We start from the raw sequence: 125040 nt of genomic DNA, 5'->3' as shown, positions 1-125040 counted from the left end.
ACCCAACCAGGGCCGGGGACAAACTGCCACCGAGGTACGTGCCCTTAGCGGGAACCGAACCCGGGTCTCTCTGGTCTGCAGGCCGACGCTCCAACCGCTGAGCCAAACTGGCCAGAGCTGTCTCCCAATTTTGGCTGCTTCCCTTTGATTGTTTCTATTTATTAGATAGAGTTGCTATGTCTCCTAGGCTTCGTAGGGTGGCCGGTTGTAGTAGGTGTCCTGTAGAATGCAGTGGCACAGTCTTCCTGATTACTCCAGCTGGGCCTTCGAGGTTCACACTTAGTGTGGACTGTACACCCTTCTGTTGTATTTGAGTCTTGATTGCTCTTGGCACATCAACAGGAGGGATTTACTCAGGCTGATCAGCTGCAAGGACTGGCTGTGCCCACTGACCACTGGCCACTGACTCCCTTGGAGGATCAGCTGTGTAGGGGCCCAACACACAGAGCAAGACTTACTTCATCAGGATTCTGGTACCTGCTGAGTCCACTCATTGAGTGTGTCACTTGTGGAGGTGGTTGGGTGGTGGTGTTTCGATGTGGTTTGAAGCTGTCCACTGGGTGTGCTGGCTCTGGGGCAAGGTCAGCCACTGCCTGTGCTCTATCCAGGGCCACCGAGCATAAGCTTTAAAGCTGCTGATGGCTGCTGCTTGTGCTGGGCTTGGAGGTGTCCAGGAAAAGCCAAGTTGTGAACCAAGGCTGGCCGCTCCTAGTGACAGACCTGGAGCCACTTAATGAGAGGTATGGGGTTCACTGAGACCAGATGCTGCTTGTTTGAGAAATTTTAGGAAACTCTCAAGCAGGATCCAAGACAGACCAATCCTATGGTAAAGCCTTTGGAAACAGCTTTGGTGGGCCTGTAAGTTGGATGGGGCAAGGCCTCAGGGAATCACCAGGGTTGGGCAAACAGTGTTAGCCAGGTTGCTGAAGTCCCAGATATGGCGGCTGTCTGCCTGCCCTGTGGAGAAAGGGCTCACCAAAGGAATAACAGCTTCCACCAGCATGTCTGTCCATGAGAAAGCTGTTCCTCCAGCCCTCATCCCAAGGCCACACAGCTCGGTTGTTTCCTGTTCTCGGTGCCCCTCAAGCTGCCTCTCCTCCAAGCTCAGAGGGAGCAGGTCAGAGTAAGTCTGTGTGTGGGGCCTTAAAGAGGAGCTGCCTGGGGCTTCTGCAGCCACAGCCTCCCTCTGTCTCAGTTCCCACTGGTTTTACAGCCAGAAGTTTTGGGGAGTATTCTTCCTGGCACTGGACCTTGAGCTGGGCACCTGGTGTGAGACAGAGACCCCCTCACACCTCAGGGAGAACCTTCCCAGCCGTGGTGTCCCTCCTGATTTTTATCCGCCCACCACACATGGGTGTGGGACCAGCCTGTCCACCAGTCTTATGTGGTGGCTTCTTTAATTTTGTAGTTGTAGGGCTTCCGTTCTGCTCGATTTCAGGTGGTTCTGAATGATGGTTGTGTTGAAGTTTCGTTGTAATTTTGATGTGGTTGTGGGAGGAGGCAATATCACCGTCATTATTTACCTACACCGTCATCTTGACCGGAAGTCCCGAGTATACATCTTAATCAGTGGCCAGTATGGTGCCATCTTCTTCACAGCCATGTGCATAACCAAGGAACAGAGCAGGATAGTGTCTCCTCTCACTCAACAACTAATAATGAAACACAAGGAAGTTTTGCTCTTCATTTGCACAATCTGGGATTATTGGATATTGGAAGTTGTAATGCCCAAGGAAACAACCCGCTCACCAGGGAAGACAACTGGGTTTTGTTTACATTTGAAGATGAGACCGCTGGCTGATTTGGACTTCTCATAATACACCTGGTAGGAAGTGGGGGTGATGGTACTCCTGGGGGTGGCTGATTCTGCTGATTAAGAAGGAAAATAGATGTGTTGCTTCACAATGGGGCAAAGAGGACTGTGCCTGAAGCCCAGGAGACTCTCTGGGTTGCCACATGCCACTCCCATGTCCATTAATATCATGGTCCACAGCCAATCACGGTGACCCAGTAAAGACAGGACCACTAAAGCCACGATGCTATAGAAATAAATTTTTCTGTCACCCCACCGTATAACAAATCCTGACCAGCTGAGGTGCTGGGAATGGATAAGAGACCATGGAAAAGGTGGTAGAAGAAGGAAGCTAGGATTGTCAACTGTGAAAGAAGTGTGAGAGGCAAAAGCATTTAGGAAGGAAAAGGTTACTTGCAGAAAAGTTGCCAGGAATCAGAGGACAGGCTTACCAAACAAAACCACAGCAAATGTTCAAAGGAAAGTGCTCCAGTGTTAACAAGTTTTTATCAGTGTTAACAAGTTTTTATCAGCCTGCTCATGATGGCAAAATAGTACTTCTCCCAAACGATTACCATGCTGACAAAATGTGATGACATATCTTTGAGCATCAGCATTGCAAAAATGAGGAATAAGTTGTGTTTCCTAGGGTGTCAGCAATTTATGGAATGTGCTCAAAGTTTAATTTACTTTGGAGATTAGATGGCAAACTATTATTTTACAAAACCCACATGTGAGTTATCAACAAATTCCTGTCGACTCTCCCCTCACAATATATCCAGAATCAGAGCACTTCTCACCACCTCCAAGCTCATACAACCATCATCTGTCACCTGGATGTTGCAATAGCTCCTTATCTGGACTCTCAGTTCTGCCCTTGACCTTTTTTATGAAGTCACATAGTTACAGTTAACATATATGTCAAGTAATTTACTCCTCTGCTCTGACCCCTCCAAAGTTTACACCCTAACTTGGAGAAAAAATCAAATCCTTAACAATAGCCTACAAGGCCATAAAGAGTTGCTGATGCAGTTTCCTCTCTGTGACTCATCTAATCTTTTCTTTAGCCCAGTTCTCTATAGAATCTCTGGCAAGGAAATGATCCTTGTAAACACCAGACATATTTTCACCCCAGGGCATTTGCACTTGCTGTGCCTTCTATCTGGAAAATTCTTCCTCCTGGAGATCCTCATGACTTGCTCCATCACCTTTTTCAGACTTTTGTTCAGTTATCCTCCTCCCATTAAAGTCTTTCTTGATACTCAATTCTTTTTTGTTTGCATGTTGGTTTATTGATTTAAGACATTTATTAATGGATGCTTGCAGTTTGTTGACTCTTCTGAAAAACTCAAGTTGTAAACTTTTATTACAAATTAAAAATGAGGTTCTTGAAAATCTCAGCTTGACCAGATATGAAACAATTCAAAAATCTTTGAAAGTGAATTGAGAAAAAGTCAGCTTGAAAAAAGCAACCACATTTGTCATTACACAAAAGACATATCTTTAGGTAAAAATAACAAAAGCCACATGCAATATAGATAAGGCAGACAGTTCTAGATAGCTGGTCAACAGGCACAAAGCAAGCACGTAAGAACTACAGTTCCAACCTTTTGTTCCTTTGGTATTGCTAGAATCTCATACTCATTTGTTCTTGTTGAATGCCTAAACTTGGTGATAGTAGAGATGGCAAGTCGGCATTTACTCAGCCCCTGGAGTAAATGCCTGCTCAGCTTCTGGAGGGGACAGATTCTCAGCTGGTGAATCTACTACTGCTTTGGTCTCTTTGCCATTTTGTGCTTTAGGGTTTTCTGGGCAATGCATCGGTCATTGAAGTTGCACTGGTAGCAGTGTTGAGGAGGCTGCTGACCTGGGGTGTCATCTCCTTGATATTCTTTATCTTCTTCATTGCCATCTTCTGTAGGCTGTCATTTGGGAGGAGGGCCCTAGAAGAATTATGGTCAATAGCTCCTGAACATGTCCTGTGTCACTAGTCTACCTTGTTCTCCTGAACCCTGGTTGTCAGGACCCTCCATTACTTCTCCCTGCAAAGGAGGGTTGGAATACTGTGGTGTCTGCCCATAGGGTTTTCACATGTAGTAAGGTGGGAGCTGTCGCTTGCGGTTGAACCTGTTCCGCGGAGCCCGGCCTTTGGGAGCACCCTCTGATCTCCCATGCTTTCCCTCACTCTCACTGTTCTGGCTATTCTGGGGGTAACTGCCTGGAGGACCCCTTAAGACCCTATTCTTGATGGCCTATTAAAAACTGACCCCATCTCTCATCACTGCTATATTTTCCTCCACAACACTTGTCACCTGTGATATTACATATTTTTTACTCATTTATTGTATCTGTCACCCACCAGAATGTAAGTTCTATGAGGGCAGGACTTCTTTTGTCTGTTCAGAGTCCTCACTGCCCTCAGTCTGCTGAACCTAGGGTGAGTGTTGGGAACAATAATCCTGTGTACCAGCTCTTTAAAAATAAGTGGCCCTGCCCAGCCGGTGTGGCTCAGTTGTTGAGCATTGACCCGTTCACCAAGAGGTCGCAGGTTCGATTCCCGGTCAGGGCACATGCCCAGGTTGTGGGCCAAATCCCCCGTGGGGGACATGCAGGAGGTGGCCAATCAATGTTGTCTCCCATTGATGTTTCTATCTCTCCCTCTCTCTTCATTCCTCTCTCTGTAAAATCAATAAAGAAAAAAAGAAAGTGTCCCTGTCTCTGGGTGTTTTAGATCTCTGGCTGCTTATAGCCCTGTAGCTGGTTGCTGCTCTGGCTGCCTGGGAAGGCATGCCCTGCCTGGTGTCTAGGCTTCTCTTCATTTCTGGGGGAGCACTCCTCACCCTTGGCCTGCTGCTCCTGGGTGCTGGGCCAGGGCTTGTTGCATTTGTACCCTTCCTACCAGTCTTGAGGAGGTTTCTGCCCTTCCTTGTTTAAAAGTATCCTCTTCACCAGGCTTCAGCTGCTATTTCAGGGTGACTATTCCGCAACCGATGTTAGTTCCAGTTAAATTCTGGGAGTATATGAGAAAAATAACCACCTACTCTACCACCATCTTTCAATTCCCTCTCCAATGGTTCTTGTGGGAACGGAATGGTTAACATGCAGCAGGTGCCTGCACAATCCTGATCACAGATGTGATGCTCAATAAAAGCTTGTTCCTGTCCCCAGCTCCTCCTGTCCCAATCTGACCAGGAACCCTAGATTCTCTTCCCTCCTTTTAGGTAAGTGAGGAGAGCTAGGCCAGAGCTGGGGGACCTTGGCAGCTGAGGCCCCAGAGGAAGTTCAGATGCCAGGGAGTCAGGTCATGATTGAGTAAGAGCAGAGAAAAAGCTCCTCTGGACCTGGGTATGCAGTGGTGGAGACACTATCACTTCTGGGAATTTCTGATGCAGTAAGTGAAAGGGGGTGTGGGGCAAAGGAGAAACAAGAGACTGCACCTGTGGAAACTTATGCGCGGCATCCCTCTACCAAATGGCAGCAATTAGAAAGTCAAGGGAGCTCAATAGAAGTTAAAAGGATCAGACACACCCTGGAGGAGGAGAGTGAAGCTGACCTCGTACATAACTTCTTCATTCATGCAATCTCTGCTTGTGTTCCGATAATTATTTGAAGCTCAAAGTTGAGGAAACAGGAGACTCCAGATCATAGACTCCTGGGCTTTCAGACACAGAGACCAACAGAACTCTAGTCACTTCTATGACTCCTCCCTCGCTCACCACTTCCTGATTCTTCAGCATTTCATTTTATCCAACTTGACTCATTGCTGCACAGCAAACCCTCCAGACTGCACAGGTAACTGGGCTGGGGATGCAGGTGAGACAAAGGGAACAGAGTGCAAGTTAGAAAAAGCAGGGAGACGTACTGTGGACCTCAAGTTGTACTGAATCATAAGAGATATAAAAAGGCAGATGAAGATTTAATGACCAAATGGAGATTTTAGACTACTCACTTAGCTGGATTCAGGTTGAAGTATGGTAGCCAAACCTCAGTCACAAACTAAGACTCACACTCAGACCCATCTGTAGCCCATTTCCAGCCCTAAACTCATCCCCGGCCTAGCTGCAGCCCCAACCTCAATACAAACACCAGCCTCAACCCAACACTCTTCAATTACCAACATCAGCACCAAGTTTAGGCTCTACTTCATCCATGGCATCAACATGACTATTGACCCCAGTCCTTGGAGGAGATGCAACCTTAATTGCAGCTCAGTGTTAGACTCATCCTAGTAATACATTCAGCTCCAACTTGACCTTCACCTTCAATCCTACAATCAACCCAAAGCCAGCCCAAAGACCAATCCTGACCCCACTTCCAACCTCTGCTACTGCTAACCCAGGCCCATTTCCATTCCTATCCATAATCCCTTGCTCATCCTCAACCTGAATTTCTTCTCTTACCTTAATTTCAGCCCTGACCTCAGTTCCAACCTAGTCTCAGCCTCCCCTGTCTCCCAGCTCCAGCTCCAGCCTGGTCACTTGCCCTGCCTCTGTTTCAGCTCTGACAGCCTCAGAGTTGGTCCAAGCATGTCAATAAAGTATGAAGCCTCCAGTCCTTGGAGAGTGAGAAGAAAACTAGGGGATTAGAAATGGTAAGAAGAAAGGAGAAAGGATATCTCCTAAAATACCTTCTTAATATTTTTTGAAGGATTTCTGCTGTCAGGGCATATCTGCACCTCTAGCATGTGCACAGCTGGGAACACCCACTCTGAGGGGGTCAAGATCCAGTCCCTAGGGGTGCCAGTATGAAGAGGATTCAAGTTTCCCAGGAAGACTGGATCAGGGCAGAGCAAAGCGGTCCTGGCTGCATATACTATGGGAAAGGGCACAAGCATTTGCACTAGGGGAATGAATAGTCATGCAAACTCTCTTGTCCTACCCTAGAATATAGGGAGCTAGGCCCACTGTGGTCCTCCATGATCCTGTTTTTCTGAGGACCCTGAATCCTCTTCATACAGGAACCACCAGGGGCTGGGGCCTGACACCCTCAGAGCGGGGAACCCCAGTAGTGCACGTGATAGAGGTGCAGATATGCCATGACAGCAGAAATTCTTCTAAACGTATTAAGAGGGTATTTTAAGGTATCCTTTCTCCTTTCTTCTTATTTCTAATACTCTGGCTTTTTTTCTCACTCTTAAAACACTGGAGGTCTTCATACTTCATTGACATGCTTGGATCAACACTGAGGTTGCCAGAGTTGAAACAGAGGCAGGGCCAGTGACCAGGCTGGGGCTGGAGTTGGGGGACAGGAGAGGCTGAGACTAGGTTGGAGCTGAGTTCAGGTCTAGAACTGATATAAGAGAAAAGGTTCAGGTTGAGAATAAGCCAGGGGTTGAGGATAAAATGGGGAATGGGCCAGGGTTGGCAGCAGGGGTGGGAAGTGGGGTCAGGATTGGTCATTGGACTGTGGTAAGGGTGAGTTGGGATTGAAGGTGAAGGTCAAGTTGGAGCTGAATGTATTACTAGGACTGGGTCTAACACTGGGTCTGCTAATGAGGTGGTATCTCCTCCTAGGACCATGTTGATGCCATGGATTGAGTGGGCCTAAGCTTGGCACTGAGGTTGAAAATAGAAGAGAGTTGAGGGTCAACTTTAGGTTGGGGCTAGTGATAAGATTCATGTTGACTCTGAGGTTGAAACTGTGGTTGGGGGTTAAAGGAAGAGCTGGTGTTTGTATTGGGATTAGGGATGTAGCTAGGCTGGGGATGAGTTTAGGGGTGTAGCTAGGCTGAAATTGGGCTAGAGATGGGGCTGAGTTTGTGACTGATGTTTGGGTGCCATACTTTAATTCAAATCTAGCAAAGTGAATAGAGTCTAAAATCTCCACTGGGTCATTAAATCTCCATATGCTTTGCTAATTTTTAAAAAATAATTTTTAATTTTTTTTATTGTTGTTGTTTACAAACACACTGGAGAATCATGCAAGAGAGAGATGAAGGGAGAGAGATAGAAACATCTATAGGCTGCCTCCTGCATGCCCTCTACTGGGGCTTGAGCCTGCAACCTGGGCACGTGCCCTGACCAGAAATTGAACCAGGACCTCAGTCCATGCTCAATTCACTGAACCTCACTGACTGGGCTCCATCTGCCTTTTTATATCTCTTCTACTCAGTCCAACTTGAGGTCCACAGTGCCTACTCCCTGCTTTCTCTAACTCCTTTCCTATCCTCTTTGTCTTATCAGCATCCCCAGCTCAGTTACCTGTGTAGTCAGAGGCTGTGATTCTTGCATTTGCTGTGCAACATTGAGTAGAGTTGGATAAAATTGAATCCTAGAGAGTGGGGTAGAGGTGAAGAAGAGAGGAATCATGTATGTGACTGGAGTCCTGCTGGTCTCTCTGTCTGAAAGCTCAGAAGTCTATGAGCTGGGGTCCTATGTTTCCTTGACTTTGAGCAGTAAACGATAATCAGAATACAGGCAGAGATTGTGTGTTTGGGGGTTAAATACCAGGGTGTGTCTCCTTCCTTTCTGCTCTTTTTAGTATTTCTGACTTCCTCATTTTTGTTATTTAGGAGATGTATCCTCTGCCCCACACTCCTTTCACTTCCTGCATCTGAATTTCCAAGAATTGTTGGTACCTCCTTCATTGCACACTCACATCTGCCCTTCTTCAGTCATGACCTGAGTTGCTGGTATCTCACCTTCCTCCGGGGTCTCAGTCACTAAGCTCCCCCAGCTCTTGCCTAGCTCTCCTCACTCCACTCAAAGGGAGTGACGAAGGTGAAGGAGAATAGGATTCCTGGCCAGATTGGGAGGGGAGGAGCTGGGGACAGTAACAAAATTTGTTGAGCATCAAAAATGTGATGGGCATTGTGCCAGACAGTTGCTGAAAATTCACTATTTAGTTCCTACCAGAATCATGGGAGGCACCTTGAATGATTAATATTATTGCAAAAGTAATTTTGACCTTGTGGACCAAGGACAAGGTCTCAGGGACCTCAAGGAGTTCATGGTCTACACTTTGAGAGCCTTTGTGTAAAATAACTAATATTTTATAATTATCTTTTGTTTAGCCATATTGACAAAATATTTTATTAGTTCTAGAAGTTGTTTTTTTTCATACCAGCTTCTTGCATTTTAAGGTGTCAATTATAGTGTCAACCATTAGAGAAAATTACAAAACACTTTATTTTATATATTCCTGCACGTATTATATTTTCTAACTTACACATATATTTTTAAGTCAGTTAAAATGCATTTAACTAATTAATGAGGGAGTCAATAGCATGGTAAAGCTGATAAAGGGGAAACTAAGATAGACAAAAATATTGATGGTAATAGAAAAAAAGATTGCTGGAATACAATTTCTAAGTTAGATGCAAAATTTACTTGCCTTACAAGGTAATAAACCTGTAATCTTTGGGTAACCTTTTCTATCAAACAGCAATAATTTTCATTGCTATTGGACAAAAATAATTTGCCTTGCTATCAGCTTTTTTATAGAGTTGTAACATATGCTAATCAATATTACATATAAGTTAAACAAAGGTATATTCCCCCTAAAGAGTTAGATAACTCTTGAGCGAGTCTCTTGGGTGATATTCTTGTATGACAGCTATAGACTTGAATTCACTGTTTTGCCTATCTCTAAGTTTTGGATAGTTTTTCTAAGAAGTCCCCCTTGTGATCATAAATAATCTCAAAACATTTTTCTTGATCACTGAAAATAGGTTGGCATTTTTCTGATTCATTTAAATAGGTGCAACATGAAGTAGCAGTGAACATAACAAGCTTCCTATAATGTGATCAGCAAATCCAGAGCCATGTGGTGTTAGACTACCAAAGTCTAGGGAAATCTTGTCTGTGGACAATTATAAAACTTAATTAAGTTGTGATACAATTGTAAATAAGGTTCAAGATGAATTACCTTTACTAAAACAATTCAACACATCCACTGGCACCTAATACTCAGATATTTACTTTCCTTTACATTTCTATCCACAAAGATAATGAGAAACTATTTGCCGTCATGTGGCAAGCATAGCAGTATACATTCACTGTCTCACTTAGGTCAAATCTTCTGCTCTCTGTCACTGTCAGCTCATTGACAGCTCTACTATTCTTTATCATATCGTCTAGAGGGCACAAGGGACTTTTATCACCTTGCTGTTGCACAAAATATCATGGCATTATATTATATTAGTAACATTTATACTAACTTGACCAGATGAGGAGTAAGGAGCAAGCACCTTTGATGTCTTAGTAAGACACATGTATGCTAGAGGAGAGGATAAATGCTGCTAACATTCCAGTGGTCTTGGGTATATCAGACTGCCCTTCAAAAGTTAGAACCAAGTTGCCACACTTACACTGCCTCTCAGAAGGAAAGAGGTAAGATGCTTTGAATGTCCTTGAGTTTCTGAGAAAAAATATATAGCACATGTGGGTTTGTTGCTCTGAACCATTAACTGAGTAACCTATAAGGCTACCCACGTTACAACAGGTCTAGAGCAAGAAAAGTCTTTGTATCAGATCCAGATTGAAAGGTAAGATTTTCCACTATTTAGGCCTTACAACTGAGCAGACCCAATAGTGTTGGAACTCTTTGTGGCAACTAAAGGTACTTTGTTGAGCCTCTGGCAAATCCCAGTGTGGGAATCACAGTGTAGAGCCCTAGGATTTAGGAATAAAATAGTACCCTCTTTTGTTTACTAGTTTTCTATTTGAAAAGCAGCTTTTGGGCTTGCTCCTAGGATCTGGTAGAGATTCAATACCAAACTACTTAACTTTAAGCAACCCCAACCTCCATCATGATTTAGGTTTTGTTTGATGATCAAAATCATAGAATTAAATGTTGCAATAAACTATAAAATAGAAAGGTTTCACACATACAAGATGAGTCCAGAGAGCACTATTACATTGGTAGGTGGCTGATATTTCCATTGCACCTATTCTTAATGTTTTGCTTCAGCTTCTTCAGTTCACCTCTAGGACCTCCTGGAGAGTTCCATATAACTAGTTAACAGAAGGGTAAAAACCACAGTCCTGATTTGAAGATGGCTTTTTTATTTATTTTTTTATTTTCACCCCAGGACATTTTCCCATTTTTTGTTCAGATAGAGTGGGAGGGGAAAGAGGGTGAGGGAGAGGGAGAGGGAGAGGGAGAAAGAAAGAAACATCCACGCGAAAGGGACACATCGAGTGGCCACCACCCATACAACCCAACCAGGGCCGGGGACAAACTTCAACCAAGGTACGTACCCTTAGCGGGAACCAAACCCGTGTCTCTCTGAACCGCAGGCCAATGCTCCAACCGCTGAGCCAAATCGGCTAGAGCTGAAGATGGCTTTTCAAGCTGTGCTGGACTAGCAACTATGCACAAATGTATGGCTGCTGCACTATTGCCTTATTTAGGGGAATTCTTCTTCATAGGCAGATCTTTGGGAAGTATATTTGGTTGTCTGTTTTAAGTGGAAGGAGATATGGCCTAAAGTATGAATCTGTACTAATTTATGGTTAGTGGTTTAATAAGTTCACTAGCTGGTCAGTGCCTTGAGAAGAACAAGATTGAAAAATTGTTGACTGTTTCGGGGCGAAGAGATATATGGCTGCAATCTCAGAATGGGCATAGAGAGTGAAGATATTTGTATTCCTTGTAAATGTCCACCAAAAGACAGCCACAGATGAAGTGGCTCTCAATAGCCAGGTGGATCACAGGAACATCCTGGAGGCTATGATGACAGGGTTTGCTGTGCAGCAATGAGTCAAGTTGGATACAATGAAAGAATGTTCCTCTGAAGAAAATAGTCATTGTTCCATTAAATTCACATCTAAGAATAACTGCTGTTCATTTTAGGCTTCTTATGCCACTGAACCAACAACAGGCAGAGAAGAGGGTTCTTATTCTGGTGGAAGAGATTAATCCCAATGACCAAGGGGAAAATGGGAGGCTGTTACATCATTGGACAAGGACTATTTCTGAAACTTAGAGGAGTTACTGGAGTGGCTTTAGTTCTTGTATGCCTGGTAATAATGGTCAGTAGCAAATAGTGGCAATTGGAGAAGATAGGAGCTCTAAGGGCTTGCGTTGTGTGAGAATGAAAGTTTGGTCAGCTCACCAAATGAAAAACAACCCTGATGAGCTGAAGTTCTAGCAGAGGCTAAAGGGATCATGGAAAAGAGAGTGAAAGAAACTATGTATATCATTTTACGTCTCATGACGAGCTACCGAAAGAGACAGTAGAACTGTATTTCATGTTAATCTCCCCCCCACCCCTGCTAACTTATATGAAATGTACTTGTCAAGGCTAACAGTCCATCTAGGTTCCAGCTCAAAGTATGACTGAATAATCATTACCACTTAATGATACACAAACCATTTGTGTTTACCCCTTGTTGTTGGGGACACAAGTTTCTTCAGCCAAGTGAAGAACTAGAATAAATGCTGAGTGGTGAAAGTAGGGGACTGTGCTGGTTATTTTTTGAGTCTCTCTCTGAAAACATTCTCCACTCTGTCCTACCCTGCCCAGGAAGCTGATCCCTATGGATGGCGTCATGACAACTCCCTTGGACACTTCCTTTTGGGGTCCTTCCAACTGAGGCAGGCACTGGTAGTTGCTCAGACGGCAGGAAAAGAGAGTCGTTGTGTATTGGTTCTCCTGCTCTCCTCTAGTGGTTATGGCTCTGGTGGAACTGGGTTCCAATGCTCCTTCCAGGGGGCCCTCTTTTATGCTCCAAAACCTCTTAGGGAGCCAATATCATGTCCCTTTCTCCTCTGCCTACCCCCTAGGTGTGGTATCAGCATTGCTGCTCCCTGTCACAGGAGGCTTCACCAACCTTCGTGTTCTCATTCCTAGTCACACTCTGTAAATGACCCTTCATTAAACTCTTTTCAGTTAAATCCTTTTGTGTTGCCGTCTGTATTTCGTTGGGACTGACAAAGCCTTTTTGAAGAAATGATCAATGTTTACCAAAGAACATGGGGAGAAAAAAAAGAATAAATCTCCATTAGGAAGTCAACAGGCTGTTCAAACTCAATATGTCCAAAACAAAGCTTATCTCCCCACCCCACCCACAGAACCAGACTCTCTTCCCCATCTCAATTAACTGGGACTCCATCCTTCTAGGTTCTCAAGCCCCAAACCTGAAATTATTCTTGACTGTCATTCTTTCAAACCCCTCATTTAACCCATTGGCAAATCCTGACAGCTCTACCTTTAAAATACATCCTGCATGTGGACACTTTTCCCCACTCCACTTTTATTACCCTGGCCAAGCCATCATGGCATCTCACCTGGAATTTTGCTGTCACCCTTGCCACCCTTCCTATGAGTCACAGCCCAGTAGGCAGAATCATCCTGTTATAATGTGAGATCACCATATGATTCCCATATCAAACTTTCCAAAGTCTTCCTGTTGGACTGAGATTAAAAGAAATTCCTTTCCAGTGGCCTTCAGTGCCCCATCTACTCCATATCCCTTGACCTTCCAAACTCATCTCTGCTCCTTTCCCTCTGCCCAGTCCACTCCAGCCGCACCAGCCTCCTTGCCATTCCCTGAACACAACAGTCATTTCCTTGCCTAAGAGAGAACAAATAAGATACTATACAGATGCCAAAATGAGTGCAATAGATCTTTGTTTCTGATATGGAGGGAAGTTTATGTTATAATGTTAATTTTAAAAAGGCAAGGTGCAGAAGATGATCCTATTTATATATAATGTATAAGCTACAATGTACTTGCTTTCCTTTTCCAGCTTTCAAGACACTCAAGTTTCCTCCTGTTGAAAAGAATGTGTAGGTGGACTCAAGGAAGCCCTCTTAGCAGGACTTACAGGGCTCACTGGTGGGAACAGAATCCCTTTTGTAAAAACAGTATGTGTGTAGAGAGCCCAGGCCAGGGTGGCGGGCAGCACTGAGCTTGAGCCCGGCTCTTTCCCTTATGAAAGTTGGAGCACATCACTCAATGAACCTTAGTACATCATTCAAAATGCCTCCCAAGATTCTTGTGGGAATTAAATGGTTAATGTATGGCAAGTGCTTGGCTCAATTCCAATTACAGATTTGATGATCAATGAAAGTTTGCTCCTATCCTCAGCTTCTCCCCTCCTGGTCCAGCCAGAAAATACTCTTCTCTGTCACCCTCTCTCCTCCTTCCCTATGGTCTCGAGTCCTTGGTTGACTTACTTCTGAGTGTAGGAGAGGCCAGACCTAGGCCACCTGATGGGTGAGCCATCGAATGAAGCTGGATCAGGGGTTCAGATTCTAGAAGCCCAGGTTTCATTGAGCAAGAGAAGAGAAATGGGTTCCTCTGGACCCGAGTCAAAAATAAATGGAGATAAACAATAATGGGGAATTCAGAGGCAGGAAGTGAAAAAGAATGTGGCAGAAGGAAACAACAGACTGTACCCTTGGGCCCTTCTGGTCCTGCTTCCCCTCCCAAATGGTAAAAATGAGGAAGTTGGGGAGCTGGAAAGAAGGGGAAAGGAGAAGAAACACACCCTGGAAGAGGGTTGGTAAGTGGGGCTCATCCTCCACTGCCACGTACATAACCCTTTTTCTGTGTTCCAACCCCATTCTAATTCACTGTCCACAGCCGGGAGCTGGGAGATCTCAGGGTATAGAATGCTGGGCCCTCCACACACAGACAGAAAGGATTCAGTCACTTGGGTGGAATCTCTGACTTTCTGGCCCTCCATTTAGAATTTCCTGACCCTGTACCTGTGCTGCACGAGGAAACCAGAAATCATGTTCTTCGATTCTTTGCAGGTAACTGGGCTGGGGAGGCAGGGAGGATATAAGGGAACAGAAGAGACTTTGTGTTTTAGGTGGAAATAAATGAGACTATAGATCACAGATTGAATTTCTAATTGGAGAAGATTGAGACTCTGTCTTTCTACTGACCTTTAGATCGTGTTCGACAGCCTGAGTGAGCACAGTGATAGCTCCAACTATTGCTTTGAACTCAGCTCCTGAACCCAACCTCCAGTTCCAATTTCAGTCCCAACTTTAGCAATAAGTTCATCAATAAATTCAAGCTCAGCTCCAAATGCAGTTCCAACCTGGCCCTGACCCCAACCTCAACCCCAAACTCAGCCCCGGACCGAACATGAGCCCTCTCAGCAATTTTTATTTATTAATTTGTTTTTGTTACAGATGTTTCTCATTTTTCCCTCATTGACACCCTCCTCCCCTCCCCCCACCCCATCCCCAGCTTTGTTGTCTATGTTCATTGGTCACGCATACATGCATGTAAGTTTTGTGGTTTACCTCTTCCCCCTAACCCACCCTCCTCTGAGGCTTGTCAGTCTATACCCCACCTTTATGTCTCTGGGTTAATTTTGTTCAGCAGTTTGTTTAGTTCATTATATTTCACAAATAAGTGAGATCATGTGATATTTGTCTTTCTCTGCTTGGCTTGTTTTGCTTAGCATATTCTCCAGGTCCTTTCATGCCATCTCAAAGGATAAGAGATCTTTCTTACAGCTGCATAGTATTCCATTGTGTACATGCATCACAACATTTTAATCCACTTATCTACTTATGGACACTTTGTTTCCAGATCTTAGCTATTGTAAATAGTGCTTCTATGAACATAGGGGTACATATATTCTATGAGGCATCACTTCACACCTGTCAGAATGGCCACCTTCAACAAATCATCAAACAAGTGTTGGCGAGGGTGTGGAGAAAAAGGGACTCTAGTACACTGCTGGTGGGAATGCAGACTGGTGCAGCCACTACAGAAAACACTATGGTGTTACCTCAAAAAGTTTTAAAAATTGAACTGCCATTTGAGCCAGTGATCCCACTTCTAGGAGTATACCCTAAGAAACCTGAAACACCAATCAAAAAGAATGTATGTACCTCTCAGCAATTTTAGCTTGAGACCTAATCTCATTTTCAGCTTCCAATACAAAACCTAATCCTATCCCATTTTAATTCTAACTTCAGCACCAATCCCATCCCAACCTTGGATCCAACTCCAATCCTGATCCCTGTTCCAACCTCAGCTGCAAACCCAGCCCCATCCCCATTTCTAGTCCCAACATCCAGGCTCAGTCTGCCCCTGACTTCATGTACTACCTTAGAATCAGTTCCAGATCCACCTCCAGGTCTCATCTCAGCCTCCTCCCAAAGGGACCTTAACACCTGCCTTGGCCAACCCCTTTCTGCCTCCGTCTCAGCTCTAACAGCCTCAGAGACCACTTTGGCCCAAGGATGTCAATGAATTATGAAAACCTGAAGTGCTCGGACAGTGAGAATAAATAGCGGTTTAGAAAAGATAAGAGTGCTTTGGCTGGGTGGCTCAGTTGGTTAAAGCATTATCCCCTACAATAAAGGGTCATGGATCTGATTCCCAGTCAGGGCACATACTAGGTTGTGGCTTGATCCCTTATCAGGGTACAACAAATTGATGTTTCTTTCTAACATTGATGTTTCTCTCCCCACTGCCTCAATAAAAATACAAAGACTAGAAGACAAGCAGAAGACCCCAGAAATAGGCCCATCCTTAAAAGTTGTGGGGGCCTCAGTTAGTTCCTCTTGAGCCCACCCCTCCTCACTTCTCTCCCCTGACTCAGTCCTGCCCCTTGAGGAGCCTGGAGGCACATGTGAGGACACCCCCCAGCACACAGTCCACACCCCATTCCCCTCACAACTGCTTCCTATAGCTGCCTTGCAGAGGGGCTCAGGGTGTGCACACCAGCAGCACAATCAGCCCAAGAAAACAGGCCCTCAAGGGGCAGAGTTTGAGGATGGTCCTGTTCTAAAACACATTGTGTCTCCCTATATGCATGAAGGGTTTATTGGTTCATGTCTCCACTGAGCTGCATCTCTGAGATCTGGTTTTGTTCCTTCCATGGCTAATGTTGATATTGAAAGTCAAACTTTTGGAATTCAAAAAATCTTTTCTCTTCTCCACAGCCTGGCTCTTGCAAATCTAGACTCACCTTGGCTTTTAGAATATTGATTCTGTTGTGAGTTTTGAAAATTCATTCAGAGATCCAGTGGAATCTTTTGTTTATGTGCATACCTGCTCCCAACACAGGGCAGAGACTGGGGAGAGCAGTCACTGCACCTGAATAGTGGGCAGGGCAGTAGTTACAGCAAGGTTCAATGCTGGGGACCTCATCTACTACAAATATTATTATTGCATGTTTTTCATGTAGCATCGTTCTGTACTCTTAGATTTTCTAACTGCATAAAGAATATTTTAAATAAAAAACAAATAAATGACATTAAAAATATCTAATTAAAAAATGTCACCAACTTGCATAAGGTCTGCAAATTTGGAATGAATGAGTCAAGTTGATGCTGTAATTGTCAATCCCCCAAAGCAAAGACGAAATTAAACAATTCTGGCCTGGTTGGGGTGTCACAGTGTCACAGGCACCACAAAGGGGAGGCTGTCCCAGCTCTGAAAAGTCAGAATGGTTGGGATGGAGTGGGTTAGATGAGGGTGTGCAATTGGTGACAGGTTCTAAATATTAAGAATATCAATAGGGAGCGCGGCTGGCAGGAAGGGATTGTGCGGTCCGCTGTCCCTGCCGCCCCGCAGGTTGGGAGGACTTTCCAGACCCAGGGTCCGGGATGGGGCAGGCCCGCTGCTACCGCCGCTGCGACTCTTCGTCCCCGCGATGCAGAGACGGGGTTTGATGGCCCGATGGTCAGCATTCTGCTGCCTGAGTACACACGGAGAGATGGCAAACTGAACTTGGCCTCGAGGCTGCCACACGACTTTGTTAGGCCAGATCTGGGTCCCGAGATGTATAATGCTTACGGTAAAGCATGCTACCTACTTTGCGGTCAAAGACGCAGCTGCTGTGCTGGAAGCCAGAGAACCAGCTCAGGCAAACCCCGAGGGTCCCGGGGACACCTTGACCCCTGCACACTGGACGTGAACACCGGCAGCTGTCCAAACCCTTCAGGCAGGTTCCTGTGGACTTTGAGATGCGTGATACCTCATCTTCTTTTGCAAACTGTACCTGATCACTGGCACCGTGTCCTGCTGGCTTGCTGGTGATTGTTTCATCAGGTCCAATTCCTCGTCTCCAGGTCCTGGAATACAATTTGAACTTGGAATTTCTTATGTTCGCAGTGTATGTCAGTTGAGAGATAAAGTTTTCTAATGTATCGGTCAAAAGGGAAGGTTTTTTTTAATGCCTGTATTAACAAGTAAAATAATGGATATTTTTGTGTGTAACAGAATTTTAATCCTTGGGGAATGGAAATGGCAGTGATTTTAATTTTATATATAGTGCTGCTTATTCAGTAGTAGTTAAAATTAAAGAAGAAGATACTCAACATCACTAAACTCCGGGGAAACACATATCAGAACCACAAAATATCACCCCTACTGTCAGAATGGCTGTTACCAACAAGACGAGAAGAAACAAGTGTTGACGAGGATGTGGAAGGAGGGAAGCCTTGTGCACTGTTGGTGGGAACGTAAATTGGTGCCGCTGCTGTGGAAAACAGTGTGGACGTTCCTCAGAAAACTGAAAGTAGAACCAGCGTACGACCCAGCAGTTTTACTTCTGGGTGTTTGAAGAAATCCAAATCACTAATTTGAAAAGATGTGTGTGTCCCTGTGTTTATTGCAGCAGTATTGACAACAGTGAAGATACGGAAGCAACCTAAGTGTCTATGGACAGACAAGTAGATAAAGAATATGCGGACATATATACTATGGAATATTATTCAGTCATAAAAAGGCATGAAACCTTGACATTTGCAACAATGCAAATGGTCTTCGAGGGCATGATGTTACGTAAAATGTCAGAGAAAGACAAATTCCTCTTGATTTTTCTTATATGTGGAATCTAAAAAACAAAACAACCTCATAGGTAGAACAGATTGGTGACTGCCAGGGGTGGGTGGTAAAAATGGGGGAAAATACAGTGTATTGCTGAGCAACACCAGAAAAGCTTATTGTTGGCTACAAACAAACACAAAAATTTTCTTTTTTAGAAAAGGAAACAGCCCGGCTGGTGTGGCTCGGTTGGTTGGGCTTTGTCCCATACACCAGGAGGTCAATGGTTCAGTTCCCAGTCAGGGCACATGTCCAGGTTGTGGGCTCAATCCCTTGTGGGGGGCGGTGTGCAGGAGGCGGCCAATCAGTGTTTCTCTGTCATCAGTGTTTCTCTCTAAAAATCAATAAAAATAAATTAAAAAAAAAAAAAAAGAGTATCAATAGCCAGAACGGAGTGCAGGGACTGGGAGGGAGCCCAACTAATCTGGCCCATCAGGAAGCCTGCACATTGAACATAAAGTGTCATTTTTACAAATTAAAACAACTATGACCACCCTGAATTTTCTTCTGTCTGGCAAGAATACATTTTATTTATTGTTATTTATTTTTTATTGTTGAAAGTGTTACGGATGTCCCCCTTTTTTCCCCATTGACGCCCTTCTTCCCACTCCCACTCCCCTCTTGCCTTCCCCAACTTAATGTCTGTATCGACTGACTGTGCATATATGCATATAAGTTCTTTGGTTTATCTCTTTCCACCCCTTCCAACTCCCATGTCTCTGAGGTCTGTTAGTCAGTTTCCTACTTCCATGATTCTGGATCTCTTTTGGTCGACAGCTTATTTTGTTCATTATGTTCCACAAATAAGTGAGATCATGTGGTACTTGTCTTTCTCTGACTAGCTTAGCATAATACTCTCCAGTTCCTTCCATTACCTCTCAGAGGGTAAGAGATCTCTCTTTCTTACAGCTGCACAGTATTCCATTGTGTAAATGTACCACAGCTTTTTTATCCACTCATCGACTGATGGGCATGTGGGCTGTTTCCAGATCTTAGCTATTGTAAATAGCATTGCTATGAATGTAGGGGTGCATATATTCTCCTTGATTGGTGTTTCAGGCTTCTTAGGATATATCGCAAGAAGTAGGATCACTGGATCAAATGGCAGTTCCATTTTTAATTTTTTGAGGAAACCATATTGTTTTCCATAGAGGCTGCACCAGTCTGCATTCCCACCAGCAGTGTACTAGAGTCCCCTTTTCTCCATATCCTTGCCAGCACTTGTTGTTTGATGACTTGTTGATGGCTGCCATTCTGGCAGATGTGAGGCGATATCTTAGAGTCATTTTAATTTTCATCTATCTGATAATTAGAGATGTTGAGCATTGCTTCATATGTCTCTTGGCCATTTGTATGTCCTGTTTGGAGAGGTGTCTATTCAGCTCCTCTGCCCTCCTTTTGTTGAGTTGTATGAGTATTCTATATGTTTTGGATATTAACCCTTTATCTGATATATCATTGGCAAATATGTTCTCCCAGAGAGTGGGTTCCCTTTTCATTTTGATGCTGGTTTCTTTTGCCGTGCAGAAGCTTTTTAGTTTGACATAGTCCTATTTATTGATTTTTCCCTTTGTTTCTCTTGTCCTATTCCTACATTTTCTTCTAGGATTTTTATGGTTTCACAGGTTACATTTAACTCTTTTATCCACTTTGAGTTTATTCTTGTGTATGACTTATGTTGGTGGTCTAGTTTAATTTTTTTTGCATGTAGCTGTCCAGTTTTCCCTGTTCCATTTATTGAAGAGACTGTCTTTTCTCCATTGTACGCTCTTGCCTCCTTTGTCAAGTATTAATTGTGCAAACTGTCTTGGGTCGATATCTGGGTTCTCTGTTCTATTCCATTGGTCTATATGTCTGTTCTTGTGCCAGTACCAGGCTGTTTTTATTACGATGGCTTTGTAGTATAACTTGATATCTGGTACTGTGGTGCCTCCCACTTTGTTCTTCTTTTCCAAGATTGCTGTGGCTATTTGGGGTCTTTTATGGTTCCATATAAACTTTTGGAGTATTTTTTCTGGATCTGTGAAATATGCTGTTGGAACTTTAATAAGGATTGCATTGAATCTGTAGATTGCTTTGGATAGTATGGACATTTTAATAATGTTGATTTTTCCAATCCATGAACGTGGTATATGTTTCTACTTTTTTATATCTTACTCTATTTCTATTTTCAATGTCCTGTAGTTTTCTGAGAACAGGTCTTTTACCTCCTTGGTTAAGATTATTCCTTGGTATCTTAATTTTTTGTTGCAATGGTAAATAGCATTGTTTTCTTTGTTTCCCTTTCTGAGTGTTCATTATTGGTGTATAAGAATGCCATTAATTTCTAGATGTTAATTTTGTATCCTGCTACTTTGCCAAATTCATTTATTAAACTTAGTAGTTTTTCGATGGAGTCTTTAGGGTTTTTTTATGTACAATATCATGTCATCTTTGAATAATGACAGTTTCACTTTCTCCTTTCTAATTTGGATCCTTTTTACTTCTTCTTCTTGTCTAATTGCTGTGGCTAAGACTTCCAGTACTATGTTAAATAAGAGTGGTGAAAGTGGGCATCCCTGTCCTGTTTCTGTTCTTAAGGAAAATGCTTTTAGATTTTACCCATTGAGTATGATGTTGGCTATAGGTTTTGCATATAAGACCTTTATTATGTTGAGATATGATCCTTCTAGTCCCACTTTGCTGAGCACTTTTTATCAGAAATGGGTGTTGGATTTTGTCAAATGTTTTTTAAGAGTCTATTGATATGAATGTATGGTTTTTATCTTTCATGTTGTTTATGTGAAGTATCATATTTATTGATCTGTGAATATTGTACCAGCCTTGCATCCCTGGGATGAATCCCACTCGGTCATGGTTAAAAAGTTTTTTAATGTATTGCTGGATCCAATTTGCTAATATTTTGTTAAGGATTTTGGCATCTAGGTTTATCAGGGATATTAGCCTATAATTTTATTTCTTTGTAGTGTCTTTATCTGGTTTTGGGATTAGGATTATGCTGGCCTCATAAAACTAGTTTGGAAATCTTCTTTCTTCCTAAATTTTTTGAAATAATTTGAGAAGAATGGGTGTTACTTCTTTGAATGTTTGGTAAAACTCCCCTGTGAAGTCGTCTGGGCTCAGGCTTTTGTTTTCTGGGAGTTTATTGATTACACCTTCAATTTCCTTAGTTGTTATTGGTCTGTTCAAGTTTTCTATCTCTTCCTGGTTCAGTTTGGGGAGAATGTGTGATTCTAGAAACTTGTCCATTTCACCTAGATTGTCCAATTTGTTTGTGTATAGTTGTTGATAGTATTTTTTAATAATCTTTTCTTTTTCTGTGGTGTCAGTTGATACTTCTCCTATTTGTTTCTGGTTTTGTTTATTTGGGTCCTCTCTCTTTGTTTCCTGGTGAGTCTGGTTAAAGGTCCATCAATCTTGTTGATCTTTTCAAAGAACCAGCCCTTTATTTCTTTGGTCTTTTGAATTTTTTTTTTTTTTTTAGTTTCTATGTAATTTATTTCTGCCCTGACATTACTATTTCTCTTCTACTTGCTCTGAGTTTTTCTTTTTGTTTACTTTCTAATTCTTTAAGTTGTAAGGTTAGATAGTCTATTAAAAATTATTCTTGTTTCTTGAGGTTTAGAACAGTAGTGCTATAAATTTCCTCTCAGGACTACTTTCGCTGCATCCCATAGATTTTGTGTTGTTGTGTGTTCATTTTCATTGATTTCCAGGAAGGTTTTTTTTTTTTTTTTGGTTGTTGAAGTTTTTTATTTCTTTCTCGATCTCCTTGGTAGCTCATTCATTGTTTAATAACATGCTATTTAGCCTCCATGTGTTTGAATATTCTTTAGTGTTTTTATTGTAATTAATTTCTAGTTTTATGCTATTGTGATCTGAGAAGATGCTTGATATAATTACAATATTCTTGAACTTATAGAGATTTAGTTTGTACCCTAGCATGTGGTCTATCTTTGAAAATGTTCCATGTGCACTTGAGAAAAATGTGAATTCTGTGGTTTTGGGGTTTAATTCTCTGTAGATATCTATTAAATCTATTTGATTTAGTGCATCATTTAGAGTCTCAGTTTCCTGGTTAATTTTTTGTCTAGAGGATCTATCCAGTGATGTCAGTGGGGTGTTGAAGTCCCCTGCTATGATTGTATTGCTTTTGCTCTCTCCTTTGAAGCTCTCCAGAAGTTGTAAAATATGTTTTGGTGTTCCTATACTGGGTGCTTATATGTTTACCAGGGTTATATCTTCCTGTTGGATAGATCCTTTCAATATTATGTAGTGGCCCTCTTTGTTTCTAGTTATGGCCTTCATTTTGAAGTCTATTTTTATCAGATATGAGTATTGCAACCCCAGCTTTTTTTCCTTTCCATTTGCTTGGAAAAATTTTTTCCATCCCTTCACTTTCAACCTGTGTGAGTCTCTTGTTGTAAGGTGGGTCTCTTGTAAACAACATATGTATGAGTCATGTTTTTTTATCCCTTCTGAAACTCCTATGATGCAGATGCTGTTACATTTCATATCTCACAGCTCTCTCAAACTGTCCTCCTGTTTTTTAATTTTTTTTTTCTTTTTGGTTCTCTGATTGGGTGATTTTTTCCTACCCTGTTTTCTAATTCATTGATCTGGTCCTCAGCTTCCTCTAATCTGCTTGTGATTCCTTCCAACGTGTTCTTTATTTTTATTTCTTTATTAATTGATTTTAGAGAGAGATGAAGGGAGAGGGAGAGAGAGACAGAGACATTGATGAGAGAGAACATCAATTGGCCACCTCCTGCATGCTCCCCACTGGGGATTTGGCCCACAACCTGGGCATGTGCCTTGACCGGGAATTGAACCAGTGACCTCTTGGTGCATGGGTTGGTGCTCAACCACTGAGCCACACTGGCCAGGCCCAATGTACTCTTTATTTTTGCTGTGTCATTCTTAATTTCTTGGTGGTTATTTTCATTTCCAATTGGTTGATTTTCATTGTTTCTATGTCTTTACTCATGCTGTTGAACTTCCTATTGATCATGACTCTGAACTCCACCTCTGATAACTTGCTTAACTGCATTTCATTTATTTCTTCTTCTGTAGCATTCTCTTGTTCTTTCATTTGGGATTTGTTTTTTGTTTTACCATTTTGGCTGTCTCAGTAGGTTTTGGAGCCTGCCACATTTTCCCTGTGATTGTCAGTATTCTGCTAATTGTGGCTCTCTCTACAGTCAGGGTTTGGATAAGTATGGAAGGGACCATGTTAAACACTATTGTCTAGTCTTACTTTCCTGGGTAGAGTCACAGGCCAAGCAAAGATTCAATTGTCCTAGAGCTTTTGCCTGCAGGCTGACTATTAGTCTCAGTTACTTAGTGAGCCTCAGATTGTAGCCCTCAGCTAAGTGAAAAATCCCTCAGGTGGACAGGAAAAGAGGATTTTCAGCACGTGGGGCAATTGCTTTCTTCTAGGTTAAAGTTGCTTTGAGAAGAAAGTTGTTTCTGCAGTGTGGATTATTGTCTCAGTGCAGGGGTCCAGGCCTCAGCCTTCACAGCTCAGTCCCCAGAGCCATGACCCCCAACACTGAGAGCCAGGTCCAAAGCTCAAACCTTTCAGAGACTCTTCTCTGCCTACTGGCTTGCTGGTAGTATTTGGCTGTTAATGAGCCTCAGGTTGCATTTCTCGGGGTTGGGTGATGTTACATTCCCGAGGGAGGAACAGTTGCTTCTCCTCCAGGCTACAGCTGCTCTGGGGAGGGGATCTTTGAGGAAAATGACTACAGTCCTGTAGAGGAGTGACTCAGCATAGGGCTCCTGATTGCCTCCTTCTCAGCTCTCTCCCCAGTGCCATTAACCCCTGACTGTCCTCACACTGTTCCAGTCCAGTCTGCCCTCCCTCTGCTGGAGCCCAAGGTGAATGGCTGTAGCGGCAATTTAGTGCACTGGCCCTTCAGGAAAGTGCTGGTGTTCCCTGCACCTCTCCATGCTGGACAAAACCTTTGCTCTGGTGATTTTTCTTAGCCAGGTGTTATGTGAGTGTCTTTCCCTGTTTCTCCACTCGGTGCTGGGGAGCTGGCCTGGGGTTTTAACTCCAAACTTCTCAGAGGGAACTGCTCACAGCTAAGACAGCCCTCAGCTGCTGCCTATGGGCACCCAGCCAGTCCTCTTGTGCCTCCACAGCTCCTACTAGTCTCAATTTGGGGTCTTCTTTACGTCCCTGGTTATAAGGGCTCTCTCCTGCTGCTCTTCAGTTGGTCTTTCCAGATGAATTGTCTTTATTTTAGTTGTAATTCCAGTTTGGTCCTGAGAGATGGTCTGTGTTCACTCTGCCACCATTGTTCTCTCCCAAGAATATATTTTAAATGAAGATTGTTCCTTAATTTTAGAAAATTTCCCATGATGGGTCTCTTATACTGGCAAACCATTTGTTATTCAAAATTATACCAGACACTCTTCTGAAAAAAAAATTGGTTCAAAGGAGATAAAACTGCTCTTGGGAGATCATGTAAAGTTTTCTAAGTTACTTCTGGAAATGAAGACTCTTAGGTAAGGAGAGGATGGGATGGAGAAAGGAATGGTGTGACACTTGTTTGTTTTCATTAGTTAGAACCTGCCCTAGAGTCCTATATTAGATAAGCTTTTTTTTATTATAAACTTCAGGAGATCTCTGAATTTAGGTAATGCAAAAAAACCCATTCCGTGTACAGGGTATCTCACACAGTCATGTACTCTAAAAAGACATGTTGAAGTTCTTACCCCCTGTACTTGTGAATGTCACCTTCTGAAAATGGGATAGTTGCAGATATAATTAGTTGAGGTCATATTAGAGTAGGGTGGGCCTTTCATCCAATATGACTAGGGTCCATATGAGAGGAGACACAGACACACAGGGGAGAAAGCCATGTGACCATGGAGACAGACTGGAGTGCTACTGCTGCAAACCAAGGAATGTCAAGGATTGCCTAACAAACACTGGAAGCTAGGGAGATGCAAGGAGGGGTTCTCCCCTACAGGTTTCAGAGGACGCATAGCCTCTTGATTCCAGACTTCTAGCTTCCATAATTCTAAGACAATACATTTCTGTTGCTTTTGTGGAATCCATTAAGGCAGCCTTGGAAAGCTAATATGTGACTCAAGGGCAGGGAAGTGGCTGAAACCCTGAGACAGACTGGAAAGGGGAGCTGAAACCCCGAGGGTCCTTTTCCTCTCTTCACCATCTGCTTTATCTTTCTTACTGTAGATCATCATTCTTTGCTCTTTGGCCAACACTCTCCTTGATCATTTCCAGTTTTTTTCTATGCAGGTCTGGGACAGCAACTCATCTAGGGTGGTCCCTTCTCCCCTTGACTACCAAAGGCTAAATTATGATTGGTTTAAACCTATTAGGGATGCCCACTCTCTTTTGTTGTATTGGTTTAGGGGAAGACATGTGACTCTTTTGGTCAATAACACTTGAGGCTCTGGAAACCTGTTGGTGCTTCTGTGAAATATTTTCTTCCCAGATGAAAGGAGAAAGATAGCTAAAGGAGGAACCCTACTTGTTGCCTTCTTGCTGCAGATGTTTCCTTGTTGAGGACATGATATTTGGAGCAGTGGAAGCTGTCTCATGTCTATGAAGGGAAGACCAAGAGTATGGAGTCTATTCAACTGCTGTGGTAGTGGGGAGTTGATGTAGTATGACCCTTTGGGGAAAGACAGAGAGCTGAGTACTTTGAGGACCCAATACTGGCTTAATGCTATGCACTGACTACGATATTCTGCACATCCTGCTTCTCATCTGAAATGAAAATATATAGAGTTACTCTACTTGTAGTTTTGGGAGAAAGGGGAAAAGAATCTGAACAGAATCTGAACAAAATGTATGAATCATTGGTTGGGAAGAAAGACAAATGCCTCTAGTCATGCCCCCAGAATCATTAGAATTTGAAATGTCAGAATGAGTCATAGCTGGTCATGTTTTACAAGTGAAAAAGCAATTCCATTGTGTATCATTATTTTAGTAGTGCATGATTACTTCATGGGAGTGGATGGAAACAGTCATTTGCCATTAAATAGAATTGTTTCAGGCCTGGCCAATGTGGCTCAGTGGTTGAGTATTGACCCAGGTCACAGGTTCAATTCCCAGCCAGGGCATACAGGAAGTGGTCAATCGATGTTCTCTCTCATTGATGTTTCTATCTCTCTCTCCCTCTTCCTTCCTCTCTCTCTAAAATCAATAAAATCAATCAATCAATCAATCAATCAATCAATAGAATGGTTTCAGAATGAGAAAATAAAGCCATTAAATAAATCAGGATAAGCATTGTACAACCCTCCTGACTCCATCAGTTATCCAGGGGCTTTTTGTACTGCCTGAGAAAAAGAGGCAAGATACTGTCCCTTCTGTACATAGGCATAGCCACTACTGCCTACAATTAGCCAGTTCAGAAAGTAACACCTAAACTCTCCAGTTTCATACCTTGACCATTGTGAACTGCAACTAGGAATGGAGTGATTCTGTTCTCGAAGATCATAAGTAACAGAATGCTTATTATAAACTAGACTGCCTTAGACATCTGTAAGAAACTGTATAGATGGCATTTGCAAAATAGACTAAAAATAATCATTCCCTTCTGTTAACAAAACTTTGTTGAGCTATGTTCTTCTGAAGTTTTCATCAGGTTCTGTTGATCCAGTAGATGGACATCAGTGAATAGGAAATACCCTAACTTGCATTACACTTCTCTGCCATCTGACCACTCATGTTAATCCTGAGACCTTTACCAGTTCACTGACCACCAATTGGAGCCAATCCTGAGATGGATGTAGGTCTACACTTTTCAAAATAAAGGACTGGGACTAACTCCCTCTTGCCTTTGCTGTTCTCATTCCACCACTGCTCTTCAGGCTTTCCCTGAAGATTCTCAGGGTATCTCCTTGCTTAAGACAAGCTCTTCATTACACTCATTAAAGTCAGAGGGGTTGGGTCACACATCCTCTGGCTCTTCCTGCCTGAGAATTACCCCATTTTCCTGCCTGGCCCTGGAATTTGGTTCTATCTACTTTGTACTGTCCATATAGTGCATTTTGTAGAATTCCAATAAAGTAGGCAATTATTCAAACTCCTGATCTTCTGTCTTGAATCTGAGGGGACTCAACCCAGCTACTTCACTCCTCTGAGTGAAAGTCACCTACCTTGGCCATCTCTACACCAAAATTACCATGTGCAGCCCCACTAGCCCCAGGACCCACCGCACAGTGGACCAGCTCAGGCGTCAGCCTCACTATTGTGTCTGAAATGGTGGTGGCAGCAGCAGGTACTCTTCACTGGAGATCTCTCTAGTGTGTGTGTTTTTTTTTTATCCTCACCCGAGGACTCTTTTCATTTTTTGTACAGATAGAGTGGGAGGGAGAGAGAAAGGAAGAGAGAGGGAGAAACATCGATGCGAAAGGGACACATCGAGTGGCTGCCACCCGCACGACCATCCAGGGCCGGGGACAAACTGCAACCAAGGTACATGCCCTTAGCGGGAACTGAACCCAGGTCTCTCTGGACCGCAGGCGGACTCTCTAACCGCTGAGCCAAACTGGCCAGGGCTTTTTTTTTTTCTTTTTAATCCTCACCCGAAGACATTTTTCCGTTTTTTGTTCAGATAGAGTAGGAGGGAGAGAGAGGAAGAGAGAGAGAAAAACATTGACATGAAAGGGACACATCAAGTGGCTGCCACCCACACAACCTAAACAGGGCTGGGGACAAACTGCAACCGAGGTACATGCCCTTAGCGGGAACTGAACCTGGGTCTCTCTGGACCTCAGGTCAATGCTCTAACCGCTGAGCCAAATTGGCCAGAGCTCTCTAGCTCTTTTGATAGTTTCTTTAGTCGTATTCATCTTCTAAAACTCTCTCCTACTCATTAGGTATACATATTTTGTATTTTCTCAGTAACTCCAACCTCCAATCTAAACACCATACGGTTCTATTCTGCTGTTTGTTATTTCTGCCAACCGATATCCCATTTTGTTCTGTGTTCTGTGGTCTTTTGTGTTTTACACTATAGGCTCTTTGTTTTTGGAACTTTGTCTTCTGAAATTCTTTCAGGTCTGGTCTGGTCTGGTATATTCCTATAGAGAATAATTGTGTTTGCTTCTGCTAGGTGCCTGACACCCTTCCAAGCTGAGATTACTTTATTTATTTATTTTTATTAATTTATTTTTGTTACAGATGTTTCTCCTTTTTTCCTCATTGACACCCTCCTCACCATTCCCCACCCCATCCCCAGCTTTGTTGTCCATGTCCATCAGTTATGTGTACATGCATATAAGTTCTGTGGTTATCTCTTCCCTCCTTCCCTCACCCCCTCTTCTAAGGGTTGTCAGTCTGTACCCTACTTCCATGTCTCTGGGTCTACCCTGTTCCTCAGATGTCATGTACATTATATTCCACAAATAAGTGAGATCATGTGATATTTGTCTTTCTCTGCTTGGCTTGTTTTGCTTATTATAACACTCTCCAGGTCCCTCCATGTCATCTCAAAGGATAAGAGATCTTTCTTTCTTACAGCTGCATAGTACTCCATTGTGTATATGTACCACTGCTTTTTTATCCATTTGTCTCCTGATGGACACTTGGGCTGTTTCCAGATCTTAGCTATTGTAAATAGTGCTGCTATGAACATGGGGGTGTGTATATTCTTTCTGATTGGTGTTTCAGGCTTCTTAGGGTATATTTCTAGAAGTGGGATCACTGGGTCAAATGGAAGTTCAATTTTTAATTTTTTGAGGTAACACCATATTTTCCATAGTGGCTGCACCAGTCTGCATTCCCAGTAGCAGTGTACTAGAGTCCCCTTTTCTCCACACCCTCGCCAACACTTGTTGTTTGATGATTTGTTGTGAGACTACTTTAAATAAATCACTCAGGTGGCCATTTCTTGGACTTCAAACTACATGTGTGTATTTGTGCCCTGATTCTGCTTGAGGGCATTCTTGTGGTTATGAATTTTTATGGGAGTCTTTTCTTCTCCTGAAGGTCAGCTTCCTTCTTGTCTTTTCTGTGGTCCCTCCTGAGGCTGCTATCATCTGATCCACACACCATGTGGGCCCATGCCAACTATTGGACTGCCCAGGGTCATTGCAATGCAATGAACTACAAGCAGGCATGGCTTGGAGTGGGGGGGAGCATTGCAAGGGAGCAAATGTTCCAGATGTCTGGATGCAGCCCAATTTATTTGCAAAGTGGTCCCTAGGTTACATGATGTTTTAGGTAATGAAGTCCTTGAGATCCAGTCTCTGATGACCTTACAGCCAAGCCCAGCATACTTCTGTCCCAGCTGTCTCTCGCTGATTTCAGCAGAGATACATAACAAACACATTCATACTTGGACAATAAGACCATTGGCACTTTCAGGGTGGTGTTTCAGCTTATCATGTATACCTTATCTATTCTCATGCATATTTTGATCATACTTTCAGAGCTGTGTTCCAGCCCTATCATGCATACTTTCATCTGTTCATATGTATACTTTGATCTTTGGCTGGCCAGGCTGCAAGAATACATACCTCAAGGATACATTTTGTTCATCCACCAAACACCCAACACTATAGGCCCAAACCTTCCTAGCTTGCCACTCACACTGGCATTCAGTTTGAAACCACAAATTACTCAGCTCTTCAGGTGGCTCTCTGCTTTAGCCCTTGCTTGTATCGTTGAATTCTTGCCTCAGCTGCAAGAATCTTACTTTTCCCCCTAACTAAATCACTAATTTAAAAGAAAATTTTCAATTTTTTATTCAGTACTTTTAAGCATTTTATAGTGGGAGTTTAGCTGCCCTATTGCTAGAAAAATAACTTAAAGCTTCTGTTTTACACTTATATATCTTTAACATAGAGCCTTATGTGTCTTCTAAGTATTTAGTCTTACAATATGTACTTTCATTTTTTTTAATCCTCACCAGAGGGCATGTTTAGTGAGAGGGAGAGGGAGAGAGAGAAGGGGAGAGAGGAAGAGAGTAAGAGAGAGGGAGAGGGAGAGAGAGAGGGGGAGGGAGAAGAAGAGGGTAAGAGACAGGGAGAGGGAGAGGGTGTGGGGGTGAGAAAGAGAGAGAAACATCAATAAGAGAAAAACGCCAATTGGTGGTCTTTTTTGTACATGCCCCAACTGGGGATCGAACCCACAACCCAGGTATGTGTCTTGACCTGGAGTCAAACTGTCAAACTTTCGGTGCATAGGATGATACTCAACCAACTAAGCCACTCTGGCCAGGCTGTTCTTTCATTGTTGTACTTGCTAGAACCTCTGGGTATTGTTGGGTAATAATGGTGGTAATGAGTACTCCTGCTTTATTTATTTATTTATTTATTCCTCACCTGAGAATAATTTTCTATTTATCTTCAGATAGAGTGGGAGGGAGAGAGAGAAATATCGATGTGAGAGGGACACATCAACTGGCTGCCTCACGCATGGCCCCAACCAGGGGTGGGGAGAAACCACAACCGAGGTACGTGCCCTTGACCAGAATCATTCCCATGATTCATTGGTCCGCAGGCTGATGCTCTAACTGCTCAGTCAAAGCAGCCAGGGCAGTACTTCTACTTTTTTTTTTTTTTATCCTCACCAGAGGACATTTTTCCATTTTTTGTTCAGATAGAGCGGGAGTGAGAGAGAGGAAGAGAGAGAGAGAGAAACATCGATGTGAAGGGACACGAGTGGCTGCCACCCGCACGACCAACCAGGGCCGGGACAAACTGCAACTGAGGTACGTGCCCTTAGCGGGAACCGAACCCGGGTCTCTCTGTACTGCAGGCCGACGCTCCAACCGCTGAGCCAAACCGGCCAGGGCAGTACTTCTACTTTTTAATGAAATCAATTTAATGATTTTCTCTTTAGGGTATTTGCCTTTTTTGAGAAACGGCCTTTATAAAATTTAAAGTTTCCTTATATTTCTGTTTAACTTAGTTTTTAAGTTAGAAAATGGCCCCTGAAGTGCTTCCAAAACCTCAGAATTTATTGGTGTGATGCTAACATCCGACTGTTAGCCATGTGGTACCTGTTCATGCCTCAGTCATTTCCCCTCTCACGGGCTAAAGCTAAGGATGGGAGAGAGAGCTCTGAAGATATGGTTTTCAGGATGGATTCAAATGATGATGAAGAGCCTTGTGTTCTTGGCTAAGAAGTTTGTCCTGAGGGCAGTGGGGACGCCTTTGTGAACAGATGGGATTTGGATATTTAAAAATATTTTTAAAGGGGGTCAATGGGGGAAAAATGTGGAACATCTGTAATACATTTTACATCCAACAATAAAAATCTGAGAGAAAAAAAAAAAATATTTTTAAAAAGTCATTTGAGAGAGAGAAAGGAAGAGAGAGGGAGGGACATTGATGTGAGAGAGAAACATTGATTGGTCACCTCCTGCACACACCCTGACCAGGGATCGAACCCACAACCTTGGTATGTGCCCTGACTGGGAATTGAACCTGCCACCCTTTAGTACATGGGACAAATCTCCAACTGACCAGGAAAGATTTGAATTTTAGGAGGAAAAAAATCACTCTGCTGCAGTAAAGAGAATGGATTGCTGGGGCCAGCAGGAGGCAGGAGACCAGTTAGGGTGTAGATATGGTCATCTAGACTGAGGGTGGAGAGAAATGCACTTGTTTATTTATTTATTTATTTATTTACTGCTGCTATATTGATGCCCATTTCATTCCAGACATTATGTCAGGTCCTTTACACAGATCGAAGGTGTTTCTTCCTCTCTTTGCATATATGTGTGTTGGAAGAGGGAGAAGTTTTTGGTAGAAATCAGTGGGAACAACTCACATTAATAGTAGTAAACAAAATGTCAATACCAGAGTCCTAGGAATGGGCCCCTCCAGAGTAATCTTTGGTTTTCCAACCTCTCCCGGTCCCTTCAGGCACCAATGGGGAGTTCATAGATGGGTTGGCCAACATTTTTGGCTTCCTAGACAACACTGATTCTTTTTTCTCCTTCCTCACTGACCCTAAATGGCGTTTAGGAATCCACCCTACTCCATACAGTCATATGCTTAAGGTGAGTCTAGCTCCAGCCCAGTTCCAGAGGTATGACCTGATGAGAGTAAGTCAATCATGGTGGTCCCATCCCCTTACCTGTGTCTGGTTTAATCATGGACATGGGATATAAATCTGGCCATGGATTATGGACTATCTGCTGGGGGTTGTAGGCAAGGATTTCCTCACTGCTAAGGGGGGCACACTGGAAGAGATACTCATTTTCTTCTGCACATTGTTATACCTGGATGCCATATCTGAAACTGCTGTAGCCATGTTGCAACTTCAATAGGAAAAACACTGAAACACTGAGGCAACAGACTGAAAACATGAAAAGAACCTGATTCCTTGATAATGTTACTGAGCCATGATTACTAGCTCCACATGAGTATTTCTCCCTCTATTTTTATTGATACATGAGCTATATACTTTGTTATTGTTCAAGCTAAGTTGGGTTGAACTCTTTTGTTACTTGCTGCCAGAAACATCATAACTAATAGACATGGTTTATTTATTTATAGCATACACTTGCTTATGCTCTCCAGAAGGCCTTGTGACTTGCAGCCAACACGATTTGCCTTTCCTTCTAGAGCTGATATTACCAGAAATTGCCATCCACTGAGCTTTCTAGGCATTGTCACTTCTCATCACCATTCTCAATACTGAGTGGCATCATGGGAAGTTGAACCCATAACTGGAGAGGTGAAAATGAGAGATCCTTAGATATTGGAGGGGTAACAGGAAGAGTCAAAGGTATAAGGTAGGGGTGGTCAGCCAAATGCTGTTGAAGGGTCCAGTAAGTCAATGCCAAAAGAGGTACTTAGATTTGGGATGAGTTAAAAAGACAGCTTCCTTACTGACACACCTCAGAGGGAAGGGGGTGGGGAGGGCAGGAAGAGATAAACCAAAGAACTTATATGCATTTATGCATAACCAACCAAATAGATAACAGTGTAGTGAAGGCAGGAGTGGGCATGGGGTACGAGGGAGGAGGGAGTCAATGGGGAAAAAAAAAAAGAGGATCATCTGTAATACTTTCAATGATAAAGAAAAATTTAAAAAAATAAAATTTGCACAAATGGAAAAAAAAAAGAAAAGACAGCTTCCTTAATAAAGCCTAACTGGAAACTCCATGGGTTAGCCAAGGTAAGAGAAACACAAAAACTGGGCAGCAACTCTCCGATCTGAGTTTTTTCTTCTCCTTGGGGCCCTTTTTGCTCTGCCTCCATCCTGAAGGGCCAACTACACATGGGTCCTCTAATAGCTGTGGCCTAAACCTGCATACAACACTCTCCTTAGGTTCACTAGTCTAGGTGAACTGGAACAGAATTTTCTTAAACTCTTTCACAAACACTCAGGGATCAAAAGCTCACAAAAACTTTAAGAAGTTGTGCTGATAGTAACACGGTGCTATCATCATCATCATCATCGTGTTTTTTTCTCATGAGTATGTGCTATTTTATCATCATCTGTTTATGAATGAGGGAACCATTGCAAAGACAGAGTAAGTAATTTCTTTTAGGCCATAAGGCTGGTAAGTAGCAAAGCCAGAATTCAAACACAGGCAGTCTGGTTCCAGGGTCAATGTTCCTACCACCATACTATATTACCTCTCAATACTGAGGGTATTAAAATACACTAACAAGGGAGGGTGAGTGTGTGAGTGAGCTAGTGTGTGAGAGAGTGTGAGTGGACGTGAAGGTGGATAACCAAACCCCAACAGTGCAGAGCCGCGGAGCAGAAAGTCCCCGTGCTGTGTAGGGGAGCAGCCGGCTACCGCAGTAAGTGGCCCTTCAGGGCGCTTTGCCCTGTGCCACGGGGAGGTCCCACTATTTTGGAAGATCCTGGGTCTTCCCTGGGAGGAGGCAGTGGGAGCGGCTAGGGCCCAGCAACCTCAGCCCACTAGCGCACCTGGCACCATCGGACCAGTGTACACTCTGTGTCAACACAGACCTGTGCACAGTAGTGGAGCTCACAAGGTGCCAGTCATGGAAGCTGCAGACAGCCTGGAACCCAGCACCATCCCCCATAGTGGCAGCACAATCAGAGTCGAGATATACCCCCAGCAACAGAGGCTGGGGAGCAGACATCCATCCCCAGGCAACAGAAGCACAGACCAGCAGTTGTGACCCATCCCCAAAAACTATAGCAAAAGCTGAGCAGGAGTTGAGCCCCACAGGGCAGCAGCACTCCCCAGCCGCCAGCAGCAGGACCTGGGGCTCCACAGAGGCCTGTTCGGTCCAGTAGCCCACAAAAGCAGTGGGAAGCCAGAGCCCAAGAGAGACTGGTGCGATCCAGCTGCCCGCCTGCTGGAACTGCAGGGTGCCGGGGCACCAGAGAGGCCAGTACAACACAGCATGGATGGTGGGGTCCAGTTACCCATGGGACCTGTGGGTTGCTTAAGCACCAGAGAGGCCTGTGCCACCTAGCAGCCCATAACATAGGCATAGAGCTGGGTCCCCAAAGGGACTGTGCGATCCAGTTACCCGTGAGACCTGCAGGGTGCGGGGGCACCACAAAGGCCTGTGCCACCCAGCTGCACACAAGATAGAGAGGATGTGAAAATGGAGGCAGAATAAATAGACGCTACACAGATGACCTCCAGGACCAAACGGGAATGACAACTAAAATAAAGACAAATTCTCAGAAAAAAAGCAACAGAAAAGCAGCAGGATAGGACCATATAACCAGGGAGAAGGGTAGGATCTGTGGAAGCATGAGATGGTGGCGGGCTGGGAGCCCATGAACAGCAGCAGTCTTAGCTGTGAGCAGTGCCCTTAAGGAATAAAGACTAAGCCCACTCCACAGTACAGAGAGCCAGGACAGAGCGCTAAAATAGTCACAGCCACTCACCTGGGGGCTAAGGCAGAGGGAGGGCAGAGTGGGCTGGAACTCTGTGGGAACACTTGGGATATAGAGGGCACTCAGAATTTTTGCAGAGTTGTGGCCACAGAGGACGGTGGCCAGTGTGCTCTTTTCCAGAGCTGTGGGGAAAAGCAGCAGCCCCACCTCTGAGATTCAGCCATTCCCAGGTGAGGCAAAGAAATGCAAATTGAGGTTCATTAACAACCAGCACCTATCCCACTCTCTGGAAATCCTCTTATGCAAACACCAGAGCTACATTCCAAGGCACTGGGTAACTGAGAATATTAGCCACAGGAAAAAGGTAGAGGATAACTGATGCTTTCCTGGGCTTGAAATCCACCCAGGAAAGTAAGACTTGACAGTGGTGTTCAACGTGGGCCCACCCAGTCTCATCCAAACACAGTAGAGGGAGCCACAAACAGCAGAACACCAACACCCACAGGGGAAATTTGGCAGGCTCCAAAACCCACTGAGATAACCAAAATGGTGAAACAAAGAAACATTCCCAAATGAAAGAACAAAAGAACTCTATCAAAGATGAGATCAATGAAATGCAGCTAAGCAAATTATCAGAGGTAGAGTTCAGAGCCATGATCTTGAGAAAGCTCAACAGCATGAGTAAGGACATCAGCACAATGAGTAAAGATATAGAAACATTGAAAACAAACCAAGTGGAAATGAAGAATGACATAGCAGAAATTAAGAACACATTGGAAAGACTAACCAGCAGAGTAGAGGAAGCTGAGGACCAGATCAGTGAATTAGAAGACAGGGTAGAAAAAAATCAACCAATCAGAAAAACAAAAGGGAAAAATAATTACAGAACAGGAAGACAGTTTAAGAGAACTATGGGACAACTGGAAACGTAATAACATTTGCATCATAGGAGTCCCCAAAAAGGAAGAAAATGGGCAAGGGTTAGAGAATATATTTGAAGAAATAGTGACAGAAAACTTTCCTAACTTGATGAAGGAAGAAGGCATTCAAGTTCAAGAAGCACAGAGAGCCCCATGTAAGAAGAACCCAAACAGGCCGACACCAAGACACATAGGAATCAAAATGCCAAAAATTAAAGACAAAGAGAATCCTAAAGGCAGCAAGAGATAAGCAACAGGTTACCTACAAAGGAACCTCCATAAGGCTCTCAGCTGACATCTCAACAGAAACACTATGGGCCAGAAGGTAGTGGCATGAAGTAATCAAGGTCATGGAAAACAAGGATCTGAATCAAAGACTACTCTATCCAGCAAGGCTATCATTCAAAATAGAAGGTCAAATAAAGAGCTTTCCAGACAAAAAAACAAACAAACAAACAAACAAAAAAAAACAAAGGGAATATTTTAACACAAAACCAGCACTGCAAGATATTCTTAAAAGACTGCTGTAATTAGTAGAAGAAATAGGAAGAAGAATAGAATCACACTAAACAAAAATGGCAATAAATAAGTACATATCAATTATCATCTTAAATGTGAATGGTTTGAATGCTCTGATAAAAAAACAAAGAGTAGCTGACTAGATAAGATAGTATGACTCACATATATGTTGTTTACAAGAGCCCCACCTCACAACAAAAGACTCACAGGTTGAAAGTGAAGGGATGGAAAAAATCTTTCAAGCAAACGGAAAGGAAAAAGAAGCAGGGGTAGCAATACTCATATCTGATAAAGTAGATTTCAAAATGAAGGCCATAACTAGAGACAAAAAAGGCCACTACATAATATTAAAAGGATCTATGCAACAGGAAGATATAACCTTGGTAAACATATATGCACACAGTATAGGAGCACCAACATATATTAAAAATATTTTGGAGGACTTCAAAGGAGAAATTAACAGCAATACAATCACAGCAGGGAAGTTCAATACCCTGCTGACATCACTGGATAGATATTCTACACAAAAAATTAACAAGGAAACACAAACTCTAAATGAAGTGCTAGATCAAATGGATTTAATAGATATCTACAGAGAATTACACCCCAAAACCACAGAATTCACATTCTTCTCAAGTGCACATGGGACATTCTGAAAGATAGACCACATGTTAGGACACAAACTAAGTCTCTACAAGTTCAAGAAGATTGAAATCACATCAAGCATGTCTCAGATCACAATGGCATGCAACTAGAAATCAACTGCAACAAGAGCATGCAAAGACATTTGAAAATATGGAGGCTAAAGAGCATGTTATTGAACAATGAATGGGTTAACATGGAGATCAAGGAAGAAATCAAAAACTTCCTGGAAACCAATGAAAATGAACACACAACAACACAAAGTCAACACAAAGTCTGTGGGATGCAGCGAAAGCAGTTCTGAGAGGGAAGTTCATAGCACTACAGGCTTACCTCAAGAAACAAGAAAACTTTCTAATAGACTATGTAACCTCACAACTTAAAGAACTAGAAAGCAAACAAAAGGAAAATCATAGAGCAAGTAGAAGGAAGGATATAGTAAAGATCAGAGCAGAAATAAATGACATGGAGACCACAAAAACAATTCAAAGGATCAATGAAACAAAGAGCTGGTTCTTTGAAAAGATAGAAAAGATTGATGAACCCTTAGCTAGACTCACCAAGAAACAAAGAATGAGAATCCAAATACACAAAATCAAAAATGAAAGAGGAGAAATAATAACTGACACCACAGAAATACAAAGGATTGTTAACTAGTATTATGAACAAAATTATATGGCAACAAATTTGACAATCTAAGCGAAATGGACAAATTTCTAGAAACACATAGTCTCCCAAAACTGGACTGGGAAGAGATAGAAAACTTGAACAGAACAATAACAACTAAGGAAATTGAAGAGGTAATTAAGACTCTCCCAGCAAACAAAAGCCCCGGCCCACACGGCTTCACAGAAGAATTTCACCAAACATTCAAAGAAGAACTAATACCCATTCTCCTTGAACTATTTCAAAAAATTCAAGAAGAAGAAAGACTTCCAAACTCGTTTTATGAGGCCAGCATAATCCTAATTCCAAAACCAGAAAAAGACGCTACAACAAAAACAAACAGAGGGACTTCTGGTCAAGATGGCGGGTAGGTAAACGCGGTATCGCGTCCTCCCACAACCACATTAAAGTTACAACTAAACTACAGAACAATCATCATTCAAAACCGCCTGAAATCAAGCTGAATGGAAGTCCTACAACTACGGAATTAAAGAAGCTGCATCGAGACTGGTAGGAGGGGCGGCAGCGCAAGAGGCGGAGGCGGTGGCAGCAGGTGCGGCACGATGGGCTGGTCCCACACCCAAGTGTGGCAGATAAAAATCAGGAGGCTCCTGTGGCTGGGAAGGTCCTTCCTGAGGACTGAGGGGGCCCTATCCCACACCAGGTGCCCCGCTCAGGGTTCCAGTGCCAGGAAGAGATGTCCCCATAACTTCTGGCTGGAAAAACCAGCGGGAACTGAGGCTCAGGGAAGCTGAAGCGGCTGGAGCCCCAGGCAGCTCCCTAAAGGGCCCGCGCACGGACTTATCGGACTCTCTCCCTCTAAGCTTGGAAGGGAGGCAGCTCGAGGGGCACCAGAGACACACAGGGAAGAACCGAGCTGTGTGGCACTGGAGCGAGGGCTGGAGAGGGGGCTTTCTCGGGGACAAACACGTGCTGTAAGAGGCCTTTGTTCCTTTGGTGAGCCCTTCCCTGGGGCAGCAGACACTAGCCATACCTGGGACTCCAGCAACCTGGCTCACACTGGTAGCCCCATCCTGCTGACTCCCTGAGGCCCCACCCCACCCAACTTTCAAGCCCACCCAAGCTGTTGCCACTTGCTTCACCATAGGATTGGCCTGTCTTGGATCCTGCTTCAGGTTTTTCCTGAATTCTTTCAAACGAGCAGCATCTGGTCTCAGCAAGCCCCATACCTCTCATTAAGTGATACACAGAAACAAACACAGGGAGGCAGCCAAAATGAGGAGACAAAGAAACAGGTCCCAAATGAAAGAACAGAACAAAACCCCAAGAAAAGAACTAAGCGAAATGGAGATAAACAACCTACCAGATGCTGAGTTCAAAATATTGCTTATAAGGATGCTCAATGAACTTAGTGAGAACCTCAGTGAACTTAGGGAGGGCCTCAAGAGCATAAAAAAGGACCAGTTAGAAATCATGGATACACAGTTAGAATTGAAGGAGGCATTAACTGAAATAAAGAATAATTTACACAGCTTCAATAATAGAGTATGTAAATCCAAGGAACAAACCATTGATTTGAAATATAAGGAAGCAAAAAATGCCCAGTCAGAACAGCAAAAAGAAAAAAGAATCCAAAAAAATGAGGATAGTGTAAGGAGCCTCTCGGACAACTTCAAGCGTGCCAACATTCGCATCTTGGGGGTGTCAGAAGGAGAAGAGCGAGAACAAGAAATCAAAAACCTGTTTGAAACAATAATGGCAGAAAACTTTCCTAACTTGATGAAGGAAACAGACATACAAGTCCAGAAAGCACAGAGAGTCCCAAACAAGATGAACCCCAAGAAGCCCACAACAAGACACATCATCATCAAAATGCAAAAGGTTCAAGACAGAGAGAATCTTAAAAGCAGCAAGAGAAAGGCAGCTAATTACCTACAAGGGAGTTCCCATAAGGCTGTCAGCTGATTTCTCAAAAGAAACTTTTCAGGCCAGAAGGGAGTGGCAAGAAATATTCAGAGTGATGAAAAGCAAGAACCTACCACCAAGATTACTCTACCCTGCAAAGCTGTCATTTAGAATCGATGGGCATATAAAAACTTTCCCAGACAAGAAAAAGTTAAAGGAGTTCATCACTACCAAACCGTTATTATATGAAATGATGAAGGGTCTTTTTGAAGAAAAAGATAAAATATATGAACAAACAAAATGGCAATGAATACGTATCTATCAACAATGGAATCTACAAACAAAATGAACAGGCAGAATAGAAACATTCTCATAGATACAGAGAATATTTTGTTGGTTGCCAGTTGGGAGGGGGGTTGGGGAATGGGTGAAAAAGGTGAAGGGATTAAGAAGCACAAATTCACTGCTAGACTGATAAACCTCAAAGGGAAAGGGGTTGGGGAAGTGGGACGAAATAAACCAAAGAACTTATATGCATAACCAATGGACACAGACAATAGTGTGGGAAAAGGTGGGAGGGGGGTGGAAGTGGGGAGGAGGGGGTCAATGGGGGAAAAATATGGAACATCTGTAATACATTTTACATCCAACAATAAAGATTAAAAAATAATAATAATAAAATAAAAATAAATTTAAAAAAAACAACAAACAAAACTACAGGCCAATATCCCTCATGAACATAGATGCCAAGATCCTGAACAAAATACTGGCAAAACATATCCAGTAATACATCAAAAAATTATTCACCATGACCAAGTGGGATTCATCCCAGGGCTGGTACAATATTTGCAAATCAATAAATTAATAAATGTGATATACCACATAAACAAAATTAAAGATAAAAATCATATGATCATACCAATAGACGGTGAAAAAGCATTCGACAAAATCCAGCACCCATTTCTGATAAAAACGCTCAGCAATGTGGGAATAGAGGGATCATGTCTCAACATAATACAGGCCATATATGAAAGACCTACAGTCAACATCATACTCAATGGGCAAAAATTAAAAGAATTTCCCTTAACAACAGGAACAAGACAAGGATGCCCACTTTTACCACTCTTATTTAATATAGTACTGCAAGTCTTAGCCACAGCAATCAAACAGGAAAAAAATTAAAAGAGATCCAAATGGGAAAGGAGTAAATGAAACTGTCATTATTCGCAGATGACATGATACTATATGTAGAAAACTCTAAAGACTCCATCAAAAATTTACTAGACTTAATAAATGAATTTGGCAAAGTAGCAGGATACAAAATTAATGTCAAGAAATCGATGGCATTCTTATACACCAATGAACTCACAGAAAGAGAAACTAAAAAAAATCTTATTTACAATCATGGCAAAAAAATTAAGATACCTAGGAATAATCTTAACCAAATAAATAAAGGACCTATTCACAGAAAACTACAGGTCATTGAAAAAAGAAAGAGAGGAAGATATAAAAAAGTGGAAGCACATACCCTGTCCATAGATTGGAAGAATTAACATCATTAAAATGTCCATACTACCCAAAGCAATTTATAGATTCAATGCAATCCCTATCAAAATACCAACGGCATACTTCACAGAACTAGAACAAATACTTCAAAAGTTCATATGAAACCAAAAAAGACCTCAAATAGCCACAGCAATCTTGAAAAAAAAAAACAAAAAAAAAAAACAAAGTTGGAGGGATCACATTACCAGATTTCAGGTTACACTACAAAGCCACTGTAATCAAAACAGCCTGATACTGGCACAAGAACAGGCATATAGACCAGTGGAACAGAACAGAGAACTCAGAAATGGACCCAAGGCAATATGCTCAATTAATATTTGACAAAGGTGGCAAGAGCATACAGTGGAGTCAAGACAGCCTCTTTAAAAATGGTTTGGGGAAAATTGGACAGCTACATGCAAAAAATAAAACAAGACCATCAACTTACACCCTACACAAGAATAAACTCAAAATGGATAAAAGACTTAAATGTGACTCATGAATCCATAAAAATCCTAGAAGAAAATGTAGGCAACAAAATTTCAGACATCACACGCAGCAGAATTTTCACTGATACATCACCTAAGGCAACAGAAACAAAGGAGAAAATGAACATATGGGACTACATGAAACTCAAAAGCTTCTGCACAGCAAAAGATACAATCATTAAAATGGGAAGACAAACCACTCTATGGAAGAACATCAATGCCAATGACATATCAGATAAGGGGTTAATTTCCAATATATGTAGAGTGTTCATACTACTCAACAAAAGGAAAACAGAGAACCCAATTAAAAAATGGGCAGAGGAACTAAATAGACACCTCTCCAAACAGGACATACAAATGGCTAAGAGACATATGAAGAAATGTTCAACATCACTAATCATCAGAGAGATGCAAATTAAAACAACAATGAGGTATCACCTCACACCTGTCAGAATGGCAGCCATCAACAAATCATCAAACAACAAGTGTTGGCGAGGGTATGGAGAAAAGGGGACTCTAGTACACTGCTGGTGGGAATGCAGACTGTTGCAGCCACTATGGAAAACAATATGGTGTTACCTCAAAAAATTAAAAATGGAACTTCCATTTGACCCAGTGATCCCACTTCTAGGAATATACCCTAAGAAGACTGAATCACCAATCAGAAAGAATATATGTACCCCCATGTGCGTAGCAGCACTATTTACAATAGCTAAGATCTGGAAGCAGCCCAAATGTCCATCTGTAGACGAATGGATAAAAAAAGCAGTGGTATATATACACAATGGAGTACTACGCAGCTGTAAGAAAGATCTCTTATCCTTTGAGACAACATGGAGGGACCTGGAAAGCAAAACAAGCCAAACAGAGAAAGACAAGTATTATATGATCTCACTTATTTGTGGAATATAATGAACATAACAGTCTGAGGAATGGAGTAGTCCCAGAGATGTGGAGGTTGGGTACAGACCCCAGAAGAGGGGGTAATGGGGGGGAGATAAACCACAGAACTTATATGCATGTATGCATGAACAATGGACATGGACAACAAAGCTGGGGACAGGGCAGGGAGGGTGGAATTAGTGGGGGGGGGGAGAAACATCTGTAACAATAAATATATTAATTAATAAAAAAGAAAAATAAAATAATAGGAAAAAATAAATAAATAAAAAGAATTTGCTCTGGCCAATTTAGCGGTTACAACTTTGGCCCATGGACCAAAGAACAATAGGGTCTATCCCCAGTCAGAGCATGTACCTCAGTTGTAGGTTCGATCCTGGTGTGGGTGGTGTGGGAGGCAACCAATTGATGTGTCTCTCTCACAGCAATGTTTTTCTCTCTCCATCTCTCTCCCTCCCTCCCATTCTATCCAGAAATCAATGGAAAAATATCCTCAAGTGAGTAGTAAAATAAAAATAATCAAGAACTATGCTTTTAACTAATTCATCATGTCCATGTTGCTTTTGTAGGATGCACACGCATTGCTATCTCAATTCAAATCCCATTCCCATCCTGAAAACATGTTTGTAGTGGACATTTTGGGCTGCCTTGTACCTAAAAGTCTTGCTTTGTTTGAGAAGTTCCTATTAGTATGGTTATATTTATTTCACTTTATTGCGTTATGATCGCATGTTCCACCTTATTATTTCAAATGGGAAGCAGAACTCATCCTATCTGTAGACACTGAAAACACCAGGTGCTCACTTTCCTGGTGTCCCTACCAGGTAGGATGAGAGCACACGACCAAAGTTTAGGTGGTCAAGAATACTGACCCTGGACTTGGATTTAGAGCTAGTGGTGAACGCAGGAGAGAGTTCTGAGCAGCCGCAGTCTCTAAGCCCTGTGACTACAGAGGGCCAGCAGCGACATCTAATGGTGACAACAGCGGCGTTGGCAACCCATTTAGCCCTGTGGCAGTCTGTGTTCCTGCCAAACCTAGTTCTATAGCCTTCTTGATAATTCTGAGGTCCTCAGTATATCCCGTAACCAATCAATTCTCTCCCTAAATAATTACTTGGAACAAGTGCCTATCACTTATGGCTAAAAACTTTGACACAAATATAGGCCAAAATTCCAGAATCAGAAAATGCCACATAAGACACATTTGGATATTTAGACACACAGACCGGGTTCAAAGACTTTAGCTGGGTGCTCTCCTACCCCCGTCCTGATCCCCTGTCCTGAAGATGGGGCTGTCTGGAGAGATTCAGGAGCCAGAGGCTCTGGATCTTCAGCACTTAAGGGGGCTAGGGAGGTGAGGGGGTGACAGAGGGAAGGGATGGGGACTAAATTGGAAGAGGCACTGTGACAGACTTGGCAGAGGGGGTAAGAGAGAAGGAATGTGGGGTAGGACTCCCATCCCATCCCAGATCTTGGCTCTAACCTAGCTCTAGCCTCAGCTGTCTCATCATGTGCCAACTTCAGTATGACTATGGCCTCTCCCAGCCCCAAACTCAGCAGACTCTAACCAGTCGCAGTTGAAACACAAGATGCAGGAGACCCAGCTCAGTTCTCCATTCATGTGTGGTCATCCAAGCAGACTTGTTCCCTGTACACAATGAGCCCCAGTGTCCTGAGTGGGCGCCTTTATCTTCTTGCTTCATTACCTGCCCTCATTTCAGAGCATCTTAACAGATATGCTCCTCCGACCCCCAAATACAAACCCTGACTTTGTGATCTCATCCCCTTCCTGGGTCAATTTTTCTTCCACTTTTCCAGACCCTGGGTCTGGGCTTTGAGGTCTATGCTAACTTTCATGGCCTGGTCTCTGGGTGAGCTGGGGAAGAAGAAGATTCTGGTGGATGAGGGGTGAAAAACAACTCTACTAGGCACTTAGAAATCCAAGATCAATCACTCTTCACTGTTTTCCAGTTGCAGATCCTTAAATCTAGAGCAGTTACTGTTCAAGGTAGGTGTCCAAGTACTGGCACGCCAAGGCTGCTAGTCTCTACTCTGCCTTCCCATGCACTGCGTGTACATATGTGTGTCTGTGGTGGGACAAGGTATGATGTGCTCCATCATGTGTTCCATCTCAACTGGAATCCTGGCTCTGCAACTTGGATAAGTCACTCTCCCTCTCTGTACTTGTGTCCTCATCTGTAAAATAAGGGCAACAATACCCACTCTGTGGGCATAGGATTGTTATGAACATTAAATAAATTATTATGCATAAAGCAAAAAAAAAAAAAAAAAAAAAGAAATCCAAGATCAGCTGGGCAAAACAAGTCTCATATTTTTGTGTACCTCAAATAGAGCCATGTTTCTTGTGGGTAATGCCACCCATCTTGCCTGTACCCTCCCCTTCCATCTGCAGAGGGAGCCCCCAGTGGGTATATCCCAGAAATGGCTGGGCTCAGTTCAGGGCTTCTCCAAGGTTGCAGATCCCTGAGGCCCCTAAAGCCTCCCACAGGGGCTCCTATGAGAAAATCCCAGAGCACTTTGAGTTCACAAACCCAGACACACACCTGATCCTGGGGTCCCCAAAGCAAATCATGTACAGATCTTGACTCTCTCTTTTGATCTCCCTAAAGACCCTACCTGGCTCAGTACCTGCTTCTGTGGCTTTCTCCATTGGGCAAGCATTAGCAGTTTGGTTCTTCAGCAACTCCTTCTTAAGATATTGCCACCTCCTTGGAGCGCCAGGCTCCAAGTCCACTCATGCAATGAGTCCCTTGTTCAATGTTTTTCTCACTCATTCATTTGTCATTCATATTTGGTATCTTAGGGTGTCAAAGCTCCAGAATCAATAATGCCAGGTTCCACCTCCAGGGCAGTGTAGGGATAAGGGGAAGAAGACAAAAATGGATGATTGTGCCGCAGGCCGAGAAATGCTCCAATGAGGGCTGATTAGAAATGGGGGAGAAGGGCATCTAATGTAGATTAGGATTCGATGTGATCAGGTGACTTCATCAGTGGAGAAGACTTGGGGAGAAAACCTTAAGTAATTTATCTAGTCACATAAAGTATCATTTTACCATGAAAAAATGCATCACAGATTATGAAGTAGAATGAAGCAGGCTGCAAAATTCCACATAAATTTTCAATGTAAAACAAGATATTTCAGAGAAATTTTCTACACATAAAAGGTCTATAACCCCAGTCCCTTCTGACCTCTCTGACTTTGATATGAGTCCTCTTTCTTCTGTGTTCAGCTTCCAATATCAGTGAATAGCAGTGAATGCTATGTCAGTGGAAATTTTTGAGAAGTATCAGTCTCTGGGAAAACATCTAAATTCCTTAGTCCAGCTTGCAAGACCTTTCATGATGGGACCCTCTGCCCCAGAAGCTTCATTCTGCATTGTCCTCCTACATTCTCTCTGTTCTCAGCACAGCAGCTATTTATAGCTCCCCAAACAATAAACAATATGCCAAGCTGGCTCATGCTTTTGTGATTTTTCCACAAGCTGCTCCCTTTGCCTAGAATGCCCCTGCCCACACGTCCATCTGGCAAACTCCTACTCATCCTTCAAGACCCAGCTCAAATGGCTCCTCTTCTGTGGTACTGCCCCAGCAAGCCCAAGCAGAATGAGTCAGTTCCTCCCATGCACCACTCTGTGATGTCTGTGTCTCTTTCCTTGTATTGAGATTTTTAAAATTTCACTTTCCGCCTCTAATTTGATTGTGAGAGCTTGGAGGAGACGGTATCATTCATATTTGTATCCCTAGTCCTAAGCATAGCATCTGGCATGGTAGGTATCTATAAATATTTTGAATGAACAAATGAACAAAACTTACTTAGACTCATTTTTTCTCTTTTAATTTTAGAGTCAAGACAGGGAGATCAGCATTTTCTTATAAACCTTGGAAAATGATAAGAAAACCACTCACCACATAGAAAAAAAAACCCACGCCCTGGCCGGTTTTGCTCAGCGGTTAGAGCGTCGGTCTGCGGTCCAGAGAGACCTGGGTTCGATTCCCGCTAAGGGCATGTACCTTGGTTGCAGTTTGTCCCTGGCCCTTGTTGGGTCATGCGGGTGGCAACCACTCGATGTGTCCCTTTCACATCGATGTTTCTTTCTCTCTCTCTCTCCCTCCCCACTCTATCTGAATAAAAAATGAAAAAATGTCCTCGGGTGAGGATAAAAAAAAGAAAAAAAAAACCCACAATTTAATTTAACCTCTTTGGGTAGCCATTCACATCTTATAACTGGTGTAGTTTTACTGAGAACTCACCAGACCAATGAGTTTCTTTGATCCTGAAACATTAAGATATAGCCAGGTGGCAAAAGCACTGCGGTGCTTGAAGGATCTAGTCAGGTTCCTCCAAGTCACAATAGCAGCAGTAGGGGCTGACACATGTCATGTTCCAGGTACCATTTTAGGTCCCTTATTAATACATGTATATACAGTGACTCACTTAATCTTCCCCAAACCCTATCATGAAGCAACTATTATTATCCCCATTTTAGAGATTAGAAAACTGAGGTATGGGGAGATTGAATAACTTGCTCACAATAATACAGCTGATAATGGGATTCAAACTAAGGCAGTCTAGCTCAGAAATCTATTCTCCCAACCCCAACACTATATTAGCTCAATGAGCAGAAGATGTATAGTGATGGTAATTTTGGCTAAGAACGTAGGGAATATGAGGGAGAAGAGGAATGTGTCCTTTCACAACCAATTACTCCAGTGTCAGGCTCTGGGATGCCCACTGGGTTCATAAGTGTCCTTTAAAGGTATGCAACATAACTTTGTAGGACTCCTAGACCCAGAGGGCCTCTTTGACTGTCTTGCATTTTTACTTCACCATGGAGAGGGGGAGATTTGTTTCAGTTGACTACATTGAGCTCGAAATAGAATCCTCACCACCCATCTCAGAAAGTGGGCTTCCTGCCCCCCAGGGTGACTGAGGGTCTGCTGGCTCCACCTCCCAGGTGCCTTTCACAACAGCAGCCCAAGCTAGGAAAACCAGTGAGACCACTTATCTAGGGTGTATTTGGCAGGACTTTAAACCTTCAAGGACTCCTGTACCCCACCCAGGACAGGCAGAGGGCATGGCATATGTAAACATTCAGGAGTGAGAAAAAGGCTTGTCCATGGAGAGGGTGAGCATGATGGTTGATGGAAGGGTGTGTGAGAAAGGAGAGGAAAAAGAATGGAAAAGTATTCTGGGTCTACTTTTGGTCATGAAAAGCCTTACATCCAAAGTAGAGAAGTTTGATTCTTTTTCTTCTATAGGCAGTGGAGAGCCATCAAAGGTCATGCTGTATTTGTTAGGTTTACAGTTTCACTACTTAAGAAGCTGGGTTTTTGTTTTTTACTTTAGTTGCAGATACTTCTCAACAATTAGGAAACACTGCCATCATGTGGCTTTTGAGTGATGCATGCTCCAAATGATAATTTGCCAAACACTCTGATACTATTTAATAATGAAACCAAAGAACACATCTCTTGATTCAAATAACTGAAGTAAAGCAATGGTGACCTTAATTCTAATGTAAAAAGGATACTTTTACTAAAAAGTTTTTGTACAGCAAAGGAAACAGACAAATGAAAAGACAATCTACTGAATGGAGAACATATCCCCAAGGATACATTTGATAAGGGGTTAATATCCAAATTTTATAAAGAACTCATACAACCCAGCACCAAGGAACCAAACAATCCAGTTTAAAAATGTGCAGAGGCCCAGACGGTGTGGCTCAGTAGTTTAGCATAGACACATAGACCAAGAAGAGGTCACTGGTTCGATTCTGGTCAGGGCATATGCCCAGGTTGTGGGCTTGATCCCCAGTAGGGGCATGCAGGAGGTATCCAATTGATCTCTCAACAATGTTTCTATCTCTCCCTCTCCCTTCTTCTCTCTCTAAAATGTCAATAAAACATATTTTATAAAATGGGCAGAGGACCTGAATAGACACTTCTCCAAAGAGGACATACGATGGCCAATAGACATATGAAAAGATGCTCAACATCAATAATCATCAAAGAGATGCAAATTAAAACCACAATGAGATATTCACCTCACATCTGTCAAAATGGCTATTATCGGTAAATCAACAAATAACATGTATTGGTGAGGATTCAGAGAAAAGAAAACCCTTGTGCACTGTTGGTGGGAATGCAGATTGGTGCAGCTACTGTGTAAAACAGTATGGAAGTACCTCAAAAAATTAAAAATGAAACTGCCTTTTGACCCATTAATCCCACTTCTGAGAATATATCCAAAGAAACCCAAAACACTAATTTGAAAGACTATATACACCCCTATGTTCATTGCAGCATTATTTACAATACCCAAGATCTGGAAACAGCCCAAGTGCCCATTAATAAATGGGTGGTTTAAAAAGCTGTGGTACATTTACACAATGGAATACTACTTAACTATAAAAAAGGAGGAACTCTTACCTTTTGTGACAGCATGGATGGACCTAAAGATTATTATGCTGAGTGAAATAAGCCAGTCAGAGAAAGACAAATACCATATTCTCTCACTTATATGTGGACTTTAACGAACAAAATAAACTGATGAACAAAATAGAAACAAAGGCATGTATACATGGAACAGACTGACAGCTGTCAGAGAGAGGGGGGTTGGGGGGCTTGACGAAAGAAGGTGAAGGGATTAAACAAAACACACATACATCACATAGACACAGACAAAAGTGTTGTGATAGCCAGAGGGAAAGGGGGATGGGGGTAAGTGGAGGTGGCAATGGGGGACAAATGGGGATGGAAAGAGACTTTGCTTTGGGCAATGGGCACACAATGTTGACTTGTATACTTGAAACTTGTATGGTTTTTGTGAACCAATGTCACCCCAATAAGTTCACTTTTTTAAAAGCTCTGGTACACACACACACACACACACACACACAATGGAATGTTACTGGTCATAAAAAAGAATGAAATATTACCATTTACGACAGCAATAGATGGATCTAGAGGGTATTATGCTAAGTGAAATAAGTTGATCAGAGAAAGACAAATACCATATAATTTCACTTATTTGTGAAATCTAAAGAACAATATAAATGAACAAACAAAATAGAAACAGACTCATAGGTACAGAGAACAGACTGATGGTTGCCGGAAGGGAGGGGAGGGTTGGGGGACTAGGTGAAAAAGGTGAAGGGATCAAGAAGTACAGATTGGTAGTTACAGAGTAGTCAATGGGGATGTAAAGTACAGCATAGGGAATATAGTCAATAATATTGTACTGGCCCTGGCCAGTTTGGCTCAACAGTTAGAGCGTCGACCCATGGACCAAAGAGTTCCAGTCAAGGGCACGTACCTTGGTTGTGGTTCGATCCCAGCTGTGGTTGGGGTTCTGTCGAAGGCAACCCATGTGTCTCTCTCACATTAATGTTTCTCTCTCCCTCCCTCCCTCCCTCCCATTCTATCTGAAAATCAATGGAAAAATATCCTCAGTGAGGATTAAATAATAATAATGATAATATTGTACTGTGCATGGTGCCAAGTGGGTATTGAAAATATCAGGGGTAACATTATGTAAAATATATAATTTTGCCCTGGCTGGGTAGCTCAGTTGGTTAGAGTGTTGTCCCAGTATGCCAAGGTTGTGGGTTTGATCCCCAGTCAGGACACATACAAGAAGCAACAAATGAATGCATAAATAAGTGGAACAACAAATCGATGTTCCTCTCTCTCTCTCTCTCTCTCTCTCCCCCTTCCTCTCTCTCTAAAATCAATGAAAGAATAAAAAGGTATGTGATTGTCTCATCACTATGCTGTACACCTAAAACTAATACAAAATAATATTGAATGTAAATAAAAAAAATGTTCCGCCATCTTTTAGCAGGATGGTTTGGGCAAATCATCTAATCTCTGGAAGCTTCGATTACTTCATCTGTAAAATGAGGATGACACGGTTTTCACACACTTTGATTAAATTAAAAAATCTATACATTGCTTAGAATTGCCAAAATTACATTAAAGGTAATCTAATTTAAAAATAAAACATTTAAAAAGGATACTTTTCATAAAGTTTTTCAAGAAATCAATACCTGAGCCCTGGCCAGGTAGCTCAGTTAGTTAGAGCATTGTCCCCATATGCCAAGGTTTCAGGTTTAATCCTGGTCAGGGCACATATAAGAATCAACCAATGAATGCATAAATAAGTGGAAAAACAAATCCCTCTCGTCTCTCTCTCTCTCCCTCCCTCCCTCTCTAAACTCAATAAATAAATTTTAAAAATTGTAATTAAAAAAAGAAATCAATACCTGGGTTTAATTCTTGGATTTCTTACTTTGTTTTAAAAATTCTAATCTCTAAATCTTTAGTGATTCTGATTGCAAAGATCCTTTCTATTCTTTCAATGCCCTCTATCTTAGAATCATAAATTCTCTGGCCTTAAAAAGGCTCTGCATTTCCAGGCCAGTTTGGCACCAAAGTGTCTCCAGGCTGGTTCCCTCCACTATGGCAGATTCTATTTCAGTCTTAGGTCTATTCTCCTTGTGTGGTCCCACAGTTAGACAGACCCAACATTCAAATACATACTTCCACCATCTTTTAGCAGGATGGTTTGGGCAAATCACCTAATCTCTGGAAGCTTCAATTACTTCATCTGTAAAATGAGGATGACACGGTTTTCACAGGGTTATTGTGAGAATGAAAGATGATGTGTGATGAGTGCCTGGCACATCCCAGCTCCTCAGAATAGGGGAGACCCTCTTCCTTCCCCTAAGTCCTTGAGGGCGTATTATTGCTGAGCACACAACAAGCACTCAGTGCAGGTCTGTGATTTGATATCCAAGATTTACCTGGTCTTCCAGCAACGTTTTCTGAAAACAAAACTACTCATCCCTCAGGCCTTGGAGGAACCACCCCTGTTTCAGTGCATTGCTACCGACCTTGGGCTTGCTGGGGATTGCAGTCCTCCTTTCGCTTCCGTGAGCAGCAGGCAGCAGGCAGCAGGCAGCAGGCAGCAGGTGCGTGGCTGTGGGCGGGCATCTGTGGCATTCATTCCTGGCTGCTCCCTTTTCGGGGGCATGGGCTGTGTGTGTGCATGTATATAACTTAATCCCTGTGGGACTCCTTGTCTGGCCTCACCCTCGGCTTGGCTGATTGGCTGTCTCAGCTGGCCCCCGCCCTTCCCACCACAGCATCCCAGGTGGCTCAGCTTCCCTCCCCTTCTCCGTGATCTGTGTTTACCAAGAGAGCCTGTTCAGGTGGGGCGCCATCTCTGCACTGGCTCCCCTCGGCACCCCACCCCCGCCGCCTAGAAAGCGGGGGAAAAACCAGGCCGAGCCATTCCAGACCCTTTTCCCCACAATCCGGAGAGGTCGGGTAAGGGTGAGGGGTGGGGGTGGGGAGAGGTTCCAGGTCAGGGGTATCCCCTGTGACCCAGTCCTCAGTATCTCGCCGGTAACTCACTCCAACCCAGGAGTTCCATCCCTAGGACCAACCCCCGTTCCCTCTGCCCCCACTCTGTCGGTTCAGGGTGACATGCCCTCCCTGGGAAAGCAGCCAGAAGCTGGATCTTAGGTTCCTAGAGGGGGCACAGCCATGGAGACTTCATTCACAGGTGTTCCTTTCTCCTCCAGACGGTGATGACCTCCAAGCCTGCTGGAACCCCGGATGGGGGCTGGGGCTGGGTGGTGGCAGCCTCAGCCTTCGTGGTGAATGGACTCTCTTACGGGCTGTTACGTTCCCTGGGCCTTGCCCTGTCTGATATCTCCGAGCACTTTGACCGAACCTCTCAGGACACAGCGTGGGTCAGCGCGTTGGCCCTAGCGGTGCAGCAGGCAGCCAGTGAGAGGGACACCGAGGTGGGGGGCAGGAACCAGGGTGAAGGGGTCGTGAGTGTAGTGATGGGGGACCCACCTGATTACCAGATAGTCCGAGAGAGGAGGACGGGTGGCGCCAAGTTCTAGAAAGAAAGATCTCTTACCCTTTGAGGTGACCAGGAGGGACCTGGAGGGCGTTATGCTAACCGAAATAAGCCAGAGAAAGACAAGTATCACATGATCTCGCTTATTTATGGAATATAATGAACAAAATAAGCTGATGAACAAAATTGATCCAGAGACAAGGAAGCAGGGAACAGATTGACAAACCTCAGAGGGAAGGGGGTGGGGGTGGGGCGGGAAAAGATAAACCAAAGAACTTACATGCATAACCAATGGACACAGACAACAGTGCATGAAGGGGGGCGGGGCACAGGGGACGGGATGGGGAGGAGGGTGTCAATGGGGGGCGGGGGAAGGAGGGACATTTGTAATAGAAAATAAATTTTTAAAAATTAATAAATGAAAGAGTGGGTTGAGGTTAAGAGGAGGCGCTATTAGGCTGGAGGAAGAGTTTTAGGCCAGGCGAACAGCCAATAAGAAGTGTTGGAGTGAATTGGTGGGGAGCAGAGCGTGTCTTCTGTTGACTCCTCTGCCTTCTAGGCCCAGTGGGCAGTGCCCTGAGCACCCGCTGGGGGGCGCGCCCTGTGGTGATGATTGGGGGCATCCTCACCTCACTTGGTTTCGTCTTCTCGGCTTTCGCCGGCAGTCTGCTGCACCTCTACCTTTGCCTGGGCGTCCTTGCTGGTGAGGAGAGAAAATACTTCGAGGGTGCATAAGGGGTGATGGTGTAGATAGGAGCTTGTTGGGGGCTGGAGGCGGACTGTCCGGAGACGTCGCCCTTCGAAGAGCATGGCTGGCATTGCTGGGCCAGGCATTCCAGGTTCCCGTATTCACCCAGTCTTATCTATTCGCAGGCTCCGGCTGGGCCCTGGTGTTCGCCCCTGCCCTCGGAACCCTCTCTCGTTACTTCTCCCGCCGTCGAGTCTTGGCGGTGGGGCTGGCACTCACGGGCAACGGAGCCTCCTCGCTGCTCCTGGCGCCTGCCTTGCAGCTTCTCCTGAATACTTTTGGCTGGCGGGGGGCCCTGCTCCTCCTTGGCGCCATTACCCTCCACCTCACCCCCTGTGGTGCCCTGCTGCGACCCCTGGAGCTCCCTGGTGACCCACTGGCCCCACCCCGGGGACCCCTAGCTGCCTTTGGCCTGGGTCTTTTCACACGCCGGGCCTTCTTAGTCTTTGCTCTAGGAACTGCCCTGGTGGGGGGCGGGTACTTCGTCCCCTACGTGCACTTGGCCCCTCACGCTTTAGACCGGGGCCTGGGAGGGTATAGGGCTGCACTGGTAGTGGCGGTGGCTGCGGTGGCGGATGCGGGAGCTCGGCTGGTCTGTGGATGGTTGGCTGACCAGGGCTGGGTGCCCCTCCCGCGGCTGCTGGCAGTGTTTGGGGCTCTGACAGGGCTGGGGCTGCTAGCCGTGGGGCTTGTGCCGGTGGTAGGAAACGAGGAGGGCTGGGGGGTCTCCCTGTTAGCCACGGCTGGGGTCTATGGGCTGGGCGCCGGTAGTTACGCCCCGCTTGTTTTTGGAGTGCTCCCTGGTCTAGTGGGCATCGGAGGTGTTGTGCAGGCCACGGGTCTGGTGATGATGCTGATGAGTCTCGGTGGGCTTCTGGGCCCTCCCCTGTCAGGTAAGGGCCTGAGCCAGTAGGCCTGGTGGCCACCATCCTTTGTCCCTGGGGTCCAAGGCCTCTAAATTCCTTTCTCTTTCCTTTCAGGCTTCCTAAGGGATGAGACAGGAGACTTCACCGCCTCCTTCCTCGTGTGTGGCACTTTGGTCCTCTCAGGAAGCTTCATCTACATGGGGCTGCCGGGGGCCCTGCCCTCCTGCAGTCCAGCTGCAGGTCCAGCCACCCCTCCCCCTGAGAGGGGGGAGTTGCTCCCGGTTCCTCAGGCTGCCCTGCTGTCCCCAGGGGGCCCTCACTCCACTTTGGACACCACTTGTTGACCATTTTATTTTGGTTTGAGCCCTTCCTTCAATAAAAAAAATTTCCAGTTTTCCTGCAAGCTCCATTTGTTAGCCAATCTAGGACACTGAAAACTATCTACTTAAGATATTCAAAAGGCTGCTTGGAAGGAACAGGATCCCACTAAACCCTGGCGAGGGGAAGGATATCTGTCTGTCCAGCCAGTTCATTTCTCTTTGCCCAAGTTGTTGCCTTTATAACAGGGAATCTTTGAGAAGTGTCTGCCTATCAGCTTCAATTTGTTTAGGGTTGAGCGAGGCTCATGGGTGCGATCTACCCCATCCTCATTTCCTTTACTCAAAACTTGTCCCTGTATCTCAGTCTCCTACTAGTCTGGGGGTAAATACAAGAATCCCAGACCCAGACTTAGGCTCTCTCATCTTTAGCTCTCCCTACCAAACTACATCACCACACCGTGTCCCCCATTCTCTTAATTTCTTTTCTAAGTCACAGGGGATAGTGGGAAAGAAGGAAGTCAGTGGGCAAGTGGGAGGAACTGTAGTTCATAGAGGCAGAGTCCAGGGTTAAAATGCTGAGTCACCAGGGCTCCTGGACACCTCTCCTCCACCCCCCAGCATTGACCCCGTTCAACCAACCCAAGCATATGGAATCCAGTTCTTTCTGAGATTCTGATTATTATCCAGTTTCCTTATTCAGAAGGGGCATCCCTCTTTCCTAAACATCTGTCTTCAGAGAAGAAACTTAGTAGGCAACACTAGAGATCACTTGTAAAACATAATAAGTCGCTTGGCCTTTGATTTTCACAGTTGATTCACAGCTCAGCACAGCAGGCTGAACTCTTGGATCCTGCAGAAAAGGTTGTAGAAGCAAAGAAGAGATAGGAGTCCTCAACAAAATACAAAGGGTTGGCACACACATCACAGGAGCCCTGGGCCTGCTGTGGTGGAAAATAGATCAAGATGCTTAAGGCACTGTGGTTCTGTGGGCACCAACATGGGGCAGGAGGAAAAGACCTGGAGCTGCCAAACTGACTTTCATAGTCTGTCAGCCAGCTCCCTTCTGGAGTTCAGTCCTACCCCAGCCCTTCCTTGGGCACAGGGACTTTGGTATCCAGTGCCTCTGTGACAAGGTCCTGTGGCTTGGAGGTAGGAGCTGAGAAACAGAAGAAGTGGGGTAGAGTGATGAGAACTCCACTTCCCGCCAGAAGGAAGGTCCCAGCCACCACAAAAGAAGCTGTGTAGTTGCCTGTCACATCCCGGAGGTAGCCTACATCCAAGAGAGAATAAGAATACACGTGGGTGATCTGTTTCCTGGGACTGATGGCTCAGACATATTTCTGGGTGGAGGGAAAAAAACAGTCCTTAACCCACCATCTTGGAAGAGTTAGAATTCCCATTGTAGGACTGGATGAGTTTGAGAACTCTGGTTTCCCAAGGGGCTTCAAATGGTCATTTCAATCACCTTCCTGCCTTTAGAAAGGACCTCCAAATCAGCCAGTGGAAATTTGGGGATCCAAACCAAGTCAGGCACATCTGTGCCTTTCTTTCTGGCAAATGTGGCCCTCCCATCCATGCCTTCAGTTAATAGTTAAAAGGAAAACATTAAGGGTCTGAACCTTCTGGCATCTGGAAGCTGGAGAACTTTGACCACATGGCTCAGACATCTGAACCGGGGCCAAATGGGCCAAGGGAAAGGGCATATAGTGACAGTCTGGCAAGGCCCAGCCAAATCTGAAAACCCAAGCTACAGGTATCCTACCAAGGGTTCCACATAGCTCGTTTTAGTTTTGCCACAGCCCCAATTTCTTTGTCCCATGATCCCACTTCAGGACTGCTATGATTAGTAATACAGGCTGTGTAGTATACCATATCATGCAGTATACCATATCAGAAGGCAATATTTACACTCACTATAACAGGAATAATCCCCTCCCTGAATAATATGACATGGCATCTCTGGCCCACCTGGAAACCCCGTTCCTCTTACCTGACAGAGGAGACCCCAGAAGTCCCCCGATGCTTTCTACCATCTGCACCAGTCCCAAGCCACAGTATATCCTTCCAGTCCCCACCAGTTCAGGCAGCATGGAGAAGGCCAATGGGGTCAGGGCCCCTGATGTAAAGCCATAGGCCACGGCCAGAGCCACCAGGGCTGCGGGAGCCTGAGCCACGGGGAACAGGGCCAATGACACCCCAGTCAGGGTGGTCCAGAGCACCAGGAGTCGTGCCATAGGCCCTGGGACTGCATCCCCTAGCCACCCAGAAGCCACACGCCCCACAAGGTCAGAAATAGCAATCACCGAGAGTAGGAAGGCAGCAGGTAGTGGATCCCAATTAAGGTCCTGGAGATGGGCCACCAGGTGCACATAGGGAATGAAGTAGCCAGTGTTGATCAGGGTGAGGGCAACAGTGTAACGGAGGAAGGGGCCATGATGGAGGAGGGAGGCAAGTTGGGCCCCAGGACCACCCATGGCAGGGTCCTCAGTCAGGGAGAGTGGGCGGAGGAGAGCACCACAGGCCACCAGGTGGAGGGAGAGGGCAGACACCAGCAGTAGGGTGCCCCGCCAGGCATAGTGGCTGAGCAGCCATTGGAAGAGTGGGGCAAAGGCAAAGGAGGAGAGGCCCACGCCAGTCAGTGCCAGTCCCATGGCCAGGGATCGCAGGCGGGAGAAATAACGAGACAGACAGGCCAGTGTTGGAGTGAAGGTCAAGGCCCACCCAGAGCCTGTCAAAAAAAAAAAAAAAAAAAAGAAATGGTGGTTGGGGGCTCTTAGGGAGCTCAGGGCACCCAGTTATCCCAATACTGCCCAGTAGCAGAATGTAGCACAGGTCTGGTTACAATCCTAGCTTTGATACTTTCTAGCTATATGACTTAATCTCCCAGCTTCTATCTCCTCTTCAGAAAAAGGGTGGTGATATACTTTATGGGACTGTAGAGGCTTAGAGATAATGTTTTTAAAGTAACTAGCACAGCCTGGCCACTGTGGTTCAGTGGTTGAGTGTCAACCAAGCAGTCACCCGTCTGATTCCCGGTTAGGGCACATGCCCAAATTGTGGGCCAAATCCCCAGTGGGGGGCATGCAGGAGACAGCCAATCCATGTTTCTATCTCCCTCTCCCTTCCTCTCTCTCTAAACTCAATGAAGAAAAAATAAATAAAATTAAAAAGATTTTAAAAAATTAAGTAACTAGCACAGATTTTGGAGTTGCACCTGGGCTCTACCAATTCCGGCAGTGTGATCTGTATTTGCCAAGTTCCATAAACGTCTCAAGCCTTGCTTCATCTGTAAATAGGATAGATATCTATTTCACAGTCACAGTACCTGACATAACTTCATAGGATGTAACTCTTTCTTTTACACAACAGTCCCACTAGCCCCCGGCTCCCATATTCTGGACTCATTATCTCTGAATGTTCTAATTACCCCACCAAATTTATTAATTTAGTCATCCCTCTTAATTCCCCTTGGGGCACAGGTGCTACTCAAAACTTTCTCTCAGCTTCTCTCGAAGTCTTTCGGAAGGATCAGGAGGAAGGTGATAGTCCAGAGGCCAAAGACTCAGGCATTTGACTTTCCTGCCCCTACCCAGATTCTCACCTGAGAGCAGCCCAATACTCAGGTACAGGTGGGTCAAGGAGGTAGCAAAGGATGCGAGCAGCATTCCTAGAGCTGCCAAGATGCCCCCAGCCATCACCACGGGCCTTGGTCCGAACCTCGTGCTCAGGGCACTGCCCACTGGGCCTGGGGAAGAAGGATTTCTGTGAGAAGACCTCAGGCATTTTTTCTCCAGCATCTCCATCTTCACCCTCCCCCTTTACTGTCTCCGCATTCCCTCTCCCTTCCGAGGGTCGTAGGACGCCGGAACCAGGCTCAGCACTCACTTCCAAACTGCTGCACCGCGATTCCTATGGAAGCAATCCAGGACACGCGCGCTGCCTGCTCGTCAAACGCCGCCACAAACTCCACGAAGAAGATGCTGAAGCAGCGGAGCACCCCGAACACTAGCGCGGACTGGAAGAACGCCGAGAGCACCACCATCCATCCCCAGCCCCCGTCGGGGGGCTCGGCCCTACGAACCATCTGGGAGGTATCAGAGCGGCCGCCACTAACAGCCACCGAGGAGCAAAGCTCAGGACGCTCCCCTTCTGCCCACCCAGCCAGCCGGATCGCAGCCGGCCGCGCGGAGGGAGGACAAGGTGGTGAAGAAGAAGGTACTGGCGAGGGCTTGAGAGCTACAGAGAGGCTGCGTGAGGCGCCTGCGCCCTTCTCCTAGGGGGGCACTATCGGTGGGGAGAACTGGCCTTTGCTGCCCCGATTAGCGCCCGGGGGCGTGGCTCCGCTGGCGGCCGGTCAAGAATCCAGGCGGGAGCAGGGTGGGCCGCCGTTCGCGGAGGAGCCTGGAAGCGGCGCTGGGGTTAGCCCCTTGAGGCGCACCATTCTCCGTGTGGGTTATCTATTTTATCAGGCCCGTATTAGCACGTGGCCAGCCTGGCCTAGGCCGACGTGCCAGCCCAAGGCTCGCGGGACTCCTGAGCAGGGGCGGAGCCAGGAGGGCGGGGCGGGCGGGCTTTCGAGCATTGTTCTGGACCGTGAGTGGGGAGCATGCGTAAAGAGGGAACTTTAGGAGGTCAATTAGAAGGGCCCCAGGTGATGCAGGGACCTATCAGAAGGCTGCTAGCGTCTCCTGTCTACCTAGCAGGCCAGTTCATCCAGATCCCAACGCCAAGACCTGCATGTGAGGAGTAGATAGGGGTTGGTGGTGGGTAAACTGGTTCGGGAGAGTAAAAGATTCACTTGCTTAATGCTAGGAGCCCAGGAGTTGCAAGGCCTGTGGAGGCTAGCGAAAGGATTTTGAGATAAGAGTCAGACAAAACACTTCAAGCTCCGAAGGTCACTTGAATTTAGATGCCTGGATTCTTGGGGGGTTCAAAGGCCAAAGACGGAGACAAGGGGAACGGGTTGTGGAACTCTTGGCGTTCATTTCTGTAATGTCGCTTCTGTTCCCACTAACAGGAAACCTACAGGTCACAGAGACCAAAAATAACCGAGGAGAGGAAGGGCAAGCTTGCCAGCATCACCTACCCCTTCTTCAGTGGGACTGGAACCCTTTCTTCTGTCCCTCTAGTAAAAACCACTTCCTAATCATAGTTTTTGATCTCATGATTATCTAGTTAGACTAAAAAGACAAGCCGGGACCACTGGAGCAATCTGCCCCTCCTACCCAGTCCCTCCACCTCCTATAGCACTAATCCTTGGCTTGCTGTTTCTTCACTATAATTCAAGCTCCCCAGGACCCTGACCTTGAAACAACTACTCATGGATTTATACCCAGACAAGTGGGGGTTGGGATGGAGGGAGGCTGTGTAATTTTATTTTTCTTAAAATATGTTTTTATCGATTTTTTCAGAGAGGTAGAGAGAGAGATAGAAACATCAATGTGAGAGAAAAACATGGATCAGTTGCCTCCTGCACGCCTCTTACGGGGGATCAAGTCTGCAGCCCGGGCATGTGCCCTAACCAGGAATCTAACTGGGACCTCTCAGTCCATGGGACAATGCTCAATCCACTGAGCCACACCAGCTGGCAAGGCTGTGTAATTTTAAAAAACATATATAATTTTATATGTAGAAAATAAAAATAATTATACCCAAAAATATTTTTTTGGAATCAAGTTTTTTGGTGGTAGGGGAATATGTCAATGATGTAGAAATTGGTGTGGTGCTATAACATAGTTAAGAGCCCAGTCTATAGAATCAGAGTTCCAACCTCAGTTTCATCACTTAATAAGTTGTCCAAGATATTGAATCTCTTAGTTATTTTCCCTATCTGTAAATTGGGGATAATAATAGCACCTACTTTTTAGGGTTGTCAGGGGAGTTGAATTAGAAAAACCTACGCACTAAAAATGCTTAGTTTAGGGCCTGACAGGTAGCAGGAGTAATATTAGCTTGTCTCATTTTCAACAGCGGATAAACTGTTGTAGGAGGAGAAGGAAGGTTTTAGTTTCTAAGTTTCACTTTTTGCTTTTTAATAAACTAATCTAGGTCATGGGTTTTAAGAGACTGAGAAACACAACCACAAATTGTAAATGTTGGAAGGAACTGCAGAGACCATGTTAATGGACTCACAGATGAGTAATTTAAGTCCAAAAGGGAGGTAATTGATCAGAATTAGTGACCTTCTAACCTTCTGCCCACAGGGCAGAAGAGTTGTGCACACAGGACACAGAACAGGGGACAGGGTGGGAGAGACACATACACTGGGCAATGGATGGACTCCAAGACATCATTACTGGAGGATGGGCATGTTGGCTCTCTACACAGCCTTCTTACTGCCACCTCCAGCCCCTATTGTCCTTATGGGACCCAAGTCCTATCCATTTTTTTTTTGGTGGTGGTGATGGTAGGGGGTGTCTGAGAACAGATGCATCCCCCAACCTCTTGGTATTATTAGTAGCTTCCTGGTTTCTCCCTGCCGTCTCCACACTTCAGTCAGGAAGTGACTTCACAGCAGCAGGATGCAGGTGGCTCCGGAGAACTTCATGAAGTCACTGGTTCCTACACAATGAGCCAGAAGGCAAGGGCAGGGAAGGGGAGAACATGGGCCATTTGAAATGTCTGGTGGAATGGGCACAAAATCCAAGAAGATATTCAGGAATAACCCTCTTTCCCCAGCTTTCCCCAGCCCCCACCTCCCACCCCAGCAAGAACCCCAGGACACAGCAGGCAACAAGAAGAGGCTTCTTTATTCCATGTTTCTGATCTTGCAAGATCTAACATCTCCACCCCTAGACACTCTCCACCTGCCCATCCAGTCTGCTAAAAAAATAATAAATAATGGTTCCTTCTCACATCTTTCTTTTGCTTTCCCTCCCTCCTACAAGTCTGCAGTGGGGGTAAGAGGGTGAAGAGTAGCGTTTTCACCAGTTTCCAAAAGACATCCATTAGCACTGACCTATCTTGAAGAAGCTCTACCTCACAAATCCAAAATGCTTCTTACCCTCTTCCCCATGCCCCATAATCAAATAGGCTCCATGGAAAAGGGGGTAGGACTGTAAATCAAGGTTTCAGAGTATCATCTAACACTCCAGACCTTCCACCCAGTTAAGAGGCAACCCCATTCCTAACTTTTTACTTACTTGGCCTACACCAGAGACTGCACCCCTCAACCAGCCTCTTAATTCTATCTGGATACTTGGTCCACTAGAAGGTCCATCAGTCAATCAATCTTTCAAATCTTCTAATCCCAACAGTAATCCCAATCATAATCTCAAACTATAGCAAACCCCCAATGGAACTCAGCCCCTTTACTCTCCCTGTGGAAGATTCTAGTGCATTCACTGGTTCCAGACAGGAATGCAGTGGTGGGGAGACCAGGTCACAGACCCAGCTTTTCCAAGCACCTGTGACTTCTAGAGTTTCTGAAATCTGGACATTCGCCAGATCATGTCCAAAAACTCCCTGAAGGAAAGAGTTTGTCTCAGGCATAGAGAACCCCAAGGACATTCAAGCCCAGATGTCTCTGCAGCAAAGGACTGGTCATGACATGTTTTGTCAAGATAAAGAGTTTTGTAATTCTCCCCTAGGTCATAATATTATTAGAGACTAGGCAGAATCAGGAAAGGCAGCATCATCTCTAACAAAGAATTTCAGATCTTTCCCCAATGAGGGACCAACTCATTGCTAAGAACAGGCCCTAGTGGGAGGGTTGTGGGCTCTATCATGACAGACACAGCAGAGTCAACCTAGGTGAACAGATGAATAGGACGGTTGGGGTATAAGAAGAAGTCTCTCCAATCATCTCTTAGTTCTAAGGCTGACAAAGCCCCCACACTCACAGCCCTCAGAAGGCATTTATTACCTGCATTTCAGACTCACCATAAAGTTCCCATAACCCTTGAAGAACAGAGAAAAGTCTATCCGATTCTAGCCTGCTAGAGAACCTATAAAATCCAGAATACCAGAGAGGGTTCCTGACCCAATTCCATACACCCACACGTTCCCAGAGCTGCCCTAGAACAAAGAAAGGTTTCAGACCTAGAACTGGAGGGGCAGAACACAGAGAACCCATTTCTCCATTTTAAACAAACCAACAAGCAAACAAATAGGAGAAAGAACAATTCTAAAGATAGAAGTTATGGCAATAATAACATAAAACACTCAAGCCAAAGGAGACAGCCCAGTGCTAATCTCTGCCAGCAGAGCTATGACATCACATTCTATGTTTGGGGTCACTTTGATCACACTGGGAAGAGGGAAGTGGAAAATACAATAGAATGAAGGCCCTGGTGCCACCCAAAGGCCTCAATAAATTATATGTACAGAGAAACCGAATGAGGTGGGGACTGCAGGTAGAGGACTATTCCCTTAAGAAAACCAGCCTCCAGCCTCTCCCGTCCCCAGCTCCTAGCTTGCTCTCTCCTCAGGAACAATTTTGATTGTGGGGGAGAGGTTTTGACCAGCAAAACAGAGGCAGATCAAGTCAGGATCTGCCACCCCTGCTCTCCCCAGTGAGAAATTAAGATGGTGGCAGTTTCTGAGAACGGAGGGGCCTTGTGCACCTCCATGCCCGAATCTGACAGAGAAGCCAGGTGTGGGCCAGCAGCTTTCCTGGCTTCCAGAAAGTGACAGGGGTCTGGGCCATCGCTCAGCTAGGGTCCCCCCAGGATGTGATAGTGTACTTTGGTGTTGGTAGCAGCTCCATGTTTCTGGCGCAGATGAAGCCGTAGCTGACTCTTGTGCCGGAAATGCAGGCCGCAGGGGTCGCACTGTGAAGGAGACAGCCAGGTTAGGCCCCTCCCTATCCACAACCACCTTAGATGTTGGGAGAACTGTTAGCTCTCTGCAAGGGAGAACTGTTAGCTCTCTGCCCAAGAGAAGTTCTTTGGTCCTCATGTCTTCCCAAATCCTTAGGGAGAAGCCAAGGAGATAGGGGCCTCCCTCTTTAGCAAAGGTTTTTCCATCCCTTAGCTCCTCTTTAGGAGCTAGCATCCAGTCAAGGAGCCTAACTTCTTCTTCTTTTTTTTAAATATGTGCCCCTAGCGGGAACTGAACCCGGGACTCTCTGGTCCTCAGGCCGACGCTCCAACCTCTGAGCCAAACCGGCCAGGGCAAGGAGCCTAACTTCTATACTGGTCCATCCCTACCCCCACCTTCACCTCTCACTCACATCCTTACCCTCAGCCCTACCTCTTGCACACATGAACTCTTCCAGGCCACCACCCATTTGGAAGAGACTAGGAACCACCAGACCCCCTCCTCTCAGAGCCCCAACCCTAGGTAAATGGAGGGAAGTCTAAGTCTCTAGGCCAGGCCAGGTTCAGTACTCACATGGTAAGGCTTCTCCCCTGTGTGGATGCGAACATGGCTTTTGAGGGTCTGTAGGTGACGGAAGCGAGTCCCACAGGTGGGGCAAGGATAGGGCTTCTCCCCAGTGTGAATCAACACGTGGGCGCGCAGATGTGCTACCTGGGAGGGGAGAGGACCTCAGACAAGGACTCTGGGAAAGACAGAACCCTCCCTAAAGGGCCCACTCTGCCCTCTTGCAAATTTGCCTTTGATCCAGTTCTGAGGCTGGCTCCATACCTGTACAAAGCGGGAACCACAGGTCTCACACTTATAGGGCTTCTCTCCAGAATGGATGCGGCTATGCGTTTTCAGATTAGCCGGCCGGTTAAAGCGGGCTCCGCAAATGGAGCAGTGGTAGGGCTTTTCCCCTGGAGACAGGGAGGAAGGGAGGTCAGGAACTCTGCCCTAGGACCCCTGTGGGCATGAAGACCAGGGCCCTCTCCTCCTTGTCCCTCCCCTACCTGTGTGCACTGTGCGGTGACTGGCCAGGTTGCCCTTGTAGCGGAAGGCAGACCGGCAGAGCTGACACTTGTAGGGCTTGTCCTCATCCCCAGGAGCCAAGGGGTCCAGCCCCGATGAGCACCCAGCCACAGCCTCACAGTTTTGGCAGCTGAAAAATTCACTTCCTAGGAAGGAGGATGGGTAATGACAATAATACCAGGGAATCCTCAAACCACACATTAGTAGGTTTTCTTTTTCCCAATTTACTGTTAAGACTTTGGAGCTCATTTGACTTGCTTGAGGTCACAGGGTTAGTAAGAGGGGAAGCCAAGATCTGACTCCATGTCTGTCTGTCTCCAGGGTACTCTGCTAATCTCTTTAATAGCAGTGGTGGTAGGTGGAGGCCTCTACTAGTGGGTAGAGGTTTCTGTTTCTCTCTCTTCTCTTGCACCACTCTGGATGACACCTTGCCAGAAATGCCCTGCTGAGCTCTGGGCTGACCACCTAGCCCTGGAATAGGCCAGAAGTTCCCAAACACTACTGCTCATTGGAAGCTTTAAAAAATACCGACACCTGGCTCACACTTCTAGACATTTTGATCTATGGGGTGTGACTCTAATTTGTAGTATGTAATTGGAATAGGTCTTTCCTGAGGCTTTTTGGCCCAAACTGGCTTTGAGCAGCCACAGGAGAAAAGCCCAGAAGGAGGTAAAAGGAGGGGCTCTTACCTGGTGGTGGACGAGCCCGCCCAGAGGGAGATGATGCATTGGCTCCTTGAGCCCGGTGTGTGAGATGGGGGGTATTGACTGGAGCCCCACATTTAAACTGTACAGTGGCAGCAGTGGGAGAGAGCCTAGACAGAGTAAAAGGTTAGGAGAGATTATGTGGAGGGGAGCTTCTCTGCTGGAAAACTTGGAGCTAAAGGCTACCTTCTAGAAGTGACCAATGAGCCATATCCAATTGTGCTGCCAAAGACCCACCACACCAGTAAGCCTGGCCTCTGGCCAACTTCCTAAGGTGGGCTAGTGTCTCTGGAACCCACCCACTCACTCCCTGTTCCTGACCACCCAGGCCCAATGGCTTTCTCTGCCTCCTAGCTGAGGCTAGCCACTACAAATTCTTGGGGTTCCAGTTTCTGTACCTGCTCTGGGGACCGGGAATGGGTCCTTCTTCGCTGCCACTGCTGCTGCTGGAAGCCTCATCTCCACTGGGGAGCCCAGCTTGGGGGCAAAGTTGACCAGAACTCCTCTCCCCCACCAGGCTCCCTCCTTGGGAGGCCTGAGAGTTTAGCACGATGAACTTGTATTTTTTCCAATTGCAGGCCTTGGGGTCTGGGCTGCCTGGACTGGGGGGGCCTTGACTGCAGCTTCGAGACTCAGTAGGTGGGTCTGGGTGCCCTTCGGAGCGCCTGGGACTGCCTGGTGGCGGGGCCGTAGGGGGCGTGGGGGGTTCTGCCTCCAGGGGCCGCAGGGAGATGCCCAGAGGTTCATAGCTGGGAAAAGCGCGATGGACATTAGTTCTATTTCCTAATCTTGGCCTCTGCCCCTGACACCTGGGATACCAACCACCTCACCCACGGAGAACACCGAACTGGGTCTCCTCACCTGGCCTGAATGAAGCGGTGGCATGCCTGGACCACATGATCCATCTGTAAATAGGTGGCGGCTGCAAGAACAGCTGGTGCAGTGGCAGGAGAGAGGCGTAGGCGCGAAGTGTACATGAAGTCCAGAAGAGGAGCGAAGCCTCCAGCTTCGGGGCCCCCAGGCAGGGAGAGCACATCCACCCCAACTCCTGCACGGCCTCGGAAAATTGAATAGAAGAAGCCACTGGAGAAAGGGCAGACAGGTCATGTTAGGGGCTAGGGAACCAAAGGAGATTTGTGCAAGCTCTGTAGAGAGCCCCGCCTCCTCCCACTGCCACCCCGCCTCCAATTCCAGGACGCTCCCTCCTGCTTCTGGACGGCTTGGCTTCGGATTCCCTCCCAAAGACCTTATGGCTCCGTCCCTTTCCCATTTGGTCCCACTCTGTCCGATGAGGCTCCCTTCGAACCTGCAGGCGATAAGAACTGCCTTGTGAGCCCGAAGGGGTTGCCCGCCAACCAGTAGCGTGACGTCAGTGAGGATCCCGCGCAGGCGCAACTCATTGAGGTTGCCGAGCACGTCGGAGGAGTGGCGAGTGAACTCGCGGACGTAGCCCAGAGCTCCGTCCGGGGAAGCCGTGGAACCCATCGCGACGCAGGCCTGCGGGTGCCGAGGGATCCAGGCAGTCCTAAGACACTTTTCGTTCCGCAGTTTGCCTCCTCCTCCTGAGGTGCAACTACAGCCAAGCCCCGCTCACACAGCCTCACTTAATTCATCTTGTTCTTTCTTTTCACGACCCCCCCATTGCTCGATTTCCTCCTCTAGATTTGAAGTTTCCCACACCGCGGTGTCTATGGCGAGCGTGGAGACTCAGGCCCGAAACGCCCTTGGTTCAATTCCTAGAGCCCTTCCAGCACCCACCCAAACTCCAGTCCCTTCTGTTTCACCGCGCTCGAGTCGCAGGTGTTCGACCCTGCTGAAGACCCTACGCGATTTGCTCTCCACACACCTTCAAATCCCAATCGAAGTTCCCTCCCCCAACCACGAATTCTATCTAGTCCCAGATCCCTAGCTTAGCCCGATTTGGGGGCCACTATCTAGTCCCGGATCCCTAGCTTAGGCCGATTTGGGGGCCACTATCTAGACCCGGATCCCTAGCTTATCCCAATTTGGGGGGCACAATCTAGTCCTGGATCCCTAATTTTGCCCAATTTTGGGGCCTCAGTCTTCCTACCATCAACAAAAACCAACCCTTTTTGGGGACCCAGGAGTCTGGCTCCCTCAGTCTCTTGTTCTTACCCCCGTCCTGCAGGGGCTGTGGCTTCTCTTCTCAAGGGGGTGGGGCCTCTCTCCCCTTTTGGCCTCGGCTCCTTTATCTGGCCGGGATGGCGGGGGCGGGGGTGGAGGTGGGGTGAACGCCTGGGTCTGTATCCTTCCTTCCTCGGTAGCTCTCCAGATGGCGAGCCCCGGGCGGGGTCTCCGCTCTAGGGCGGGACCTTAGAAACGCTGCGTGGTAGTAACCTAAAGGGTCTTGGGTCACCAAAAGTGGAATAATCGAGGAAGGGACATTCGAATTGAAGAGAAGGTTGGGGATATTGAGAGTGGAAAAATGAGTGACTGGGTCGGGGTGGGGGTGGCTGGGACAGCCGAAACTGGTGTGTTGGCTTTTGGAAGGGGATGGCAGGAGCCTGTTACAGGAGAGTAAATAGAGCAAAGCTCTCTTTCCAATGTACTGTATTACGGAACATAAAGGAGAGCCCAAGGAGGCCTCAGGTTTGGGGAGGCGATAGTGGGCTCCTGTGGGGTCTCAGGCAGCGAAGGGGTGGTGTGAATGACAGGTTCCTCTAGCAAGGCCTACCAAAAGGGCACTCTGACCGGGCGGGGTAGAGAAAGGGCGGATATGATTTCTAGTTTGTTTCCTTCCATTGTCCTGCGACCGGACGGCTCCTCCAGCTGCTTCCCCTCGAGGAGGTGGGGAAAATCCCGGGTGGGAGCCGAGAAACGTTCAGGAGAACTATGCGTCCGGACTCTCACTCCCGACACCCTTCAGAATCCTTTTAGGGATCCAGAGAGAGGGACTCCCGCCCAAAGCCTGTTCGCCCTCCCCCCAGTCCCAGCCCACTAGGGCCTCGGGCACCCGCGGGTCGGCTACGCTAGGAGGCTGGCAGGACGCCGGGGTCCAGCGCGGCAAGCAGGCAAAACTCGGCAATGTTTGGCTCCTTCCACGAGGGGGCGGGCGAGCACTAGCTTCGCTTCGTCCGGTCGCCTGCACCCGGCTGGGGTGGGGTCGAGGGGAGACGGGGGCGGGGGGGGGGGCGATCGGGGAGGGGGGGTCCACTCTGACAGGGGCTCAGGATCAATTCGGTCTGAACGGCGGAAACTTTCGACCTCGTCCCCTTTGCGCTGGTTTATTTTGTCCATCTGTCTCCTAGAAGGGAACTGGGGTTGAGCAGAGGAAGGGAGTTAGGCGACAGAAGTGACTTTCCTCCGAGACTGGGGTTCCTACTTGGGGTGAGAAATTTGACGGCTTTGGGAGCAAGGGATATGGGTGGGACAAGGACTGGGGTCTGAGCTCTGGAAGTACAGGGTTTTCCTTTCTAATTAGTCTAGACACTATAATTTGTTTTAGAGGTGAATTTTTAGTGAACGTTAATAGAAAGTTAGATGGGCCGAACAAAGAGAAGGGAAAACAGGGAAGTTCTCAGGATAAAAGAAGGGAGAAAAGGTAGGAGGGTTCTGGGAACCCTAATTTTAAGTCCCTGATCTCGGAGATAGGCACGGATCAAACCCTCATATATTATTTAAGGAGATGCTGGGTTTTCAGGGGGACAAGTTTCATTTGGAGGAGAGAGGCCAGAGCTGAGACAAGCTGCAAATCAGGACGGCTTTGGGCTCAGGAATGACTGACCATTACCGGGAGTTGCATATCCAGGCCTGGGGCCCTTCCCTTCAGATTTGAGGGTGTCTTTATTTGCATGCACAGAAGAACTGCTGAGAAACAGGGAATTGGGGACCACTACGGATTTGGGACCATTTGGTGGCTTTTGATGTGATGGTTACTTTGATCTCTCCCCATTGCGGGAGTTTGGTATCAGGATGGAACTGACTTTGTGTTACCTGCTCAATTGTGGGATGCATGTTTATTATGGGGTGTGAAGTTAGTTTGATTATTCTGGTACTGGTGGCAGCATTCAGGCTTGAGGGCAAATGATAAATGTGAGTAATGGAGCTGATTCTGAAGCTATATTAATTTAGGAAATTCTGACACCCACAATTTGGAGATTGTCATCTGGGAATATCAAGGAGAACCTGCTTGGTGTTCTTGGGGAAGTGAATGGGGGTTTTGTTTTAGGGATTCCTAGTCATTGGTGTATATGGACAATCTGATTTAGGGTACAATAGTCATGCTGATTGGGGGATGAATTATGTTTTGGGGTATCATATACATTTTAAGGCTCCGAGTAGATTTGGGGAAACATAAAATTCAATTTGGAGTCTATTATTATGCGGTGGACCATAATGGAACCTGGGAGCTTGTTTGAAGGCCTTCTATGATTGTGGGTCCATGAGGGGAAGCAAAGCTTTCTACTTGAATGTTGTGGAAACTTACTTTGGGGGGGGGGTATTCCTGTGTGCACAGATAGCCAAGAAACTTTTTCCAGTGGCAGAAACAAGACAAGGGTCCAGGGTGGGAAATAAAAGTTTTGGGGTGTTCTAATTTTGGGGTGTTCTGCAACTATTTGGGTGAATTGAGGGATGAATCATAAGGTGAGATTGATTTAGGGGGTTCACTTAATTTGGAGCATGCATGATTTGGGATCATTTGCTTATAGCAAATGTCCTTTGCTTATAGCTCTTTCACCCCAGATTCTAGAAAATCTTTCTTTAGTGAACCCCAAATATGCTCAGGGTTTGATAGGAGAAATTTGTAAAGGGAATGCATTTCCTCTTATTTCTGTGTGGCCTGAATAGCTCTGAGGAAGAAAAGATGGTTTCAGATTCTGTACCCCAATTTCTTAAGGGAGCCCACCTCCGTTTGGGAGAAGGTAGAGAAAATGGGGTGTCTTATGGTAAAGTGGACACCCCTGACTAGGTCAGTGATGTTGGAACTGTGGCAAGGAGAGGTGGTTGTTGGGTACAAGGAGGTGATTCTTGTACCCTGATTTTCTAGGATAAGAGCCCCAAACAAAAAGCCGCCAGAAGACTGGGAGTGTGGGTGAGATGGGGGAGGGGTTCCCCACGGCAGCAGGGGCTAGGGGGTAAGCCAGGCCAGCTCTGCACGCCTGGGTCCCTGCTCTGTTCGGCTCTCCTCCCCTCTCTCCCTCCCACCGCCCACCCCCACAACCCAAGGGAAAAAAACTGCCTGTGCAACAGCAATGGCAGATTCCAATCCTCCAGGCTTTCCTGAACCACCACCGAGACCAGCCAGGGGGGAGGGGAAGGGAGGATCGGGCTTTCCTGCTTCCCTAAGACTGGGCTATGAACTTGACCTCCTGGCCCCTAGCCCTTCGAGGAGTGCCCCACCCCCCGGTATGGAAGCCAGGTGTCCTGGACCCTAGCCCCCGAGCGGGGTGGGGGGGGGCCTGGAGAGACGGGGAGGAGGAAGGAGGGAGTGACTTCCAAAATTGGCATCGGGACAGAGCAGGGCTGGCGGGAGGCAGGCGAAAGACAGAATTTTCCTGAAAAAACGGGGGTATCTGAGGACCCCAAATTTGGAGAGCTAGTCCAGGACCGTCCTGCCAACATCCTAGATTTTTTGGGGATTTTTTGGGGCCCCCGGGACCCCTCTAGATGGGGTGAGGAATGTAGTGTTGGGGGAATCTGACTGGGGCATTGCAGCTGCCTCTCCCGCCGAGTTGGACACGGATGGGCTGGGACGGGTTTGGGGGGGTGTCCCCAATTCTGACTGGGAGTGGAGGAACCCCATCCTGAGCTCTCTTGTGGGGGTCCCCCCTCCCTAGGGCACTCCCCACTCCTTGAACCAGCCGAGAGGAAGGAGGCCAGCGATGCGACTGGGGCAGCTCCTTTCTCCTGCACCTCAAATGTGAGGGATGCACCCCAAATTTTGCTCCCTTCAAAATAGGGGACCAGGATCTCAGGGGAGAGTAGCTGAGGTAAGTGGGGAGGAAAGTGTCCCCTGTTTTCAGGAGAGACGTGGCGGTTGGGGGGGAGGTTTGGAGGTGCTGCTGGGGTGGGGTTGGGCTTTGTCAATCTTGGAACTGGGGGGATCATTGGAGAGGCTTTCTCTTATGGCCCTAAACTGTAGTCCCCCAGGTGGAAACCAAAGGTTGAGACCATAGGGACCCCCAACATCCACAGCCGTTAGTGTTTGATTTGTTTCACCCCCACAAAGGCTCTGCCGAGGACAGGAGCTGGGGGCAGCTGTTCAGTCTGGGGACTGTGGAGGGTGAAAGAGGAGCAAGAGGCCTTGGCAGGACTTGATGTAGGAGAGATAGGGGTGTCAAGGGAGGGGTCTGGCATCCCAGGGGCCTAAAAAGACTGCTTACACCTACCATCTTAGATCTTTTCGATTGCTAAGAGTTTTGGGGGTGTGTCGGCAGGGAGGGTGGTAAAGGGTGGGATGGGAGGTGTGAAGATAACTTTTCGGTTTTAGAGGATATTATTTTGATTTGCAGAAGAGATTTTGGCCCTTGGGTTTTGATTTCTGGGGTGTGCTTTTTAAAAATCAAATTCTGGACAGGAGGAAAAGGCTGAGGGAAGGCCTAGGGTGGGGGTAGGGAGAGGCATGTTTGTCTCAGCTTAAACGTGGCTTTCTGGGGTGGGCCCACCTTCCTGAGCCTGGTGGGTGGGCTTATGGGGGTTGTTGCACTGGGTAGAACTTGGGTCCTGGGGGACCATGGAGAGTGGAAACAGAACTGGGGGTTGGATACCTGGCCCCAGGTCCAGATGGCCTTCCTGGGCCCGGCTGTTCTCCTTCCCCCCTGGCCTCCATTTCCTGCCTTTGGCCTCCATCTTGTGGCAGGCCCAGGGCCCAGGGCCACTTCCGGCCCCCCTCTCCAAAGACGTTCCGGCCCCATCACCTCTGGATTGCCAACTTCCAACCCTGCTGTCCTTGGCCTCCTGTCTCTCCTTGCTTTCTCTTGGGTTCTCACCCAGAGGAGGAACAGACACAGGAAGCCTTGGGTGCCTGTCCTTGCCGACTCGGGACAGTTTGTTGGTCCCCCATAGTCATTCCCTATTCCTCCGCCTCTGACCCCACCCTAGGGATCCCCTGAGCAGTTTCTACAGAGGGAAGATGGTTCCAGTCTTATTGTACTGCAGACCCATCCCTTAGGCCCCTCTCTCTCCAGTTGCCTGCTCAGCTTAGCCCTTGTTTCTTGTTTTCTCCAACTATTCTCAGGGCCATGTTTGCCTTTTATACCTTCTCTATCGCCCTGTTCTTGGTGGTGGGGGTCTTCCCAGCACTGTCTCATGCTCCCTTCCTCTCAACTCACCCCAGTCCTGCTCCCGCCCCAGCAGCACACTGTGGTTTGTACGGCACTGTGGCCACGTCCAAACCACACTGTGGTGTTAGAGCGAGGGTGGGGGAGGCACCGCTGAGGCTTGGCCCAGGAGGCCACCCTGGAGAAGCGACACAAAAGACATCTGGGGCCTTTTTTCAAGGTTGGGGTGGGGGTCAGCGGAAGGGAGGTATGAAAGCACTGGAAACAGCCCCTCTATAATCCCCAGGGTGGTCTCAGGAATACCAACTGCTGGAGACCCTGGGGGTAAGTTCTGCCTCCAGAGAGCAAAGTGGAGTCTTTGTTCCCCACACCCAGCTCCCCTGGCTTTAGCAGCACAGAAATATTGGCACTGGAAAGAGTCTGCCAGTATTGGCTGAGCTGCTCCAGGCAGGGTGGTAAGGGCTGCTGAGGAGGAGGCTGAGCCACTGGGGGCTAAGGAGAGAGGAAATGGTCCCTTGTACTCCAATAATGTCAAGTGAAGGCACCAAGCTGAGAGGGAAATCTTTATTGTTTTCTGTATAAAAATGTCCATCGGATGCAAATCAAAGGGGCTGGGGGCAGATGCTTATACAGGAGCAGCAAGGGGGCAGTCCCAGCAGTCTTTTGACCCTCTTTCAGGCAGTCGTTGCTCAGAGTCCTAGGCGATCCACAGGTCCAGGGTGAACAATAAGAGGGGTCAGAGGCGGAAGGCTCAGTGAGACAGCAGAGGAGGATCACCAGAGGTCATGAGAAGGCCAGAATCCAGGGTCAGGCTGTCTGGAACAGGAAGTAAAATGGGCCGAGATGGAGCAAGCCCCAAGATGCTTCTAAGACAATTCCTGCCTCACCAAAGCCCCCGGTTCTTTACTGACCCAACCACCTGCACTGTGTATGAGAGAACCTTCTTTTCCAAAGCCCCTGTACAGGGAGGGGGATCCTGCTAAGACCCTCCCCTACCATCCAAGTGACACTTCCTCCCCAACCCCTTCAGCTGGTGTGGGAGGAGAAGGACTCCTACCCTGGTCGAAGTTGAGTTTCTTGGATGGAGGAGTTTCTCCTAGCCCTTCAATATCCACCAGGTCACTGTTGGCGTCGGAGTCGTTCAGAGCACTGAGTGTCACATCTGGGAGGGGGGCATAAGCTAGGTTCTAGGTTCCTTGACTGCTGTCCTGGCTTCCCAAAGCTTCAAGCTCTCCCTCCTACCACCACCCCAGCCACTCTCTGGGAACCTTCACTGGGAGAGGAAGAAAGATTTGTCCTTCTTTGACCCAAGCCCATTTCTCTCACTGAACCTCAGATGGGACTTGAACCCTCAGGCAGCAACTCCACAGCCCTCACCAGCCTTCTGTTTCTTTATGGGAGGACCCCCGGCCTCAGAGACGCTGGAGCTGCTTGGTGGAGGGGCAGCTGGAGGAGGTGACAAGACACCAGATGCCACCTTCTTGGGCCCTTTCTTGGGTGACTCAGCTGGAAGGGGGATACCAGAGTCTTCATATACTTTGCGCTTCACAGTGGCCTTTATCTGAGCCCTGAAGAGAAGAGAGCAGGTTAGGAAGGGGGTCATCATCAGAGATTGCTGAAGGAAGAAGGAAGGGGAGGAGCAGGGATAATGCACCACTTTGAAAGAACACTGGGGAGCCCCTTCAAAATCTGAGTAAGAATCCAAGTTAGGGCCCAACCCTTTGGTAGGGTCTCATTTTCCAGGACCTTTTCACTCACTTAGGGCAGATGCAGTGTAAAGAATGGATTCTCTGAACTGAGTAGTGGGAAGTGCCCATCTCCTAATTCTCTTCTGGGAGAGAAGTATGGCTGTGAAAGGCTAACAGGTAAGCCTTGGTGATCTGCAGGTAGATTCTGATCAACCAGTTCAGAATCACAGTATTCCTGGAAACACAGCAGTAGAGTCTCGAAAGATCTGTATAAATAACCAGGCAATTCCCATTACAAAATTCAATTACTGGGTATATCAGGCAATCTAAAATAAAATTATTGGAAGGTCCTGATTACCCGAGTATTTTAGTAACTTCTCACCAACTGTGACAATTCTTTTATCTTTCAGTCCTCAAGGGGATGCTAACAAAACTAGCAACAAAGTAGGAAAGATGTTGAACTGGAAGGGAGTTCTGAGAAGATGGAACAATGGGTATGGAGGAAGAAATCTGCCCACACCCCTCTTTCTCTACCAGCCACCCCTCCCTCACACTGTCCGTTCCTTGATGACACAGCTGATGTGATTAAGATCGTCACCAAACCGCTTCACAGCAGCCCTCAGCATCTCTATCTCCGTCTCCGTCCACTTGGCACTGTCAGAGGGGAGAGGGGAATATCGAAAGTGGGAGGAGGAGGGGTGTGGAGCCAGCCCCCAGGCTATGCATTCCACAGCAACCAGCCTCCTCCCCTTAATCCCTGGGGCCCCTCCCATAGATCCATAGAGAAGTCCTCCTTAAAAAAATGCTCTTAAAACGCCCCGGGAACCCCCAGGACCCCCAGCCATGTGATATTGCAACAACCGCCAACTTGTAAGAAAGCCTTTTCCCCATTATCTTGAAACAGTAGCTGTAAACTGCCCACTGAAACCAATTAAACACGCGTGTGTATGTGTCTATGTGTGTCTTACAAACAGAACACCTGAACACAGTCTGCAGCAATCTGAGGAAATTCCACAAGACTTGGGGTGGGTTGGTAGTGGTGGTGGTCTATGGTCTGTGGGTTCCGGTTATGAGCTCCAGGCTGTGGTTTTACCTGTCATCCGTTCAACAATCATTAACACCCACTCTGCGCTGTGCCAGGCACAAAGGCAAACTACAAACTAAAACTAACATCTGTCCTTGCCCTACAGAGTGTCCGTGTCGGTGAGCGAGTCCAAGCGTCCGCACTCAGCGTTCACGACCCAGCCCCGGCTCACGTACCCCGCGGGGGAAGAGTCGGCCACGGGATGCAGCTGCATGGTCAGCTCCCCGAGCTTCGTGAAGGCGGCACCCGCCGCGGAGAAGATCTCTCCAACCTGGGGGTGGGGCAGCATTACGGGGGGCCGAAGCACACCCACCGCGCCGTCCAGCCCGGAGCCCCTAGCCCCACCCCAGGCTCGACTCCCGCCCGCCTCCCGCCCCCCTAACCCCACCCTAGGCGGAAAAGCCGGGAGCCAACTGGCGGGGTTGTGGGGTGGGCAGGGATGCCCTCCCGTGGCCGCCAGGGAGCGCTGTCCGTTTGGGAGGTCGAACCTTTGTGGATGCTGACGTCATGGCCCCGTGCGCCTCCGGCACGGAGGAGACGCCGCCGCCGCCGCCGCCGGACCGGGACCACCGAGAGCCAGCCGACCCAACCGCTCTGACCCGCGCAGGAAGTCCCGCCCCCTCCCGCAGCTGATTGGCTTAAACTCGGCTGCTCAGTGGTTCACCAGCGGCTCGGCGCATGGAGGGGAGTGGAAGACACCGCCTCACTTCCGGTCCGGCTTCATTCCACTTCCGTCGAGGGGTCGGGATTCCTGACTTGGAGGCCGGTATCTAGGCCCAGTGCCCGCCTCTTCCAACCCAAGCACAGACACAAGGCTTAAGAGGGCAGTTTCTCTTTATTGTGGTAGGGGAAAAGGCGAGGGGGCTGGAGGGACAGGTGACAGTCTTAGCTTCCCTCCACTGGGGCTGGGCCCCAGAATGGGCGTCAGGACGGGGTGGGGAAAGTCTTTAAATAGAAGAGGGGTACGAAGAGAGTAAACGAGACCGTGTTCTAGCGCACCATATATTCCTTTCGCTTATTGAGCCGAACTTGGCAGAAAGAGAAGCCTCCGAGGAGGAGGTAAAGGCCCGCAGCGATGAAACAGTTGTAGCTGACTTGCTCGTAAAGGTTGTATATGTTCTCGGGGCCATTCCTAGGGGTAGGGATTAGGCAGAGAAGTGTCAGAAACATTAATAGCAGTACTTACTATGTGCTAGGTACGGGTTCTAAGTGCTTTTATGTGTATTATCCTGGTCTTCTTCACTCTATGAGGCGAGTTCTACTGCAGCATCCATTTTTGTGGAGGGGGACGGAGGCACATAAAAGTCAAGTAAAATACGTGAAGAAGCCACAACAAAAGTGGTGGGTTTAGGATGGCTGCTGAGGTCTGACACTCAAGACCAGTACGAGCTGTACGCTAAAGAGAGCAGTTCTCTGCACCCAGTTCCTCAGCCACTGGGCCCCAAGCATCCAGCCTCCTGCAATGAAATCTCCGCCCATAATTCTGACCGCAGGCTCAGTCACCTCCCACCTACCCCAGCCCCGCCTCTCCCATCTGACACTTACTCAAAATCTTTCTCTGTGAAGGGAACGTCTTCAATTAGCACAGCAGAATGGACGTTAAAAAAGATTCCGAGCATTATCTGAAAACAGGAAATGGATAGGTTTTGACCTCAGACACCTTCGCTGGTCACTCCCTAAACTCCTTCCACTTCTAATGTTGCCACAACATCTGAGTTTGGGAATTAACGGAATGCGCTGAGGATTGGAGGTGGATTCGTACTCAGTCGTCTGGAACAGGGCATAAGGTGGTGACAAAGAGACGACCTGGCTGGGGCCAAGGGCAGAAATAGTGAGTAAGCCAGAAACCCAGATTATTCTCCTTTCCAGAGGCGTCGTTATTACGGGACAGGGCAGAAGGGGTCAGGGAGAATCGGCACCTATTATTATTTATTCCTGGAGTGGGGAGGGTGGAGTCCTGGGGAAACAAGCGCCCCCTCTCCTTCACGGCCCTTCATTCAGTTTAAGCATCTCTCAAGAACCAGCTCTTCTTCCTCCTACCTTGAGGGGGTCTCCAAGTTTACCAGCCCGGGCTCCCATTCCTAGCTCCACTTCCCTCCACCACTACCCGCCCCACTCTGTTTCTCTCTTTCTCAATCTCAGTTCTGCCTGGTTCTCCAGCGGCTAATCAACTACCCCCTCCAGCCTGCCTGCTGCTTTCTAAGGCCTGGAGTCTCCTAGCCTTCCAGCCCTTCAACGCCGGGGCCCCTCGGGTCCTCTCCAGTTCTCGCAGGCCAGTCCCCTCACCAACATGATCACTCCCCAGGCGCTGAGGACGATGCCGCAGGCAGCCAGCTTAGGCCCACAGCACAGAAGCGACGCCATGAAGATGGGAGTCGGGGATCGCCTGGATCTGGGCGGAGTGGAAAGGCGGTGACAGGAATCCCCGATGGGCTGGAGAGGTAAAAGAGAGCTGAGTCCGGAGCTCGCGCCGCGAAGGATGGAGGAACTGGAGGTCGGCGGAGGGGCGTGGCCTCGGGCCCAACCTTCGTGCGGGGGGCGCCAGGCGGAGGATGCTGGGCGACTTGGCTCCTGTCCAGACTTTGGCCATAAAAGGCAGTGTGTAAATGAGAGCAGCCCCCCCGGAGTCTCTTGTTGACCCACGTAGCAGGGGCGCGAGTACTACAGTAGCAAGGGCCTAAGGTTTCTTGGTTCCCCCCTCTCCAGGTTAGAATGGAAGGAGCCGACACAGCACGTGACCCATATTGGCAAGTCACGTGACGAGGAACCTCCGGAGCTGGTCTTTGGGGAAAGAGACTTGGTTGCAGAGTTCCTGGTAACCTTAGCGGTGGGCTCTTAGAAGCAGAGGACTGGAACTGTTTTTTTCCCCCTCAGACACTGTAGTTTCGGGTAGTATCCTGGGGGGGGGGGGGGGTGGGGGAGATGGTAAGTAAGACGGAAATTCACGCCGGGAGAGGACGCCGATATCTCCTCTCGTCCCTGCCTTTAAAAATAGATATTCTGACCCAGTAAAAGGAAACAGGAGACCCTTCCAGAGGTCAGGCATACTGTTGTGGCCAGAGCGCTTTAAAATTGCGGAGCGTTCTGGGCATTGGATCAAGTAACATTTTGTTACCGAACATGGAATACTAAATGGTTTTGGATGCCAAATTCAGGAAAAATATGGGCATTAGGAACCCCCTATGGAAAGTAGACTCTGAGTTAAATTGTGAAGGTGAGGTCCTGCTAAATGTACTGGAGAAAGAAATAATGCACAAAATGTCACGTTGCTTCCCTATTGTAAACTAAGAGAATGGATTATAGACCCCTTGAATAAGGCAGGGTACAAGATTTAAAAATATGAATAGATTATTTACTCCAAAGAAAAAGTTTGTGTACTTCACTGGTAAGAGACAGGTTTGTAACAATTTAGGGAAACGGGTGTTTGAAGAACAGTTTTGTTCTGAGCTTATTGTATCCAGTCTAGTGAAGACAGTGATCATAGCATAATTGAGAGGGGGTCACTTTGATCCCCAAACCCAGAACTAGACAAAAAAACAGTAGTTGGTATAACTGGTCATTTTCCATTTATTTTGTGTGTATTGTTCTGAAAAGGGCAGTGAGAGAACCTGGAACACATATGGAGACTCCATTGTACTAAAGGGGCTGGGAAAGTGGCCTTGAGACATAAATTTCATGTCTCTTTTGTTTGAAACTATTTGCGGAAGGAAGCCAAACGTTTTTATTCTGCTCTAGGAGCACCTTTGTTATTCCAGGACTTTTGGGAGTAGGTGTGTGAATAGGAGGAATAGGGATGGAGGGAAGTTGCGAAAGAACAGAATCAGGAATTTTTAAGTCGGCCACCAAACATGAAGTCTAGCTCCTGGGAAAGGAGAATTGAAGTAATTCATTTCTCCAAGAAATCTTCCGCACCCACCTCTGAGAGCATTCTCTGGATGTTTGCAAGTAGGGTCAGTGCCTCAGACTAGAAGAGTACCCTTGTCCAGGTACTACCACTGAGGGCCAAATTCAGCCTGCACCTTTTGCAAAGCACAGGGGTGTTTCTCTTTGTATTTTTTAAAAAATATGTTTTTATTGATTTTTTTAGAGAGAGAGGAAGGGAGAGAGAGAAACATCAATGTGAGAGAGAAATACCAATCTGCTGCCTCCTGCAAGCACCCCCACCGGGGATCAAGTCCACAACCTGGGCATGTGCCCTGACAGGAATCGAATGGGTGCCTCTCAGTCTGTGAGACATCGCTCACTCCACTGAACCACACTGGCCGGGGCTGTTTTTGTATTTTTATTTTTTTAAATTAATTAATTTTTTTACAGATGTTTCTCGTCTCCTCCCCCCCCCCCGCCCCCATTCCTCCCTCCCTTCCCTTCCCGCCTTGTCCCCAACTCTGTTGTCCATGTCCATTGTTCATGCACACATGCATATAAGTTCTGTGGTTTATCTCTCCCCCACCACTCCCTCTTCTGGGGATTGTCAGTCTGTACCCAACCTCCACGTCACTGGGACTACCCCATTCCTCAGACTTTTATGTTCATTATATTCCACAAATAAGTAAGATTATATGATACCTGTCATTCTCTGTTTGGCTTGTTTCGCTTAGGATAATACTTTCCAGGTCTCTCCATGTCGTCTCAAAGGATAAGAGATCTTTCTTTCTTACAGCCTCAATGTACTCCATTGTGTATATGTACCATCGCTTTTTTATCCATTTGTCTACTGATGGACATTTGGGCTGTTTCCAGATCTTAGCTATTGTAAATAGTGCTGCTAGGAACATGGGGGTATATATATTCTTTCTGATTGGTGTTTCAGGCTTCTTAGGGTATATTCCTAGAAGTGGGATCACTGGGTCAAATGGAATTTCCATTTTTAATTTTTTGAGGTAACACTATATAGTTTTCCATAGTGGCTTCACCAGTCTACATTCCCACCAGCAGTGTACGAGAGGCCCCTTTACTTCACACCCTCACCAACACTTGTTGTTTGATGATTTGTTGATGGCGGCCATTCTGATAGGTGTGAGGTGATACCTCATTGTTGTTTTAATTTTCATCTCTCTGATGATTACTGATGTTGAGCATTTCTTCATATGTCTCTTGGCCATTTGTATGTCCTGTTTGGAGAGGTGTCTATTTAGTTCCTCTGCCCATTTTTTAATTGGGTTCTTTGTCTTCCTCTTGTTGAGTTGTATGAGCACTCTCTATATATTGGAAATTAACCCCTTATCTGATATATCATTGGCAATTATACTCTCCCATACAGTGGGTTGCCTTTCCATTTTGATGACTGTATCTTTTGCTGTGAGAAGCTTTTGAGTTTGATGTAGTCCCGTATGTTCATTTTCTCCTTTGTTTCTGTTGCCTTAGGTGATGTATCAGTGAAAATTCCACTGCATATGATGTCTGAAATTTTGTTGCCTACATTTTCTTCTAGGATTTTTATGGATTCATGAGTCACATTTAAGTCTTTTATCCATTTTGAGTTTATTCTTGTGTAGGGTGTAAGTTGATGGTCTAGTTTTATTTTTTGCATGTAGCTGTCCAATTTTCCCAACACCATTTTTAAAGAGGCTGTCTTGACTCCACTGTATGTTCTTGCCACCTTTGTCAAATATTAATTGAGCATATTGCCTTGGGTCCATGTCTGGGTTCTCTGTTCTGTTCCACTGGTCTATATGCCTGTTCTTGTGCCAGTACCAGGCTGTTTTGATTACAGTGGCTTTGTAGTGTAACCTGAAATCTGGTAATGTGATCCCTCCAACTTTGTTCTTTTTTTTTTTTTTTCAAGATTTCTGTGGCTATTTGAGGTCTTTTTTGGTTCCATATGAACTTTTGAAGTATTTGTTCTAGTTTTGTGAAGTATGTCGTTGATATTTTAGTGGGGATTGCATTGAATCTATAGATTGCTTTGGGTAGTATGGACATTTTAATGATGTTAATTCTTCCAGTCCTTGAACAGGGTATGTGCTTCCACTTTTTTATATCTTCCTCTCTTTCTTTTTACAATGACCTGTGGTTTCCTGCGAATAGGTCCTTTATTTCTTTGGTTAAGTTTATTTCTAGGTATCTTAATTTTTTTGCCACAATGGTAAATGGGATTATTTTCTTAGTTTCTCTTTCTGTGAGTTCATCATTGGTGTATAAGAATGCGATCAATTTCTTGACGTTAATTTTATAACCTGCTACATTGCCAAATTTATTTATTAAGTCTAGTAAAGTTTTGATGGAGTCTTTGGGGTTTTCTACGTATAGTATCATGTCATCTCTGAATAATGAGAGTTTCACTTCTTCCTTTCCAGTTTGGATCCCTTTTATTTTTTCTTCCTGTCTGATTGCTGTGGCTAAGACTTCCAGTACTATGTTGAATAAGAGTGGGAAAGTGGGCATCCTTGCCTTGTTCCTGTTCTTATGGGGGATGCTTTTAATTTTTGCCCATTGAGTATGATGTTAGCTGTAGGTCTTTCATATATGGCCTTTATTATGTCAAGATATGATCTCTCTATTCCCACATTGCTGAGCGTTTTTATCAGAAATGGATGGTGGATTTTGTCGAATGCTTTTTCAGCATCTATTGATATGATCATGTGGTTTTTATTCTTTATTTTATTTATGTGGTGTATCACATTTATTGATTTGCGAATATTGTACCAGCCTTGCGTCCCTAAGATGAATCCCACTTGGTCACGGTGAATAATTTTTTTGATGTATTGCTGGATCCGATTTGCTAGTATTTTGTTCAGGATTTTGGTGTCTATGTTCATCAGGGATATTGGCCTGTAGTTTTCTTTGTTTGTAGTGTGTTTTTCTGGTTTTGGAATTAGAATTATGCTGACCTCATAAAACGAGTTTGGAAGTCTTCCTTCTTCTTGAATTTTTAAAAATAGTTTGAGGAGAATGGGTGTTAGTTCTTCTTTGAATGTTCGGTAAAACTCCCCCGTGAGGCCATCCGGGCCTGGGCTTTTGTTTGCTGGGAGAGTCTTTATTACATCTTCAATTTTCTTAGTTGTTATTGGTCTGTTCAAGTTTTCTATCTCTTCCTGGTTCAGTGATGGGAGCATATGTGTTTGTAGAAATTTGTTCATTTCCCTTAGATTGTTGGATTTGTTGCCATATAATTGTTCATAATAGTTGTTAATGATCATTTATATTTCTTTGGTGTCAGTTGTTAACTTCTTCCCTTTCATTTCTGATTTTGTGTATTTGGATTCTCTCTCTTTGTTTCTTGGTGAGTCTAGCTAAGGATCCATCAATCTTGTTTATCTTTTCGAAAAACCAGGTCTTTGTTTCATTGATCTTTTGAATTGTTTTTTTGGTCTCTATGTCATTTATTTCTGCTCTGACCTTTACTATTTCCTTCCTTCTACTTGCTCTGGGGTTTTCTCTTTGTTTGCTTTCTAGTTCTTTAAGTTGTGAGGTTAGATAGTCTATTAGAAATTATTCTTGTTTCTTGAGGTAGGCCTGTAGTGCTATGAACTTCCCTCTCAGAACTGCTTTTGCTGCATCCCATAGATTTTGTGTTGCTGTGTGTTCATTTTCATTGGTTTCTAGGAATTTTTTCATTTTTCCCTTGATCTCCTCGGTAACCCATGTGTTGTTTAATAACATTCTTTTTAGCCGCCTTGTGTTCAAATGTCTTTGCACGTTCTCGTTGTAATTGATTTCTAGTTTCATGCCATTGTGATTTGAGAAGATGCTTGATATGATTTCAATATTCTTGAACTTGTAGAGACTTAGTTGGTGCCCTAACATGTATTCTATCTTTGAGAATGTCCCTTGTGCACTTGAGAATAATGTGAATTCTGTAGTTTTAGGGTGTAATTCTCTATAGATATCTATGAAATATTTTTGGTCTAGTGCTTCATTTAGAGTCTCTGTTTCTTTGCTAAGTTTTTTGTGTAGAGAATCTATCCAGTGATGTCAGCGGGGTGTTGAAGTCCCCTGCTATGATTGTATTGCTATTGATTTCTCCTTTGAAGACTTCCAGAAGATTTTTAATATATTTTGGTGCTCCTATATTGGGTGCATATATGTTTATCAAGGTTATATCTTCCTGTTGGATAGACCCTTTCAATATTATGTAGTGGCCTTCTTTGTCTCTAGTTATGGCCTTCATTTTGAAATCTATTTTATCAGATATGAGTATGCTACCCTAGCTTTTTTTCCCTTTCCATTTGCTTGGAAAAAAATTTTTTTTTCATCCCTTCACTTTTCATCTATGTGAACTTTTGTTGTGAGGTGGGTCTCTTGTAAACAACATATATATGAGTCCTACTTTCTTATCCAGTCAGCTACTCTGTGTCTTATTATGGGAGCATTCAGTCCATTCACATTTAAAGTGATTATTGATATGTATTTATTTATTGCCATTTTTGTTTAGTGTGGTTCTATTTTTCTTCCTATTTCTCCTGCTAATTACAGCAGTCCTTTTAACATTTCTTGCAGTGCTGGTTTGGTGCTAATGTATTCCCTTAGCCTTTTTTTTTTTGTCTGGGAAGCTCTTTATTTGATCCTTCTATTTTGAATGATAGCCTTGCTGGATAGAGTAGTCTTGGATTCAGATCCTTGTTTTTCATGACCTTGATTACCTCATGCCATTCTCTTCTTGCCTGTAGTGTTTCTGTTGAGAAGTCAGCTGAGAGCCTTATGGGGTTTCCTTTGTAGGTAACCTGTTGCTTATTTCTTGCTGCTTTTAGGATTCTCTCTTTGTCTTTAATTTTTGGCATTTTGATTATTATGTGTCTTGGTGTCGGCCTGTTTGGGTTCTTCTTACTTGGGGCTTTCTGTGCTTCTTGAACTTGAGTACCTTCTTCCTTCACCAAATTAGGGAAATTTTCTGTCACTATTTCTTCAAATATATTCTCTAACCCTTGCCCATTTTCTTCCTTTTTGGGGACTCCTATGATGTGAATGTTATTACGTTTCCAGTTGTCCCACAGTTCTCTTAAGCTGTCTTCCTGTTTTTTAATTGTTTTTTCCTTTGGTTTTTCTGATTGGTTAATTTTTTCTACCCTGTCTTCTAATTCACTGATCCTGTCCTCAGCTTCCTCTACTGTTTAGACCTTCCCATGTGTTGTTGTTGTTGTTGTTTTTTTATCCTCACCTGAGGACATTTTTCCATTTTTTATTCAGATAGAGTGGGAGGGAGAGAGAGGAAGAGAAAGAAAAAAACATCAACGTGAAAGGAACACATTGAGTGGCCACCACCACACGACCCCACCAGGGCCGGGGACAAACTGCAGCCAAGGCACATGCCCTTAGCGGGAACCGAACCTGGGTCTCTGTGGACCACAGGCTACCACTCTAACCGCTGAGCCAAACTGGCCAGGGCCCCATGTGTTCTTTATTTCTGATATGTCATTCTTCATTTCTTCTTAGTGGTTTTTAATTTCCAACCGGTTGATTTTCAACATTTCTATTTCTTTACTCATGGTGCTCATGTTCTCACACATGCTGTTGAGCCTCCTCAAGATCAGGGCTCTGAATTCTATTTCTGTTAACTTGCTTAACTGCACCTCAGCTTCGGTAGAGGTCTCTTGTTCTTTCATTTGGCATTTGTATTTTTGTTTCACCATTTTGGCTATCTCAGTGGGCTTGGAGCCTGCCAAATTTTCTATGTGGGTCTTGGTGTTCTGTTGTTTGTGGCACCCTCTAGTGGGTTTGGATGAGCGTGGGATGACCCACTTTAAACACCACTGTCAAGTCTTACCTTCCTGGGCAGAGTTGCAAGCCCAGGAATGGTTCAGTTATTCTCTAGCTTTTTGCCTGGAGGCTATCAGTAGTGGTTAGCTGAAGAGCCTTGGCTTCTCAGTTGAATGAAAAATTCCCTCAGGTGTTCTGCATAAGGGGATTTTCTGAGGGTGGGGCAGATTCTGGTTGTTAATGAGCCTCAATTTGCATTTCAGTGGCCACCGGGTGGGGTTGAATCTCCAAGGAAGGGGCCACAGCCTCTCACCAGAACCCTGGGAAGGAGTAAGATGACCACTGTCCTGTGTGGCTGCAACTCAGCAAAAGCTCTGCGCGCCCTCCAAATCCTGAGTGTCCCCACACAGTTTTAGTCCAGTATGCCCTCCCTCTGTTAGAGCCCAAGATGAGTGGCCGTGGCTATTTTAGGGTCTGTCCCGGCTCTGCGCTGCGGAGCCGCTTGGGAGTGTAACCCCGAGGGCGCTGCTCACAGCTAAGGCCACTGCTGTCTGTGGGCTCCCAGCCCCCCTCTTGTGCCTCTGCAGTCCTACCAGGATTGAGTCAGTGTCCCTGGTTATATGGTCCAAAAAAGCAAGCTGCTTTTCTGATGCTTTTTCCTGATGATTTGTCTTTATTTTCGTTGTAATTCCAGTTTGGTCATGGGAGGTGGTCTGTAACTTCCATTCACTCCACCGACGTTTTTGCAATCTTTTTGTTAGCTTTTAACTTCCATATTACTGCCCCAAGCTTCTTAAATCTTTTACTTCATATTGATGCCCCAAGCCTCTCATTCCAGAAAACCAAAACCCATCACTCCAGTCAGGCGGAACAGAATGATGGAACCACCTTAACCCACCCCAAACTGCATAAGGTTGCTTGACAAGAGAAACAAGTTTCAGGAGACCCCAGGCCTGACCAATCAAAGATGACCACATCTCCTCGGCTGAATGACCCCCCCCCCCCCCGCCCTAAGTTTAAATATCCTTAGTCTGTACAAGCCGGTTGCCACTCTCTCCTTAGAGGTAGTCCGACAGGCTAATTCCCAATAAACCTGCACTTCTGGAGACCATGCACCGCCTCGTTCCGCCTTGTTCTTACACTGTTTTTGTATTTTTAAATGGTTGTAAACCAAAAGAAGAATATTTTGTGACACGTGAGGTTCCTGTTTCACTGTATGTAAATAAAGTTTTATTGAAACACAGTCACACTCATTCATTCTTATATTGCCTGTGGCTGCTTTTTGCTACAACAGGAGAGGTGAGTAATTGTGACAGACTGTGTGGCCTCCAAAGCTTACAGTTTTCATTTGGCCTTTTACAGAAAATATTTGCTGCCCCTGCCACCACCACTGGGCCATTGGGATACTGATGTGGGGGGTTTAGTTGGGAGAGCTGGAGTTTTTCAGGTAGGAGCACCTTAGAGCTCAGATAGTGATACTGTTCTCTATGTGGCTGGGCTTTAAGTATTCGTAGGCTAGGTCAAGTTGCTCATTCCGGGCTGTAATTTTCCTTTCCCAGTTTTCCAGATCTGTTTGGAATTGGTTTAGTACAGCCTTGGCCTTGGGGCATGAGAAATACTTTTCTTTGTGATGCCCCAGAGGCACCTAAGAAAGAACAAAGGATCAGTCATTTTCTCATATGAAGGCAGAAGCACCTGGAGCCTAGCCCCTCACTCTTATGTGTCCCTTCCACTGTGGTTTCCCTTTTGCTAGAATCCTCTCTTACCATGTCTGGCTGGCGTCGACCCAGATGCGTTGTGATGGTCATTTGAAAACAGGCCTTTTGGACATCAGGTAGTGAGCCCATCACTGTGGCCATTGTCACATCTTCCTTGGTGGTGGGTGGGGGCATTCGCATTGTACATGGGGCATTAGGAACCCAGGTAAACCAGTCCAGCTGGGGAAAGAAAGTAGAACTCTAGTTCCCTGGTACTTAGGGTTTGAACCCCTTTCTCTCCCTTGGGCATCCCAAGGTCCTGACACTTGCTTTCAGGGACCTGGGCTTTCAGCTGTCCATACCTGGCCCTTGTTGATGGCCTCATGCTGGACAGTGCACGTGAACACACACATGGTAAGGAAATGGCAGAGTTGATTCTGAGACTGGAAGAAGACGGGGAAACCTGGGCAGGAAAGGAACAGGGTTTAGAGGCTACAGCATGAGAGGAGAGAAATAAAGGTTGATGTCTTTATTTTGGAATTGATGGGTGTTGGTTCATTTATTCAGATATATGTGCATCAGACATGAGTTTCAATCCAGGCTCAAGCAGTCTAGTTTGGATACCTTAGGCTCACTAACTTCTCTGAACCTCCGTTTCTTCACCTGTAAAATGTGGATGATACTTAACTTATAATTAAGATAATGTATAAAATCACTTGGTATGTAACAAGTTCTTAGTAAATAATTATTGTTATTATGCAAGGGTTGGGGGCTGAAAAGGTCAAGTGATCAAATATTTTCTGCCTTAAAAAGTGGGTAAGAATTTAGGGCTGCTTCCCCCTATTCTCAGACAGGGAGGTACAAGAACCTGAGTTATGAGGTGGGGAATAAGAGAATTCATGGATTTCTAGTGTAGTGAAGAGAGGCTTTCTACGAATGTTATCTCAGGCTACTCATTTTACAGTGGAAATGGGGACTCAAAGACCCAATAATCCTATCAGTTAAGTAGAAATATAATTACTCCCCTTTTATAGATTGAAAAAATCAAAGACTAGAAAGAATAAACTGCTTGTCAGGATACAGTTGGGAGAAGGCAGGGCCTGACCTTGAACTTGAGTTCCTGACTGCTAATTTCAGACAGTTTTTGATTTTAGCACATTTCCTTTACAAGTCTGTTGGGAAAGTCAGGCAAAAGTCAGCTATGAGAACTGAGGGAGAGAGAATTAAAGTTAACATGTGAAAGTTTTATTTTCCAAATGCAGTTGATACTAGTTGGTCAGGGAGAGGAAGAAGAGACTTGTGGGGGCATGTGGAGCCTAAGGGACAGCACTGAGATGTCCTAGAGGAAGTTTGGTCCTGGGAGGGTGGGGTGGTGCAGCCTCAGATTCCCCAGGGAGAGGCTCCTGCAAAGTGCAGGTGTTGGTTTACTGCTCACTGCATCCCCAGGGCCTGGCCTCCCCAGTAAATGTCTGTAGGTGTTCCACAGAGGCAGAGATGTTGGCGAGAAGTGTGAGGAGCAGGGACTGAAGGATGATTTGAAGCAGTCCGGGCTGGCTCATGTGTGCGAGAGAGGGGAGGATGAACCTTGGAGAGCTCAAGAAAGGCTGTTTCTTCCCCAGCAGTTCAATGTGGGTAGGGGGTGTTAAAGCTAGTGACTAGGTCCTTAGCTAGATCCCAGCCAGGGTGGGAGGAGGATGGATTGGCCAAAGGAATGTGAGCCCCAAAGGACAGAGAACTGAGTTTGGGTTTGAGCCAAAGCATGTACAGTACTGAGTGCACCTAGACATGACCTTGCACTGTGGTAAAGTGTGCAGTGTGCATGGACCCTCTGTGTGTGCTGGACAGTAGCAGGAAAGAGAAGAGAGGAAAAACAGAGTGGGTTATTGTGGGATTTGGTGGGATCAGGTAGGAAAATAGACACCATGAAGAGAGATGTGGGCCCTAGTGGGGCCTGGGCAGATCCCTCACTGGCTGTGGTTCTGGACCCACTGGGCCCCGTGCTGTGAAAAGTTGGGGGCATCTGTGACTAGGCATGTGGGATGGACATAAAGGTTGATGACCAGGGTCTCTGAAGAGGGTAATCCTTGGATTTCTAGAACTGTCCTGAGTCTTAGGAGGAGGGAATGGGATCCAGATGCTTCATGTGTGGAGGGAGAGGGGGTGATGAAGGGTTTGGGTCATGTCCCCAGAATGACAAGGCTAAGAAAGGGCTCTGGGTAGAGTGTCCAAGGAGCTCTCTTCTGTGGGGAGGGACCTCACCTCGGTCCTGGGCCTGGCACAGCCCCACCTCAGTGATCTCCCGACACCAGGCCTGCAGCTCAGGGTCCCCTCTCACGGTGTCATTGTCGTGGTAGAAGAGGTGGATGATCCCTTCCACGTACCTGCCCAGAGGAGAAGGGAGCTCAGCTCTGCGAGAGGACAAGGCTGTAGCCTCTGACCACTACTCCTTTTCTGTGGCCTCTGCCCAGTTGACTCTCAACTGTGTCTGAGTATCGATCCTTTAAGGTGCCTTTTGGAACATTCCTCAACTTTTTCTACACATTAGTGTAGAAAGGAATGAAATGTGGGTCATTACTTCTAGAAATTCTCTATACATGGTGGATAGCCACTCTTCCTGACAGAAACCCTGATTTGTCCAGATCCCTCAGTCTCCCCATCCATAGCTATCCCATCCTAGGCTGTCTACCCCCAACCTAGTCTCTTCCTTATCAGACCCCACTCACTGTCTCTTCACTGTTTCTCCTCTCTCCCAGGTTGAGTCTTCTGCTCCTCCTGTCTGGATCTTCTTGTTTCATCTTCTTATTGCCCCAAGCTGACCTCAGGCCAGAGCCCCATTCTCACTGTCCCCACTGCCCATTCATTTGTCAGCTCCCACTCTCACCCACCGGGCAATGATCTTCCAGAGCTGCAAAGCATCGTGAGCATAGAGGGCACTTGGAATTCCCAGCAAGCCCCGGTCAGCCAGATCGTCAGGAGGACAGAGTGAGCGGTAGGTCAGCTGAGCCATGGCCCGACGCATCAACTGCACATGGCCCCCTCCACCTGTGTTCATAGCCTGGGACAAGAGAGATGAGAGACCTTGAGGAAGAAGACAGAGCATAGTATACAAGAGGTTCAGATGTGGGGTTCTCACATTTAAAGATGTGAGTATAAAGGGACAGGCTCCTGAGTGTAAGGGCGGGGCATTCACACAGGTTGGTCTGGGATCTTGAACATGACAGGAGGTCATGCAGAGTTAGGTAATTAGGTGGCCCCACACTTTATTACCCCCTTACCTGATCAAATATACCTCCTTTTGAGATAAGTTGGTTCCGAGCCCGTGTGTTGATCTCCATGGTGTAGCGGGTGTGTGGGATCAGGAGCTGGATGGAGAATGTTGGAGGGGGTGGTTTATGGAGGACTTGCTTGGGCCCTTCTTTATTAGAGAGTGGCACTCAGCATGGTGGCCTTCTCTCCTCTTGCTGCTGTCCTCCCTTCTAGGGCCTTTGCAGGCTGGTCTCCTTTCACTTCTCTGATCACTCATTCTCATGCTCTTTACTCCCCTGTGAGTTAGGCTCTGCAGCTAGACTGACCTGGGTTTCAATCTACACTTCACCATTCACTTTGATCCTCGCCCAAGGTAATGGATCCTCTAAGGGTTAATCTGTGTCACCACCTATTCATCACCCCCTCTGCCAACAGAGGGCGATAGTAGGGTTTCTTATCTCAGGAGGCAGTGGTGATGCTGAGGTGAGCTTTCAGCCTGTATTACATAGTTTTGTCTTGTTATCCTTCAACAACACACGGTGAAGCTCCTGTTGTCCTCATTTAGAGACGAGGGCACCGAAGCCAGCATCTGGTAAGTACTGATGTCAGGATTCAGAATTTAGACCCTGGCAGTCTGAATCCAGAGCCTGCCTACATAAGCTTTATGGCATTTACAGGTTAGTTCTCCTGTGTGTCCTGATAACAATGCAGTTGTTTTCCATGAGGTGATGTCGTTTAGGTGAGCAGATACTGGGGTGGAGAGGGACAAACTAGTAGAAGATGGTGATGCAGGAGCACCATTAGATCAGTTAAATCTAAAATTCTATTAATCACACTGATCATCTTGTGTATGTTACCCCAGACTCAATGAGGCTATAGCTACCATTGGCCAGATTTGGGGGGTCAGGGTATGAGCCCTCGGCTTGAAACACAGTTCAGTTCTCCTTACCCAGGTACTCATTTGTATATCTTGCCAACATTTTAGACTCTGTGGACCTAACACTGAATACCTCATATTTGCTTCCAAACTGACTTCTTACCATGACCTTTCTGTTTTTGACAGTTGCTCTGGTTCATAAATTTGTATCAGTGTTGTCCCTTCTCTGTCATGGTCCCTATACCTAAAGTGTCATCAAGATTTTGAGATACTTTCAAACAAGCACAAGTCTTATTTGATGCCTTCTGCCTAGTAGTGGATACTGAACTCACTCTTTTACAAAATTCAACACACCCACCCTGTGAGCTCTTAGGTGTTTCAGCTTAGACCTTTGACCTTTTTCTCTTCAGTCATTCCCAGGCATGTGCACCTGCTATTTTCTTGCTTTATCAAGTCTTTGATTTTTTTTTTCCTTTTCATTTCTGTTACCACCTTGCATGTCTTTCTCCACCTCTCCTAGGCAGGTATAAGTAACCTCCTGGGGTGTTCTCCTTGCCTTTTACCCATTCCTACAGCAGACTCCTCAGTTGGGGTGGGACATTATCCATCCATACTGTCTCTTGTGATCTTAAATTCTAGTTCTAGGTATTGTCCTCTGGTTGGTTCTATGGGCATCACTTGTCTTCCTGGATAAACAGTAAATATCCTAAGACAGTAGCAAGGATTTTGTTTTACTAACACTATTCCAACAATACTGTAGGCTCATTGCTAGATGGTCAAGTCTCTGGAATTTCATGTCCCGAAGAAACATTAAGTGACTTGATGCAATTAAAATACAAGTCTTAAAATATCGATACAGTCTTCCTGCTCCTCTTCCCTTTTTTTCACAAATTGATGTACACATTATTTTTGCTGCTGCAATATCATTTGACATTGTCCATTTCCTCTTGGATCTGAGTGAGGTGGGACATGGAGGGGAGAGGATGTACCTTGAAGACAGGGTGCAGTCCTGGGAGGCACCTCATGGTGGCAACAGCGATGACCTCAGCCAGCAGATGGGTATTCAGCAGATGATATTGGAGTTCATGCAGTTGAAAATCTGAATTTCGGACCCATGACTTTGCCAGGAGCCAGGCAAGTGGAGGATCTGAGGGCAGGAACAGTGGTGGGGTGGGGGAGCTGAGGTTGGGAGGTTGGATCTGGGAAAAAGAAATAAAATGTTTATTGAACTTCCACGTTATGTATGACATTATGGTCAGCCTTCTTGGAGAAACAGAGAGGATAAGTAAGAGTATTCTTTTCCAGGAGGTCATATCTAGTAGGAGGAATGAGGACCCTTCCACTCTGCCTCTCTCCAGCTGTGGGGTCATATGAGTGCCATGATGGTCAGACTGAATGCAGGAGAGTCAGAAGCAGGAGTCCAGTAAGGAAATTCTAACTGGTTTGGAAGAAACGTGATGGGGTTCAGAGTTAGGGTGGGGGGATGAAAAGGAGAAGCTAGATGTGTAAGATAATTGACAGTACTTAATTTACTGACTGTTGAAAACTTTGGGAGAAAAGATATTCAGGAACCAATGGGTATTTAGAGTCAAGGCTACTGAGAGATTAAATAGTGATTCTCAAAGTGTGTTCCCAAACTAGCAGCATCAGCATCGCTTTGGAATTTGTTAGAAAGGCAAGTTCTCAGTCCCCATCCCAGATCTACTGAAAAATAAAATCTGGTGGTAGACCCAAAACCTGTGTTCTAATGAACCCCTCAGGTGGTTCTTACATACACTAACATTTGAGAACCATTGAGTACAGGATGAGAACCTCAAAAGGCCATTATGACTTTTTTGTTGTTGTTAATCCTCACCTGAGGATATTTTTCCATTGATTTTCAGATAGAGTGTAAAGGGGGAGGGAGGGAGAGAGAAAGAGAGAAAGAGAGAGAGAGAGAGAGAGAGAGAGAGAGAAAAACATTGATGTGAGAGAGACACATCAATTGGTTGCCTCCTGCACAAACCCAACTGGGGCCAGGGTTCAAACCTGCCTCCCAGGTATGTGCCCTTGACTGGGAATGTAACCTGACACCCTTCGGTCTATGGGCCAACACTCTAACTGCTGAGCCAAACCGGCCAGGGTGGCCATTATGACTCTTGAACAAGTACTTCCAGTTGGGTGAGTCAGGGAAAACCAGGCTGCAAGCAAAGAGTGACAAGAGGACAGGTCTCACTGTGTGAGGATGGAATTTGGGAGCCAAGAGCCAGGGGACTGGGTCTCTGGGAGCAGAGGTTGGGATGAACAGAGAGAAGTGTTGGGGGGAGAATGCCCAGGGCACCTCACCTGGATGACCATGGGCAGCAGCTTCCCACTGGGTTCCATCTTCAGCATGACGAGGGGGGCAGCCAGGTACTGCTTCTCTCCTTGGATCTCGTTGGCTGTAATTCCATCCAGTAGGATGAAGTCAGCTTCAAACAGGGAACCCTTCTGGGGAAAAGAGGAATGTGTCCCTGGTTAGAGTTCAAAGTCTACCCTCAGAGGAACAGGGCAAAGGGGAAAATACATTTAAAGATATTTATCTTCTGCCCTGGCCAGTTTCTCAGTGGTTAGAGCATCTGCCTGTGGACCAAAGAGTCGCTGGTTTGATTCCGGTCAAGGGCACATACCTTGGTTGCGGTTTGGTCCCTGGCCCTGGTCAGGTCAGTGGGAAGCAAGCAGTTGATGTGTCTTTCTTGCATTGGTGTTTCTCTCTCTCTCTCTCTCTCTCTCTCTCTCTCTCTCCCATCCTCCCTCCCACTCTATCTGAAAATAGATGGAAAAATATCCTCAGGTGAGAATTAAAAAAAAAAAAAGACATTTATCTTTTATTAATCAATGTCACCCCAATAAATTTAATTTAAAAATACAGAAATTTGCCCTGGTTGGTTTTGCTCAGTGGTTAGAGGGTCGGCCTGTGGACCAAAGAGTTGTGGGTTTGATTCTGGTCAAGGGCACATACCTCCATTGAGGTTTGGTCCCTGGCCCTGGTTGGGGTCGTGCAGGAGGCAACCAGTCCATGTGTCTCTCTCACATTGATGTTTCTCTCTCTCTCCCTCCCTCCTTCCCACTCTATCTGAAGATAAATGGGAAAATATCCTCAGATGAAGATTAAAAAAAAATAGACATTTATCTAGCTTCTTGCCATTATCCTATATGAGTACCAGAGTCCTATTGGCAGAACTAGAGCATCTTGTCTAATTCCTCTTAATTTAAATAAATGAAGAAAAACAACTTAGTGTGGATTGGTGCCTTGTGCAGGTTTTGTGGTAGCAGATCTGGGTTTAGAAGCAGGCCTCTCAGTCCAGTTTGCATCACAGGCATTGCAAACTGTCCCACTGTCAAGGTGGCTGTGCCCCTTTCCCATCATTCCCCAGCAGTCTGCTACCTGTGTTTGGCTCCCATCAGCTCAGCAAGTGCTTTTTCACTTCCTGTCCAAATCTCACCTCCTCTGCCAGGTAATCCAGAGGTTCCCCTGACTACCACTGCCATGGAAACCGGACACATGCATGTGGACATGCTCACATCCTGCCTTGTTCGTCTGCCTTACATCCAGCTCATCTTGTCTGTATGCAGCTTTCCACCTCCAGGAAACAACCTCAGTTCTCCCCACCTGACAGTGCATACTTCACCTTTTTTTCTGCCTGTGAAACTGATATTGGGAGCACTGACATCAGCCAGGGCATGTCATTGTCCCAGCAAACATCTCTGGCCCCACCTGTATACACCTTGGAAGTCCATGCTGGGAGTTCCTCATAGTTTCTACTACATACTTTATCATCTGTTTGTTTGTTTGTTTGTTTTCCAGCAGAGAACTCTGCACGCAGGGACAGTGGGTTACCACAGCCTCTTTTCCCAGACTCACCTTTGATCTCTTCCCTTCACCAAATTCTCCCCACACAGTCAAAGAGAGAACAATGTAGGGTGGGAGGGTGTACCTGGAGTTCTTTCTCCAACTGGGCCCAAAGCTCCTCCATCCCTGAGGGCAGCACCAGCCGGGAGGGCAGAGAGGTGCAGCGTCTCAACAGCATGGGGTTGGCGCCATTGAGGAACTGGTAGCCAAAAAACTCATCATCCTGCCAGCACTGGTGAACCTTCTCTGTGGGGTCAGGGTAGAGGTTAGGAGGAAAATATTATTAATTTTATTTCAATTTATTAGGGTGACATTGGTTAATAAAGTTATATAAGTTCCAGGTGTATAATTCTATAATGCATCATCTGTATATTGTATTGTGTGTTCACCACCTCAAGGAGGAGTATGTTCACAACTCAGTGTCCCGCCTCCAGGCCCTACCCCAGTGATTCGGGCATATGACTATCCTGTATCCAGCCCCTCTCTGAGATGATGTCTCATATGGCAAGCATTATTGGGGACTATGGAATGTGGAGATAGGGTCATCAAAAGGGGCCATCAAGGGGTTATAGAGACCTGGGGAAACCACTGACCAGCCAGGGTGCTCTTCTGGTCCCAGATCTGATCAAAATCCTCCAGATGGTTCCAGGAGCTCAGGAGGGTGTTGACACACTTGAGGGCCATCTTCAGTGCTCTAGGACAGGCATTGAGGCATGAACCCACTCACTGATTCCTCACCCCTCACTATTTACCACCATTCTTGGATCTCCCAGCCTTTATTCCACTCTGAGCTCCACCAGGCTTTTCCTCACCCTGCCTTCAATTTCCAATCGAAGTCCAGCCTCTTCTCCTCGTGGAATCTCGTATTTGGAGGTAGATCATCCTCACTGCTTGCAGCTATTGTCAGGGGTAACCCTTCCTTCCAGGTGGCCCAGCTAGGACATGGGGACAAGGCTTCAGGAAGGGTGTTCAGGTCAGTGATGCCAGGGTCAGGGAAGGGGGGTGTGAAATTTGGGGGTCTAATATGGGTGGGTGGTCACCAGTATATTTGTTGTCTTTCCTTCAGTTCCTTCTCTCGATGTTTCTGGAACACATCCGATGCATTGTCTCCTGCCAGGCGGGCTGGGAAGACATTAAGACAATTGACCATCAGTTTTGCATGGTCCTGTGTTCTCCCCAGCTTGTCCTCACTTTCCTTTTTGTGTCATAGTCCACGTGTTCAGTTGTGCACTGTTGCTTTTATCTCACTGTGCCTCCATTTCATTGATTCCCCAGACACATTTATCCCAACTTTGAACTCCTGGTTTCACTTATCTCAGCCCTCGTCTCTTGCCTTGAGACAAAAGTGGCATGCTTGCCACCCTTTTCTTGTCCCTTACTTCATCTTTTCCTACCTTATTCTGTTTAATCAATATCTATGATTGAATAAATCACCTGAATGAAGGTGATAACATCTTCACGCCTATGCCCACACCTGTTTTCTATATATTGCTTTGATTAATTTTCACTTTTTGAACCTCACCTGCCACACCTCAAAAGCTGTTTGCCTCTATCTAAAATGACGTCTTCCTGCTCTTATTAGTACTTATACTCACCTGTATCAAAGTCATATATTTCATGTTTCCATCCTTACTTTTTCTTGACTTCACTTGTCTCTGTATTTCTGTTTCCCACAGTAACTAATTCAATAGTTGCTGTCCTCTCTCAACCCCAGTCAGTGTGCTCCCTGCCCTCACAGTTGTCTTCTCTGTTTTCTCAGCCAAACCAGCAGCTCTCCAGTTATATAATTTACTGCTCCCTTACCTGTCTCCTCCCAGGGGTCACACCCACTATCCCCTATCCATGTGCTAGCTCACCTGTCCCAGCCCTAACCTGTTCCCAGTCACACAGAGCTCCCCTTGCCACTGTCCTTGGGCTCCTCTGTTCCCAGCATTGCTGCAACTCCATTCCCTGCGCTCACCTTCTCCGCAGGTGGGAGCTACATACACATCATTATTTTCCGGTCAGTCCCACTCCAGCCTTTCTAATTCTATGTATAACTTTGGCACTTTATAACTTTCCCCCATTTTCTGTGTTGTCCACCCTTAACCTGCTGAGCACACACTATTCAAGCCCCTCGGACCTTCCGCAGTGCTAGCCCTGCCCACTCAGTAGTCCCGAGGCCCTGCACCCACTTCCCTGAGGCGCCCCTCACCGGTGCCCTCGGGCAGGCTCAGCACTCCCTCGCCCTGCACCCAGCGGTAGCACGGGAAGGCGGCCTCCGCGCTGTCGCCAGGACCCTGCACCGTGATGCGGTCGCAGAACCACGCGTCGTCCACCAGGGAGTGGTGTTTGCGCAGCTTCACGAACTGCAATGGCCCCAAGTCCTTGGGGACGTCTTGCTCAAATTCCTCCACCTGTGGAGACAGGAATCCGGTGAGAGTAGAGGGGCCTGGGAGAGGCTGGTTTACTGGGGGTGCGGGCGTCCTTTGTGGAGTCCGGTGACAAGGCCTCCAGAGACAGCATTCCCTCCTGCCAGTGCCTGTGATGTGAGACTCAGGTCTCACCGAGGGACGCGGGCAAGGCCCGCAGTCTATTGAATTAAAGACTGAGCATTATCACGTACACCGCCCACTAACTGAGCTCTCAAGGCGCCAGCGCTCTGGCTCTCCGAGGACCTGCCTCTTTGACCATTGATCCCATAATGACACTGGCTTGGGGTCGATTGAAGAAGTAGTGGAGGCTGTGAGGACCACGGTGGGAGGGGGTGGGGGTGGGGGTGGGGTGGGAGAAAGACATTGAGCCCCTGCCGGGCTCTGGCTCTGACCCTCTTCCTGCTACGGTGCAGGCGTCCCAACTCCTGGAAGTCCCAATGGGCGTTCGCGCTGTTCGAGCCCGAGGCGGGCACTGGGGTCCCGACTATCCCTGCTGACCTGGCCCCGCGCCGGCCGCAGCTGCAGCTCCAGCTCCGCCTCCCCGCACTCCCCGACCAGCCACAGCTGCACGCGGTTGAACGACCCAGAGAAGGCCCAGGCGCCGGTGGCCACGCGGATGCGGTAGCGGACCATGGCGGGTTCCCCGTAGCCAAAGCGGGGGGTAGCCTGGTTTTGCGATTCTCGGACCTCCCAGGGCTTGACTCTAGGCGTCTCTGGGCCAGTTCGGTGCTTTAGAGATGGGTCTGGGTCCCCGCCTGCCTTATAACTTTCAGGCGTTCCCAAGTCTCTTCCCCAGACGAGCCCCAACTTGCCAGCCGCTGAGCAGGCTGTGGGGAAGGACCACGCCTACCGCCTACCGGGTCCGAGAAGATAAAAGGGCCTTCGGTCTGGGTGAGGCCGAGAGGATGGATGGGCTGTGGCGTCTCTGAAGCTCCCCAGCAAGGTCTGGGGCCAAAAACCTCCAGGTTGGCGGGAACATGGAAGAGGACATTTCCCGAGGTCTCCAGATCTTTTGGAGAGCTAGTTGATAAGAGAGGGCGAGTTGGCCTTCCAGAGGGGAAAATTTCCCTTTTTCTGGGCTGGGACCTTGGAAAGGCCAGCCTGGGAAGCTTCGCTGGGCTGCTAGACTTGTTATCGTCCAGTTAAGTCTTCAGTTCCTAATTTTTACCGAATTTGAGCCCAGTCCTTTAATAATTGACCAGAGGTTCCCACGTTGCTTAGAACCTTAGAATATGGAAAAGTAATAGCTCAAGACTTGCTCCCTGCTTCTCTGGTTTCAAACATCTCCTCATTTGGACCCTAGTTACACCAGATCTTGAGAGAGGCCTAATTGAGGCAAGCCTCCTTTTGTCTAACCTTCTTACTGTCTCCCAGGGTGTGCTTGTCAAAGAGATACTCTGCCATGCCAGAGTCAGGGGCCCCCAATCTGTGCAAGTTAATTACATGGTCACCCAGTTCTTTGATGGATTTCACATGCTAATCGGGTAGTGAGTTTCAAGGAAGTCACACAAGTGAGGGTCATTTTTGTCAGTAGCCAGTTTGTGCAAATCCAGTAGTGACTGATTTCACACTTTTTTCCAAGTGTAATGCACACTCCATCGCATTCAGCCCATTCTCCCAGTCATCACGGTCTGGTTTCTTGATATCCTAGAGGAAGATTCGGCCACCTTGTTGGTTCTGCATCTTCATTAGTTTCTCAGAATGTTCCCTCTCTTCATGAGATTGGTAAAAAAAGTATTTGGCAAAGTTCTTCAAAGCCACATCATCGTGATCAAAGTAGTAAGACATGGACAGGTAGACGTAGGAAGCGTAGAGCTCCAGGTTGAGCTGGCGGTTGATGGCGGCTTCTGAGTCCTGATGGTAATTCTGGTTCACCTGTGAGGTGGACGCGGTGGACGTCATGGTGGGTGGCTGAGGAGAGGCGGCTGAACGGCGCTGGAGCAGGGTCTTTGGGGATGTCCCAGGCGCTGTGAGGAGGTGACCGAAGGCTGGATCAGGTGGCTGGGAAGGATGGGTTGAGCGCTGGGTTCTGTCCAAGCACTGTTGAAGCAGGAAACCATGGGGATTCTCCGCGGATACTGTCTCCATGTAATTTATTTCTGCTCTAATCGTTACTATTTCCTTCCTTCTACTTGCTCTGGGGTTTTCTTTTTGTTTGCTTTCTAGTTCTTTAAGTAGTGGGGTTAGATAGTCTATTAGAAATTCTTCTTGCTTCTTGAGGTAGGCCTGTAGTACTATGAACTTCCCTCTCGGAACTGCTTTCGCTGCATCCTATAGATTTTGTGTTGTTGTGTGTTCCTTTTCATTGGTTTCCAGGAAGTTTTTAATTTCTTCCTTGATCTCCATGGTAACCCACTCATTATTCAATAACATGCTATTTAGCCTTTGTGTTTTCAAATGTCTTTGCATGTTCTTGTTGCAGTTGATTTCTAGTTGTGTGCATTTGTGATCTGAAAAGATGCATGATATGACTTCAATCTCCTTGAACTTATAGAGACTTAGTTTGTACCCTAACATGCGGTCAATCTCTGAGAATGTTCATGTGCCCTTGAGTAGAATGTGAATTCTGTAGTTTTAAGGTGTAATTCTCTGTAGATATCTATTAAATCTATTTGGTCTAACAATTCATTTAGAGTCTGTGTTTCCTTGTTAATTTTTTGTCTAGAAGATCTATCCAGGATGTCAGCGAGGTATTGAAGTCCCCTGCTATGATTGTATTGCTGTCGATTTCTCCTTTGAAGTCCTCCAAAAGATTTTTAATATATTTTGGTGCTCCTAAGTTGGGTGCATATATGTTTACCAAGGTTATATCTTCCTGTTGGATAGATCCTTTCAATATTATGTATTGGCCTTCTGTATCTCTAGTTATGGCCTTCATTTTGAAATCTACTTTATCAGATATGAGTATAGCTATCCCAGCTTTTTTTTCTTTCCGTTTGCTTGAAAGATGTTTTTCCATCCCTTCACTTTCAACCTATGTGAGTCTTTTGTTGTGAGGTGGGTCTCTTGTAAACAATATATATGTGAGTCATACTTTCTGATCCAGTCAGCTACTCTGTCTCTTTTTATCGAAGCATTCATACCATTGGCATTTAAGGTGATAATTGATATGTACTTATTTATTGCCACTTTTGTTTAGTGTGGTTCTATTTTTTTCCCCTATTTCTTCTACTAGTTACAGCTGTCCTTTTAGCATATCTTGCAGTGTTGGTTTGGTGTTAATATATTCCCTTAGTCTCTTTTTGTTTGGAAAGCTCTTTATTTAACATATTTTGAATGACAGCCTTACTGGATAGCGTAGTCTTGGACTCAGATCCTTGTTTTTCATGACCTTGATTACTTCATGCCACTCCCTTCTGGTCTTTAGTGTTTCTGTTGAGAAGTCAGCTGAGAGCCTTATAGGGTTTCCTTTGTAGGTAACTTGTTGCTTATCTCTTGCTGCCTTTAGGATTCTCTTTGTCTTTAATTTTGGGCATTTTAATTCCTATGTTCTTGGTGTGGGCCTGTTTGGGTTCTTCTTACTTGGGGTCTGTGTGCTTCTTGAACTTCAGTGCCTTCTTCCTTCACCAAGTTAGGAAAGTTTTCTGTCACTATTTCTTCATATATATTCTCTAACCCTTGCCCATGTTCTTCCTCTTTGGGGACTCCTATGATGCGAATGTTATTATGTTTCCAGTTGTCCCACAGTTCTCTTAAGCTTTCTTCCTGTTTTTTAATTGTTTTTTCCTTTTGTTTTTCTGATTTGTTGATTTTTTCTACCCTGTCTTCTAATTCACTGATCTGGTCCTCAGCTTCCTCTACTCTGCTGGTTAGTCCTTCCAATGTGTTCTTAATTTCTGCCATGTCATTCTTCATTTCCACTTGGTTGGTTTTCAGTGTTTCTGTATCTTTACTCATGGTGCTAATGTCCTTACTCATGCTGTTGAGCTTCCTCAAGATCATGGCTCTGAACTCTACCTCTGATAATTTGCTTAGCTGCATTTCATTGATCTCATCTTTGATAGCGTTCTCTTGTTCTTTCATTTGGGATTTGTTTTTTTGTTTCACCATTTTGGCTATTTCAGTGGGTTCTGGAGCCTGCCAGATTTCCCCTGTGGGTGTTGGTGTTCTGCTGTTTGTGGCTCCCTCTACTGGATTTGGATGGGCCTGGGTGGACCCACATTAAACTGTCAAGTCTTACTTTCCTGGGTAGATTTGCAAGTCCAGGAAAGGTTCAGTTATCCTCTAGCTTTTTCCTGGTGGCTAGGAGTCTCAGTTACTTAGTGCCTTGGAATGTAGCCCTGGTGTTCTGCATAAGAGGATTTCCAAAGGGTGAAATAGATGCTGGTTGTTAATGAGCCACAATTTGCATTTCTTTGCCTCACCTGGGAAAGGCTGAATCTCAGGTTTGGGGTGGGGGGCTGCTGCTTTTCCCCACAGCTAGGGGAAGGAGCACAGTGGCCACAGTCTTTTGTGGCCGCAACTCAGCAAAAACTCTGAGTGCACTCCAAATCCCAGGTGTCTTCACAGAGTTCCAGCTCAGTCTGCCCTCCCTCTGCCATAACCCCAGGTGAGTGGCTGTGGCTATTTTAGTGCTTTGTCCTGGCTCTCTGCGCTGTGGAGCGGGCTTGGTTTTTATTCCCCAGTGCGCTGCTCAGAGCTAAAACATCTGCTGTCCGTGGGCTCCCAGCCTGCCACCCTCTCGCGCCTCCACAGATCCTACCAGTATCCCTGGTTACATGGATTTGTCCAGCTGCTTTTCTGTTGCTTTTTTTCTGAGGATTTGTCTTTATTTTAGTTGTAATTCCCATTTGGTCCTGGGAGATCATCTGCGTAGCTTCCATTCACTCCAGCTCCATTTTCACATCCTCTATGCCTATCTTGTGTGTAGCTGGGTCGCACAGACTTTTCTGGTGCCCCCACACAATGCAGGTCCCATGGGTAATTGTATTGCACCGTCCCTTTGGGGACCTGGCTCTATGCCTATGTTATGGGCTGCTGCGTTGCACAGGCCTCTCTGGTGCTTCCAGAGGCCTCATGGGCAACCAGATCGCACCATCCCTGCTGGGTCGCACAGTCCTCTCTGGTGCTTCACCGCCCCCCTTCAGCATTTCTTGCAGTGCTAGTTTGGTGGTGGTGGTAAATTTGTTTAGCTATTTTTTTATCTTTGAAGCTCTTTATTTCTCCTTCAATTTTGAATGATAACCTTGCTGGATAGAGTAGTCTTGGATTCAGACCCTTGTTTTGCATTACTTTGTACACTTTATGCCACACCCTTCTGGCCTGCATCGTTTCTATTGAGAAATCAGCTGACAATTTAATGGGAGATCCCTTGTAGGTAACTCTGTCTTTCTCTTGCTTCCTTTAATATTCTTTCTTTGTCTTTAATGTTTGAGATTTTCATTATGATGGTCTAGCTGTGGGTCTTTGGGGTTTCTCTTGCTTGGGACTCTCTGTGTTTCCTGGACATGTGTGACTTTTATCTTCACCAGTTTAGGGAGTTTTCCTAACCTGTTTCTTCCTAACCTGCTTCTTCAAACAGCTTCTCCATTTTTTTTTTATTATTATTATTCCCCTTTCGATATCCCTGTAATGTGAATGTTGTTACATTTTGTATTGTCCAACAGCTCTCTTAAACTTTCCTCATCCTTTTTAATTTTTTTCCATTTCCTGCTCTATTTGAGTGTTTTTCTCTACCTTGTCTTCTAAGTCACTGATTCAGTCTTCAGCTTTTTAAAATTTACTATTGATCTCTTCTAAGGTATTCTTCAAAACAGCTATGTCATTCTTTATTTACTCTTGATTTTTATGCATAGCTTCTACCTCTGTTTTTTGAGCTGAAGTAGTTCCCAGAGAGCTCTTCTTAATTCTTATTAAGTTGCTTGTAGCTCTCCCCAAATTGTTTGAGCACCCTTAAAAATCATTGCTTTGAATTCTTTTTCTGACAAGTTGCTGTCTTCTAATTTCTGTAGTTCTTTTTTTGGCGGTTCCTCTTTTTCTTTCCTTTGGGTATTGTTTCTTTGTTTCTCCATTTTAGCTGTCTGGTAGCTCTAGCCCTACTGAGGGATGCTTAGATGTGTATGCAGCTCACTGTATATCAAATGAGGCTACTGTTTTGTTTTGTGTTGCCTCTTGCCTGCTGGCATATTGACTACTAGGCGGCTTGTATTGGTGTGTCCTGGTAGGTGCTGCTGCTGGATCACATGGGCCCCTCTGGAGCTGTGTTCCCAGCTAGTCACTGGTGCCACCTGTAGCTGTATAGCTCAGGCCCTGTTGGAGCCATGTTCCCTGTCCGTACTGTGGGCAGCTGGATTGGACAGTACCTTTGAAGACCCGACTCCACACCTATCTTGTGGATATCTGGGTTGCACAGTCCTCTCTGGTGCCCCAGCATTCTGCAGGTCCCGTGGGCAGCTGAATCGCACAGTCTTTTTGGAGACCCTGCTCTACGCCTGTCTTGTGGGCTGCTGGGTCCCATGGGCCTCTGTGGTGCTCCCCGCACCCTGCAGTTTCTGCAGGCAGCTAGATCACACAGGTCCCTCTTGAGTTCCAGCTTCTCACCACTCTTGTGGGCTGTGGGGTAGCACAGGCCTCTGTTGAGTCCCAGGTCCCACCGCTGGCAGCTGGGGAGTGCTGCTGCCCTGTGGGGTTCAATTCTTGCTCAGCCTTTGCAGTAGTTTTGGGGAATGGGTCTCAGCTGCTGGTCTGTGCTTCTGTTGCCTGGGGATGAATTCTTCTCCTAAGCCTCTGTTGCTGGGGGTATATATCAACTCTGATTGGGCTGCTACTGTGGGGGATGGTGCTGGGTCCTGGTCATTTGCAGCTTCTGCAGCTGGCACTTTGGCAGCCCCACTACTGTGCACCAGTCTGTGTTGACACAGGTTGTCCACTGGTCCGATGGTGCCAGGGGCACTGGTGGGCTCAGGTTGCTGGACCCTAGCTGCTCCCACTGCCTCCTACCAAGGAAGACCCGGGATCTTCCAAAATGGTGGGACCTCCCCGAGGCGCAGGGAGAAGCGCCCTGGTGAGCCACTTACTGCAGTAGCCAGTTGCTTCCATCTGAACCACAGGAATATTCTGCTTCGTGTCTCTGCACTGCATGAGTTTGGTCTTCCACCTTCATGTCCACTCACACACTAACTCATTTTCTCACACACTCACCTTCCCTCTGGTTCTGCCCGTTGCCATCTTTCATAAAAGTTCTTCATACATTGTGGATACAATATTTTTATTAGATTCTATATGCTTTATATACATTTTCTTGCAGTCTGTGGCTTGTCTTTTCAGTGTCTTTGAAGTATGTTTTAATGAGAAATGTTGCTAATCTGTCAGTGCTTCACCAGCCTGTTTCTGACCTCTGAGCTTTCCATTTGCTGTGTAATCAATGTCCTTTATTTGGCTTGAAAAACCCAGGGTGGTGACTGTTTTCCTGACTAAACCTGGACTAGTACAAGTAGGTTGTTCATCATTTTTGGTCTAATCTGAGTGATTTGTGGAATGGAATGACATGGTATAAATTAAGCAGGAGCAACAGGGGCTGTAAAGGGGTGAATTCCTTTTGAAGGAGGAGTAAGCACTGTAGGCCTCCTCCCTGGTTACACAGAAGGGAAATTTGCAAACGGTAACTTCTCTGGGTGGTAGAATTTTAGATAATTTTTATTTTATTTTTTTCTTCTTTTATTTTATGCCCGATTTTGTAAGCAAATGAAAGAGAATGGTGAACATGTTGTGTATAACAAGATAATAAGGACGTGGCTAACCCTCCTAAAAGTACTTTGGCCTCCAAAATATTTTCAGCTTTATTCAGGTATAATTGACAAGAAAAATGGTAATATATTTAAAGTGTATGCCATGATGATTTGACATATGTTTGCATTGTAAAAGGATTCCCATCACCTTGCAGAGTTACCTTTTATTTTTTGGTGCAAACACTTAAGTTCTACTCTCTTAGCAACTTCTAATTATACAATGCAGTGTCATCAGCTATAGTAACCATGTTGTATATTGTTAGATGCTCAGACCTTATTCATTTTATAACTGAAAATATGTGCCCTTTTACCAATTTCTCCCCAACCCCCAGCCCCTGACAACCACCATTCCATTCCCTGTTTCTACAAGTTCAACTTACATTTTTTACTTTAGATTCCACATGTATAAGTGATACCATGCAGTGTTTGTCTTTGTCTGGCTCCCCAAATCTTTTGAATTGAAAAAATAAGAGCCATTCTGTATAATACAAGAGGATATAAGAGAGTAACAAGAGATTTCTCTTGTGAGATTTATAAGTTTGGTAGAGTTAATACTATCATTTAGTAACTTTAAAAAGCTGGTGCTACAACCATAAAAAGGGGAAATGGCTCAGTTGTTGAGGTCTTCACAGACTCACAATTGAGCAAGTCTCTAGTGATCAGCAGAAAACTATGCTGGTTCATACAGATATGTTTACATCTAACAGGTGGCTTGTGTAATTGTTTATAGATACTGGAGGCATTTTTTGGTGTTTAATGATTGAAATAGTCTTAAGAGTTCTGAAAAATGTATTAACTGAGACTGAAAGAGTTAAAGAGATATAAAAATAGCTAAGGTGTGGGTTAGAATGCTGAGAAAACAAGTAAAAAAGGGCTAAAAAATAGGAGAGGGAAGATAAATAGATCCCAAGGCTTAAATAAAATGGCAAAGATGAAGACAGAGAAATAATTGGAGATAAAATGAACTATTGAAAATGAGAACAGTAATAGTATATAAAAATGATCACATACTGGATTTAAGTAATTAATGAGCAGTTTTCATGGAAGACCTTAAGACAGGAAATATGCATTGCAAGTGAGAACACAGCAAAGCCTGCTTCTGTTCTACATATAATCCAATATAATTTGGTACAAAGTGTGTTGGAGAGTCAAAAGAAGAGTTTCCTAGATGTTTAACTGTTTCGATGGCCACTGGTAAGTCATAGCAACAGATTTTGATTTCAATCTGCCTACAGCTGCCAAAACCGTTATTTATTTATTATTATTATTAATTAATTTTTGTTAAAGATGTTTCTCCTTTTTCCCCCACTGATTCCCCCCTCCCCTTCCCTTCCTACCCTGTCCCCAGATTTGTTGTCCATGTCCATTGTTCATGCATACATGCATATAAGTTCTGTGGTTTATCTCACCCCCGGCACCCCCTTTTCTGGGGATTGTCAGTCTGTACCCCACTTCCACATCTCTGGGACTACCCCATTCCTCAGACTGTTATGTTCATTATATTCCACAAATAAGTGAGATCATATGATACTTGTCTTTCTCTGTTTGGCTTGTTTCACTTAGGATGGTACTTTCCAGGTAACCTCCATGTTGTCTCAAAGGATAAGAGATCTTTCTTTCTTACAGCTGCGTAGTAATCCATTGTGTATATGTACCACAGCTTTTGTATCCATTTGACTACTGATGGACATTTGGCCTGTTTCCAGATCTCAGCTATTGTAAATAGTGCTGCTACAAACATGGGGGTACATATATTCTTTCTGATTGGTGTTTCAGGCTTCTTAGGGTATATTCCTAGAAGTGAGATCACTGGGTCAAATGAAAGTTCAATTTTTAATTTTTTGAGGTAACACCATATTGTTTTCCATAGTGGCTGCGCCAGTCTGCATTCCCACCAGCAGTGTACTAGAATCCCCTTTTCTCCACACCCTTGCCAACACTCATTGTTTGGTGATTTGTTGATGGCGGCCATTCTGACAGGTGTGAGGTGATACCTCATTGTTATTGTAATTTGCATCTCTCTGATGATTAGTAATGTTGAGCACTTCTTCATATGTGTCTTAGCCATTTGTATGTCCTGTTTGGAGAGGTGTCTATTTAGTTCCTCTGTCCATTTTTTAATTGGGTTCTTTGTCTTCCTTTTGTTGAGTTGTATGAGCACTCTCTATATATTGGAAATTAACCCCTTATCTGATATATCATTGGCAATTATGGTCTCCCATAGAGTGGGTAACCTTTCCGTTTTGATGACTGTATTTTTCGCTGTGCAGAAGCTTTTGAGTCTGATGTAGTTGCATGTGTTCATTTTCTCCTTTGTTTCTGTTGCCTTAGGTGATGTATCAGTGAAAAATTTGCTGCGTATGATGTCTGAATTTTTTTTGCCTACAGTTTCTTCTATAGATTACTTTGGGTAGCATGGACATTTTAACGATGTTAATTCTTCCAATTCATGAACAAGTTATGTGCTTCCCCTTTTTTTATATCTTCCTCTATTTCTTTTTTCAATGACCTGTAGTTTTCTGTGAATAGGTCCTTTATTTCTTTGGTTAAGTTTATTCCTAGGTATCTTAATTTTTTGCTGCGATGATAAATGGGATTGTTTTCTTAGTTTCTCTTTCTGTGAGTTCATCATTGGTGTATAAGAATGCCGTCGATTTCTTGACATTAATTTTGTATGCTGCTACTTTTCCAAATTCATTTATTAAGTCTAGTAAATTTTTGGTAAAGTTTGGGGTTTTCTACGTATAGTATCTTGCCATCTGCGAATACTGACAATTTCACTTCCTCCTTTTGTATTAGGATCTCTTTTATTTTTTTCTTTCTGTCTGATTGCATTGGTTAAGACTTCCAGTACTGTGTTAAATAACAGTGACGAAAGTGGGCATTTCTGTCTTGTTCCTGTTTTTAAGGGAAATGCTTTTTGTTTTTGCCCATTGAATATGATGTTGGCTGTAGGTCTTGCATATATGGCCTTTATTATGTCAAGATATGATTCCTCTATTTCCAGTTTGCTGAGCATTTTTATCAAAAATGAGTGCTGGATTTTGTTGAATGCTCTAAGCGTTTATTGATATGATCAGATGATTTTTATCTTTCATTTTGTTTATGTGGTGTATCACATTGATTTTGTGAATATTGTACCAACCAGTCTTGCATCCTGGGATGATTCCCACTTGGTCATGGTGAATAATGTTTTTGATGTATTCCTGGATTTGATTTGCTACTATTTTTTTTCAGGATATTGGCGTTTATGTTCTTCAGGGATATTGGCCTGTTGTTTTCTTTCTTTGTAATGTCTTTTTCTGGTTTTGAAATTAGAATTATTCTGGCCTCATATAACGAGTTTGGAAGTCTTTCTTCTTCCTGATGAAAAATTCAAGAAATAAATAGTTTAAGAATAATGGGTGTTCGCTTTTCTGTGAATGTTCGGTAAAACTTCCCTGTGAAGCCATCCAGGCCTGGGCTTTTGTGTGCCGGGAGAGTCTTGATTAACTCTTCATTTCCTTAGTTGTTATTGGTTTGTTCAAGTTTTGGAAGACTATGTGTTTCTAGAATGTTGTCCATTTCACGTAGATTGTCAAATTTATTGCTTTTAATTATTCATAGTAGTTGTTAATGTTCTTTCATATTTCTGTGGTGTCAGTTGTTACTTCTTCTCTTTCATTTCTGATTTGGGTTCTCTCTCTTTGTTTCTTGGTGAGTCTAGCTAAGGGTCCATCAATATTGTTTTTCTTTTCAAAGAACTAGCTCTTTGTTTCATTGATCCTTCGACATTTTTTTGGAGTCTATGTCATTTATTTCTGGTCTCATCTTTACTATTTCCTTTTTTTTACTTGCTCTGGGGTTTTTTTTTTTTTGTTTGCTTTTTAGTTCTTTAAGTTGTGAGGTTAGATAGTCTTTTAAGATTCTTCTTGTTTTTTTGAGGTAGGCTTGTAGTGCTAAAACTTTCTTCTCAGAACTGCTTTCGCTGTATCTCATAGATTTTGTTTTGTGTGTTCATTTTCTTTGGTTTCCAGAAATTTTTTAATTTCTTCCTTGATCTCCATGGTAACCCATTAGTTGTTTAATAACATGCTATTTAGCCTCCATGTGTTGAAATATCTTTGCAAGTCTTGTTGCAATTGATTTCTAGTTGCATGCCATGTGATCTGAGAAGATGCTTTATATCATTTCAATCTTCTTGAACTTGTAGAGACTTAGTTTGTGTCCTAACATGTGGTCTGTCTTTGAGAATGTCCCATGTGCACTTGAGAAGAATGTGAATTCTGTAGTTTTGGGGTATACTTTTCTGTAGATATCTATTCAATTCATTTTGTCTAGCACTTTACTTAGAGTCTCTGTTTCCTTGCTAATTTTTTGTTTAGAGGACCTATTTAGTGATGTCAGTGGGGTGTTGAAGTGCCCTGCTATGATTGTATTGCTTTTGATTCCTTTTTTGAAGTCTTCCAGAAGATATGTGATATATTTTGGTGCTCCTATATTGGGTGCCTATATGTTTATCAAGGTTATATCTTCCTGTTGTATAGATCCTTTTAATATTATGTATTGGCCTTCTTTGTTTCTAGTTATGGCCTTCATTTTGAAATCTATTTTATCAGATATGAGTATTGCTAACCCAGTTTTTTTTTCTTTTCATTTGCTTGGAAGATTTTTTCCCATCCCTTCACTTTCAACCTATGTGAGTCTTTTGTTGTGAAGTGGGTCTCTTGTAAACAACATATAGATGAGTCATGCTTTCTTATCCAGTCAGCTACTCTGTGTCTTTTTATCGGAGCATTCAATTCATTTACATTTAAGATGATTATTGGTATGTATTTATTTATTGCCATTTTTGTTTAGTGTGGTTATATTTTTTCTTCCTATTTCTCCTGCTAATTATAGCAGTTTTTTGAACATTTCTTGCAGTGCTGGTCTGTTGCTAATGTATTACCTTAGCCTTTTTTTTTTTTAACATAATTATGAGTTTATTAAATGTGGTATTTGAACAGCTTATCTAAACTGTACATAACATTTTAACTAGCACATGACATTGTTTTTAACTATTATATTAACCAGTCTGGGATAATTAGATAGTATTTTGCATTTGTAACCATGATCATCATTTTTTTTTTTTTGCTGTGAGAGTTGTAGGTTTTATTTATTTATTTATATTTTTATTAATTAATTTTTGTTACAGATGTTTCTCTTTTCCCCCCACTGATTCACCCCTCCCTCCCTGCCCTTTGCCTTTTTTTTTTTTGGTCTGGGTAGCTCTCTATTTGACCTTATATTTTGAATGATAGCCTTGTTGGGTAGAATAGTCTTGGACTGATATCCTTGTTTTTCATGACCTTGATTACCTCATGTCATTCCCTTTTGGCCTGTAGTGTTTCTGTTGAGAAGTCAGCTGAGAGCCTTATGGGGGTTCCTTTTTATGTAACCTGTTCTTAATTTCTTGCTGCTCTTAGGATTTTCTCTTTGTCTTTAATTTTTGGCATTTTGATTACTATGTGTCTCGGTGTGGGCCTGTTTGGGTTCTTCTTACTTGGGCTCTCTTTGTTTCTTGAACTTGAATGCCTTCTTTCTTCCCCAAATTAGGGAAGTTTTCTGTCACTATTTCTTCAAATATATTCTCTAACCCTTGCTCATTTTCTTCTTTTTCGGGGACTCCTATGATGTGAATGTTATTACGTTCCTAGTTGCCCCACAGCTCTCTTAAGCTGTCTTCCTGTTTTTTAATTGTTTTTTCCTTTTGTTTTTCTGATTGGTTGATTTTTTTCTCCCCTGTCTTCTAATTCACTGATCCAGTCCTCTGCTTTCTCTTCTCTCCTGTTTAGACCTTCCAATGTGTTTTTTATTTTTGATATGTCATTCTTCATTTCTTCTTGGTGGTTTTTAATTTCCAAATGTTTGACTTTCAACATTTCTGTGTCTTTATTCATGGTGCTCATGTCTTTACACATGCTGTTGAACTTCCTCAAGATTATGGTTTTGAATTCTTGTTCTGTTAACTTGCTGAACTGCACCTCATTTATCTCATTTTCGGTAGAGGTCTCTTGTTCTTTCATTTGGCATTCGTTTCTTTGTTTCACCATTTTGGCTATCTCAGTGGGCTTTGGAGCCTGCCAAATTTTCTATGTGGGTGTTGGTGTTCTGTTGTTTGTGGCACCCTTTACTGGGTTTGGATGAGCATGGGATGACCTTTAAACACCACTGTCAAGTCTTACCTTCCTGGGCAGAGTTCCAAGCCCAGGAATGGTTCAGTTATTCTCCAGCTTTTTGCCTGGAGGCTATGAGTCACAGTTACTTGAAGAGCCTTGGCTTCTTAGTTGAATGAAAAACTACCTCAGGTGTTCAGAACAAGGGGATTTCTGGAGGATGGGGCCAATGCTGGTTGTTAATGAGCCTCAATTTGCATTTTAATGGCCCACATGGGTGTGGTTAAATCTCTGAGGGATGGGCCGCCACCTCTCCCCAGAGCCCTGGGAAGTAGTAAGATGACCACTGTCCTGCATGGCCACAACTCAGCAAAAGCTCTGAGCACCCTCCAAATCCCAAATGACCCCACACAGTTCCAGTCCCGTCAGTCCTTTCTCTGCCTGGAGCCCAAGTTGAGTGGCTGTGGCTATTTTAGCATCTGTCCAGGCTCTGCGCTGTGGAGCTGTTTGGGATTTTAACCTGAGTGCGCTGCCCCATGGGCTCCCAGCGCCCCTCTTGCACCTCTGCAATCCTACCAGGATTGAGTCAGTGTCCTTGGTTATATGGTCCTCCAAGCTGCTTTTCTGTTGCTTTTTCTGACGATTTGTTTTTATTTTTGTTGTAATTTCAGTTTGGTTTTGGGAGATGGTCTCTGTAGCTTCCATTCACTCCGCTGGCATTTTCTCTCTCTCTCTCTTTTTTTAGAACTGTTTTTCTTTATTGATTTATTTTAGCGAGAGAAAGAGGAAGGAAGAGGGTGATAGAAACAGATGAGACAGAACATCGATTGGCCTCCTCCTACATTCCTCACACTGGGGATTTGGCCCACAACCTAAGATGTGCCTTGACCAGGAATAGAACCGGTGATCTCTTGGTGATTGAGTCGACACTCAACCACTGAGCCACACCCACCAGATTCAAGAGTTCATTCTTTGGGCTCGAGAAGTGCTTTATGTGAGAAGAGTAAGATTGCTAATTTTGTCTGGAGTGAAGCATATGAATAAATAAATGCATTGACATTTTGTTTTGAATTAATATGACCTCTCAGTATTGTATTTAAAATTTTTTTATTGATGTTAGAGAGGGAGGATGGAAGAGAGGGAGGGAGGGAGAAGGAGAGAGAGAGAGAGAGAGAGAGAGAGAGAGAGATACATTGATCAGTTGCTTCTCACACATGTCTTGACTGGGAATAGAATGAACTCATGACCTTCCAGTGCGTGTATGACGCTCCAACCAACAGAGCCACACCTGCCAGGACTCAGTATCGCATATTTAATGTTATCTTTTATGATCGAGTCAGAGTTAGACCTGTTTGTCTTCACCACTCACACTGAGAAAAGAATCTATATTAAATCATCTCTGGGTACTCTCCCTCCTGGGAACACGCCCATGCCCATACCTTTCTCAGGCGTACATTTTCTCCTTAAGTCCCCATGCGACTTGCAACTAGGGGAACAATGGGCTGCAGCAGCTCCTCCCAGGCTAACCCCCTGACTCTGTCCCCAACGCCTCCCTTTCTCTGACTCTCCAATGAGCTAAAGCAGTCCTGCCTAGGCCCACTTCTTTTCCTATAGCATTTCTAGAGAGCCAAAGCAGCCCCACCTAGTCTCTCCTTTTGCTTCTTCTACCCTAAGCCCTTCCTTGTTTCATTGTCTCCAGCTTTAATAAACGTACTCTCAAAGTTAAAAAGAGAAACATCTTTGCTGTGGAGGAGAGACGGTTCCATGATGTGGCTGCTGTGGGGCCCTTGAGTAGATCCCAGCCAGAACAAGGACTGCTTCCTGTAGTACATCTCCTCAGAGATGGTCTGATCTACTGCTGCCTGTGTCCAGCTATGCTGCTTACTGGAACAGGCCATTGCCCTGCCCTGGGCAGGCAAGATAAGGCATTTTTTCTCATCTGGGATGAGTCAAGCCTCAGTACTCATCCATCTTGCCCTGTTCTATATAATTCTTTAGCAATTGCTAAATTCTTTAGCAAAGACACAGGCACAGAGGAGACCCATGTTGTCTTGCCACCACTCAAGACATGCCTCATATGCAAGTTTTCTTAATAAACTCTTGATGTAATAATTCTGGAGTCACCAGCCTCCTTCTTCATTCAGTCTCTTGGCCCTTGGGAAATTTTCTTAACATTTGCCTCTGAGAATCCCCTCCTTTAGAATTTTCTTTGGACAATATTGGAGAACATAATCTGGACTATGAAATACTTGGCTTTACAGAGGCTGTGCAGTTTTGAAAGGTGCTGATATGGATCTTGGCAGAGGTCTCTTGATTAATTATTCCATTATCGCTGTTCTCTGAACTTTCATTCTGAGTGAATGTCTCATTGGAGCCATATCTACTAACTTAAGAGCCTTCTGGAAGGTGTTCAACTATAACATTCTCCTGACATATCAGAAAAATTTGAGCAAGCAGGTCCAGGAGGAGCAAACTCAGGCCTGCGAAGTACCTAACACTATCCAAATTATGAAAAGAACATAGATTGCATGTTAACAACTCAGCTTTACTAACTATATGATTCAGGCCTTTTAAGTAGTTCCCCTCTTCTATTTGCAGAAATTCTAGGTCATCACTATCTTTCAAAGTTCCAGAGACATGGTAAAATGACCATCATTATATTTTCAGTTGTATGTAATACATAGAAGACTTATTGCAACATTCTGAACATGGTACCTGGTGTTCCTGGAAGTTTCCAGGACAACCATCATTTCTGGAACTATCTAAGGCCTTAAGGTATAAAACATGCATCTGAATGGAAAATATATCTGACCTGAGGTTGGTAGATGGTTGGGATTCTTTTGAAAGCTTTTGATTTGCAGTTATGTCAAAAATATACAGCTGTCACCCTGGCCAGTTTGGCTCAGCGGTTAGAGCGTCGGCCTGCGGTCCGGAGAGACCGTGTTCGGTTCCCACTTGGGGCACGTACTTCGGTTGCAGTTTGTCCCCGGCCCTGGTTGGTCGTGCGGGTGGCAGCCACTCGATGTGTCCCTTCACGTCGATGTTTCTCACTCTCTCTCCCTTCCTCTCTCTCCCTCCCATTCTATCTGTACAAAAATGGAAAAATATCCTCGGGTGAGGATAAAAAATAAAAAATAAAAATATATACAGCTGTTTATACCCATAACCTGCTTGAGGGTAATCACATACTTAGTCAATACTCCAACACTTTTTCATTTAGGACATTTTAATTATGTTAATTATGTAAAAGCAAAAATATTTCAGAGCAGCACTGCTTTGCCAGCAACGAAACATCACAGGTTCCTATACTGGCCTGCTCAGATCACCTCACCCTGATTAAATAATACAAAAGGCCAGCTGTAAAGCTTTCAGAGACGAACTGAGGAAATACCAGCTGGCCTTGTATTCCTCTAAACAAATTTGTCCTCTAAGTGAATTTGTTATTTTTTAGAACTTAGAAAATAGAATGAATAGCAGGACAATCCTGACCATAGATGAGTGCTGACACAGTTCCCTCAGGCTCAGCTCCCTCCCACCTCTGTTCCCTTCAGCTGATCGCCAACTGTCTCCACTTCTGTACTTGCTTGCTTGCTCTCCCCCAAGGCCAACAAGAAATGCCAGTTGCAGAAATTTGTAACAAGTCCCCTATATAATAAAAATGTGGCTGAAAGTCGGGGCTGATCTCTGAGAACTCAGTATCAGTCACTGGCCAGCTTTGCTTTCCATTTGGCTTTAATTTGGCTCTGGTGGTCTCTCAGTTCTCTCACACCACAACATTTGGAGGCCCCAGTGAGATTCTTCCCTTATAGGGAAGCCCCAGACTGGACCACTAGACCAGGTATCAAAACTGCAAGGGGGGGGGGGGCTAGTCTCGGGGAAGGCCTCGAAGGGACATTCCTCTGCCTCAAGATTAAGCCTGCCCTCCCAGTTTCCCTAGCCTGGTCTCAAATTCTACTCTATATTTGATTCTGAGAGAACATCTGGACTCATCTGAGTCATCTGGAATCTCACCAGTGAGTACTGTTTTCTATTCAGTCTGGTAGGCACCTTTCAGTGGCAAGGGAGAAAGCTGGATGTGGCATTACTTCCCCAGCCAGGTTCCCTAGTGAGACATCACAGGGAAATTCAGTTAGGTCCCCTAGTGAAACATCGCAGGGAACTTCGATTTCAGACAGTTCTGTCTGTGTTTTTTGGTTGAACTTTGGTTTTAGTCAGTTGTCAGTTCTGTTTTTTTGGTTTCAATAACTTGGGTTTCAGCTCTGTCTGTATTTTTTTCTGTTTGTTTATTGGCCCTCCTGATTCTCTGTTGTAGTCTGGTTGCACTTCCCTTTGTTATCATAGGCCAAAGTCAATCTGGTACAAAAACTCCATTGCAATGCCTATTGGATAATTTTAAAGATTTTGAAGCTTGGGCAAAAAACAAAACAAAAACGAAAAAACAAAACTATAATATCCTGGTAAGCTCTGGGACCTTACAGACCCTATGTGAACTTGAATGGCCTACCTTCAAGGTTAATTGGCTACCTGAAGGTAATTTCAATTTGCAACTGCTTTTATGGTCCGTCAGAAAATATACAAGAACCCTGGACACCCAATCAAATGCCATATATTGATATTTGCATTGATATAACTACAGACAAACCCAATTATATAAATAAATGCCAGTGTTCAGAGGTTCAAAAGAAAGGACAAAGTTTTGTTAACAATGCCTCAGTCTGCCCTGAAAGATGGTAACTCCTCCCTGCCCCCAAGAAAATTATATCCCTTCCTTCAGGACCCCCCTGGTGATATATTAAAATGTTAATTAACATGAGTTTGCCTACTTTGGGTTCTTATTACAGAAAAGCTAGAGGATGGATTTGGATCTGTTAATGATCTATTGATTCAAAAAATGTCTATTGAAAATATGAATATATTTGCCAATCTGAGGAATGTTAATTACTTGTCACAAAAAAAGAAGAAGAAAAAAATCAACGTTTCTAAGAGTTAAAAATTCAGATTAAGTTAGAAAAAAATTAAATGGTTTTGATAAAAGAAGAAGATATATATGTGTGTGTGTGTGTGTGTGTATATATATATATATATAGAGAGAGAGAGAGAGAGAGAGAGAAAGTTGTTCTAAAACTGGTTATTTCTGGATAGATAAAAAAGTTTATGAAAATTAAAAGATTTATAAAGAGAAATCTTAAAAAGAAATCATAAATAAGATAAATAATGAACTTAATACGATACATGACTCTAAAATAAATTAATATAGAATTTATTTGGTTCTTTTTCAGCCTATTAAAAGGGAAAAAGTTTTTTTCCCCAATGTTTGCCTGGGAAGCAAAAGTTATATATATTATTGAAATGGTTCTATGTCATGTTAAACAGGTACTTGATTCCTTAAAGACCCATTTTCTTAATCATAAGAACTGAAGTTTCACTGACATATGTTTAATATCTGTTGTCACTTTAAATGAATAAATAATTAAATACTGTTTAATAATAATACTATATAATCTTTTGGTCAAATATGTTTGACAACTTTTCCAGGATTTGAATTTTAAGAAGCTTTTTCTTGACTTGGAATTCCTCAAAGGAATTATGAAAAGAAACCAAATCAGTGCAGATGGCTTAACACAAGTCTGTTTTCCCACTGGATAAGAAAAAAACAACAAACACAACCTCCAAATGCAAGAGCATACACATTACTAAGAGTGATTATTTGTTCACTTAGCAGATGCATAGAATGCCTCTTATATATGGGTCTCTGCTAATGCTGTGGGTTATACAAACACAGTCTTCACTTTCAAGGGGCTTATAATATAAGATATTTGATAAAGTCATGCTTGGGTTATTTAAAGAAAGAACACGATTAAGCCTCAGAGGCCTGAAAATCAATCTCTTTTTGGTTTAACTGAGAAAGTTTTTTCTTTTCTGGTGCTACAGTTTACTCACATGTAAAAAGGGGAAAATGGATCTGAGCTATGGTTACCATAGCATAGATAAAATGATACCTCTGATATACTTTGGGTCTCCACCTGAGAAAGGTTTTATGAAAGGAAATTATAAAAATAATAAAGATTTAAGATTTACAAATGATAGAAGGTGGGAAAATTGACATGAAAGAATAAAAAAGATGATGACTCTTTGCTGCTTCCTCCTGCCTTGCCAGCGGGAGGGCTTCTCTCAGAGCCTCGGCAGCTGCAGCCCCCTATGTATGGGCGGACCCAAGGTCTGAACGCATATGGATGTATTCCGATGTATTGGCTTCTTTGCAGTGGTGAAGGCTCAACGCCTTTCTGCAAGGCTCATTAACATTCTCACAGGCAAGCTATTTAACTATTGCTGTGCTGGCCTCTGAATCACTTATTACTCTGTTGTCTGCCAGCCTTTTATAATAGATGTCCCCTTCTTTACTAGTGACCTATATAATTGAAAACAACAAAACCCCTCTTTCTCTGACAAACCCCAAGGATTAATCTTCCTGTTAGAAACTGTGTTTTGCACCCCCCACCCCCCCCACCCCCGGCCCACTTGGGATGATTGTCAGCAGCTCTTACAGGTTCTTTTCACCTCTGAAGAAAGGGATATAGAATCTATAGAGAAGCAGCTAAGGCTGTTCTCAGGCCAGATGGAGAACCCACCTCTGATCCCAACCGTCTCTGTCACAGGCTACCCACATCTCCAAGGTAAGGAGGCTCTCAAACAATATCACCTGACTCTATTACGGGGCATCCAGGGAACAACTAAAAATGCCGACCAATTTGTCTAAAGTAAGTGAAACTGTCCAGCTGTTGGGGGAATCCCGCTCCACTTTCTTAGAGCGTTTGATGGAAGCTTACCAGCTGTTTACACCCATAGACCCGGAAGCCCCTGATAACAGGAGAACTATTAATATTGCTTTTGTTACCCAGTAGGCTTCAGACATTAGGAGGAAATTACAGAAGTTAGAAGGTTTTGAGGGCAAGCTCAGTTGTGTACGGAGAATGCCACCTATCTAGGCTATAAACTGAGAGGAGGAAAACAGTCCCTCTCCACAGGCTGCATTGAGGCCATTCTGAAAATACCCCGACCACAAACAAAGAAACACATCTGGGAATTTCTAGAAGCAACTGGGTACTGCCGCCTCTGGATACCCCAATTTGCAAAAATCGCAAAGCCCCTATACACCAGTACAGGGGGAAAGACAGATGACTTAACTTGGACTGAAACTGAGGAAAAGGCTTTCCAAGAACTAAAAGAGACTCTCATCAGTGCCTCGGCCCTGACCCTTCCTGACCTCATAAGCCTTTCCAGTTATTTGTCTCTGAGAACCGGGGGATTGCTAAAGGAGTACTCACACAGGCCCTTGGTCCCTGGAAACGTCCAGTGGCCTACCTGTCTAAGAGACTAGAGCCAGTAGCCTCTGGGTGGCCACACTGCGTAAGGGCTATAATGGCTAAAGCCCTACTCAGGAGTCCCCCTGAATGATGGATGTCCCATGCCAGAACTGTCCAGTATCAAGTGCTGTTGTTGGACCTTCCAAGAATTAAATTCCTAAAGACTACTGCCCTAAACCTTGCCACCTTGCTGCCTGATGATGACCCAGCAGAACCTATTCATAACTGCCTTGAGGTCCTGGGCTCCTCAACTAATCTTCAACCGGACCTCAGAGACACACCCTGGCCGGACCCAGATGCTGATCTCTACACAGATGAGAGCAGCTTCGTGTCAAACGGCACCAGATATGCAGGAGCTGCTATGATAACACAAGATACGGTACTCTGGGCACAGGCATTGGGACATGGGACTTCTGCACAGAGGGCTGAACTTATAGCCTTAATACAAGCCTTATGTTGGAGAAAGGAAAAGACTATAAATTTTTACACTGATAGTAGATACGCATTTGCTACTGCTCATGTACATGGGGCCCTCTATCAAAAGTGGGGACTCCTCACCTCAGAGGGAAAGGAAATTAAAAACAAAGCTGAAATCCTAGCCCTGTTAGAGGCCATCTGGCTACCTCGAAGGGTTGCCATCATTTACTGTAAAGGACATCAGACAACCGATGATTTGATGGCCCAGGGAAATACTTCTGCAGATTGGACTGCAGGAGAGACTGACCAAAAACCAGTGGGGCCTCTCCAGATTTTACTTGTGCTACCTCCATGAAATCTCCCTAAAGTTCCCTCTTATACAGAGGAGGAAAGAGAACTTGGAAGTAAGCTAAGAGGGAACATAAGCTCTTCCGGTTGGTACATACTCCCTGATCAGAGAATTCTGTTACCTGAGGCACTGAGATCTTATTTTTAAAACTTACCAGAGTACCCACCTAGGGGGAACTAAACTTATTGAACGTCTTCATCAAGATTATTACATTCCAAGACTTCACCATTATGCCAAACTACGGCCTACTGTCCTACTTGTACTCAAATAAATACAAAACAACAAGGACATGCCCAATCGGGGATTTGACTACGTGGAAAGAACCCAGGGGAACATTAGGAAATAGACTTTGCTGAAATAGTTCCAGGAAATTTTGGTTACAAATACCTCCTCGTTTTTATTGACACTATTTCAAATTGGGCAGAAGCCTTTCCAACTAAATCTGAGATAGCTCAGACAGTAGCTAGGAAACTAATATCAGAAATAATCTCCCGATTTGCCCTTTCTTTAGCCATCGGGTCTGACAATGGCCTGGCATTTATTGCCCAGATCAAACGAGCCTTAACAATAATTTAAAAATTACTTGGAAATTACACTATGCATACAGGCCTCAGAGTTCAGGACAGATAGAAAGGATGAAGTGAACATTAAAGGACACTATTACTAAATTAAAATTAGAGACAGGGGAAAATTGGGTCAGCCTCCTTCCTTTTGCCCTATTGTGGGTCTGATGTACTCCCTATATTAAGGGTCTCTCTCCCTATGAAATAATGTATGGGAGACCACTACCACTTCTCCCCAAATTGGGAGAAGAAGCCCTAACTGAACTAAATTACCATTATCTTCTTAAGTCCTTACAGGCTCTGCAACTCATCCAGCAGAAGAACCATCAAATGATAAGAGATTCTCTTCCTAAGCCTTCTCTTCTAGGTGACTTAGATCTCTACAATATTCAGCTTGGAGATTAGATCTGGATCAAAAAAAAATTCAGCCTGCTTTGCTGGAACGTAGATGGACTGGTCCCTTGCCTGTAATCCTCACCACTCTGATGGTCCTTAAGGTGACAGGTCACTGTTTCTGGATTCATCACACCCAGGTAAAGAATGCACACCCCAACCAGATACCAGAAAATGAATCCTTCAATGGACAGACTACCCTTTGAAGGTAAAATTACTCCGATCCTAATCCTGCTACTTGGGACATCTGTTTCTCTGACTCGGAAAAATCCCCACCAGCCAACTCAGTATCTATGGAGCCTTAGTTGGACGCATGATGGACACGTTATTGCCACTAACACATCCTATGGAACCCTGAACTTATATTTTGATTCCTATGCCAGAGGACCTCCAAGAATATGAAGGCCCCAGATTACTTGTAGCCCCAGAAGGGACTTGGTTCACCTGCACTACTGGACTAACTCCCTATATTAACTCATAGAATGATAATTTTGCATTATGTATTCTAATTTATGTAATCCCACAGTTCTACTTTTACTCCGGTGAAGGCAGGCGTGAACATTTTGGAATCTCAGCTGGAAGGGAAAAACAGGCAATACCCATATTACTTCTACTCTTAGCAGGGTTAGGAATAGCAGCCATTGGTATGACTGCACTAGTCATGGGAGACCAGAATTTTAAGGCACTTAGTAAACAGATAGATCAAGACCTCTCAGACCTGGAAAACTCTATCATCCATTTAGAAAAAGTCCCTAAATTCCCTAGCTGAAGTAGTATTACAGAATAAATGGAGACTTGATCTTCTCTTCTTAAAACAAGGAGGTCTATATATGGCTCTGGGTGAGACCTGCTGTTTTTTACGCTAATCACTCTGGCATAATATGAGACAGCCTATCCCTAGTTCGGCAAAGACTCTAAGACAGAGAAGAACTAAGAAAATCAGGAAGCAACTGGTTTGAGGGTCTACATAATTGGTCTCCATGGTTAATGACCCTCTTATCAGCAATAGCAGAACCTCTTCTATTATTGCTTTTAGGGCTACTTTTTGGCCCCATAATTATTAACTGTTTAAATATATCAGAGAAAGAATCCAGACAGTTAAATTTATGGTCCTAAGTACCCATTACCAAAGAATTCAAAATTCAGGAGAGGAAACAATGATTTGATTCCCCTGAAAGCCAGTGGGAAATGTACTAGCCTGTTCATGTCACCTCGTCCTGATTAAATAATACAAAAGTCTGGCTGTGGAGCTTTCAAAGGCAAACTGAGGAAGTACCAGCTGGCCTGGTACTCCTCTAAGTGAATTTTTCCTCTAAGCAAATTTGTTATTTTTCAGAACTTAGAAAATAGAATGAATTGCAGGACAACCCTGACCATAGATGTGTGCTGACACAGTTCCCTCAGGCTCAGCTCCCTCCCACCTCTGTTCCCTCCAGCTTATCGCCAACTGCCTCCACTTCTGTACTGGCTTGCTCTCCCCCAAGGCCAACAAGAAATGCCAGTTGCAAAAATTTGTAACAAGCCCCCTATGAAATAAAAATGTAGCTGAAAGTCAGGGCTGATCTCAGAGAACTCGGGATCAGTCGCTGGTGGGCTTTGCTCTCTATTTGGGTTTAATTTGACTCTGATGGTCTTTGAGTTCTCTTGTGCCACAACAGTTCCCCTCATCGCTGTGTACGTCAGTCACTTTCAGTTGTCCTCAAAAGCTCCTCTCCTCAAGAATCTATTTTTTCCCCATGCTCACTCAGTTTGACTTCCTCTCCTGATTTGTCTAACCAGGAACAATAACTCACCTTCATTTTAAGAAGTACGTACTTCATAAGTTAAGTTTTCTTATATTCTTTCTGGAGACAGAACAAATCTAGTTTAGTTTTGTAACTGTTTAACAATAACAACAACAACAACAACAACAAAAACCACATTGATTCAAAGATTCTTTAAAAAGAATATTTAGCCCTGGCTGGTTTGGCTCAGTGGTTAGAGCGTCGGCCTGCGGTCTAGAGAGACTTGAGTTTGGTTCCCGCTAAGGTCACGTACCTCGGTTGCAGTTTGTCCCCGGCCCTGGTCGGTAATGCGGGTGGCAGCCACTCGATGTGTTCCTTTCACATCGATGTTTCTCTCTCTCCCTCCCACTCTACCTGAACAAAAAATGGAAAAATGTCCTCGGGTGAGGATAAAAAAAAAAAAAAGAATATTTATATCCAGACTATATATTGTTGCAATTAATAGGTTTTATTTTTGGAGCAGTTTTAGGTTTGCAGAAAACCTAGATGGAAAGTAGGAATCTATTTTTTGAACAGAAATTATTTTTATTTTTATTTTATTTTATCTTTTATTATCATTTTAATCAATTAATTTATTTTTGTTACAAATGTTTCTCCTCCCCCTAATTTATTCCCCCCTCTCACTCCCTCCCCGCCCTGTCCCCACCTTTGTTGTCCGTGTCCATTGTTCATACATGTATGCATATCAGTTCTGTGCTTTATCCCCACCCCCACACACTCTTCTGGGGATTGTCAGTCTGTATCCCACTTCAACGTCTCTAGCATTACCCCGATCCTCAAACCGTTATGTTCATTATATTCCTCAAATAAGTGAGATCATGTGATATTTGTCTTTCTCTGCTTGGCTTGTTTCACTTAGGATAATACTTTCCAGGTCCCTCCATGTCATCTCAAAGGATAAGAGATCTTTCTTTCTTACAGCTGCATAGTACTCCATTGTGTATATGTACCACTGCTTTTTTATCCATCTGTCTACTGATGGACACTTGGGCTGTTTCCAGATCTTAGCTATTGTAAATAGTGCTGCTATGAACATGGGGGTACATATATTCTTTCTGATTGGTGTTTCAGGCTTCTTAGAGTATATTTCTAGAAGTGGAATCACTGGGTCAAATGGAAGTTCAATTTTTAATTTTTTGAGGTAACACCATATTGTTTTCCATAGTGGCCGCACCAGTCTGCATTCCCACCAGCAGTGTAATAGAGGCCCCTTTTCTCTACACCCTCGCCAACACTTATTGTTCAGTGATTTGTTGATGGCGGCCGTTCTGACAGGTGTGAGGTGATACCTCATTGTTGTTTTAATTTTCATCTCTCTGATGATTAGTGATGTTGGACATTTCTTCATATGTCTCTTGGCCATTTGTATGTTCTGTTTGGAGAGGTGTCTATTCAGGTCCTCTGCCCATTTTTGAACTGGGTTCTTTGTCTTCCTTTTGTTGAGTTGTATGAACACTCTATATATATTGGAAATTAACTCCTTATCTGATATATCATTGGCAATTATGCTCTCCCATACAGTGGGTTGCCTTTCCATTTTGATGACTGTATCTTTGGCTGTGCAGAAGCTTTTGAGTTTGATGTAGTCCCATGTGTTCATTTTCTCCTTTGTTTCTGTTGCCTTAGGTGATGTATCAGTGAAAATTCTGCTGCGTATGATGTCTGAAATTTTATTGCCTGCAGTTTCTTCTAGGATTTTTATGGATTCATGAGTCACATTTAAGTCTTTTATCCATTTTGAGTTTATTCTTGTGTATGGTGTAAGTTGATGGTCTAGTTTCAATTTTTTGCATGTATCTATCTAATTTTCCCAACACTATTTATTAAAGAGGCTGTCTTGAATCCATTGTATGCTCTTGCCACCTTTGTCAAATATTAATTGCCTCGGGTCCATCTCTGTGTTCTGTGTTCTGTTCTACTGGTCTATATGCCTGTTCTTGTGCCAGTACCAGGCTGTTTTGATTACAGTGGCTTTGTAGTATAACCTGAAATCTGGTAATATGATCCCTCCAACTTTGATCTTTTTTTTTATGATTGCTGTGGCTATTTGAGGTCTTTTTTGGTTCCATATGAACTTTTGAAGTGTTTGTTCTAGTTCTGCGAAGCATGTTGTTGGTATTTTGATGGGGATTGCATTGAATTCATAGATTGCTTTGGGTAATATGGATGTTTTAATGATGTTAATTCTTCCAAACTATGAACAAGGTATGTGCTTCCACTTATTTATATCTGCCTCTATTTTTTTTAAATGACCTGTAGTTTTCTGCGAATAGGTCCTTTATTTCTTTGGTTAAGTTTATTCCTAGGTATCTTACTTTTTTGCTGCGATAGTAAATGGGATTGTTTTTTAGTTTCTCTTTCTGTGAGTTCATCATTGGTGTATAAGAATGACATTGATTTCTTGACGTTAATTTTGTATCCTGCTACTTTTCCAAATTCATTTATTAAGTCTAGTAAATTTTTGATGGAGTCTTTGGGGTTTTCTACGTATAGTATCATGTCATCTACAAATAATGACAGTTTCACTTCCTCCTTTTCAGTTTGGATCCCTTTTATTTTTTATTCCTGTCTGATTGCTGAGGCTAAGACTTCCAGTACTATGTTAAATAAGAGTGGTGAAAGTGGGCATCCTTGTCTTGTTCCTGTTCTTAAGGGAAATGATTTTAGTTTCTGCCCATTGAGTATGATGTTGGCTGTAGGTCTTTCATATGTGGCCTTTATTATGTCGACATATGATCTCTCTATTTCCAGATTGCTGAGTGTTTTTATCAGAAATGGGTGCTGAATTTTTGTTGAATGCTCTAAGCGTTTATTGATATGATCATATGATTTATATCTTTCATTTTGTTTATGTGGTGTATCACATTTATTGATTTTTGAATATTGTACTAGCCTTGCATTCCTGGGATGAATCCCACTTGGTCATGGTGAATAATTTTTTGATGGATTCGATTTGCTAGTATTTTGTTCAAGATTTTGGCATCTATGTTCATCAGGGATATTGGCCTGTAGGTTTTTTTTCATTGTAGTGTCTGTGTCTGGTTTTGGAATTAGAATTATGCAGGCCTCATAAAACAGGTTTGGAAGTCTTCCTTCTTGAATTTTTTGATATAGTTCAAGGAGAATAAGTACTAGTTTTTTTAATGTTCGGGAAAATTCCCCCATAAAGCCATCCAGGCCCGGGCTTTTGTTTGCTGGAAGAGTCTTGATTATATCTTCAATTCTTTTGTTGTTATTGGCTTGTTCAAGTTTTCTATCTCTTCCCAGTTCAATTTTAGGAGACTATGTGTTTCTAGAAATTTTTCCATTTTATTTAGATTGT

The 125040-nt window shown here is 44.9% G+C and overlaps 6 protein-coding genes and 2 pseudogenes across 17 annotated transcripts; 1 reads left to right on the top strand and 7 right to left on the bottom strand.

Moving 5' to 3' along the window:
• Positions 1–3490: 3490 nt before the first annotated feature.
• LOC118634884 lies at positions 3491–27693 on the bottom strand (annotated as a pseudogene).
• Positions 27694–51847: 24154 nt separating this feature from the next.
• On the top strand, positions 51848–54900 carry SLC16A11 (solute carrier family 16 member 11). Of its 4 annotated transcripts, none has more exons than XM_036269902.1 (5): positions 51848–51859; positions 52475–52682; positions 53321–53464; positions 53635–54402; positions 54490–54900. In XM_036269902.1, exons 2-5 carry the CDS (start codon positions 52481–52483, stop codon positions 54717–54719), a joined length of 1344 nt encoding a protein of 447 aa, XP_036125795.1. In that variant the 5' UTR covers positions 51848–51859; positions 52475–52480; the 3' UTR covers positions 54720–54900. The 4 variants fall into 4 exon arrangements, with proteins under 4 accessions (XP_036125795.1, XP_036125794.1, XP_036125797.1 ...); XM_036269901.1 differs by lacking the exon at positions 51848–51859 and adding an exon at positions 52066–52099 and having other exon boundaries at positions 54490–54899; XM_036269904.1 differs by lacking the exon at positions 51848–51859 and adding an exon at positions 52089–52212.
• A 99-nt stretch (positions 54901–54999) lies between these two features.
• Positions 55000–58943, bottom strand: SLC16A13 (solute carrier family 16 member 13). The gene is made up of 4 exons (XM_036269905.1): positions 58581–58943; positions 58297–58440; positions 56686–57423; positions 55000–55965 (listed from the first exon to the last, which is right to left on the bottom strand). Exons 1-4 carry the CDS (start codon positions 58777–58779, stop codon positions 55772–55774), a joined length of 1275 nt encoding a protein of 424 aa, XP_036125798.1. The 5' UTR covers positions 58780–58943; the 3' UTR covers positions 55000–55771.
• A 3375-nt stretch (positions 58944–62318) lies between these two features.
• On the bottom strand, positions 62319–67400 carry BCL6B (BCL6B transcription repressor). 2 transcript variants are annotated; one of them, XM_036269031.1, is made up of 9 exons: positions 67319–67363; positions 66537–66727; positions 66092–66313; positions 65629–65979; positions 65216–65340; positions 64508–64672; positions 64284–64414; positions 64029–64166; positions 62319–63466 (listed from the first exon to the last, which is right to left on the bottom strand). In XM_036269031.1, exons 2-9 carry the CDS (start codon positions 66713–66715, stop codon positions 63350–63352), a joined length of 1428 nt encoding a protein of 475 aa, XP_036124924.1. In that variant the 5' UTR covers positions 66716–66727; positions 67319–67363; the 3' UTR covers positions 62319–63349. The 2 variants fall into 2 exon arrangements, with proteins under 2 accessions (XP_036124924.1, XP_036124923.1); XM_036269030.1 differs by lacking the exon at positions 67319–67363 and adding an exon at positions 67367–67400 and having other exon boundaries at positions 62921–63466.
• A 5621-nt stretch (positions 67401–73021) lies between these two features.
• On the bottom strand, positions 73022–75814 carry CUNH17orf49 (chromosome unknown C17orf49 homolog). 8 transcript variants are annotated; one of them, XM_036269437.1, is made up of 6 exons: positions 75732–75814; positions 75420–75514; positions 74712–74813; positions 73849–74039; positions 73529–73633; positions 73022–73287 (listed from the first exon to the last, which is right to left on the bottom strand). In XM_036269437.1, the coding sequence occupies exons 1-6, from the start codon at positions 75750–75752 to the stop codon at positions 73223–73225; spliced, it is 579 nt and encodes a 192-aa protein (XP_036125330.1). In that variant the 5' UTR covers positions 75753–75814; the 3' UTR covers positions 73022–73222. The 8 variants fall into 8 exon arrangements, with proteins under 8 accessions (XP_036125330.1, XP_036125332.1, XP_036125336.1 ...); XM_036269439.1 differs by having other exon boundaries at positions 73022–73283; XM_036269443.1 differs by lacking the exon at positions 74712–74813 and having other exon boundaries at positions 73022–73283.
• Positions 75815–76059: 245 nt separating this feature from the next.
• On the bottom strand, positions 76060–77743 carry RNASEK (ribonuclease K). The gene is made up of 3 exons (XM_036269444.1): positions 77530–77743; positions 76789–76865; positions 76060–76375 (listed from the first exon to the last, which is right to left on the bottom strand). Exons 1-3 carry the CDS (start codon positions 77605–77607, stop codon positions 76234–76236), a joined length of 297 nt encoding a protein of 98 aa, XP_036125337.1. The 5' UTR covers positions 77608–77743; the 3' UTR covers positions 76060–76233.
• An 8570-nt stretch (positions 77744–86313) lies between these two features.
• LOC118634472 (polyunsaturated fatty acid lipoxygenase ALOX12-like) lies at positions 86314–97649 on the bottom strand. Its single transcript, XM_036269038.1, has 14 exons — positions 97483–97649; positions 96765–96966; positions 95611–95692; positions 95383–95505; positions 95164–95264; positions 94656–94816; positions 93025–93168; positions 91689–91898; positions 89852–89938; positions 89462–89631; positions 88836–88957; positions 86939–87039; positions 86646–86816; positions 86314–86524 (listed from the first exon to the last, which is right to left on the bottom strand). The coding sequence occupies exons 1-14, from the start codon at positions 97615–97617 to the stop codon at positions 86345–86347; spliced, it is 1989 nt and encodes a 662-aa protein (XP_036124931.1). The 5' UTR covers positions 97618–97649; the 3' UTR covers positions 86314–86344.
• An 804-nt stretch (positions 97650–98453) lies between these two features.
• On the bottom strand, positions 98454–99072 carry LOC118634883 (annotated as a pseudogene).
• Between the last annotated feature and the right edge of the window lie 25968 nt (positions 99073–125040).

The sequence above is a fragment of the Molossus molossus genome, unplaced genomic scaffold, assembly GCF_014108415.1.
Source record: "Molossus molossus isolate mMolMol1 unplaced genomic scaffold, mMolMol1.p scaffold_m16_p_19, whole genome shotgun sequence".
NCBI classification, from domain to species: Eukaryota; Metazoa; Chordata; class Mammalia; order Chiroptera; family Molossidae; genus Molossus; species Molossus molossus.
Note: the sequence above shows the minus strand (reverse complement) of the source record. Positions and strands in the feature narration are given on the sequence as shown.

Coding starts and splice junctions, on each gene's coding strand:
- RNASEK (XM_036269444.1), bottom strand. CDS start 77,607: ATGGCGTCGCTTCTGTGCTGTGGGCCTAAGCTGGCTGCCTGCGGCATC. Junction 76,866..77,529: donor CCTGGGGAGTGATCATGTTG/GTGAGGGGACTG, acceptor TCCTGTTTTCAG/ATAATGCTCGGAATCTTTTT. Junction 76,376..76,788: donor TTCACAGAGAAAGATTTTGA/GTAAGTGTCAGA, acceptor CCCTACCCCTAG/GAATGGCCCCGAGAACATAT.
- BCL6B (XM_036269030.1), bottom strand. CDS start 66,715: ATGGGTTCCACGGCTTCCCCGGACGGAGCTCTGGGCTACGTCCGCGAG. Junction 65,980..66,091: donor CACCGCTTCATTCAGGCCAG/GTGAGGAGACCC, acceptor CGCTTTTCCCAG/CTATGAACCTCTGGGCATCT. Junction 64,167..64,283: donor GTGGTTCCCGCTTTGTACAG/GTATGGAGCCAG, acceptor CTCCCCTCCCAG/GTAGCACATCTGCGCGCCCA.
- SLC16A11 (XM_036269902.1), top strand. CDS start 52,481: ATGACCTCCAAGCCTGCTGGAACCCCGGATGGGGGCTGGGGCTGGGTG. Junction 53,465..53,634: donor TTGCCTGGGCGTCCTTGCTG/GTGAGGAGAGAA, acceptor ATCTATTCGCAG/GCTCCGGCTGGGCCCTGGTG. Junction 54,403..54,489: donor TCTGGGCCCTCCCCTGTCAG/GTAAGGGCCTGA, acceptor CTTTCCTTTCAG/GCTTCCTAAGGGATGAGACA.
- CUNH17orf49 (XM_036269436.1), bottom strand. CDS start 74,932: ATGGGAGGGGCCCCAGGGATTAAGGGGAGGAGGCTGGTTGCTGTGGAA. Junction 74,040..74,711: donor GTCATCAAGGAACGGACAGT/GTGAGGGAGGGG, acceptor TCTTCTCTTCAG/GGCTCAGATAAAGGCCACTG. Junction 73,634..73,848: donor CATAAAGAAACAGAAGGCTG/GTGAGGGCTGTG, acceptor CCCCCCTCCCAG/ATGTGACACTCAGTGCTCTG.
- SLC16A13 (XM_036269905.1), bottom strand. CDS start 58,779: ATGGTTCGTAGGGCCGAGCCCCCCGACGGGGGCTGGGGATGGATGGTG. Junction 58,441..58,580: donor CGCGGTGCAGCAGTTTGGAA/GTGAGTGCTGAG, acceptor CTTCTTCCCCAG/GCCCAGTGGGCAGTGCCCTG. Junction 55,966..56,685: donor TCTGGGGTCTCCTCTGTCAG/GTAAGAGGAACG, acceptor TCTTGGATGTAG/GCTACCTCCGGGATGTGACA.
- LOC118634472 (XM_036269038.1), bottom strand. CDS start 97,617: ATGGTCCGCTACCGCATCCGCGTGGCCACCGGCGCCTGGGCCTTCTCT. Junction 95,693..96,764: donor GAGCCTGCCCGAGGGCACCG/GTGAGGGGCGCC, acceptor ATGTCTTCCCAG/CCCGCCTGGCAGGAGACAAT. Junction 91,899..93,024: donor TGCTGCCCATGGTCATCCAG/GTGAGGTGCCCT, acceptor TCTTTTTCCCAG/ATCCAACCTCCCAACCTCAG.